The 144,179-nt window shown below is 43.4% G+C and overlaps 1 protein-coding gene across 1 annotated transcript; it reads right to left on the minus strand.

Moving 5' to 3' along the window:
- Window positions 1-17,077: 17,077 nt before the first annotated feature.
- LOC143986677 (usherin-like) lies at window positions 17,078-84,247 on the minus strand. The gene is made up of 7 exons (XM_077485084.1): window positions 84,214-84,247; window positions 80,923-81,030; window positions 72,218-72,401; window positions 62,658-62,815; window positions 36,945-37,103; window positions 29,933-30,095; window positions 17,078-17,180 (listed from the first exon to the last, which is right to left on the minus strand). Exons 1-7 carry the CDS (start codon window positions 84,245-84,247, stop codon window positions 17,078-17,080), a joined length of 909 nt encoding a protein of 302 aa, XP_077341210.1.
- Between the last annotated feature and the right edge of the window lie 59,932 nt (window positions 84,248-144,179).

Here is a 144,179-nt window from a genome sequence, read left to right on the forward strand (position 1 = left end):
AAATTTCATCCACAACTGCCAGAAAAAATGTTCAGGATGTAAAGAAAAACCCATAAATAACTTCAGGTGAAATACAGGACTCTCTGAAAATGTGGTGTGGCTGTTTCAAGATGCACAATAAGGAGGCACTTGAAGTAAAATGAGCTGCATGGTCGAGTCGTCAGAAGAAAGCCATTACTACGCAAATGCCAAAAAGTATCCCGCTTACAATATGCCAAACATCAGAGACAAGCCTCAAACCTTCTGGCACAAAGTCATTTGGAGTGATGAGACCTAAATTTAGCTTTTTAGCCACAACCATGAACACTACATTTGGAGAGGAGTCAACAAGACCTATGATGAAAGGTATGGAGGTGGATCACTGATATTTTGGGGATGTGTGAGCTACAAAGGCACAGGAAATTTGGTCAAAATTGATGGCAAGATGAATGCAGTATGTGAGCAAGGAAGCTGCGCATGGGACATACTTGGACATTCTAACATGACAATGATCCAAAACACAAGACCAAGTCGACCTGTCATTGGCTACAACAGAATAAATTGGTTCTGGAGTGGCCATCTCTTTCTCCTGACCTCAATATCATTGAGCCACTAATGAAAGGAAAGTCCAGAGGGCTGCACACCAAACTGAGATCCAAATGCCTTTATTCACATAAAACCATGAAGAACATGAGGAGCACTACATGTACAAGCAAGGGAGGCAAAGCATTGAGCCACTCTGGGGAGATCTCAAATGTGTAGTTCATGCAAGACAGCCCAAGAATTTACAGGAACTGGGGGCTTTTTGCCAAACGGTATGGGTAGCTTTACCATCTGAGAAGATAAAGAGCCTCATCCACAGATACTGCAAAAGTCTTCAAGCTGTGATTGATGTTAAAGGGGGTAATACACAGTATTAAGAACTGGGGTAGGTAAACTTTTCATCAGAGTGATTTGGGTAGTTTCTGTTGTCGTTATGATTTTTAAAAGAGTAAACATAGTTGATTGATAATAAATGGGCAAACACTAACCATGAGTGAAAGAAAAGTTTTTGTGTTATCATTCATATTCTCGGAAAAATGGCCAAGAAATCATAAATTCTGCCAGGGTATGTAAACTTATGAGCACAACTGTGTATGTATATGTGTGTGTGTATATGTATATATATACACACTAACCTGCCTCTAGCTAACGTTCTCTCAATCATTGCACTATATATGGCCACCGTGTAAGCAACCTTAAATAGTGTGGGACGTGGACTTAGCCCCCTGAGCCATGATTTGTCCAATCATGGCTCTCACAGCTGAGCAAGCTGTGTTTGGCCAAAGCATGCAGGTCAGGTGCATGCTTTGGACAATCGTCAGACATTACGGGGCATTCCGCAGTGCTCGAATTTGCCGCAAACGCCCCATAATGTTTGGTATTTGCCAAACTTACCTTTGACTCGAACATTGGGGCCATCCCTATTGGAGAACAGACAGACCCTTCCACCCTCCTGGTTGTGTCTGTTCAACCTCCTCACCCCCAGGGGTATCCACACGCTGGAACCTCATCCCTTTCCTGGCTTGACAGCCAGGTTTACACAGACATTGGGGTTGATTGAAGAGTGCAAAATCTGGCACAGCTCTACATAGAAACCAATCAATTTCTATTTTTTTTTTGTCAAAGCTTTATTGAACAAGTGGAAGTTAAAAGTGGATTGGCTGCCATGCACACCACATTTTCCATTCTCCAGGTTTAGTAAATCAAACCCATTGTGTACTATGATATTCCCCAGGTTTGGCTGTGGATCACATCCCTTGTGCAAACATTCACATAGGGGCCAAAGTTGATCAATAAACTTCTTTACTGTATAAAGTTGAGAGTTGCATAATATAGCCAACTTCATCATTGTATAATTGCCTGACTAGGAGATGCTAGCTCTTTCGCCTTGGCTAAAGTGAGCCAACTGTTCTTTCTTGCTACTGCCTTCATTGCTTCCATTGGAACCCAGGAGGAAACCAAGACCTTACTGCCTCTACCTCAGCTCTGATGTAGTGGAGCTTTGCCTTATTCCCCCAGGAGTCCAGAATAGGGAACTTCCAGAGGGTTCTGTTCTCCCCCAGGGAGAGAGGAGAGCAGGCGCACAGCAGTCTTGATTTCTTCCCTTGCTCTCTCTATGCCTCTCTGCTCTCCCTCTAGACTATATAGGGACTCCCAGAATCCTCTATGTAGGAGTAGTAACCTTTATAGGGGCCTATCCTGCCCTCTACCTACCTACATAGACTTCCCAAATGTGTTTACAACCCCTCTTTAAGCATCCCCCTACAATTGCTCACTCCCCAATCTCCTACCTATTTCCCCATTAAAAAAAAAAAAAACCTTTACCAGTATATTTTACCTCCTGAATTTTCCTTATGTGGAGACAATAAATAATCAGCAGCCATAGCTGAGCTAGCAGTTATGGAACAGGCTGCAGCAAGGAGAATTCCATTGCTCTACCTTGACCACAACCGATGACCCAGCAAAAAGAACGTTGCAATTTGTCCTAAGCCAGACTGCTGACAATGCAAATTGCACAGATGATGCTGCAGAACATCCATCAATAAAAGAAGCTGCAGGAATCAACCATAGAGGTCAATCACGTACCTCCCTCCCATTTTGCTGACAACCCACACGGCTACCTTTGTGCCATCACAGACCCTCCCAGCCTCCAATTACCAAATTGTCTTAAAATTATGTTGGACTAGGCACATGTTTTTCAAAACTCACAATGCAAGACTCTCAAATGGAAAACATTCACCTGGACTGAAACCTTCAGCTAATCAATGTTATCTTCCAATATCTCAGGAAACTGCAATTACCACCTACAACAGTCAAGGAACAACTGCAGCAATAGGTCCCGATAGAACAGATACATCAGACCTTGCAAGGTACATGAATCTTATGGAACCTATAAACATCCTATAAACAGCCTCCTGAAAGACAGTTATTGCCCAGGGAACTACAGAAGTTGGAGGTCCACATTTAGGTCAGTAGTTCAAGACCTTTGCATCCCACCCATGCAAAAGCTTGATTTGCTAATCAGATGGTTGGGGCTACAATCATTGGATTTGTCAAACAACCTAAAACTGTTCACATCTATGAACCAAAAAAACCTGAAACAATGCAAGGGGTTTCTAAGGAGTTGTGATATTTTCTTCAGGTGTTGAGCATCATTGGTGCATTTTGCCATGGTCTGCAAAGTTGCTGTCAAATGCTCAGAATGCGACAGCTACATGCATGTATTAGCCTTTTGGCCAAACCGCTGAACTCTACATCCAGTAAAGACTTCATACTTATTTGAAAAAATGGTGGGAAGAATCATGAACTGCAACAGTCACATTAATATGTACTGAGCTATTCCATAAAGGACTTTGGGCAAAAACTCATGTAAAAAAAATGTTATTAAGGTGTTATCCCTCAAGGAAAAACTAAGAAAGCTAAATGGCTTTTCAGACGGAATTCCGCTCAACCATGGCTTGCATGCACACGGTCACACAAGTTTTCTGAACTGTCGACCGCCAAGAACGCGGTGGCGTACAACACTACGACGAGCCGAGAAAATGAAGTTCAATGCTTCCAAGCATGCGTCCAATTGTTTGCGAGCATGCGTAGGAATTTTGCGTGTTGGAATTGCTACAGGCGATCGGAATTTCTGTCTGGTATTCGGCCAGCAAAAGTGGAGCATACACATGGTCACATTTTTGGACCAAAATCTCTCATCTGTCTTTTGCTGGCCGAATTTCCGAACGTGTGTACGCAGCATTAGTTAGCATACCTGCTGTCATTTACTTGCTGTGCTGGTTCCTTGGAAAATTCAGGAACAACCACAAACACCACTGATGCCACGTACACACGATCGGACTATCCGGTGGACTTAGTCCAGCGGACAAACCGCCGGACTTTGCAGCGGAGGTCCTCGGGACTTGCCGAACGAGCGGACCTGCCCACACACAACCGGACTTTTCCAGACTTTTGAAATGAACGGACTTGCCCACACACAGAGAAAAGTCCATTCATTTTGAACGCGGCTCCAGGTAGACGGGACTAGCAAAGGAGGTCAATGTCGCCACCTCCATTGGCGAGATTGACACCTCGCTAGCCCCGTCACCTGGTATGGACTTAAAGGGGAATCCCTACGCTGAAAAAACAGCGTGGAGGTCCCCTCCAAAGTCCATATCAGACCTTTATCCGAGCATGCAGCCCGGCCAGTCAGGAAAGGGGGTGGGTACAAGCGAGCATCCCACACTCCTGAGCCATACCAGGGCACATGCCCTCAACATGGGGGGTGCTTTGGGCAAGAGGGGCCCTGCGGCCCCCCACCCCGAAGCACCTTGTTCCCTGGCTGTTGGTTGTCGGGGTCTGTGGGCAGGGGGCTTGTCGGAATCCGGGAGCCCCCTTTAATAACGGGGCCCCCCAGATACCGGCCCCCCACCCTATGTGAATGGGCATTGGGGTACCATTCACCTGGTGAAAAAAAAAGTGTAAAGAAAAAAACACAACACATGTTTTTAATGGACAGCTCCGGTGGTCTTCCGTCTTGGGGGGTCTTCTCGCCAGACTCACCCGGTGACCCCGCCCCATGTCCCTATATAAGTCGCCACACAACGCGTCCCTGTCATTGCGGCCAGAGAGAGCGTTGAGCCAACATCTCAAGGAAGAAGAAGAGAAAGCGGCGGCGGCGACGACAGAAGACCAGGCCACCGCTAGTAAAAGAGCTGGAAGAAGAAAGTGGAGGCCCAGCAAGAAGAACCGAAGAGGGGGACAAGACCCCTGAAGTCGGAAGAAGGCCTCCGGACGGCGGCGGTGATGAAGAAGAAATCTGGGCTCCTCCGCTAATAAAAGAGCTAGCAAAAGATAGCGGAGGAGCCCCGGATTTCTTCTTCGTCACCGTCGCCGTCCGGGGGTCTTCTTCCGACTTCGGGAGTCTTGTCCCCCTCTTCGGTTCTTCTTGCCGGGCCTCCACTTTCTTCTTACAGCTCTTTTACTAGCGGTGGCCTGGTCTTCTGTCGTCGCCGCCGCCTTCTCTTCTTCTTCTTTGAGATGTTGGCTCAATGCTCTCTCTGGCCGCAATGACAGGGACGCGTTGTGCAGCGACTTATATAGGGACATGGGGCGGGGTCACCGGGTGATGTCACATGGTGACCCCGCCCCCTTATAATGTCACATTCCCGGAGGATGCTGAAGAGAAGAAGAGAAGACGGCGGCGACGACAGAAGACCGGGCCACCACTAGTAAAAGAGCTGGAAGAAGAAAGCGGAAGAATCCGCAAGAAGAACCAAAGAGGGGGACAAGACCCCTGAAGTCGGAAGAAGAGGTGACAGAAGACCGGGCCACCACTAGTAAAAGAGCTAGCAGAAGATAGCGGAGGAGTCCGGCGAGAAGACCCCCCAAGACGGAAGACCACCGGAGCTGTCCAATAAATTATTTTAAAAACATGTGTTGTGTTTTTTTCGTTACACTTTTTTTCACCAGGTGAATGGGTAGGGGTACATGGTACCCCAATACCCACTCACATAGGGTGGGGAACCGGTATCTGGGGGCCCCCTTATTAAAGGGGGCTCCCGGATTCCGATAACCCCCCCGCCCGCAGACCCCGACAACCAACGGCCAGGGTTTTCGGGAAGAGGCCCTTGTCCTCATCAACATCAGGGCCCCCCTTGCCCAAAGCACCCCTCCATGTTGAGGGCACGTGGCCTGGTATGGCTCAGGAGGGGGGGCCACTCGCTCATCCCCACCCCCTTTCCTGACCGCCAGGCTGTGTGCTCGGATAAGGGTCTGATATGGACTTGGGGGGGACCCGCACACCGTTTTTTCGGCGTAGGACTTCCCCTTTAAGTCCATACCAGGTGACGGGGCTAGCGAGGTGTCAATCTCGCCGATGGAGGCGGCGACATTGACCTCCTTTGCTAGTCACATCTACCTGGAGCTGCGTTCAAAATTAACAGACTTTTCTCCGTGTGTGGGCAAGTCCGTTCATTTCAAAAGTCCGGCGGACTAGCACACAGACGGGTGGATTGTCCGCCGGACTCGGCAATTTTGAGTCATAAACTTCTTTCTAAGTCTGCCGGACTTTTAGAAAGAAAAAGTCCGCCAGAGCCCACACACAGGCGGATTGTCCAGTGGACTCTGGTCCGCCGGACTGGGTCTCAATAGAGGTATTTTCAACTGCCCAATTTTATAGTAAGGGGGTTGGCTTACCTAAAAGCCCCCTTTATTACTCTTCTATATCTGGTGTCCAAGCAGTGTACTATGGCTGAAAAAATTCTCCTGGGTAAATGTGCACAAAAAATTGCCAGGTACTCTCTTGTACAAAGCTAGCTCTCTTCCACTATAATCTCCATAAAGAATCATCTGCAGACAAACTGGACACAAAACAGAAACAAATTTCACATCTTTGTCTCTCTTAGCTATGTCTAATATTCTTCCACAGTGGGATCTGTCCCAAAAGGCACGGGTTGAGATTAGCTCAAAAATCAGGTCATGAGTTTTGTATTTTGTGATGGTGGTGGAATGAAGTAGCCAAGTAGGTGTCTCTTTGGGAAAGCCATTCATGGACTCCAGATGCATGCTTAGAATATGGCCAGTTTGTGCCAATGTAAGAGAGAGAGGTGAGGAATTCAGTAGACACTTTCCACTTTTTAGGGGCAAAAAATAGCAACTGGTCATAAAACCCAACATGGTCAGTTGGTTCTTCCCTCATGGAGGGCCAGCCAGGAGTTGTCTGCAGAGGTTGTGGACAGAATATCACATATCAATGGGCAAACTAAATTGGCTTTGTACTGAGCTACATCATGCAAAATAATGCAGCATTGGGGTAATAATGACTGCATATGGCTTCAACAGAAAGGCATAGAACACTCCTGATCAAAATCAGAACAATGTCAACCACAGTTATAATAATATAACTATTATATACACAAAATAAATCTTACCGGTACTGTCAGCGTTGTTTCAGTGGCTTTGGTGGAAGTTGGATCATTTGTACCCGGACCATAAATGATTACATACTTCACTATAATACCATGGGGTATTGAAGGAGCAGCCCAACTTAGAAACAAAGAATAAGCACTTGTGGCTTTTGCATTGGGTGGTCGAATGGCTTCGGGGGCAGTTTCCAGTGTACGGATTAAAGACCAAGGGCTTTCTACAGAACCCACACTATTTTGTGCAGTGACGCAGTATTCATATGCTGTGTATGGCTGCAATTCATCAGAAATGTCTGTATATTCCAAGACTCCTCCCAGCAATGTAAGCAACGTGGTATTTCCTGGTTGGCCAGCAAGACGTCTATAAAAGAAAAAACAATAAACGTGAAGACTTTTTGGTGTAAATTCTTATATGAGGATGTCTTTACAAATTAAATGTATAAAATCTGGTTCACAGTACTTAATCTGCTAATATGTATATTGGAATATGGTACACTATAAAGCACCCCTCCAAATTATTGAGTTTAAATATTCCCAATGAAGGGTACTATTAATGATACAGGATGCAAAGACATTTTTTTTTTTTTTTTCAAACAATTTTATTAAGAGTAATAAAATTACCATACAGATAAAAGAAACAACATCCTTCAATATAATAGGTATAACATCAATCTATTGATAGGTGGCATACAATATGTCAAAAGTCTAGATTGTGACCTGTCAAAGCAGCGTCTAGCTCGACAAATGATAGGCAAACTCATTCTGGTGGTGTGCAGCAGTCTTGAAGGATATTCCTACCAACTAAAAAAGGAAAGCAATGAGAAGGAATCAGAACAATTGAACTAATTACGGTCAGTCTTGAAGTCTGAACAAGAACCAAGGGTTCCATTTAACATCAAATAAGGGGACAGAATCATGTTGTATGTAAAAAAAAAATTCGGCTATCATCATGTGGTCTATGCGGGACACAACTTGTGCGAATGGGACCAGGGATGTCTTCCAATGTAACGCAGTGGTCCAATGCATGGCAATATAAATTGAGTAGATCAATCTCATCAAGGGTTTGGGAGTGTCAGAGAGAACTTGAAATAGGAGACAGCGCTGTTGGGTCAAGGTTATGGATCCCCCTGCTAATTTGTGAATCATTTTTAATACCTCTTTCCAGATGGATAGCAATTTTTCAAAATAAGTGCCGATGGGTGCCTAAGTGAGTGCAGCCAATAAAGCAGCTAGAGGAGGCTTGTGGATAAATTTTACTCAGGTGTACGGGGGTGTAATACCACGTGTCATCAGTTTAATAGCAGTCTCCCTGATTGTTAACGATTTCGTACAGTTGTGCATGTTTTGCCAGCCTTTCTCCCAGTCCAGGTCCTAATCCCCCAGAGTTCTTGCTCCCACTGGGATCTGTATTTTAATGTGGGTTTCTATAGATTCTAATGTTTTAATGTTCTAATGTTTTATAAACTTCCGAGATAAGGCCTTTTTGGTGGGGGGAAGTGTGGCATAGGTCCTCAAAGAATGTTTTAGACTCTGAAGGGGGGCTGGCATAGTGCTGTTGAAAGAAATGTCGCATTTGTAGAAAATGATAGTATTCCCTATCCGGTATATGATAATGAGTCTGTAAATCTGAGAATGTGGTAAATTTCAACCCGACTAGAAATTCTTCAAGCATGGTCAAGTTACGTCCAGTCCAGACTAGGAAGGATTCCAGGTGACCATATGCCGGGGGAATCTGGGGTCACCAAGATATGAGGCCCCTAGAGGTGTTTGCATCATGAGGTTGTATTTTGCCTTATATTGGTTCCATAGTTTCAGTCCCATTGCAACAACTTGGTTTTTAAAAGCCAATTCAGGGTTAGAAAGGTTAGAGAACCACATCAGTCCAGGGAGATATAGGGGAGTTATAGAGTCACTTTCAAATCTGACCCAGGGGACCCTGGAGTTCCTAATGTTCCATTGGGCCTGTTGTGTATATCTACTGGCTAAGTAGTAAAGCCATATTTGAGGGACTCCCAAGCCCCATCTCTTTGAGGAGCGGTATAGAACATCTTTAGTGAATCTCGGGGGTTTGTCATGCCAGATAATTCTGTTAAAGTGGGCCTGAATGTTAAGCAGATAGGTTTTAGAGAATCGAATTGGAATGGAACGGAACAGGTAAAGTAAATTGGGGAGAATTGTCATTTTGAGGGCAGTAATCCTACCTATGAAAGGAATGTGGAGAGGGGACCAAAGTTTGAGGGTTTTCTTCAGTTTTGCTAATCCTGGGGGGGGGGGGGGGGGGGTAGTTGGCTTCAAAGAGTTTGCCAAAATCTCTTGTAAGACCAATGCCTAGATATGGGAGATGGGTTTCAGCCCATGTGAAAGGATAAGCTTGTCTAAGTTGGTGAAGTTCCTTAGGTGGAAACCCCATTGGAAGGGCTACTGACTTTGAGACACTGATCGAAAGTCCGGAGACTCTGGCAAAGTTGGACATGGTCTGTAGTAGGATAGGCGAAGAGATTAGGGGGTTAGTGAGGAACATCAGTACGTCGTCCGCATACACGCAAAATTTGAAGGTCGAAGGACCTTTGGTGTAGCCGGATATGTCTGGGTTATTTAGTATAGCGGTGGCCAGGGGTTCCAATGTGAGGGCAAAAATTAAAGGGGAGAGTGGACACCCCTGTCTGGTACCCCTTCCTAGGTTAAAAAATTCAGAACTACAGCCTGGGATCCTAATACGTGTTTTAGGAATTTGATAAAGGGCCTGAAAGGCTTGCAAAAATTTACCTTGGAAACCCATGTGTTGTAAAAGAGTAGATATATAACTCCAGGAAATGCTGTCGAAAGCCTTTTGCATATCTAGGCTAAGCAAGAGGAGCTTCTGGGAGGATACATTAGCATCCTGGATAATGTCTGCTGCTAGACGTATGTTATCTTGCAAAGACATTTTAGATATTCCCACCACTAGATTTCCTCTCAGTTTTCATTTTGAACATAGGTTGTCATGGAACTATCCCAGCCTATAAATGGACAGTGAAGGAGAACAGCACAATTATATGCTTATCTTTATGTCACTGTTATCCTTGTCCTGCTTCTCCTTTTCCCACCCAGGAATAGTTGATCCATGGAATATCCAATTGCCTTCTGAGGGATCAGGAAGGATTTTTTTCCCACTAGAGCAAATTAGATCATGCTTTAATTCATTTTTTTTGCCATCCTATGGATCAACTGTGATTATAGGATTGTGAATATTTTTCCTATTGGTTGAACTAGATGGACTTTTTTCAACCTGAATAACTACCTAAACCTGATCAGTAATGTATAGGGGGCTGCAAAGGACCAATGCCAAGTCAGGTGCTAACACTGCTTGCATTTCAAAAACACATGTATTAATGAATACAGAGCTGCATTCATTTGCGTATTTTATATAGCATTTAGAGTTCAGCTTTAATTCTTACCCAGATAACAATGATAACGTGCCGCAAATTTGTGGCAGTGTTGAATTGTCAGTCTGTTAACTTGCTGTACATTTTCACTGGCAAGTTGTACACTTGCAGAGCACTTGAAGCACAAGTTTTAGTTGACACTTTTCAAATTTGTAGCAAAATTTGAGAGGCAAATCTCTAACAAGAGCAAAGTTGCAGTGGTGAGTCTACAGCAAGAGCTCTGCAAGTCTACAGCATGCAAATTCAGCCACAGCAATCCCTGTGGTGGGATGACTATTGCACAAGATAACTGAACCAGAACTTGAAGCAGACATGCAGAATGTTTGCAAAAAAAGTTGATCTGCAGTCATGCAATGCAAACTTTAAATAGCTTAGTAAGTCATTTTCAAACTTTCAGCACAATTGCTTGCTATCTGGGTAGTTTAGGAATAAGTAGAAGTTAATATGCATGGTCATATTTGGGACTAGAGGAGTTATCATTGGATTTAGGCCAAGATATTGCTGTTAAAGTGAAACTTCACTCTCTCAATCAACATTGGCTATTTTTAATCCTCATTCTGCTAGCATTATTAAATAGATAGGAAGTATTTTACATGTTTTAAATTTTTTTTTTTTACATTTCTTCAGTTAATTCCTGGTTTCCATGCCTAGTCAAATTATGTCATACATCCCAGGAGTATTTAGGAGGAGGGCTTTTAAGCTTACCCTCTTGTCTGCATGCCTGAGCTAAGGGCAGTTGGTTCCAGGAAGTAAATGCTACATGAATCATCTGCCCTTAGTCAAAATGGCCACAGCCAGAAATGCTTGGGGGTGTTGAAAATGGCATTTTTGGCTTGTGGTGTTTAGATGCAGTGTAGTTCCGCTTTAAGAAATAATTTTCACAGGACAGGATCCGTATCTCTCTATTAAAGACCCCCATCAAATCATTCCACCAAATTAACCACCCCCATCAAACCATCAAATCATTCTCTGCAGCTATTATTACATTTGGACCCCCCCCCTCCCTTTAGAATGTAAGCTCTATGAGCAGGGCCCTCCTGTACCTTTTGTATTGAACTGTACTGTAATAGTGTTGCCCCCCCCCCCCCATACATTTTAAAGAACTGCGTAAACTGTTGGTGCTATAGAAATCGTGAATAATAATAATAATTAAAGGCACTTTTTGCTAGCCGGGATATACTATATGCCGCTAGCCTCACTGAATTTTAATGCCATTTTTCCCTTGTGGACCCTAGACATTCAAGTGTATTTGTCCATTATCTGTTATGAGATGCACACCTGCCCCTGTCGTAGCAACATTTAGTTACTTACTAGTAGTTTGTTGGAAATATTCCACATATCTGGTAACCCTCCAGCCACTGGATATTTGTACATGAAGCCTGGCCCACATAAAAATAGTGAGATTTGCTCTCCCCCCCTTTTTTCTTTGTTTATATCTCTAAACCTTGAACGTCATGAAGAAGCCTTACGGCGAAACGCGTAGATGTACAAGGGCTCATTGTACAAATTGTATCATTCTCATATGATTTTTTATTTTTTTGAATACTGTAATCATACTATGTACTTTTTTCAATAAATATATATATATATACTTTTTGTTACTTCTTTATTGTTTCCTTGCCTCAAAAGTTCGACCTCTGGTTACTTTTTATAGTACCCCCTTTTTTTCCCACTCTGAGTTACGAATGTGGCATTATGAGTGCTGTCCTTTTTCATTTGAAATAATTTTCACTGTTTAAGTGTTAAGTGTTAGGGGGTGTTGTAAGTGCTAAGAGTTTATTTTAGGTATGTTTACAATTAATGTTTAGGAGGGACAAAGAGATTAAGTGTTAGGTTGGGGATAGAGGCAAGTTAATGAGTGTGATAAAAGTGTGCTTTGTGTCCACATTTATTTTTGGTGTAAAGTTCTTGACCCCCAGCACCAACTACTAACATACAAAATTTGACTTGATTTTTACAGTTCATGGTCTAGTATATCATCCTTATTTTTCTTCATTATTTAGCAAGTTACTGTCCTAAAATGAGTTCTAAAATATTAAAGATTAATTCCAGGTATGGATATTTAATACATAGTTGCATTGGTCTAGCTTGGACCATCTAACTATGTATGTACATACCATACATGGTCAATGCTCCTGGAAGCTGGAAATCACTGAAGTAGAAACCGCTACTCTAGTGATCTCCACTTGCTTCTGGGTCCTGTGACGAGCGGCTACATTTTCTGAATAATGGCAAAGCATTCTCTGATTGAAGGAGGTGGAAAAAAGGAATGCATTCTATGAATGGTCCCTGCGCCAAGTGGCTGACCTCCTTTGTTCAGAGTGCAGCAGGGTAGCCGCTCGACATGGGACCCAGAAGCAAGTGGAAATCACTGGAGTAGTGATGTCTACTTCAGTGATTCCCAGCTTTCAGGGGGATTGGCCAGGTATGGTTGATACAGTTACATTAGTCCAAGCTAAACATATGTAACCATGCATAAAATATCCATACCTGGATATCTTCTCTAATGCCGCATACACACGATCAGAGTTTTTGTCTGAAAAATCTTGGATGGTTTTTCTGACGGAATTCCACTCAGGCTTGGCTTGCATACACACGGTCATACAAGTTTTCTGAACTGTCACCATCAAGAACGCGGTGAGGTACAACACTACAACGAGCCGAGAAAATGAAGTTCAATGCTTCTGAGCATGCGTCAAATTGTTTCCGAGCATGCGTAGGAACGTTGCACGTCGGAATTGCTACAGACGATCAGAATTTCCAATCAGAACTTTTTCCGTCGGAAAAATAGAGAACCTGCTCCCAATCTTTTGCTGGTGGGAATTCCACCAGCAAAAGTCAGAGGGAGCGTACACACGGTCGCAATTTCCGACCAAAACCTCACATCGGACTTTTGCTGGCGGAATTTCCGATCGTGTGTACGGGGTATAAGTATCCAGTGTCTCACTAAGTAATGAAGCCAGGATTACAACCCTGAAACTTACACTTTCAAAAACAAGTCGGCTACATGAGCACAAGTATCTCTCTGATGGCAGGTTTCTTTAAAAGGGAAGAAAAATTCCCAGAAATATGCTACCAGGCGAACACAAGCATCTCCTGAGCCTATAATAAAAATGAACCTTTCTTCCCTCTGTCTAGAGGTTGTTTTATCTGTATCATTGCTTAAACAAAACTCTTGTCCTTTATAGACGTGTTTGCATGGGTAGATAATCGCCATCTAACACAGCGATCATGAAAAGCTTCCATTTACCATTACGCCACGATATGATGGGGAGACGAATGTGAGGTGAACATTTTTTCCATACTGCTTGACACAAAGTACTTTTTTGTCCTAATTTAAATAGGTCAATTCTTGTGGCATTATGTGAGATGCAGGAGAGATTTTCTAAAGTGCTCTTTCAAGCTACTGTAGTTTGATTAGGAATAAAAATGATGCGTGGATAAAAAGCACAGCAAATTCCACTGAAGAGCGTCAGGAAAAGAACTCAGACAAATGGACGGGGCATGTTACAGGATATCATCTGCTACTGCAATGAGTGTGAATGCCCGGTACTGTGTGTTGTGCTGCAATTTATTTACAAGTACTATATGCTGCACATTCTGCGCATTGTGGTGTGCATTGCAAAGATGGAACAGGGACATTTTTTTCATTCAAAATGAAAGGGCTATGTTAATGCCATATCCATTATTAAATTAAATTGTGCACATCAGTTATGTGCAGCAATACACTGCAATGGATTGGAAAAGCGTGAAGGGGTACTAATCTATTTCAAATGATTAAAGGGAAATTATAACATGCCAATGTGTTGTAGTAAGATGCAATAAATGTGTGAGTTTACACCATTTATCACCACAGTCCATAGAAAGGCAATCCATGATCAGCTCCTGGGTTTCTGATCTCGCAACAGACCACTCCATAGGAGTACTTTGGAGAAGGTAATACGGGTCTGTTTTGTCTTGCTCTGTAGTAATGGATGAACTATATGGCGATCTATTGCTGACTTATTGCAATTAGTAATAGATCACAATTAGAAGTGATCTGTTACTGGAAAGCTGCAAAGGTGGGATCTGGAGTCTCCGCTGACAAGATCCAGACCCCCATGACAAAAAAAAAAAAGTATAAAAAAATAAATTTTATGTAAGAATATCTGGATGACGTTTGTATTTACTGCGTTGTGGCTTCACATACACTTTAAGTGATGTTTTCTTATTGGTTGTTGTGAGTTTTTGAACTTCCACATTATAACTTATCTTATCCTCAATGCCTTGCCTCATTGAAGAAACCCACAAGAGCAGAGTACCCCCTGATCTTCTTAATAAAGGGGCAGTTCACTATCCTTCACACTTTAGAGGGACCAGACTGTTGACAGCAGTAGTAGGAATAGCCTTAGCATACGTGGTCACTGAGTAAAACAATGTCTGAAGCCCCATACACACTATCAGATTTTCTGCTGATTTTTTTCTTCAGATTTACCAAAACCATATAATATGAGGTCAAACCTTAGGAGTTTCAATGTGTATGCAATCAGGCAGGCCCTTCTACTACATGGTTTTGGTAAAATTGAAGACAAAAATCAGCAGAAAATCTGATAGTGTGTATGGGGCTTTAGGCTCAGTGATCAGGGACTAAAAAAATGCTCCAGGGTGGGTGGTGACTGGGAGTAACAAAAGGTTAATGGTCAGTGAGAGGAGGAATAATGCCCCATCATCAGCATGAGTGGAAGGAATTGTGCCCCATCGTTGTCAGTGGGAGGAATTGTGCCCAACATTGGTGTCAGTGGAAGGAATTTCACCCCATTGTTGGTATCAGTGGAAGGAATTGTGCCCCTTTGTTGATGTCAGTGGAAGTAATTATGCCTCATTGTTTGTGTCAGTGGATAGAATAGTGGCCCATCACTGGTGTCAGTGGAATGAACAGTGCCCTCATAGTTGGTGTCTGTGGCAGACCCAACCAGAAATGGGGCTTTTGGAGAGGACTGAAGGGTAGCCTCTTGCGTACTGACTATGGGCCCTGGATTTGAGGGGGTCTCTATTCTTGGGAAGTGTGTGCCTGGGTGACCCTTGGAGTGGTCTTGCTTTGGACTCGGTATTGTCTCCCAGAAACACACAGACTCTGAGAATCTAGGCCCGGAATACATATTTGGGTCCTTTGTGCCCAAACCAGCAATGACTTCTTTAGACTGTGAGACCCAGAGCAGATGTTAATATAATCAGCTCAAACCAATCTGATACTAGGGTCTCCTGCTATAGTCTGTTTATTAAGGTGTTATGTGTTTATTGTTAAGTACGTCTCTCCTATTGTGTGCCACCTAGGTGTGCATTCCCATTTTTAATTGAGACACTTATTTTTTAGTTTTGTCTTCTCAACTCTTGTAGATGGGATTTAATATCGTGTCTACTTAAACTTCTTATCGAACCATTGTGGGTTGTTATGTGTTAATGGTTATAATAATGTGTAATGAACTTTGTGTATCCTGAGTTGTGGACTGGGGGCTGAACTGTCTGGGTACCTAGGCTTATTCAAGTATCTAGTTGTTAATTAGTTCATGTTAATTAGATCACTGTCAACTATTAGTTGCTAGATGTGGATTAGCATACTGTTTATGTTGGCTGTTCCTTAACTATGTTAATTATATTCCTACGAACAGTTTGTATTGTATAGGATAATGAGATCAGGCTACCTGATCTTGTGTGCTATATATATTCTGTATGAATTTACAATAAAGAGTTCCAGTTTGCACCTAAGCTAGTGTCGTTGAGATCTTGGGTGCAATATTCAGCTATAATATCCGCTTCCTGACTAAAGGTATACTTACAGAAGCACCCAAGCTAGGCGCTAGATGATTCCATCACACTGACTGTGGGAGAAATAGTGCCCCGTATTCGTGTCAGTGGAAGGAATTGTGCCCTTATAGTTGGTGTCCCATAGATGGTATCAGTAGGAGGAATAGTGCCCCTTCATGCCAGTGCCAAAGGGCCAGATAAAGACAAGCAAAGGGCTACATCTGGCCTCTAGCCCACAGTTTGGGGATCACTGTACTAGAAGAACAGTACAGGTGTTCTTTTAAGAACACCTCACCATAACCTGCCTAGTTATACTTCCTTGTTGAACCTGCAAGCCCTAGTAGATAGAAGCTGTGGTCTATGCAATGATGCCCAACAAGCCTTGCACCCCTAACTCTACTATATAGAAGACATTGTTTTTACATACTGTGCTGATAATAACCAACATGCCTAAAAAAAAAGCTTTATGCAATTTGGATTAAATGGCCTAATATCATCAGTCAGTAAACCAGCAGTTCTACATACACAGTTGATACGGGGAATATAGGGTGTAAAATGGCAAAGTTCCTCCCACAATATTTAAATATTTTTTTTATTTTTTTTATTTAGGATAGAAGTGATGCAATAGACATACCTTATTTTTATGTAGACTCGTATGTGCTACAGTGCCATAAAAGTAACAGTATTAGAGTTCGTTTAATACACAACATAGCATAACACTGCAGCATTTTTATTAGGCGAGGTATTCCGCAAACACATTTGTATTGCTGCTACTTGTATCTCTGAAAATAAGCTGCAGGTTGTCAGATTAAAATGTACATCAGCATTAAGTGTGGAAGACGCCTATGAAATTTTAATTTGATGGAACAGTATAGCTGTCAAATGTAGTTCACGATTCATATAGATGAATTGACAGATTAATGTACTTTTTAACCCAGTTTAGACTCTGCAGCTTATATGGGACGAGATCTTAAGATTAACCACGGTTGATGGGACTCTACAATGATTATTGGTGCAAGCTTGTTGGTTCTGATTTGTATTACTGTAGAGCATGGAGAACATTAATTAATACAATATTACAAGAGTAAAAAGCCACAATTAATAAATAATATCCAGCATCCATCCACTGCTCTTTCTGCACCAAACTGGTGAAAGGTGAACTCTGGTTGTGTAATACGCTATACTGAAACTTACTAAATACACAGGGGAGATACATATACACGAGTTGTTTTACATAGCAAAAGATTTGTAATTCTATATAACTTGGTTCCCCAGCCAGCCAGCACTGCCAGGTTCTGGACCTCCACTGCAATGGCAGCACAATTTAAGGGCTGTACACATGGGCTGATGTCGAGCAGCATCAGCCCGTTCAGTGAAACCGGCTCGTGTGTATGGAAGCTGGTCCGGCAGAAGCCATAACCAAAAAAGGTCTGCGGTCGGCTTCTGATCAGTGCTCTCAGCCAATGGCTGAAACCGCTGACCAGTGTGTTCTGTGGGGGCTCCCCTGTCAGAACTCATAAAGCTCAGCGAATGACATTGTTGTACTAACATCAGATTGTTAGTACAGCGGCTCCCCCTGAGACCTTCAGTTTTTTTTCTTTCAGCCCGCTATATATTGAATGTAAAAAACAAAACAAAAAATGAATAGTATGCACCAGTCTTTTGTGTAGACCACACCCAAGCCTACAGATCGGACAATAAAGTGGCATAAGGTCATCACTCATACTGCTCTCTTCTACTGTCAGCACATGTCATGTGCACTGCAGCAAAGTATCCTATTGCTGCCCCTCCTTCTTCCAGTCTGAGTGCTGCTGTGCAGCAGATTGCATGAGGTTCATTTAAAGACAAATTCAGGCTCTCACACTAATTGCACTTAAAATGGAAGAAAAGCCTAAGTCAAACTATGAAAAATAATAATTACAAACCCGCGCTGGAAAATATAAACAGAATTTAAGCAAAATATATCCTAGGGCTGCTGCTGAAGTGAGAGGTAAGTACCCCAAAATAGTGATTGTGAAAAATTAAAAAATCAGCACTGCACCTACTATTATGCAAATGTGTACCAACAGTTATCATACAATAATACCTGAAATCTTCGCCCTTAATATAGTGCATGTTTGATGAACTTTTTCAAGCACAATACTGATACATGTTCTTACTTATACCACATGTGCATAGGAAACATTTGGATGAATTTCTTTTGATTGCACAGGATATATATACACGGACTTTATATGTATTGTTTATTGATTGAACTATGTTATAGTTTAGCACGTTAATTGGTCATATTAATATTTCGTTTACACAGCACTGGTTATATTTTAACATGTATATTATTGTATGATAACTGTTGGTACACATTTGCATAATAGTAGGTGCAGTGCTGATTTTTAAATTTTTTCACAATCACTAAGTCAATCTATGTCTAAACATGTTCCCTTCCCCCTTCTTCTACCTATCCTGCCTAACCTGTATAAAAAAAGATCTGTGTGCTTATCTATTTTTAATACACTCTCATCTGGTCATGTGATCATGCAGCTCTGGCTTCCCTGTGCCAGTGACTGGCTGCTGCAGGGAAAAGGATGGAGTACCAACAATGGGACCTTTTTACAATAGTTGGACTTAAAAGAGAATTTTTTTTTGTTTTTTTTTTTATTTGAAATAATAATTACCTAGGTGGATTCAGCATCATTCCGATGCTGCACCTGTCCCCTGCTGGCTCTAAGACTGAGAACTTAGCTATCAAGGATCCCTGATCAATCAGTTCTCAGTGCTCTGTCCTCTGGACAGAGAGCTGGTGACTGTCTGCTCTATGCCCACCCCCCACCCACCCCATTTCATGTTCACTGCAGGTGGGAGTGGCTGGCTCAAGCACTTAGCGGCTCGCTGAGAGGCTGAGCCAGGTGCTGGTCCAGGCTACTGGGTGGATCCAGACCATATGGTTGTGATCTTTCCCCAGCTTGGACTGGCTCTGTGACATCAGCTGACAGCAGGCTTCAGCCCGCTGTCTGCTGAAAACAGGTCACAGGAGTGCAGAACGGACTGCACTCCTATGATCCATAGGAGAAGTACAGTCAAATGAGCTTTGGCTGTATTTCTCCTTTAGGCTTTTCTTCCACTTTAAAAATACATTTAATGTTTTGAATAATATATCTAACTGCATTATTTAATAGAATACTATAATGTTTTTGATTTTTGTAAAGTTTTCAAGTTTTTAAATAGATCTTCAAAAACATTAGTAAACAATTAAAAATTTGGAAATACATTTAATACATGGCACAGCATTCTGGGCTTCCTAATAAGACCACCCAGCAGTATCTGTTCACTTGTGGACTGCCTGTCTCTAATGCTAAGTTCACACTAGAACATGGTGCAGGAAACCTGCAATCTGCAGGGGGTGTCAATGTTAAGTTAGGCTGGATTCACACCTATGCATTTTTAGTGCTTTTTGCATTTTGCAGATTTGCACTACAGAACATGTTCCATAAGAAACAATGTTAAATGGACTGTAGTGCAAATCCTTAAAATGCAAAAAGCACTAAAAATGCATAGGTGTGAATCCAGCCTTAACCACTTCCCACCCGGCCAATGCACATATACGGCCGGGTGGGAGCCGTCTACTTCTGATAGGACGTTCAGGAACGTCCTTCAGAAGGAGCGTGCCCGCGCAGCGGCGCGATCCCGATGTGCTTGTGTCACCCGGACACGGCGCATCTCAGATCGGCAGGAGGGCTCTGTGATTGGCCCTCCTGATCACATGACGGCCGTGTCCAATCAATCAGCCGTCATGTGATGTAAACAAACAACCGGTTGCTAGGCAATCGGCTCCTCCTCTCCTCACACAGAAGTCATCGCTGAGGAGAGGAGAGCAGATCGCTGCAGCCGGCTGATGATCAGTGAGTATGAGCTGCTTTTTACAGCTTTTTACTCACTGATCATCAGTCTAGTGTAAACACACAACACACCACACAGTATAAACACAGTCCCCACACATGTCCCCAAAACACACATGTCCCCAAAACATACATGTCCCCAAATAATAAAAACACATGTCCCTAATAATAAAAACATGTCCCCCACATATGTCCCACTAAAATCACATGTCCCAATGATTATCTGCACACATATGTACATGATCATTTGCGTACATATGTCCGTGATCACACAAACCAATTATTATACACTTAACGGAATTTTATTTACCAAAAACATGTAGCAGAATACATTTTGGCTTAAATTTATGACAAAATTTGATTTTATTGGATTTCTTTTAAAATAGAAAAAAGAAAATAGTTTTTTTTCCAAATTTCTGCTTTTTTTGCGCTTATATCGCAAAAAATAAAAAACGGAGTCGTGAATAAATAACACCAAAATAAAGCTCTATTTGTGCGAACAAAATGATAAAAATGTCATTTGGGTACAGTGTAGCATGACCGCGCAATTGTCACTGAAAGCGCTAGAGCGATGAAAGCTGAAAATTGGGCTGGGAAGGAAGGGGGCGAAAGTGCCCTGTATTGAAGTGGTTAATGACATCCCAAATGCAGGTCACAAAGGCAGTGCATTCGCCTTCGCCAGATCACATGGTGAAAATGTACCATCTGATCTGGTTGTGGTGGGTTTCCAAAAGTAGTGCATGCACTACTTTAGGTGTGATGCAGTGTGATAAAATTGCACCGTACTAAAATGTGAATCGAACAGGAATGCTCCGCGCATTCCTATGCGATTCATAATGCGAACCAAGCCTAACTAGTACTCTACACAGAAATGTACGAACTAGAGAAGAGGAAAAGATGTATGTCTCTTCTCCAAGTCACTCAACTGTCTGCCTGAATACAGAAGTGAATCTAATTATACTCTCTAAACTGCTTGGAAGTAAACACTGCAGAAGACATGTTGTCAGCATAAATATGTAATATTATATGCAATATTTCATATTTACATGACTTAAAGAAAGAAATAAAAGACAAAACCCACAACGTCAACCAGAATAAAAGTGAGGGTAAATCCAAAATCTTGAGTTCAATGAATGTATAGTTAATTCACGCTACGAATATGGGACCTAATTAGTTTGGATCAGCAGTGGGTACTATATAACAATATATGTGAAAATAAATGTCAATGTATAAAGACTGCTGAAAAAAAAGCTCAATATGTGCAAAAAGTGTAATAAAAAAATATTGAACCTTCAAAATTGAAATTAAGTGACAATGCAGCCCAATCAATAAAATAAAATACAATGAGTGATTACTTAAAAAAATAATAATAATAATAATAATAATAAAAAAAAAAAAATATATATATATATATATATATATATATATAAAACCCAAGATATATATATCTACTGCAATAACAAATGCTGAATGGATCTTCAATACTGCTTCACGTCGAAACATATAAGGCAGATCTTCTGAAGTGACGTCAATCCGTATCAGCCTGTGGAGGCTCACAGTCTTTGGATGTGGCTGAAGCTCGCGGTGTCCCCTGTACTTTAACCATGCGGTTTCCCCCTGCTGTTTGGCATGACACACAACAATGTAAGTATATCCAAATCATTTTAACAATTGGACAATTGGAGTTGGTTTTACACTATGCTGCACTCTGCTTGTGTTCCATAAACAAAACAAAAAAATAAAATTTTTAATTTACTTGCACATTTGCACCTTGTGGGAATTGTACTTATTGAAGTTTGGAGATTATTCGGACTTTGTATTTTACACTTTATTTATGATTGAAGGCCCATTCAGCATTTGTTATCTCAGTAGATATACAGTATCTCACATAAGTGAGTACATCCTCACATTTTTGTAAATATTTTATTATATCTTTTCATGTGACACTTTGCTACAATGTAAAGAAATGACACTTTGCTACAATGTAAAGTAGTGAGTGTACAGCTTGTATAACAGTGTACATTTGCTGTCCCCTCAAAATAACTCAACACACAGCCATTAATGTCTAAACCACTGACAACAAAAGCGAGTACACCCCTAAGTGAAAATGTCCAAATTGGGCCCAATTAGCCATTTTTCCTCCCCGGTATCATGTGAATCGTTAGTGTTACAAGGTCTTAGGTGTGAATGGGGAGCAGGTTTGTTAGATTTGGTGTTATCACTCTCACTCTTTCATACTGGTCACTGGAAGTTCAACATGACACCTCATGGCAAAGAACTTTCTGAGGATCTGAAAAAAATAATTGTTGCTCAACATAAAGATGGCCTAGGCCATAAAAAGATTACCAAGACCCTGAAACTGAGCTGCAACTCAGTGGCCAAGACCATACAGCTGTTTAACAGGACAGGCTCTACTAAGAAAAGGCCTAGCCATGATCGACCAAAGAAGTTGAGTGCATGTGCTCAGCGTCATATCCAGAGGTTGTCTTTGGGAAATTGATGTATGAGTACTGCTGGCATTACTGCAAAGGTTGAAGGGGTGGGGGTCAGCCTGTCGGTGCTCAGACCATGCGCTGCATCAAATTGGTCTGCATGGCTGTCATACCAGAAGGAAGCCTCTTCTAAAGATGATGCACAAGAAAGCCCACAAACAGTTTGCTGAAGACAAGTGGACTAAGGACATGGATTACTGGAACCATGTCCTGTTGTCTGATGAGACCAAGATAAATTTATTCGGTTCAGATGGTGTCAAGCATGTGTGGTGGCAACCAGGTGAGGAGTACAAAGACAAGTGTGTCTTGCCTACAGTCAAGCATGGTGGTGGGATTGTCATGGCCTGGGGCTGCATGAGTGCTGCCGACACATGAATGCCAACATGTACTGTGACATAACGAAGCAGAGCATGATCCCCTCCCTTCGGAGACTGGGCCAGAGGGCAGCATTGCAACATGATAATGACCCCAAACACACTTCCAAGATGACCACTGTCTTGCTAAAGAAGCTGAGGGTAAAGGTGATGGTCTGGCCAAGCATGTCTGCAGAACTAAACCCTATTGAGCATCTGTGGGACATCCTCAAATGGAAGGTGGAGGAGTGCAAGGTCTCTAACATCCACCAGCTCCATGATGTTTTCATGGCGGAGTAGAAGAGGACTACAGTGGCAACCTGTGAAGCTCTGGTGAACTCCATGCCCAAGAAGGTTAAGGCAATACTGGAAAATAATGGTGGCCACACAAGATATTGACACTTTGGGCCCAATTTGGACATTTTCACTTAGGGGTGTTCTCACTTTTGGCTGCGTGTTGAGTTTATTTTGAGGGGACAGCAAATTTACACTGTTATACAAGCTGTACACTCACTACTTTACATTGTAGCAAAGTGTCATTTCTTCAGTGTTTTGTTACACAAAAAGATATAATAAAATATTTCCAAAAATGTGAGGGGTGCACTCCCTTTTGTGAGATACTGTGTATATCTTGGGTTATGTATTTATTTGCACACATATTATTAAGTAATTACTCACTTTATTTTAGTTTATTGATTCTGGGGCACATTGTCACTTTAATTAAATTTGAAGGTTCCATAATAAAGTTTTACACTTTTTGCACATATTGAGAGCTTTTTTTCCATTTTTCTTTATTAAATTGACTAAATCTTGAGTTGCCACCAGAACAGGAATAGAGGAGAAATCCCTATTATAAGGCACAGATGGCAAAAAATTACAATGGATTTAACCCTTGCTTACTTTAGCCTAAAAAAATAAATAGGTTTTGGCTTTAGATATGTTGTACTTTAAGCATGCTGGCTCTAAACCCAATTACCTGTACACAGACAGGCAGTCTATGAGGAGATGGATAACACATCTTACTCTTTGACGATCACTACAAACAATTGTTTATTCCCTAACAGTCATTACAATAAATATGCAATACTATATATCTATTATTGTTCACTTGCATTCATTGAATGTTATGTTGCGCATTAGGACAGTCTATTCATTTAACCACTTGCTGACCAGCTGCCGCAGTTGTACTGCGGCAGAATGGCAAGACAGGGTGAAACGACGTTATGCAACGTCACTTCGCCCCCTGCTCGCCCGCGGAGCTGATGCAAATGCCCGGCAGTCACAATCACCGCTGGGCTCCCACGATCGCTCGGGGGAAACACGGGAACCGGGATATGTGTGTGTAAGCACACAATTTCCGGTTCTCTGAGGGGAGAACAGATTGTCTGATCATACAGAGTATGAACAGTAATCTGTCATCTCCCCTAGACAGTCCCATCCCCCCTTCAGTTAGAAACACAAACAGGGAACACATTAACCCCTTGATAGCCCCCTAGTGTTAACCCCTTCACTGCCAGTGAAATTTTTACAGTAATCAATGCATTTGCATAGCACTGATCAATGTAAAAATGCCAATAGTCCCAAAAATGTGTCAAAATTGTCCGGCGTATCTGCCATCATTTTTTAACCAAACTATGTAGAAGAATACATATCGGCCTAAACTGAGGAAAAAAAGGTTTTTTTAAATATATTTTTGGGGGATATTTATTATAGCAAAAAGTAAAAAAATATTGCGTTTCTTTTTTCAAAATTGTCGCTCTTTTTTTGTTTATAGTGCAAAAAATAAAAACTGCAGAGGTGATCAAATACCATGAAAAGAAAGCTCTATTTGTGGGGAAAAAAGGATTTTATTTGGGTGTAACATCGCACGGCCACGCAATTGTCAGTTAAAGTGACGCAGTGGCGAATCGCAAATAGTGCTCTGGTCAGGAAGGGGGTAAAATCTTCCAGGGCTGAAGCGGTTAAAATGGCTGCCAATCCAAGCAAAAATGGACATGCGCCCCTATTTCTGGTAGTGCACTGTAGTGTGGGTGCACTGGGCTGTATTGTATATATGCATTGGAGTGCCATGTATAAGTGCTATTTGTCCATATGAGAATGGTTTCCATGAAATATAGAAGTGAATAGCATACTGTGTGTATGTATGTATGTATATGTGTGTGTGTATGTATGTATACATATATATATATATATATATATATATATCTATATATATATATAGATATAGATATAGATATAGATATATATATATGTGTGTGTTTGTGTGTGTGTGTGTGTATGTACTGTATGTATGTGTGTGTGTGTATATATATATATATATATATATATATATATATATAGAGTATATGTATGTTTGTGTATGTATACTATATTGGGTGTATACTATATGTTGTAGTAGGTGCATCATTCTTTATAACAGACAAGGAATTGTTGCTGTGATGCGGCTATCACAGAGAGATTTAATATTGTTGTTGTCTAAGTACATTTAAACTTCAGCTGGAATAACTGTCGAGTGATTCATGCTCATGTAGGTGAATAGAACGATTGTATCGGAAGCCCCAGTGCGCTATTCTCATTTCACTGGAAATAAAAAACAAAATGTATCCGTGTCACTCAGTGCCCTTCTGTGCGGCTCAGAGCTATCAAACAGGCCACAATTATGATGGCGAGGTGATTGTGTCACATCGCCAGAAAGTTTATTGCTTTGGAGGGTGCTCTGCAGTAACACATTCCCTTTCATATTACTCTTTATATCATTGTTTGCCTTGTGACTGAAATAATCAGATGACATCAAACGCTGTCAAATTTGGTTTTGGCGGATTTTCCACTGATGCCAACCCCACTTCTTATGTTCCTGGGATTTTAACTGTCGTGGGATAATACTCGTAATTATCTGTTATGCCTAAGAAATCATTTGAGGGAACTGCAATGCAGACACTTTCTGCTTTATTCAGAGAGTGGAGGGCCTGCAATGTACTGCAATCCAAAACAACCAACGAGTGTTATCTAAAGACTACATACACCATTTACACCCATATTTAGGATGTAACATGGAGCCACTGATTGCGGTTGCTATGCTTTAAAGACTCATATGCAAAAAAATAATAAATGCACATTTTTTCTGGCTTGACCAAATTTAGCGGTAAAACTCTGGGTTTGCTTACCCAAATAAGGTTTTTAAAAGTTTATCGAAACTTTTTTTTTAGTTTTGGATAAAGTAGTGAAGGGTTAGACCTTCTGACAAATTATTATTGAATTATACAGTGCCTTGTGAAAGTATTCGGCCCCCTTTAACTTTTCAACCTTTTGTCACATTTCAGGCTTCAAACATAAAGATATAAAATTTTAATTTTTTGTGAAGAATCACCAAGTGGGACACAATTGTGAAGTGGAACGATTTTTGAAACTTTTTAACTAATAAAAAAATGAAAAGTGGGATGTGCAAAATTATTCGGCCCCCTTGCGTTAATACTTTGTAGAGCCACCTTTTGCTGTGATTACAGCTGCAAGTCGCTTGGGGTATGTCTCTATCAGTTTTGCACATTGAGAGACTGACATTCTTGCCCATTCTTCCTTGCAAAACAGCTCGAGCTCAGTGAGGTTGGATGGAGAGCGTTTGTGAACAGCAGTTTTCAGCTCTTTCCACAGATTCTCGATTGGATTCAGGTCTGGACTTTGACTTGGCCATTCTAACACCTGGATACGTTTATTTGTGAACCATTCCTTTGTAGATTTTGCTGTATGTTTGGGATCATTGTCTTGTTGAAAGATAAATCTCCGTCCCAGTCTCAGGTCTTTTGCAGACTCCAACAGGTTTTCGTCCAGAATGGTCCTGTATTTGGCTGCATCCATCTTCCCCTCAATTTTAACCATCTTCCCTGTCCCTGCTGAAGAAAAGCAGGCCCAAACCATGACGCTGCCACCACCATGTTTGACAGTGGGGATGGTGTGTTGAGGGTGATGAGCTGTGTTGCTTTTACGCCAAACATATCGTTTTGCATTGTGGGCAAAAAGTTCGATTTTGGTTTCATCTGACCAGAGCACCTTCTTCCACGTTTGGTGTGTCTCCCAGGTGGCTTGTGGCAAACTTTAGATGAGACTTTTTATGGATATCTTTGAGAAATGGCTTTCTTCTTGCCACTCTTCCATAAAGGCCAGATTTGTGCAGTGTACGACTGATTGTTGTCCTATGGACAGACTCTCCCACCTCAGCTGTAGTTCTCTGCAGTTCATCCAGAGTGATCATGGGCCTCTTGGCTGCATCTCTGATCAGTCTTCTCCTTGTCTGAGCTGAAAGTTTAGAGGGACGGCCAGGTCTTGGTAGATTTGCAGTGGTCTGATACTCCTTCCATTTCAAAATGATCGCTTGCACAGTGCTCCTTTGGATGTTTAAAGCTTGGGAAATCTTTTTGTATCCAAATCCGGCTTTAAACTTCTCCACAACAGTATTACGGACCTGCCTGGTGTGTTCCTTGGTCTTCATGATGCTCTCTGCGCTTTCAACAGAACCCTGAGACTATCACAGAGCAGGTGCATTTATACATACTTGATTACACACAGGTGGATTCTATTTATCACCATCAGTCATTTAGGACAACATTGGATCATTCAGAGATCCTCGCTGAACTTCTGGAGTGAGTTTGCTGCACTGAAAGTAAAGGGGCCGAATAATTTTGCACGCACCACTTTTCAGTTTTTTATTTGCTAAAGAAGTTTAAAATATCCAATAGATTTCATTCCACTTCACAATTGTGTCCCACTTGTTGGTGATTCTTCACAAAAAATTAAAATGTTATACCTTTATGTTTGAAGCCTGAAATGTGGCAAAAGGTTGAAAAGTTCAAGGGGGCTGAATATTTTCGCAAGGCACTGTATATCCTCAGTAGAGGGACAGCAAGGGGTGAGAGGAAACGTTCCAATGGGGACGAATGTTTTGGTAACAGCTAATTCCGCGTACACGTGACTGGGCTTTCTGCTTTCTGGCAGACGGACTTTCGGCGGACTTACGACAGACTTTCCAAACGGATGGACTTGGCCACACACAATCACACCAAAGTCGAACGGATTCGACCATGATGACGTACGACCGGACTAGAATAAGGAAGTTCATGGCTAGTAGCCAATAGCTGCCCTAGCGTCGGTTTTCATCCGTCGGACTAGCATACAGACGAACTGATTTTTCAACCAGACTCGAGTCCGTTGGAAAAATTTGAAACATGTTCTAAATCTAAAGTCCATCTGATTTTTCGACAGGAAAGGTCTGATGAAGCCCACACACGGATTCGTTCCGTCGGACCTTTGCTGCCAAAGTCCGGCCGTGTGTACACGGCATAAGATGTGAATTTCCTTCGCTTTGTGGAGACAAGTGAACGGACACAAACAGCAAAAAGTAACCGAATTGGGGTTTTAAATTTCCCCAACTCTATCCAAGACTGAAAAAAGTTTTGGTTGTACATACACTTTGAAGATATACAGTATAAGGATTTAATTTGTTAAGTTATATTAAAAAACATCTTGTTTAATTTTTTATTACAAGATGAGAAAAGAAAAAACATGGCTGAAAAATATGCATTTATTATTTATTATCAGTTAATAATTTTATAATTATTTTATATATATTTTTCAAATCATACAAAAAAAATGTATTTGTTTTTTTAAAGAGTGTATTGTATTGTGACAGCTGAAGCCTGCTGGCCCCAGCTGTCAATGTGCTGCTTTCAAGATAAAATTCGGTAATTTCTTGCAATCACAATAACTGGTTCCCAGTTGTCAGTGATAGTGCTATCTTAGGGCCCATTCACATGGGCTTTCCGATCAGGTCCGCCTTTTTTTCAGGCGGACCTAATCGGACACTCCATTCAATCCTATGGAGAGGCGGATTTCAGAGGTGACATGTCCGCTGACACCTGCCGTTATCCTGTCCGCCAAATCCAGCCGGATGGTGACCTTATTTTCCATGCATCGGATGGGATCAGATGAAAACGGACAGGCGGACCATCTTTATCCTTGTCAAATTCAAAACCTTAAAAGAGAAGTATGGGAATCCCCCCCCCCCCCATAATCATACTTACCTAGGTGAATTCAGCATCGATCCCCTGCTGCCTCTGCACTAAGAACCAAGCAGAGAGCTGCTGCCTGTCAATCAGCAGCTCTCCTGCTCTGCTCCTCCATGCTCATTGGAGCTTTGAGCTGTGGAGGGGCGGGAGCGGATTGCTGAGAGGCTGAGACTGCCATCAGTCCAGGCACCTGGCGGATCCATACTCCCAGAGTTGAAATGAAAACGGGTCACAGGAGTGCAAAACAAATTGCTCTCTTGTGACCCTTAGGAGAAGCCCAGCCAAACAAGCTCACTTCCTGTTTCTTATCTGGAATAAAGCCTAGGCTTATGATATCATGCACAGCACTCTCTATCACTCTTGTGAGAGTTTACTGGCAGAAAAAAAAATGTTTTACTATCTAGAGTTAAAACAACAAGGGCAGAAGATTTAATTGATGGAAAGTTGAAAAAATGACTGGAGTTCCACTTTAAATATGAACAAAGCATATCCTTCTATAGTGTGTACTTGTCTCAATTAAGAGCACTAAGTGTAATTTTGGTCTACTGCTTCATTCCTCTGCTATCAGCATGAATCACTTCTGACAAGTTTTCCTGACACCAAAAGAAAAAAGCCCAAGCCCAAAGCATGTGATTAACAGCTTTAGCTCTGTTCCTTTGTGCTGTATGAAGGTGGGTGTGCCCCTTCCCTCCAATCAGCTCTCAGAGCTCTCCTCACTGAGCTCTGCATAGTGTAACTTCAGATCCCCGCCCCCAGTTTTCTGAATGCTCAGACAAGTTGTATAAATCCTGGACTTTAAATGGATGTAGAGAAGAGAAGACAACAGATAAACTGGTACAACCTATGGTGAAAGATTTGTTTCATCCCTGTGTATCACATACAGTAAGGCCAGTCATTTCACTTTGTATATGTTAGGGTTTACAACCACTTTAAAGCTTTAAATATAGTATGGCTTACTGGAAAACAGAAGAACAAAAACTTCCCTAGAGCATAATATTACCTGTGGATTGTGTATCCAGTTATAATCCCATTAGGTTTTTTAGGCACAGTCCATGCAATTTTCACAGCTTTTTCTCCATTTGGAACCAACATGGGTGGATTGAGATCCTCAGGCTCTGCCTCAATAGTTTCTACAAGTACTGGATGACTAACACCGCAACTACCTGGAGGGAAAAATAAATACTATTAAATACTGTTAGATACCAAAAAAGAAACAAAGTATTATTCTTTTAGTTGATATATTAGACATTTTCTATAGAAAAACGAATGCCGTGTACACACAACCGGACTTTCGATGGTCTAGGTCCGACGGTCTTTCCGACTGACTTTCGGTGGAGGTCCGATGGACTTTCTGAACAAACAGACTTGGCCACACACAACTGGACTAAGTCCGTTCGAAAGTCCATTAGTTTTGAACGTGATGATGTAAATGGGACTAAACAAGGAAGTTCAATAGGCAGTAGCCAATAACTGTCCTTGCGTCGCATTTGGTCCGTTGGACTAGCACACAGACGAACAATTTCGCCAATTTTTAGTCCGTCAGACTTGAGTCCATCAGATAGATTTGAAACATGTTTTATTTGTAGGTCCTTCTGATTTTTTCTTAGAAAAACGATCAGACTAGCCCACACACGATTGGATTGTCTGACGAACTGATGGCGTCAGACCTAGTCTCGGAAAGTCCGGTCGCGTGTATGCGGCATAAATGTTCAATTTGCCCTTCATGCAGTAGTTGTGGTGAAAAGGCTGAAAGCTGGCTTGACTATTATGCATGCTGACTTTAAAGCTGAACTCTGGGCACAAAAACATTAATTTAAGTGCTTAAGGACCGCCTCACGCCGATATACGTCGGCAGAATGGCACGGCTGGGCACAATCATGTACCTGTACGTGATTCTTTAAGTACCCAGCCATGGGTCGGCGGCGCGCTCCCAACCCGGTCCTGAGCTCCGTGACCGTGGCTGCGGGATCAGCGAACCCAATCGCCGCTGGTGTCCCACGATCGGGTCACAGAGCTGAAGAATGAACTATCCCCTATTTTGTAAACGCTATAACTTTTGCGCAAACCAATCAATAATCGCTAATTGCATTTTTTTTACCAAAAATATGTAGAAGGATACGTATCGGCCTAAACTGAGGAAAAAATTGCATGTTTTTCAAAATTGTCGCTCTATTTTTGTTTATAGCACAAAAAATAAAAACCGCAGAGGTGAGAAAATACCACCAAAAGAAAGCTCTATGTGTGGGAAAAAAAGGATGCCAATTTTGTTTGGGAGCCACGTCGCACGACCGCACAATTGTCAGTTAAAGCGACGCAGCGCCAAATCGCAAAAAGGGGCCTGGTCCTTTGGCTGCAAATTGGTCCGGGGCATAAGTGGTTAAATATATTCCTCAATAGCTGCATAGAATGTAAATCCACTTTGTGTGCAACAAATGCTTTTGCAAACCCAGAAATGACCTTGTAAATGTAGTAGAGTGCCTGTATATAGCCTGTGCAGAGAGCAGAGCTGTCAGAGGGGGCGAACAGGCCCCACACACTACAGGCTTCCAGCAGAAAACTAAAGGAGGGGCGGAGACAAGACCAATCACCCTGCACAAAGAGAGAGAGCAGCAGCGATCTGTCTTTTATTACAGGAAGCTCCCGCACAAAAGTAAAGTTTCACACTGGATTACTGCACAGATCTGGAAGAAATACACAAAGCACACCAACATTCAGGAATACACATGACTCTTGTAATTAGACAATATTTGCTTATCCTGGAGCTTGGATTAAATGGGGCTCCTCAGTTTTTAAAGCAACAATTTTGAAACAAAAAATGCATTCCTGCAAAGAAAGCAGATGATACCTATCCAACAGCTTACACTATTGAACTTTGCTGGGTTGAAGATTGAAGTTTTCTGAAAACTGTTTAGCATCCATCACTTCTGGAGCATTGAATGCTGGTGTTCCTACTGCCAAACCCTGGGTCATTGCAAAACACAGTAGGGACCAACGGAAGGAACCAAAGTGCAGTAGGGGACCAGGTATCCGAAACCCTGGCTGAGTGCTAAACATGTATTGTGTACTTATTTATATATCTATATATATATCTATATATATATATATATATATATATATATATATATATATATATATATATATATATATATATATATATATATATACTGTATATACAGTGTGTGTGTGTGTGTGTATATATATATATATATATATATATATATATATATATATATATATATATATGCAGTCCCTTGAAAAATAAATCATACCCCAAATTTTCCACATTTTGTCATGTTGCAAACCAAAAACGTAAATATATTTTATTGTGATTTTATGTGATAGAACAACACAAAGTGGCACATAATTGTGAAATGGAAGGAAAACCATAAATGGGTTTCAATATTTTTACAAATAAATATCTGAAAAGTGTGGCATGCATTTGTATTCGGCCCCCTTTACGCTGATACTCCTAACTAGGATCTAGTGGAATTAGTTGCCTTCAGAAGTCACCTAATTAGCAAATAGAGTCCACCTGTGTGTAATTTCATCTCAGTATAATGACAGCTGTTCTGTGAAGCTCTCAGAGGTTTGTTAGAGAACCTTAGTGAACAAACAGCTTCATAAAGGCCAAAGTAATCCTTTTTTCCCCCACAAATAGAGCTTTCTTTTTGTGGTATTTGATCACCTCTGTGGTTTTTGTTTTTTGCGCTATAAACAAAAAAAGACGGACAATTTTGAAAAAAACACAATATTTTTTAATTTTTGGTAGATAAAAATTTTTGGTAAAAAAAAAAAAAAACAACCCAATAAGCATATATTGATTGGTTTGTGCAAAAGTTATAGCGTCTACAAAATAGGGGTAGATTTATGTCATATTTATTATTATTTTTTTTTTACTAGTAATGGCAGTGATCTGCGATTTTCAACAGGACTACATCTTTGCGGCAGACAGATCGGACACTTTTGACACTATTTTGGGTCTATTGACATTTATACAGCGATCAGAGCTAAAAATAGCCACTGATTACTGCATAAATGTCACTGGCAGGAAATGGGTTAACAACAGGGGGCGATCAAGGGGTTAACGGTGTTCCCTAGGTGTGTTCTAACTGCATGGGACTGATGGGACTGACTAGGGGAGGAGACCGATCGGTGTTCATACTTAGTATGAACACATGATCTGTCTCCTCTCCCCTGAGAGAACTGGGATTTGTGTGTTTACACACACAGATCCCAGTTCTTGCTTTGTCACGTGCGATCGCGATGCCCGGAGTTTATCATGCACCCCGGGCATGCGCATCGTCTTTGGGAACACGTGGCCGGCATGCACCTGCTGTGACGTCTTAAAGGAGCGACGTACAGCTATGGCAATTTGCGCAACCGTGCCAACCTGTCGCAGTATTATCTGCGATGGCTGGTCATCTAGCGGTTAATGGCATCCCAGTCTTAGTCAGTAGGGTTCAATATTGAGTTGGCTCACCCTTTGCAGCTATAATAATTTCATCTCCTATTGGGAAGGCTGTACACAAGGTTGTGAGAGTCAGGCACTGATATGGACAAGAAAGCCTGGCTTGCAGTCTCCACTCTAATTCATCCCAATGGTGTTCTATCGGGTTGAGGTGCAGGCTAGTCAAGTTCCTCCACCCCAAATTCGCTCATCCATGTCTTTATGGACCTTGCTTTGTGCACTGGTCCAAATTATTTGGTGGAGGGGGGATTATGGTGTGGGATTGGTTTTCAGGGGTTGGGCCTGGCCCCTTAGATCCAGTGAAGGGAACTCCTAAGGCGTCAGCATACCAAGACGTTTTGGACATTTTCATGCTCCCAACTTTGTGGGAACAGTTTGGAGATGGCTCCTTCCTGTTCCAACATGACTGTGCACCATTGCACAAAGTAAGGTCCGTAAAGATATGAGCAAGTTTGGGGTGGAGGATCTGGACTGGCCTGAACAGAGTCCTGACCCCAACCCAATAGAACACCTTTGAGATAAATTAGAGCGAAGACTGCAAGCCAGGCTTTCTCATCCACATTAGTGCTTGACCTCACAAATGCACTTCTGGAAGAATAGTCAGACATTCCCATAGACCGTCTCCAAACCCTTGTGGACAGCCTTCCCAGAAGAATTGAAGCTGTTATAGCTGCAAAGGGTGGGCCAACTCAATATTGAACCCTGTGGACTGAGACTGGGATGCCATTAATATATATATACATATATATATATATATATATATATATATATATACACACACACACACACACACATACACACACACACATATATATCTCATTCACATAGTCCCTGCCCTTATAGACATACAAGGACCGATGTAAACAGGAGCCAATTAACCTACTAATATGTCTTTGGAGTGTGGGGGGGGGGGGGGGACTAGAGTACGTGGAGGAAACCCACATAATCACAGGGAGAACATGCAAACTCCATGTAGGGATTCAAACAAACAAAAAGGCACTGTGCTATTTGTTATGTATACTATATAATTTCATTATACTAAATTAGCCCTTTTCGGGGGTTTAAAAACATAAATATTATATATAAAGTATTCCCATCAACTGAATGAATATCGAGTCATTTTTCTTTGGATGCATTTGTTTTCAAGTGGACAGAAAGCAAAAAAGCTTGGCATTTGTATTGTATTTTTACTAATTGTTTTTAAACATCACTATAAGAACAATTAGACCTTTAATTTCTAATTTAATATCATTAGACAGCCCTAATTATCATGTCTCACAGTAAGATGGATTATTTTCAAAATAATTTATCAGCTTTCCAGCAGCTATTGGCCAGACTGATATGGATGCATAACTGACAATGGTAACCCCTCTGGCACAGAAAACTGGAACTAATCAACAGAAGCTGGTAGAAGCAATTAACACAATGAGCTTGGCCAAACTTAGATACTTTAAAGAAAGCTTTGAGATGGTTTAAACAGGTCAAAGCCTTAGCAGACCCTTTAAAGCAATTAGTGTGGGCTTGTTGTAAAGTGGATGTTTTTTTTTTTTTTTCGTTTTTTATGTCATAATGTAGAGTATAAGATTTCCTATCATTTGAGCCCAGTCTTGCCACAAAGAGTTAATCCATCTCTGAGCAATCCTCTTTTATTATTCAGTCAGATAAATCTTGACAAACAGAGAAAAACTTAGTCAAATCCTCCCCCTTGCTGTGAGTGACAGGTGTATCTCGTGCACTAGCCTAAGACTCGCATTATTTTTTAATTCCCTCCCACTCCTTTCTTCTGCTGCTCTGCAAGGATTGGCTGTTCCACACTCAGCATGATTTGGCATGCTGAAATCATGTGGGGACATTTCTGGGTTTTGACTGGATGTTAGAGATTATAGAAGAAGTTCAGTGTAAGAAATACACAGGAGAAAATGCATGTTGATAAGGGGAGTGTAGAGGTGGGCGGGGAGTCTGACATCATGACTCCACCTACCGAGCTCCAGACCCATCCACAGAATCAGCAGTTTTTCAGGTCTCATAGCAGACAGAGGGGAGACATTTGACAGGTAAAGATACATGCAGGAGGCATGTATATCCTTATAGATAACCCCTATGGCAGTAGTTTAGAAAGGATGACATTGGGTTTACATTCACTTTAAATTATATTTTATGCCAAAACCTTTTTTTATAGTTTTGGGTAGTATTACAAAAAAGTCAAAAGCCTAAAAAGTTTTTTTTTTACTTACCTTCTCAAAACACAACAAGATGTGAGAGGAGACATTCCCAAAGTAAGGGAAAAGCTCTCTAAAGCCTAGTACTCACTAATATTTTTTTCATTCAACCCAGCAGGTTGAATGAAAAAAATAACTGACAGCTTCGGTCGGAGACGCTTTATGAATGATCCAAAGTTAGTACAGCGATCTCCTCCTCTAAGCTGTTGTGTCTTGACAGGGGAAAGGCCCCCCACCAGAACACTCCTATCAGCGATCGCAAACATTGGCTGAGATTGCTGATTGGGAGCCGGTTGGCTGCTGGTTTTGCAGCATGCTTATTCGACAGAAGCCGGCCAAACACCCGCTTCTGTTGGCCCGGTTGCCATACGCACAGGCCAAATGTTGCTGCTTTTTATTGAATCTATATGTCTCTCTGGCTTTAGTTAACTGGCTTTGGTCAGTTCTCAGGAAGAGTTGTCCCCATTAGAAGATTTACTCGCTATTTCTGTTCCAGTGACAACTCAAAATTTAAAATATTCTATAATTTTCAGATTTGTGTGTTTTTTTATATAAACTTAAGTACCTGAATTTGACTCAGTATAATTCTCCTGCATTTCCTTGTAAACCAGAACTCAGACTAGTAGAGGGAGAAGCGGCACAAACAGCCAAACAGTAGTGCTGCCGAGCAAGGAGCAGAGTGAGGGCCGGTTCACACTGCGGCGCGAGGCGAGGCGACACGGCTCGCCTCGCCTCGCTCCCGCAAGTTGTCCCCATTGAGTACAATGGAACCGTTCTGAGAGGAGCGACTCGAGTCGCTCCGACTCAGAAAAAAGGTTCCTGTACTACTTCGGGGCGACTTCGGGGGCGACTTGCATTGACTTCTATGCAGAAGTCCTCTGCAAGTCGCCGCTGACCCCCCCTGCAAGTCGCGGCGAGGAAGTCGGAGACGCCTCGCCGCGGCTCGCAGTGTGAACCGGCCCTAACAGAGAGATGAGCTCATTAGTCTGCTACTTCTCCTTTCACTCTCCAGTCACAGGCTGGGGAAGGGGAGGAGACCTGGCAGTATTATGTAATTGCAGCAGAAAAAAAAATCGGTCTCCTGCCTTGCCTGTGATGTGTCAAAACTGTGTAAACCTCAGACAGAAATACAAATCCTTTATCAGATGAAACAGCTTCTATATGTGTAATTTATCTTTGTAGTTAGCTGGTGGCCTGGAGTTCAGTTTTAAGGCAAAGGCTGTAGATAATATCACTGCCTGAGGCAGAGTCTATATAAAGTTATTAACAATAAAACTACTGCAGAGCTACGACTCTGGTCCGGAAGGTTTAACATGCTGTGTTACCATTCTGACAAGCTTGTAGTCGGATGAAAAGTGATGTTCCGGGGATAAGGTCCTCCAGAATAAGAAAGAGTTTCTCTCCGGCAGGGTTAAGCTGACCAGTGCCTCCTTCAGTTCTCAGCAAAATGTTAAACTCCAAAGGAATACTGGGATCATACAGACCTGGAAAAAGGTCAAAGTGATAATGTTAACTTGGAGTAAAGAAAATAAAAGAAATAAAACAGCCCCGTCTAACTAAGCTGCCGGGTAGTGATGGACGAACTTCCGACGGGACGTTTCGCGAACGCGAAACGCGAACGGACACAAACGTTCGCGAAAACGACCGTTCGCCGCGGGCTCCATTGACTTCAATGGGAGGCGAATTTCGCAAACCTTTAGGTCGAATTTGCGGCCACGGGGTAATTATTAGGGGGTAGCACGTAGTCCCACCACCTGGACAATAGCATAATACATGTATGAGGTGAATTTGGGATCGATAACTACAAGCATTTTTTTTTTATTTGGGAAATTGTTCTGACAATTCAGGACTATGGAGCTAATGAAGGCAATGGAGGAGAGGGAAGGTCAGGGACCAGGGTAGGCAAACAAGAGGGTGCAGGAGATACAGAGCACTGACAGCAGCACCGTAATACAGAGCACTGACATCAGCACCGTGACATACAGCGCTGACAGCAGCTCCGTGACATACAGCGCTGACAGCAGCTCCGTGACATACAGCGCTGACAGCAGCTCCGTGACATACAGCGCTGACAGCAGCTCCGTGACATACAGCGCTGACAGCAGCTCCGTGACATACAGCGCTGACAGCAGCACCGTGACATACAGCGCTGACAGCAGCTCCGTGACATACAGCGCTGACAGCAGCTCCGTGACATACAGCGCTGACAGCAGCTCCGTGACATACAGCACTGACAGCAGCTCCGTGACATACAGCGCTGACAGCAGCTCCGTGACATACAGCGCTGACAGCAGCACCGTGACATACAGCGCTGACAGCAGCTCCGTGACATACAGCGCTGACAGCAGCTCCGTGACATACAGCGCTGACAGCAGCTCCGTGACATACAGCGCTGACAGCAGCTCCGTGACATACAGCGCTGACAGCAGCTCCGTGACATACAGCGCTGACAGCAGCTCCGTGACATACAGCGCTGACAGCAGCTCCGTGACATACAGCGCTGACAGCAGCTCCGTGACATACAGCGCTGACAGCAGCTCCGTGACATACAGCGCTGACAGCAGCTCCGTGACATACAGCGCTGACAGCAGCACCGTAAGCAGCCCCAGGAGGAAGTCAGCACAGCACAGGGATGGTGTGATCCCCTCATAATAAGAACCCCCAGGAGGAAGTCAGCACAGCACAGGGATGGTGGGAGCCCCTCATAATAAGAACACCCAGGAGGAAGTCAGCACAGCACAGGGATGGTGGGAACCCCTCATAATAAGCAGCCCCAGTAGAAATATGACACCGCTCAACCTCTTCAAAGAGGAGGGTAGGGGCATATAGTACGGTGTGCTTTTTTGGGTCAGGGAAGTGAGCCAAATGAATTAAGAAGGTCTGTGTGCTTGATTCCAAAAATTGTTTATAGACATATACATGGTCTACTGATCACATGTGTTGAATTCCTCCGAGATCCATGCCTCATTCATTTTTAGAAATGTGAGGTAGTTAACACTGTGGTGAGCTAGGCGAGTACGCTTATCGGTCACAATCCCCCCTGCTGCGCTGAACGTCCTTTCGGACAGGACACTGGATGAGGGGCAAGCCAACAGTTCGATTGCAAATTGGGCAAGCTCTGGCCAGAGGTCAAGCCTGCCCACCCAGTAGTCTAGGGGTTCATCACTCCTCAGAGCGTCCACATCGGCCGTTAACCCAATGTAGTCGGACACCTGACGGTCTAGGCGTTCCCTGATGCTGGATCCGGATGACACCTGTCGATGGGTCGGCTGAAAGAATGACCTCATATCCGAAGTCACCAACACATCTTCAAACCGGCCTCTTCTTGCAGGCGCTGTTGGATTGGTACCCGCAAATCCTTCTCTGGGAGTGGGAATTGCTCCTCTGCCAGCGCACGCAAAAGCAGAATGCAGCATTTCTCGAAGCAAGGCCTGGAAGTGCTGCATTCTGACAGCCCTCTGCGACGGCGGTAACATTTCCGCCATTTTGTGTTTGTACCGGGGGTCTAAGTACGTTGCCACCCAGTACTGGTCCTTGACCCTCATGCTTTTTATACGGGGGTCCCTATTAAAACACTGGAGCATGAAGGCCCCCATTTGCACTAAAGTGGAAGCGGTGTGGTGGCCTGGCTCCTGCTCATCATCCAGGATAATGTCGTCCTCTTCATTCTCCTCTCCCCATCCTCGCACAACAGGGATCCCAGAAAGGTTTAAAGCATGCTCTTCTTGCTCCTGCTCATCCGCCCCGGCACCATCCTCCTCTGACTCCTCATCAGACTCCTGTTGTTGACTTGTCTCAGATAGAGTAGCCCCCCCTGGGAATTCATCCAGCATTGCGACTTCCTCATCTTCCCGCTCCTGCTCCTCCACAGCCTGATCAATGACACGACGCAATGCACGCTCCAGAAAGAAGGCATAAGGTACCATGTCACTGATGGCGCCATGGCTGCGACTGACCAGTTTGGTGATCTCCTCAAATGGCCGCAGAAGTCTGCATGTGTCGCGCATGAGCAGCCACTGGCGCGGTGAAAAAAAACCCAGCTCCCCAGAACCGTTTCTTTCGCAGAGTTCATACAGGTAGACGTTAACTGCACGTTTCTGCTGGAGCAGCCTATCAAGCATATAGAAGGTTGAGTTCCATCGCGTCGGGCAATCGCAAATAAGACGTCTGACCGGCAGATGGTGTCGCCGCTGAATGTCAGCAAGGCGAGCCATGGCCGTGTAAGATCTTCTGAAATGGGCCGAGATTTTCCTTGCCTGCCGCAAGATGTCCTGGACCCCAGGGTATTTGACAAGGAATCGCTGCACGACCAAGTTTAAGACGTGTGCCATGCACGGCACGTGCGTGATTTTGCCCTGTTTCAATGCGCTAAGCAGATTGGCACCGTTGTCACACACCACTTTACCAACTGTCAAATTGAGCGGTGTTAGCCACTCATCTGCCTGTGAACGCAAAGCTGAAAGGAGTGCCGGGCCAGTGTGGCTCTTTGCTTCCAGGCACAACAGACGCAGCACGGCATGGCAACGTCTCACCTGGCATGTGGAATAGGTTCTGGGGAGCTTGGGCGGTGCAGTGGAAGAGACGCTAGCAGCGGAAAAGGAGGAGGCAGCTGAGGAGGAGAGGGAGGAGGATGGAGTAGGAGGAGGAGAAGAAGAGTCAGGCCTGCATGCAATCCGTGGCGGTAAAACCAAATCTACACGGGTGCCACGGGTTACATGCTTGACGGCCGTCAGAAGGTTCACCCAGTGGGCAGTAAAACTGATATACCTTCCCTGCCCGTGTTTGCTAGACCACGTGTCTGTGGTCAGATGTATCTTGGCACCGACACTGTGTGCCAGAGATACATTCACTTGCCGCTGAACATGGCCATATAGCTCTGGGATGCCCTTCTCTGAGAAATACTTCCTTCCTGGGACCTTCCATTGTGGTGTTCCAATGGCCACAAATTTGCGAAAGGCCTCCGAGTCCACCAGTTTATATGGCAGTAGTTGGCGGGCTATGAGTTCTGACAAGCCAGCCGCCAACCGTTGGGCAAGAGGGTTATCCGGCGTCATCATTTTTTTACGCTCAAACATTAGGCCCACGGAAGCCTGCCTTTTTGCAGAAAAATGTGAGCTTGGCGTGATGGAAGGTGGAGTGGAGGACAATTGTGAGGAGAGAGGAGAAGGAGAAGTAGAAGACGAGGCTGGACGGTGAGAGCCTGCAGTGTGGCTTTGTGTGTTCCGTTGCTCCCACTGGGCTCGGTGATGGCTGCTCATGTGCCTTCTTAAGGCGGTCGTCCCTAGGTGAGTATTGGGCTTACCGCGACTAACGCGTTGACTGCAAAGATTGCAGATGGCAACGCTATTGTCAGCAGCGGACACGTTAAAAAAAGCCCACACTGCGGAGCCATGTGCCGGTGTCCTGGGAGCGCCAGATGTGACCGTACATGGTCGATGACTCGCTCCTGATACATTTGCAGTCTGCTTTGTCCCTGCTGTGCAATGTAAGTCATTGCTGCTTCTCCTCCCTATCTGCTGGTCCATATCTCCCTCTGAACTCCCCTCCTCTTCCTCTCTTGTGGGCACCCACGTGACATCACTAGACACGTCATCATCAACGTCACCTTCCCCACCGCTATAAGTAGAGTAGGCAGCAACACCGGGGACCAACCTCCTCCTTGGGCTGATCTGGGTACTGGCGTCAGACTGCTGAGTAGCGCTTGTTGCTACCTCCTCTTCCTGATCCAATACCAAGAGTGGCTGCGCATCAGAAATGTCCTCTTGATATGGATCGGAAAATAATTCCAGTGACTCAAGCGGAAGGTATGTGGTGGTGGTGGTGGTGGTCGTGTTGTTGGTGGTAGTGTCTTTGGGGGTGCACATAGCAGAGAGTGAAGAAGAGGGTGCAGATCGAGAGGATGAGGAGGGTGCAGAAGAGTAAGGCTGAGCGAGCCACTCAACCAAGTCTGGTGCATCCTTTAAAGTAATTGAACGCACCTTCTGCAACTTCCCACTTTGGCTCAAGCCTGTTGCTCCTGCCCTACCCCTACCACCCCTGCGGAAGGGCCTGCCTCTTCCTCTGCATGTCATTTTTTAAATGACCCTGTGACAAAACTCTTAGTCCCTATACCGCTGAAGGACTGCTGCAGTATAGGTGAGCGGTCAGCAGTGGTGCACGTCAACCCTATCTATTGTGGACCGATAGCGGTCCTTACAGAACAGCAGACTGTACCGCACTCAAGCCTATGTACCGTAGCACCCTATACCAAGTTACCAGTCCTTATAAGAACTTTTGTGGACCAAGCAGGTTGTGTATTAGTGTTTAGCAGACTGTACGTCAGTCCCTATACCGCTGAAGGACTGCTGCAGTATAGGGCAGCGGTCAGCAGTGGTGCACGTCAACCCTATCTATTGTGGACCGATAGCGGTCCTTACAGAACAGCAGACTGTACCGCACTCAAGCCTATGTACCGTAGCACCCTATACCAAGTTACCAGTCCTTATAAGAACTTTTGTGGACCAAGCAGGTTGTGTATTAGTGTTTAGCAGACTGTACGTCAGTCCCTATACCGCTGAAGGACTGCTGCAGTATAGGGCAGCGGTCAGCAGTGGTGCACGTCAACCCTATCTATTGTGGACCGATAGCGGTCCTTACAGAACAGCAGACTGTACCGCACTCAAGCCTATGTACCGTAGCACCCTATACCAAGTTACCAGTCCTTATAAGAACTTTTGTGGAACAAGCAGGTTGTGTGTTAGTGATTAGCAGACTGTACGTCAGTCCCTATACCGCTGAAGGACTGCTGCAGTATAGGTGAGCGGTCAGCAGTGGTGCACGTCAACCCTATCTATTGTGGACCGATAGCGGTCCTTACAGAACAGCAGACTGTACCGCACTCAAGCCTATGTACCGTAGCACCCTATACCAAGTTACCAGTCCTTATAAGAACTTTTGTGGACCAAGCAGGTTGTGTATTAGTGTTTAGCAGACTGTACGTCAGTCCCTATACCGCTGAAGGACTGCTGCAGTATAGGGCAGCGGTCAGCAGTGGTGCACGTCAACCCTATCTATTGTGGACCGATAGCGGTCCTTACAGAACAGCAGACTGTACCGCACTCAAGCCTATGTACCGTAGCACCCTATACCAAGTTACCAGTCCTTATAAGAACTTTTGTGGACCAAGCAGGTTGTGTATTAGTGTTTAGCAGACTGTACGTCAGTCCCTATACCGCTGAAGGACTGCTGCAGTATAGGGCAGCGGTCAGCAGTGGTGCACGTCAACCCTATCTATTGTGGACCGATAGCGGTCCTTACAGAACAGCAGACTGTACCGCACTCAAGCCTATGTACCGTAGCACCCTATACCAAGTTACCAGTCCTTATAAGAACTTTTGTGGACCAAGCAGGTTGTGTATTAGTGTTTAGCAGACTGTACGTCAGTCCCTATACCGCTGAAGGACTGCTGCAGTATAGGGCAGCGGTCAGCAGTGGTGCACGTCAACCCTATCTATTGTGGACCGATAGCGGTCCTTACAGAACAGCAGACTGTACCGCACTCAAGCCTATGTACCGTAGCACCCTATACCAAGTTACCAGTCCTTATAAGAACTTTTGTGGAACAAGCAGGTTGTGTGTTAGTGATTAGCAGACTGTACGTCAGTCCCTATACCAATGAAGGACTGCTGCAGTATAGGGCAGCGGTCAGCAGTAGTGCACGGCAACCCTATGTATTGTGGACCGATAGCGGTCCTTACAGAACAGCAGACTGTAACGCACTCAGGCCTATGTACCGTAGCACCCTATACCAAGTTACCAGTCCTTATAAGAACTTTTGTGGACCAAGCAGGTTGTGTGTTAGTGATTAGCAGACTGTACGTCAGTCCCTATACCAATGAAGGACTGCTGCAGTATAGGGCAGCGGTCAGCAGTAGTGCACGGCAACCCTATGTATTGTGGACCGATAGCGGTCCTTACAGAACAGCAGACTGTACTGCACTCAGGCCTATGTACCGTAGCACCCTATACCAAGTTACCAGTCCTTATAAAAACTTTTGTGGACCAAGCAGGTTGTGTGTTAGTGTTTAGCAGACTGTGCGTCAGTCCCTATACCGCTGAAGGACTGCTGCAGTATAGGGCAGCGGTCAGCAGTAGTGCACGGCAACCCTATGTATTGTGGACCGATAGCGGTCCTTACAGAACAGCAGACTGTAACGCACTCAGGCCTATGTACCGTAGCACCCTATACCAAGTTACCAGTCCTTATAAGAACTTTTGTGGACCAAGCAGGTTGTGTGTTAGTGATTAGCAGACTGTACGTCAGTCCCTATACCAATGAAGGACTGCTGCAGTATAGGGCAGCGGTCAGCAGTAGTGCACGGCAACCCTATGTATTGTGGACCGATAGCGGTCCTTACAGAACAGCAGACTGTACTGCACTCAGGCCTATGTACCGTAGCACCCTATACCAAGTTACCAGTCCTTATAAGAACTTTTGTGGACCAAGCAGGTTGTGTGTTAGTGATTAGCAGACTGTACGTCAGTCCCTATACCAATGAAGGACTGCTGCAGTATAGGGCAGCGGTCAGCAGTAGTGCACGGCAACCCTATGTATTGTGGACCGATAGCGGTCCTTACAGAACAGCAGACTGTACTGCACTCAGGCCTATGTACCGTAGCACCCTATACCAAGTTACCAGTCCTTATAAGAACTTTTGTGGACCAAGCAGGTTGTGTATTAGTGTTTAGCAGACTGTGCGTCAGTCCCTATACCGCTGAAGGACTGCTGCAGTATAGGGCAGCGGTCAGCAGTAGTGCACGGCAACCCTATGTATTGTGGACCGATAGCGGTCCTTACAGAACAGCAGACTGTACCGCACCCAAGCCTATGTACCGTAGCACCCTAGACAGACCAAGTTACCAGTCCTGATAAAGAGCTTTGTGGAACAAGTGAGTTGTGAATGATTAGCAGACTGCAGCAGAAGGGCAGCAGTCAAGTATAATATTCTTTCTATATTTGGAAGAAAGAATATTATACGTGTACAAGCCTATTACCGTACCACTGATACCAGTCCTGAAAAGAACCTTTGTGGAACTAATAGTAACAGCAAGTCTTTAAAATTATCCTCACTGCCTGACACACTGCTTCCTGCCTGTCCCTATACAAATTGGCAAAAAAGAGTAGGCTGGAACGATTAGCTGGAACAGCTCTTTTGTGGACCTGATAGTAACAGCTAATGATGATGATGATGATGATGATGAAGAAAGACTAATCTGGCTGAGCTGTCCCTAAAATAGCAGCATACAGCGCTCTGTCCCTTTATCTAAACTGACAAAAGAAACTCAGGCTGCTGACCTAACACCTATACCAGTCCTGAAAAGAACTTTTGTGTACCAAATAGCTAGCGTTTTCTCTGTCCCTACTCCACACAGGATCCTTTCCCTACAGTGACAGAAGAAAGAATGTAAAATGGCCACCGGATCGGGTGTATTTATAGGTTAGGGGGAATGTCCAAGTGTCCATGAGCTGTCATGTCTCAATTGGTTGTCCTGTAACACATGATAAACGTGTCACGAAAGGTTAAAGTTCTTGTATACATTAAACACGTAAGTCCGCCGGGGCGAACGACGGAAAAAGGCGTTCGAACCCGCGGACGGCGAAAGTCGGAAATTCGCCGCGAAACGACCGCCGGGCGAACCGTTCGGCCATCACTACTGCCGGGACTCAAGGAGATGAAGCACCTTTTTACCAGCATCATTTATATATGGTAGCTTGTAGACTGTGATATTAGAGTGATTGTAAACCTATTTTTTTTTTTTAACAAACATGATATACTTACCTGCTCTGTACAAGGGTTTGGCACAGAGCAGCTCCTATCCTTCTCTTCTGGAGTCCTCCGCCAGTGCTCCTGACTCTTTCCTGCATAAGTTCCAACATAGCAAGACTGTCATGGTTACGCAGTGATCTTTCTCTGTTTGCTTACCTCCCCTCATGTGTTCTGACTAAGAGGCCAGCCACTTCCACCTGGTGGTTTTTATAACCTCTCCTCTAAGCATGGCTCCACCCCAGGCCCTATCAGGGAACCCTATATTAACCTGTGCACTGCAAGTCAGCAGTGCTGATCAACCATTGTGTATCATTGTGTGTTTGGCCTCCTGTTTCCTGCTTGCTGTGTGCTCTACGTTTGACTCTGTTACCAACCTTGGCGTGTTCTCAACGATTCCTGTCTGCTTGTGACCTTGACCTTTTGCATGTTCCCGACCATCCCTGTCTGCCTGTGACCCTGAACCTTTGGCGTGTACTCTGTTGTTCCTGTCTGCTAGTTGCCCTGACCTCTACCGTATCCCCTTACTATCCTTGTCATTCCAGCCTGCTGCTTCCTTATCCTGTAGTCTACTGTGAGCGCGAGCTGTGAGACCCTAGGGGCCGTGACCTGGAGCCAGACTGCAGTGAAGTCCATCCTCACCACTGGAGGCTCTGGAGAACACCCGCTGGCTCTTAGACTCCGCGCCCTGGGGAATCTATGCTTTAGCTCCCATTGGGATCTGTTGTTAGTGATCCTGTAGACCTGTGTCCTGAATCTCCTTGGGTACAATCCACAGCAGTCAGTCCTAAGGTCCACTACCTAGTGGTGTGCTTCCGACTCTTACGGAGTGCATCTGTCACCTGGTCTCAGGTGACCTGATAAAGACCCTTGTTATGGGGGCACTCCTGTGGGCTTGATCTTGAGAATCTCTGAATGTATCCATAGACACACACAGCCCTACTCAGCCCTGTTCTCCTTGTGAAGGAGCAAATGGCTCACGCTGCTGCCTCCATGTCCAGTGAGAAGAGAGAGAGCAGGGAGAGAAGCTGCTCTCAGGCAAAATCCTGGTAAGTTTGGGGGGGGGGCCTGGACACAGAAGGTTTTTTTTGTACCTTAAAGCAGAGAATGCATTAAGGTACAAATCTTCAACCTTTACACCTTTCCAAACACTTTCAACGCTGTGATTAAATTTGTAGAGCTGGCAATTACATTGGTAGAGCAGGCTGTAAACCTGGTCACTGGAAACTCTGATGATTAAGCTCTCCGCAATGCCTATTAATACAGAGAGGAATGAGGGTGTGTTTAAGAGAGATATTACTGCTTGCTCAACATAAATGAATACATACTGCTCAATCATGGACCTACATTCCATACCATACCCATCCTAAGTTTTTTTTAATTTTCCACCACTAAAGTATGCCTCCCACTAATTTTGGGACACTTTGCCTCCTATAGACATTAGGACATTTACGATTTAAGTCAAGGCATACTCCTTTAGGCCGCGCCCAATATTTAGTGCAATGTAGCCTTTTTACCAACTTTTTGCCAACACAAATACAGTACTTCCTACGTTTGGGTGTCCCTGATTTTGATATTCCAAAATTGGTAGATATGATTTATACTTGTGGACATAGTCTGGGCGAGGGTTAAACTCTTTGACACGCAAACCCTTCCTTGATCTGCTCTTTCGTAAGTCTGTGCAGTTTAATGGAAACTCCAAAGCTCAATACAGAGACTAGACTGCAGCACTTCCCACATCCAAATCAAGGACTACAGAATACAGTTATGCAGGTGTAGCGCTACCCCCAGAGGAGCCGCTTAAGTGTAGTTGGTTCCGTACTCTGCCTCTCAACCCCAATAACAATCTCAGCCCCCTCTGGCACACCTGGCAATAGTGTAAGTGCAAGGACCAATGAGAAACACACACGTCATGATAAAACACAGAAATTGTGTTTACTGCAATATTTCTGTGGGACAGTAACAAACAGTAACAGTATATATATATTTATTTAAGTAATCAACTGGAGAGCAATAACTGAAATTAAGAGCAATACAGCTCAATACTATATTCAGGCTGCTTTCAGGGGGTTTCAAACCTGAGAATAACCCCAAAAGCAGAGGCTCACTTATATGGCAAATAAATCACAATATGACACTTTATATCGGATTGGTTACCTCTACACAAATGTGGCTCTATGAGTCCAGGCAAAAGGAGAGCAGAAGACTGACCCTCTTTATGTCAGACCTCTCTCTTCTGTCGCCACAGGCCCAACTACAAACACTGTATTCAAATCAATATTTAATGGCATAGCTTCCCCGATAAACTGTCCCCCTGCATATATAGAGCCCTGAGTATGTGTTTGTGTGTGGGCCCATATGGCACAAGTAGCTTCAGTCCCTTTGAAGAAAGATGAGGGTTTGTATCTTCAGCTAGCCACTCTCGTTGGCGCACTTAAACTCCTGAATAACAGGGCCAAACAACACAACTGGACTGGATTATCAAGTAAAGAATGCAGGATCTTCCTCAGCAAGGTGAAAGTAAAATGGCGTCTCTGTATCTGAATGGCCTTGTGTCCTGTGGCACTACAGGTGTCAGAAAGGTGACAAAGAGCAATGATGTATGTAAACAGTGTCCATACAACTCTATCTGTGTGCAGTGTCCTTGTTTACTGCAAATGGGCAAAAGCCCTCTCACCCAATCCTGCGGTCAAGGCCCAAACGAACGTCCTGGAACAGGCAGGCTCTACTGGTGACCCGACTGGTCACCTCACACTGGAACGTTTCACATCGTCGGTGCAGATGCGTCTGGATATGCACCTGGGATCTCCCTCTCACAGGCTGGATCTCCCAACTGGCTGTGGATGCCTAAAATCACACGGTGGATTGACCTGGGAGGCAGACACTCTCCCCTAGGTCTAATCTCTTCCTCTGCCTCTTGTAGGCTGAGAAATCTCCTCAGATCAGCAAGATGGCATCTCTAGTTCCTTTTTCTCCAGAGCATGCTGACTCTTACACCGTACAGGTTAATCTGAATGTGAAACTTGAGTCCTGGGACCACAATTCCCTGTATGCTTTCCTCCCTGGTGGTAATCACTCTGCTGACAGGATGGGATGACACAGAGTCTTAGCTGGCACTAGAGGGAAACCGTCTCACTGAAACAATGTTGCAGAGTGTCTTCTAATACTGCAGGTAACATAGCCAGCTCCCTGCTACACAATGCTTATAATCAAGATAGTTTATAACCAGTGTTGGCTGGTGAAGTTTTAGGATGGGGGGGGTGCCAGACCCCGCCCTTCCTTTTTGACCCCTCCCACTTGGGCATGGTTTAAGCAACATAGTAGGCATGACTTAAATGGGTGTGGTTCTAAGCGGGTGTGGTTAGTGTCTGAGATGAACGAGGGATGCAGGGAGAGAGGGAGAGAGAGATGGAGAGACAGCAAGCCCAGATCCTACACAACAATAAAAATATGTGTATTCCAGAAAGTTTAACAATCAGCAGATAAAGATACTCCAAACACCTGGTGTTAGCGCTTCAATTATCCCGGCACCATAGTTGTTATGGTGTCAGGCTGATTGAAGAAGCACATTATTTCTATTATTACATTGTAATATAAAATTAAATCATTCAACTCACCATAATGCAGAATCAGTGGGAGCCCTGAGCGTTTCACCTGCCACCAATCTTGTGATTGCATAGATGTGGCACTTCCCATAGTGTCTGGCGCCTGAACACAGTGCACTTAAAGCCCCATACACACTATCAGTTTTTCTGCTGAGTTTTACCTTCAGGTTTACCAAAACCATGTAGTAGAAGGGCATGCCTGATTGCATACAAATTGAAACTCCTAAGGTTTGACCTCATATTATATGGTTTTGGTAAATCTGAAGGAAAAACTCAGCAGAAAAACTGGTAGTGTGTATGGGGCTTAAGGATCTTTTTTTTTTTTAAAGGGTCATGTTAAATTTTTTATTTTTTTTTGTGACTGTTTGGGGAGGCGGCGCCTGGGCACCCCCTATGGATGGGCCACCAGTGTTTATAACGCCTGTTATTAGAAAAGATCATAATAAGCCTTTTATACCACAAAACTAAATCTCACAATCTTTCCAAACAGTGGCTCCACCATGGTGTAACCATATCTTAACAGTTCACAACTATTTTTAGTAGGCCCCAAACAACTCCCCCGCCAAAGTCTTGCCAAAGAACAAACTAAATTGAATACCATTCAAAGAGGAGCAAGTAGGAACATCAAATTCATATAGGGTAAGTCTTGGTCACGGGTTTGGTGATATGATGTCACGGCCAACAGGCATGGCAGAACATCTTCTAACATATGCAAGAATGAATATAAATTTTCCAGCAATACTTCACTTTGTGGTTACAATTCTACCCAGGCATGTGAAAACGTAGAGGAAAGAGCGAGGGAACAGATTTATCTTAAGTGCAAATGGCAGTTTTGTTATTCGATGTCAAAGTTACCATGAGTCTAATGACAAGCTGCCAAAACAGATTTTCATGTTCGCTAAAGAACAAGAAGCCGAGTGCGTTTATATTCTCGGCACAGCGGCCTTTCATAATTTACAACTCGACGCTGATAGTTTATTTAACATTTATGAACTTACAATGCAATCAGAAATTCATTATTATCCGAACAAATAAATAGTTGATATTTCACAGCTTCTGCGGGTGAGAATCTGGGACACATGTCTCAATAAATGTTTTCATCTGCAATAACTGAAGTACAATTTGTCAGAGAGCCAAGAAGCTGAATAATTAACGTGAAACGGTTTGGTAGAAAGAGAAAAAAAAAATACTCTAGTGTTGCTTCTATTGTAGTGTGCTGAATATTAGTTCTTTCCCATAAAGAACTTTAAAATAGGGGAGCCAGCCAAAAGAACAAAGATGTGTGAAAAGTTCTGTAAAGTATAGAAGCTGATTCTTTTTTTTTTTTTCTAGCATTATTATCATATGTCTGTCATCTATCATCCACTATCTACCTTTATGGAAAGCCTCAAAAGAAGTAGCCATTCCCTGATTTCTGGGTTGCATGCTATGGAGTGCTGACAACACTCAACACTACCTGAGAACTAGTAAGCCTGTAGACAGGTAGAGTTTTATGCTGCCCCATTTGGGAGGGTTAGTGTTAATTGTGTTCCCCCGGTTCTTTCTTGGTGGGTTTTCCTAGGGTCCAACCCACTGGTCTTCAGAGAGTGAGAGAGGGGCCGAGCATGCATCAAGTTACCTAAAATCTGCGGTTGCTGCTGTTTCCATTGCCAGATTCTGTTCTGTTGACCTGCTGAATATGCCAAGACTGGAGTGCCATCTAATGCACATCTGTCCTCCGGACCCTGCTACAGCCTAGGGGGATTGCTGGGACCTGCAGTCTGCCCTGAAGATGCCAATCCTTGATACTAACATCATGGAATCAGATATGAGCTCTATCCTGTGCAGGTATGCTGGGGCAGCCACAAGCCAGAGTTAGGGATTAGCTTAGGGAAAGGCTTTTGCCTTTGTTTTACTGCTATGCCACCTTGTTCAAGTAAAGCTTTTTGAAACGTTGTCTTTGCTTAGTCTGAAGTTACCTAAGAGGTGTAGTGCAAGTAACCAGCATGCGTAGTCCACAGCTCAGGTCAGCTAAGCACATTAGGGTATGAAGACATCAGTATAAGAGTTGATACAGTGTGAAGAAGTGGTAACCAAGGGTAACAAAGGTCTCTCTAGCAGCCTGTTGTAAGTATGTACATGTGACAGGTGGGATAGCCTCTTGCAGGAGGCACTTTCTTTGTGAGCAGTTCCATCTCCCATAGCAACAGGAGCAGATCAGAACGGCTGAGGATGCCAGCCTGTACAAAAGAGGAAGAGTTAAGTGAGTGCACGCATGGAGTGGTGCACGGCGGGGTTCCATACTGTTACTGGGAGTAAGGTAGCTGTGATTCACTTGACAGGTGAAGAGGGTATTGGCTCTGTGTGTCCTCCTAAATCCATCAGTGACCATGGTGGTGTATACAACATCAAGAGCATTTATTAGAGATCAGTCGCCGGTGCAAGTAAAGGTACACCATGTGTAAGGCAGTGACCCTAGCCAAAGTACCTAGCATAGCCCAGAAGAACCCACCCCAGGGTAGGCCTCCCATGTGACCCTTGCTTGGCACCCAACGAGGAGAGTAACATGGAGGCTATGACTACCACCCTACTACCCCCCCCCCCCCCCCCCCCATAAGCTTGTGAGTCAGAGAAAGCAGGGTTCCACCTTAGGTTTTTAAGTAAGTAAGTCTTTTACAGGATTCACATTGCTATGGGCTATTGTACTTTGAGTAACCAGGGCTCTCTGACAATGAAGAACACATATGGAGGGATACTCGCAATTCTCTTGAAGGGAAAGGCAACTTTTTGTGTAAATACTTTTAAACAAAAACGATAGTAATAGTAACAAATGTCAACGAATCTGAAAAAAAGTTAAATGAATGAATGCATTTGTTTCATTCGAATGGCATCACATGATGCGATACTAGTCCTGTCCCATGGGGAAATTAATTACATTTTTGAATTTAGATAACAAATGGATATGAATTTCATTCCATTTGTTCGTTTAGATGTACATGACGCCAGTCAATATTGTCCAATCAGCTCATGCCATTTCTCTTGGCGGGTTTAACTAGCGTCTGAAAATATCAAATCCTTCCGATTCAAATCTGTCCAGTTTGATACTATATAGAATATATAGCATTCTTCCAAAAAAAAAAAACTGAAAAATCTTTTGAATCCACCTGGGCCTTCAAATATTGGGTCAACATTTAGGTGGCACGGTGGTGTAGTGGTTAGCACTCTCACCTAGCAGTAAGAAGGAGCACTGGTTCACATCCCAACCACAACTCCTGCCTGGAGTTAGCATGTTCTCCCTATGCCTGCGTGGGCTTCCTCTAGGTACTCCAGTTTCCTCCCACACTCCAAAGACATGCAGGTAGGTTAATTGGCTTTTGTCCAAAATTAGCCCTAGTATATGAATGGGGACCTTGGATTGTGGGCTCCTTGAGGGTAGGGACTGATGTGAGTGTGCAATGTACAGGTTTAGGGACAATTGTAGAAACTCACTCAGGATGGACTGGTGTCTTTATTCAACCTTACTAACTATGTATGTAACATAAATTTCTGATGTGCACACGTCTATCAGAGAGGATTTTCTGTAAGGGACAGCGCCAGAGAGAAAGTAAGTACCGGAGATATAGCTGCTTTTTATTTTAACAGAGCTGATGAAGGCGAGGCCGTGCCTTCGAACCGCGTTCTGATTGGCCAGACAGCGTGTAGGCGGCTCCCCAGTTTGACAGCACTGGACCACTCCCACCCAGAAAAACACAACCGATGTCTCCATGAGGCTTATCGAGGCTCCAGCTGCGGCTAACACATGATGCTCGTGGGTCCCTCAATAGAGACTTTGTCCGGCGGTCCTCCTGCGCTCCTGTGACACTGCATCCCACCCGCTCTAGCATTCTACAAGTGCTCCAACATTTTACATGCAAGTTTTTAGTGTTGTTTTACACTTATATACTGAATAAATTCCTAAGCTGTTTAAAGGATTGGCTTGGCGCTTCTCTCTTCTCCTTTTATTTTTAACATTCCCGGCTATGTGTCTTTTCATTTTTTATGAAAACTGGAGCTCCACATTCAAGTCCATTAAAAAGAACATGTCGGTCTTGGAGTACCCTGTCCACAGGGTGGCAACGCTCCTCATGACCTGCATGTCAAAGTCCCTACTGGGGGGAAATGCATGAGAAAGTAGGAGTGGGTTCAATGTGCAATGTGCCACATGCTGACTTTTTGAGTTTGCACTGCTTGCAATAAAGCTTGTTGGATAAAGAAAAAAACTGCGGAAGTGCGGCCTATTTATTTGTATCAGGGTGACTACACCGCTGTGCAATTTTTAGTGCAAAATGAACAGTGTTGCCAACCTGGTAAAGGAATTTTAATATAATGGATCTCCTGGCAGAATCAACAGGTAATAAAACCTGTTATGGGGGACTCAGAAAAACAAAAAACATGTGTCAGATTGAAAAATGTATTTAAATATTTTATTTTATTGTAATTTAGAGTTCCACTTTAAGCAAGATCGGAAATAGTTCTTGAGTTATATACACATTACATACAGCACAATATTCTATTGTACCATGACACATGATGTCAAATCATTACAATACACAGTAGAGAGACATAATAAAACATTTGTAATAAAATGTACATTTCAGATGTCACTCTCAATTAAAGTTTGTGCTTGGATGGGAATACACATCTATCCCATCATTTAATATTAAAAACAGGGCTGCTTAGGATATCTTGGGGATTATTCTATAAGCATGTGTTAGCCTGTGTATTAGATTGCAATATTTCTGCATTTGTTTATGTTATCAGCAGAAAATTCAATTTAGAAAATTATACCCTGCACCGGCTTTTCAGTGATTGGGGAATAAAATGCATTCTGTCTGTTATCTTGATGTCATATTGAAGGTGATTATTTGTTTTATTTATATTTACTACAACATATAGCATCTTTACAACCATGAATATATGCACTAACTAGTTATGGTAAAAATGTAAACCATAATGTTTTATAGCCATGTTTAAACCTGAACTCTAGGCAGATAGAAAACACACACATTAAAGTGATTGTAAAGGTAATTTTCTTTTTAACAAACAGGTTTATACTCACCTACTGTGTGCAATGCAATCACACAGAGCGGCCACGAGCCCCCTCTTTCTTTTTGGGTGCCCTGTTAAAGCTCCTGGCCCCTCCTCTCTGTCCAGTGCCCCAGTGAGAAGCCGCTTCCCATGAGGGCACTCCTCCAAGCTCGCACCTGGGCCTCCCGCTGACACAGACAGTGGGACTCAGCACCGCAACGCCCCCCCCCCCCTCCCTTGTCACTGTTTTTGATTGACAGCACTGGGAGCTAATGTTGCCGCAGCAAAGCCAGCAAGTGAAGGAAGAAAAGATCTGCAGACGTGCACAGTGCTGGATCAAATGTGGGCTAAGGTAAGTTAGAGGAGGGGTTAGGGGGGATGCTGACACCTAAACATTTTTTACCTTAAAGCAGAGTTCCTCCCAAAAGTGGAACTTCTGCTTATCTGACTCATCTCCCGCTCTGGTGCCACATTTGACACCTTTCGGGGGGGGGGGGGGAGCAGAAGGTACGTCAGAAGTTCGGCACCCCTCCTTCCTCTGCTGTCCTTGCCAGTAAGAGAGTGCAGCACGCTTCGCGCATGCGCAGTAGGGGACTGGCTGTGAAGCTGCAAGGCTTCACTGCCGGGTTCCCTCACCGGAAATGGTGGCGGCAGCACCCGACAGCTGATTGAAACATTGGCAGGGGTGCCGACATCGCTGGATTCCAGGACAGGTAAGTGTCCTAATATTAAAAGTCAGCAGCTACAGTATGTGTAGCTGCTTTTAATTTTTGGAGGGGGGGGGGGGACTCCACTTTAATGCAAGGAATGCATTAAGGAAAAAAATGTTTAGACTTTACAACCTCTTTAATGTAAATCTGTAATCCTTAATACAACATTTTTTTTTTTTTTTTTAAATACAGGTACCTAAATATGACCTGGTATCAGTCTATTGAAATCACTGCACAGCAGGGCTGCAATGTCAGAGTAAGAAGCAGCACAAGAAGCCAATCAGTGCACTGACAAGAAGCATTTGGATAGAAAGAAAGCCCGGAGCAAAAGAAATAAAACAAATAGGCGTAGGGCGGGCATGACAGGGTTAACAGGGGAACTGAAGTTGGAAGGAAATGTGAGAGGTAGTTATTGATGCAGAGGCTGGGAGGGGAGGAGCGGATTTAATGTGCAGAAGGGGCGACTCCTCCCCAGCTCAGTCTGCGGTGAGGAACAAGCTTCCCACCCTCCCTCCCTTAGCTTTGGGGGGTTTGTTGTTTTTATTAATGTGTTTGCTTTGTTTTTGAGTATTGAGTTTGTCGTGGCAGTGGCATGTTGTTGGTCTGTGCAGATGAAGGATTAACCCCAGTGATGGAAGAGTTCGGGACCTATTGGTGGTATAGTACCCGGCGGTGGTGGTACAGCTAACAGTAGTTTAGCTGAAGTTGGTGATCAGGTGCACTGCGGTCAGTGTTTTGCCTCTGAGCTAGTGTGTCAGCCTGAGATCTATTCTAATTTGGGTACCGCAGTGCCGTAATGGTTATGATGGTGTGATTGGTGGGTTTATCCTAGCACAGACCAACGGGAGGAGTTTAATGGAGGAAGTGCCTTACTACCTCATTTAGATATGTTAATTTATATTATTTATGTTAATTGTTTTGAATATTTTATAATAAAGATAATTGGCTGCTACGGTCATGTTTACTCCAGATCGGTGTGGTCTCATTTTCTGGGGTTAGTATAAAATGGGGGCGTAGCAGTTGGGAAAGATAGATGGTGGTTTAAGTAAGTAAGTCACATCTGTTATACAATGGTCAGGAGAGAGCAGAGTGACAGAGAGATTAGCTCATCACTGTGCTGCCTCTCCTTTCACTGTCCATTCACTGGCTGGGAGCAAGTCAAGGACAATCGGGGCTCAAGGGACGTGGGTTGAATGATGCTGGCCATCAAACTGAGGAGGACATCTAGCTGTGGAAAAAAAAATACTGCATGGGAAATCTCTAGATGAAAGCTAAATATTACAGCAAAAGCTGGTGTCGATAGTTTATCTTTTAATTGGCTATTCATTTTTATCTTGTTGTTTTTTGCCTAATCTCTCCTTTTAAGATTATTGATGATGTGTTTATCACTGCGCTCCTTCTCCTTCACTGTTCAGTCACAGGCTGGGGGTGGGTCAATGTCAGCCTGGGCTCAGGGGAAATATACTGAATAATGCTGGCCGCCAAATACTGAGGACATCTAGAGACATCTAGATCTAACCACCAATTCTTCCCTCATCCCAATGTTCTTTCTTTCCTATGTAGTGTTGGGAGGGGAGTGTTTCCCTTTCCTCCAATCAGCTCTCACGCACTGTAACTGAAGCTCTCCACCCCCTCCTCTCTGCTCCTCACAGATGCAGAAGGATTTTATCACAAATCTACACTTTTGAATGGATGTAGGGAAGAGATGACCACAGATAAACAAGTAAAACTGATGTAGCAATGGGGACTACAATTGCAAAGTACAGTAATCCTCCGATGTATTTATGCCCTGCATGTCCCTTATTGCCCAGTGCTATTAAATTACATAATATTTGTAAGTCCAGTTAAGGGAACTATGGGATGTATAGTTCACCAGACTGATAACTGTTCCGCCTGTCCATGCATCTGGACCACATATCCCAGAGATCTTTGCTACCATCAGAGGGATTGCTGAGAGGAGCTATAACAGAAGCCAGAGACCAGCCTGTTGCTCTCTTCCTCCTGGGCCTGACACGAGACGGAGAAAGAGAGGTCGCAACCTACCATGAGGTGTAACATCTGCCCACCCGTGCCAGAAGGGTTTAGCTCCACCAGTTCCCATTCGACATCCTTACCTCACCAGTCCAGTGACCAATGTCAGTTGGTGTGTGGCTGCAAAAGAAAGATCAAAGCGCCTGTAGAAGCATCGCTACACCAGAAGCTGTTTGGAAGGCATTACATCTACCTGGTTATCAGTGAGAAAGCTAATCGCCCATCTTTTATCTGTACTCTTGTCACGGTATCACTGGGACACGTTGTATCAGGCACATCCACTTTACGAACATTTCCTTGAGTTTAGCTGCATGCAGCGTTTAAACAATTTAAAGCAGAGCTCTGCCCTTTTTAAAAGTCAGCAGCTCCAAATACTTCAGTTGTTGACTTTTAACATAAGGACACTTCCCTGTTCACAGTGACTGCGATTGCGCCCCCCGAGGCCGATCTGTCCCTCGACTCTCGGGTGCTGCCGCCGCCATCTTCGGTGAGGGAATTTGGAAGTGAAACCTTGTAACTTCACTTCCTGGTTCCCTACAGTGCATGTGAGACTCGTACTGTGCATTCCCACTGGTACCTGCTGTCTTCTGGGACCTGTGTTTCTCCCAGAAGACAGCGGCGGGGGGGGGGGGGCGGAGAAGGCGCCCAAAGTGGCATAGATACCCATGGGTGACTCGAGTATCTATGCCCGGAAGTTGGAGCAAAATATCTGTATTAGACAGGTATCTACTCCCCCCTCCCCACTGAAAGGTACCAAATGTGAAAGGAATCTGAAAAGCGGAAGCTCCATTTTTGGGCGGTACTCCGCTTTAACTTCACTTTCTACTAGGAACCTATTACATCTCCCTATTACATTGAATTACAAAAAACTAGCTTCGACATACCGGTGAAGAACATTAGATCTACAACAAGAACATTAAAGTTATAGTTACACAAGGGCCCTTGTACTATCATCTCTAGGCCTGAGCTTTTATTAGTAGAGCTATTGTAGTACCGCCAGGTAACCTCTTTTAGTGAGCCAGTCTAGTCCATTTGGTTACATTCATCTACAGCGGGAAAGTATTGCCCCTCAAAGGAAGTGTTCTAACGTGCTGCATATCTGTTATCTTGTTTTGACTTTTGGAGGAATTCTTTTGCTGAGCTGGCGCTGTCGGCCCAAAGTTCAGCAGATTTTTTCCGTCCTCATTGTGTACCTCCCTTTTCAGTTGATTCAAGTGAATACTATCGGAATCTAAATGCACTGAGTTGTCTGATTCATTACCTTGCAGTGGTACCAGGATGTCTGAACCCAGAGTGTCAAGTAGGTTGGAAAGTTCACCAGGTCATAGCAGTGCAGATGAGAAAGTAATTTCGAACAGTCCCCTAGAGGTCAGTGCTACACTTACTTAGATGGATTTGTTTAATTTCTGTGTATCACCTGAAGCCATACACTTCACTGGGTAAATGAGAGGGTTAACAACCACTTTAAGGTTTGAGTATATTGATATCTGTTCAGTAGCTTTTTTACAATCCATACTTAGTTTGGTAACCATTGATTGAGATATCGCCCTGCTGCCGGTGTATTAGCTTCACTTATTAGGTTCCAGTGTCCGCCCCCAGAGTTTGTTCCCTTTCAATTTGACAGCTTGTTTCAGCTAGTTGATAGAGGTGCAGATATTGTTATCTGTATTATCTATTTCATATACACACTGTATATATGTATTGTTCTAGATTATGTATTTACAATTTATATTTTTAATAGGATTCTTTTTTAATGATTGGTTAAATGTCATTACCTCTTGTGGAGATCCTAATGTGGTCCTGAAGAAGTTGTTTGAGAAATGCGTTAAGCTGGAAGGATCTGTTACCACTTGGCCCTTGTTATTGAGGACATATATTTACTGAATATGCCAGGAGGGTGGTAGAAATTGGATATTATTTTACTATATTGAGGAGGAATAAATTAATGTATATGTGTAGCGCTGACATCTTCGCCTATTGATGTGGTTATGTATACTTTAATGTAAGGTTAATGGACATTACTGTGGTTCCATACCAGAGCCATCTAGTGACCAAATTTGGGTAACGCACCTGTATATCTTTACTTCAAAACAAACTAAAGACTTGTATAGGAAGTCACTGTTGTTTTGATTGAGAAGGTTTACCTTGTTACCCAGGAGTCTGTGTGACCTACCCATGAACACTCTCTTACGCAGTGCTTGCTGGGTAGGAGATAAAAGGGACCCAAACGGCCATTTTAGGTCTCTTGGGATCACGTTGCCTGCCTGTGCGGATCTGTGGGGAGGCTTCCCGGAGACAGCAGCCTGTAGCCATCGCGGAACGTCAGCCTGTTTGTTTGTAAAGTGATCTGACGGAGCTGGAAAGACGGAGACCGGATTGAGAAGGTCCAGAGACACTCAGTGGAAAATCGGAGAACCGGATTTATTCAGCGGAGCGATAGAGAGCATCTGGCCCAGCTGACTGAGAGGCAAGCTACAGTCATTGGACCAAAGTGATCACATGGAACTCCGATCCAGTTGGTGAGCAGGTTACGGCCCGCCGTTTGTTAACACGCAGTTAGACTCACATACAGTCCTCACTGGAATCTGTGGTTCCATGGAGGAGTAGCAGAGCAACTGACACTAAGCAGGCTTGAGGCCTATCTACCCTGGCGCCTCAAGCATTGTAAATAAGTTATTGTAGTTACATCAGGAGCACTTCAGCTTAACCCTCCACAGACTTTGGATTACAAATAACTAAGGAGTGACTTTAGCTAGTGAAGAAAGAAGACCCCGGATAAAGTACTTTAAGTGAGATCTCACGTATAGCCTTTAAAGTAAGGGGAGCTCCCAGGTCTATATATATATATATATATATATATATATATAAAAAAATATACAGTTTATATTGTTTTATATTCAAACATATTGTGCTGTCGTCCTATGTTGGGATGACAGCACAACTTCTGTAATCACCTGTCTACATATTTTACAGTAAACAATATTTCTGGTTAAGTATCCAGTTGTATGGCGTACTGTTTTTCCCCACCAGGTGGAGCCAGTGGACCCTGAGGGTATAATACAAGTACTTTGCATTGTCTTATATTGTACTGTATTACATTGCACCACAGTTTCTCGGTAGAGTGCAGGCCCAATTCAAACCAGCAGCTCCTTCGGGGGTGAGTGCTACATATGCAAATTTTAGACTGATCCAGTATGAGTTTTAATGATTTATGGAATAAAGTTGGTAATTCATTTTATTTTAAGTGTGGTCTCTTCTGTACCAGTAAAGTCAGAACAGTATTTTGTTTCTTGGTCCTGGAAAAATGCGGCGCTCCCTCCTGTCTTAATGATGACACTGAGCTGCACATGAGTGGCTTACTGTACATTCTCTGCACAACTCTGTGCTGGAATGAACTCCCAAGTGCATGCATGGGAGTTACATCATTCCCTGGTTGGCCAATCAAGATAATCAAAATGACTGAAAACCTGCCAACTGGAAGAATCCAGGGAGAACTTGATGCTGGTGAGAAAGCTTGCAGAAGTAGCATTGCTGGAGTGGAGGTGAGTATTTGCAGACTTTAGTTCTACATTAAAACACAATAGGAAGTGAAAGATCTTTCCAAAGGAAGGGTAATCCTCTGTTAGGCCAATAGTATTGAAACAAGTGTCTCCTTTACCCCATTGGAAGATTTTTCTTCTACATTTTTTTTCTCTGACTTTCAGTGCTGGTGACAATGGTCATCAGCAGAGGGAGGGTGAATCTCACTAGTGGGGCCACTTACCATGCTAAAATCCCTTCACTTGCCTTCAGAAACACTTTAATCCATTTGGGCCCAAATATTGCCCATCTAGTAGGAGTGCCCCTGTTCTGATAATCCCCCAGATTCTTATATCTCTTTGTGCCTCAAATGGCAAGATCCCCCACCAGGTTGCCCCCCAAAGGCACTCCAATGCTACATGAAGGCAGTGATCATGAGTAATAGCTGGAAAAGATGCGTGGAAGTCAGACATAAAAATCTTGTTACCTGACTTGGCCCTTACCTCTGACAGTATTTGAGTCTAGGTGTTGTTCTAATTCGACAACCTGTATCCTGGTTTCTTTAAAATACTCTTCTATCTTTGGGAAACTCCACTGCTCAGATGCTGATCTATTGTTTGAGGTGGGAACAGAGCCTTGCAACTTCAAGCCCCTTGAGGAATGGAACAAGATATGGGAGACACTCCACAAATCTTCCTGTAATGTACTGGAAACATACAAATACTACACCCCAGAGGATCGCTAGGTGTCTTCCGACATACCCATCCACCTGCTTTTAGGGTGTGTTCGGACCTAGGAGATACGAAGCATATTTGGTGGACCTGTCCAAAAGTCAAGAGGCTGTGGATTTGGGTGTATGTGATGATCCATATGGTCCTTCATGTTAATTTGTGGAAAAAAAAACATGGGAAGCCCTCCTGTGGGAACCAATACCAAATAACTTGCACCGGGAGCATACATTCATTAGACATATTTTTATGGCTACTAAAAAACCATTGTGAGATTGCGGAAAATGCCGGTGCTTCATTTTAAAGAGGTTATAAATAGACCACACGGTAAGCTTATAATCAAAAAGTTGACGGCGGTTCTTAATGATACACACAATCAATATCTCTGAACCTGGCAGCCCTGGTTAGACAAATTTGCACTCTCCCCACTCACATCCTGTTTTTCTTTTTTGATACATGAAAGGTAGAGTTGAGCCTAATGCATATCTAATAGGCCTTCGGTAGGGGAAATAAGACAGTGTTTTTCCTCCTCTTCCTCCTAATCTCATTCCTCTCCTTTCTTATCCCTTCCCTCACTCCCCTGCTTCCTCTTCCCTCCTTTCTTTCCTTCTTCTTCTTACTCCAGTTGTCTTATCCTTTGGATTTTTCTTTTTATGCTCTCTGGAGTAGTGAAGGCTGTACCTTACCATTTTTTGTGAAGAGCATGATGGCGAGATAAGTTGCAAATGACCTTTCCTTTAAGGAATCCCTTTTTTGGATTCCAGGTAGGAAATGCATTAACAAGGGGTTATCTCGATTTTCTCGATTTTCCCATGACACCACTCAATCATCTAACAATCGGGTAACTCTTGTTTTTGTAGACAATGTTTTCCCCCCTTCCTTCTTATTTTTTTGCATACCCATTGTCTTGTCTTGTTTTACTTTCCTTACAATGACTGATGAAATTGTTTTTCATAGCTATTGGTTTTGCGAGAGAGAGAGCCCCTCCCCCCCCCACCCAGCAACATAAGACCCCTCCCAGTTATAGTTTCCTAACCTTCTTGAAGCTCCCTTGGATTAATATATTTTAAAAATACCCAATACATACCTATTCCTGCAGTCTCCCTGCTGTAAAGGTGATGTCATGGGTCATACCTTTTCCTCCTCGATGGCAGTGATTGGCAGTCCTTACTCCTGAACTAAGAAAATGCTCCCATAATGAGTGCTGTTTAGTTTAAGAATACAATAGTCAAGGGTAGATAATGATGTGCCCCAGGGGCATGTCATGGACAGCCTTGGTCCACAGGAAGTGAGTTTATGAACACTGGTGGTCACCTGGTTAAACCTAGAAGAAGAGGAGCAACCAGACCTGGGATAGGAGGTCAATATTGCAGTTATTTTTTGATTCACCAGGTTTACAAGATATTACAAATTTCAAATAATTACTAAAACTAGCATTTCATTTTAAACATTTCAGTCTCCACGCAACATTGAGATACCTGTCATGGGCTAACCAACCACTTAACCAGTGGTCAATGTTGAGTTTACACATTTCTGTAAAAGTGACTGTTATCTCGTGTACAGATTATGTGATGTGTATTATATGGAATCTTTTACCTGGAAGATCCCATGCCACAAAGATTGATCGTGGCCCGAGCACAGTGATATTGTACGGAATAGGAATTTGGTCCGGGGTGTGCATGGGAGTTTCTACAACATAGAGATCACTGATGGAGCCTCCTGCTTCTGTTCTGGCTTCCAGCTGGTATGTGTACCTTAAAGAGAATGTATAAATTATTTTCAGTGAGCACATAATTTGCCTTTTTGCAGTGTCAGCTAACGTCCATTTTGCTATAGGCAGTGGACACACATACACTGAGGTTTCCCAAGACACTAATGCAAATCTATATTCATTAATAGACATGTGTAGAATGGAAAAAATTGTCTTGTTTTGTTTTAATTCGTTATTTACATTAATTTGTTTAGTTAATTTCGTTTCATTTGTTCAATTCGTTTTTGGAATTAGTTTTCTTTATTCGTTTGTAAATCGAATGGAAATGTCTTCGAATTCTAAAAATGTTCAAATTCAAATAGTCTTTCTATTTCCAAAAAGAATAAAATAGAATAGAAAATAAAGGAATAGAATAGAAAAAAATAATACATTTTTAATTTTTTATTCTATTCCTTTATTTATTTTGTATACTATTTTATTCTCTTTGGAAATTGAAAAACTATTTGAATTCAAAAAGTTTTCGAAAATGATTTGAAAACGATATAAATTTGAATTTCATCCAAAATATGTTTTCGTTATTTCGGATACGTTCAAATTCGGTACTATTCTAATTCAGAAATTCGGATACATCCAAATTTCCGAATAATGAAAATTTGTCTGAATTTTAGTTTGGAACTAAACGAACTGCACATTATTCATTAATATATCATTATTTTTTTTAATGCTAGAAGCGCAAGTATCTGAATTTTACTAGATATCAACCTATTGATTGAAGCTCATAGTGGGAGAGGAAGAAGCAGCACAAGAGCCAGTTCATGTGGTGACAGGAAGCATGTTGATAGAAGGCAAAAGCAGAGAGAGAGATTAGCTAATCCCTGTGCTGTTTCTCTTTCACTGTCCAATTACAGGCTGATGTTGGGTCTGGACAGCCTAGGCTCAGGGGAAGCAGATTAAATTATACTGGACATCATTTAACCCAACAGACTGATTAGATCTAGTGTTGGAGAAACTGAAAATTTATTATCAAATACTTATTGTCATTTTCCTTTCCTGATGGACTCCATGGCAACCTATGTGTGGGTTAACCCCGCCTCCTCTCCAATGCTATAGGGCACCACTCCCATAAATTTGAGCTTACCGCTAGAGACTGCGTTCTGTAATTAGCCAACTCTTGACCAATGGGTGGGACCTCTGTCTGCCATGGAGTCCATCAGGAAAGGAAAATTACGGTAAGTATTTGATAATAAATGTTCTGTTTTCCTGACAGACTCCATGGCAGCCTACGTGTGGGAAATAACTAGCCAGTCCACACAGGTGGGTATGCTGATCAAAGAAAAAAAAATGAATTGAACCCGTCAACTGACAGGACTCTTAAACCAAAGTTCACAGAAGATAGAGATGCAGGCTCTATACAGTAATGAGACTGCTTTGCAGATGATGTCTGGAGCCACATGCCGTGCTGCTGCCCACAAAGCCGCCATACCCCTGGTGGAATTTGCTGTCACCGCCTCTGGAGGAGCCAAGCCCCTAGTCCTATAAGCCTGCTGAATGGACTGGACGATCCAGGCTGCAATCGTTCTGGTCGAAGCTTGTTTCCCTTTGTTACTGCCAGAGTGCAAGACAAACAGGTAGTTGGAGCGTCTAAAGGAGGAAGTAGGTGTAGGTATTCCTTCAGTAATTCACCTAAATCCAGAGGATGTGCTTCGGTGGACCCTTGGGCCCTAAATGTAGGTAGGACAATTTCTTGGTTTTCATGGGACACTGAGGTGACTTTGGGGTTTGAGCCGACCATAGGGATGAGGACCACCCGGAAGAAAGTCAGAAATGGTTCTTCATAACCCAAGACCCGATCTCAGAAACCCTTTTGGACGAAGTGATGACAACTAGGAAGGCAACCTTTGTAAAAAGGTCTCTGACAAAAAGTGGAGCGGCTGAAATACTAGAGTCAGACAGTGAGTAAAGAACGGGGGAAGAACCCATTTAGGGAATCTCGGTCTTCTTTGGGGCCTGAATCTTGCTGCCCCACAGAAGAACTGCCGGTTTAGAGGATGAACGGCTCATGATGTTCCAGAGATGGCCGACAAGGCCGAGACAGATCTAGGCTGGATTGGAGGAAACTCAGGATATCCTGAACTCCTGGATCTCTGCACGATCTGCCCATAGAGGATGAGAATCCTATGAACTTAGCCCATATTCTACCATAAACCTTATTGGTGCTCTCCATTCTCAAACTCATGAGGGTGCAAATCACTCTTGAAGCGCACCCAAGAGATTCCAGCCTCTCCCTCTCAAGAACCAGACCATCAGCCTCAATATTGCCAGACAAGGGTGCAGGACTGCCCCCTGAGAGAGAAGGTCTGGCCTGAGAGGGAGAGGCAGTGGGTCCCGGAAGCTGAGCTGGATCAGGAGGGGAAACCATGACCTGTTCGGCCAGTAAGGTACTATCACCACCACTTTGACCGCTTCCGTTTGGAGTCTCCGAAGAAACTTGAAGATGATCGGGAGCAGGGGAAAGGCATAGGCCCTGCTGAAGTTCCACTGATTCGACAGAGCAGCCACTCTGAAGGCCTGGCTGTAACGGTCCTGAGTGTAATACTTCTTGATCTTGAAGTTGCAGGTGGATGCAAATAGGTCCACTTCGGGATTGACTATCAAAGACAGTATCCATTTGAACGTATGCACATGAAGAGACCACTCGTTGTCCAACTGTGTGTGAGACAGACAAGTCCGCTTTGACGTTCTGAACTCCGGGGACGAAAACCGCTGAAATGTTGGCCAGGTTTTTCTGTGCCCAGGACATGACATCTTGGAGCAGGGTGGTACTTGCCTTTTCACATAGGAGACCACTGTAGTGTTGTCCATTTTAAGTAAAACCGACTCTACCTTGAGGAGATGAGTGAAAGATTGGGGGCACACCAGGCTGCCCGCAGTTCCAGGATGTTTGGGCCCGGGTTGTGAAGATGAGCATCCGACTTGCCTTGAGAAAGCTCTGACCTGCAAAGGGCTCCCCACCCCGCACCTCACCGCTGGCATCGGTCTGGACCGTGACCCACGAGACAGGGGCAATGGAGTGACAGGTGAGCAGATTTCTGTGCTGGAGCCACCAGAAAAGACTGTTCCTCATCACTGAGGATATGTGAATGTACTAATTGATGTCCCCTGAATTCCATTATTGAAGGAACCCTGTTTGAAAAGGGCGTAAACCTCCACAGAGACCATATGACCATGGGGGTCGAAGAGACCATTGTGTCGATGGTTCTTAGGCATTGTGAGGCCTTTAGGTGTGAGGAGCTCAAAGCCGGTGAGATTCTCCCTCGAATGATTGGGATTTTGTCCAGTGGGAGAGAAATGGTATTTTCCACTGTGTCGAACTGGGCCCCTAAATATACCAGGCATTGGGCTGGTTCGAGATGGCTTTTTTCCAAGTTTAGGAGCCACCTGAATTCGGACAGAGTGGAGATAACTTGCCCCCCATGGATCCACAACCACTCCCTGTCCTGGGACAGTAGCAGGAGGTCGTTGAGATACAAGCGTATCCCTTTTGTTCTGATGAGGGCCACCAAGGCCAGAAGAACTTTGGAAAAGACTCGGCGTGAGGTTGTAAGCCGAAAGGGAGGAAGATGAAATGTAGATGTTCTTGCCAAACTCTGAACCGGAGGTATTTGTGGAATTAATTTGCCACATGCACATGAAAATAATCATCTTTTAAATCGATTGAGATTAGCCAATCGCCTGGCTGCACTGCTTGTTGGATGGTAGACAAAGTCTCTATTTTGAATATTTTGGATATTATAAACTTGTTTAGGTAAGTTAAGTCTATAACCGGGCACCATGAACCATTTTTCTTCTGCACAAGGAAGAGAGAGGAGTATACCCTCTGGAACTCTTTGTTTTTTGGAACAGACACCGCGGCTCCCTGTACTATCAGTGAATCCATGTAGGACAGTAACACCTGCTTCTTTTCTTCTGACCGTGGTAGCAGGGTGGAAATAAATCTGGGGGGAGGAGTATTGATGAAGGACCACATGTGGCCTGTGGAGACCGCCTTGATGGTCCAGAAATCTGAGATCGAGGCCACCCAGACTTGAAGAGAAGCAGACGTGCCCCCACCCAACCCGCCTGGGCGGGCCCAATCTCAAAATGACTTAGCTGGCTCCTGTCCACTGGATGTCTGGCTCTTATGAGACTTTGGATGGAAGTCTGAACTCTGCTCCAATTTCTTCTGAAATCCCAGCTGGGCCTGTAGGAGTGTGCTTCCCTTGAATGTTCAGTACTGCATCTTCTATGCTGGGGCTTCTTCTGACCAAACAGATGCCTATCCTGGGGTAGGAAGCCCAATCTCCCACCCATGGCTCGGGCTATAGTGCTATCCAGCCTGTTACCAAACAATGAGGGCCCTTCAAAGAGAATCCTACACCAGGCCTGCTTAGATGCTGGATCAGCAAGCCAAGGGCGCAACCATAAGGCCTGCTTAGCTGTGACCGAGGATAGCATAGTCCGGACCAACAGGCGGATAAGGTCGATTGAAGATTCCCCCAGGAAGGCCGTTGCCAGCTTCAATTCTTGAACTGCCGAGCCCCTGGCCAGTTCTTCTGAGACACCTCTGAGTCCACATTCTCTGTCCAGGCCTCCATAGCCTTTGACATGGTTCTGAGTGCCAAGGCGGGTTTGCAAGCCATACCAGCTGACCCATAAATTCTTTTGAGAGCCTGGTCTATTCTTCTCTCAAGCCCCTCTTTGAAAGAGGCAGCAGGGAAGAGTGACATGTTTAGCCAGTCACATCAGTGCTGCATCTACGAGGGGAGCGTTTTCCAGATGTTTCACTTCCTCTGTCTTGAAGGGATATAGTCTGGAAATTTTGCTTTTCATAGAGGTCTTCTTATCTATCTTGGGAGTAAAAGTATTCTCGCGCCTATCAATGTGTCCTAGAACTAGTGTGGTTGCAGCAAAACACCGGCAGGGGTGTAACCCCTACCCCAAACTAAGTGATAGTGATTAAGAAATGGTGTTGCGCTGCGACTGAATAAATCGAATTAAACTAAAATAAATTAGCATGTACCTAGGTAACAGCCACAAAAAAATGTGAAACTATGTGTTTAAATAAGCTCAAACAATATACATAAATTCTAAAGTGCAAAACACCAAATCAGATTGTGCACTTAACATAAAAGACTTGGTATAAAGGGTCTTCTGTAAATGACAGTGAAACAGTGTTGGGTGCACATAAATGCATAAATAATATGGTGCAAACAGCAATGTAAATTAACTACATTGGAAAACAAAAAAAAAAAAAAAATGGCCTGCAGGTAATAACAGTGAAGAGAGATATGCAAACTTCACTTACGATCATTTTTAGGGGCATTTTTAATGTAGATGGTCATTAGCCATGGTCGGGAGCCATTATTCTTGTTGGCGCAGCCCCGAAAATAAATCAGAGCAACACGTCTCATTAGTGCACCTGCGCAGTACCGTTCGTTTCTAAAAGTGACATCTAGCATAAAACTAAAAGGTGATAGATACAGGCGGTGATTAAACGAATTTATTAAAAAAAGAATATATAAAAAACGTTTTATCCTGACGTTTTTTTATATATTCTTTTTTTAATAAATTCGTTTAATCACCGCCCGTATCTATCACCTTTTCGTTTTATGCTAGATGTCACTTTTAGAAACGAACGGTACTGCGCAGGTGCACTAATGAGACGTGTTGCTCTGATTTATTTTCGGGGCTGCGCCAACAAGAATAATGGCTCCCGACCATGGCTAATGACCATCTACATTAAAAATGCCCCTAAAAATGATCGTAAGTGAAGTTTGCATATCTCTCTTCACTGTTATTACCTGCAGGCCATTATTATGTGTAGATTAGCCCACGAGAAAATGGCCGCAGATGTGGCTATAACGGGCTTCGGGAAAATGGCTGCCAATTACTGACACTATTTATACGTTCGTCCTTACCCCAATTGTTATTCCCTGATGAAGTCATATGACGATACGCGTAGGAACACAATTGGCCAGTGAGGACACCGGAAGTGACGTCCGGAAGCACGAACGTGGCGCGCGTTCGTTTAGTTGTGCTTTTTATTACTGTTTTAAATGTGAGTACCTATACCTTCGCTTTATATCCAATAAACTGTGAATACTTACTTCACCATTGGAGTGTTCCCCTTGCTTTCTCTACATGTTATAACGTGCCCACGGTGAATGAGAGCCTAGGATCACATCACCTATCGAACCTGCATTACTGGACAACAAGTGTTACTTTGGAAGTGCTGTTTACCTTACAGCAGTAAGGTAAGGTAATTACTGCAGCTAGTGTGAGGATATAATACGCACAGGAACACTGGTGGAATTTACCCCTTGTTTTTGGAGCACGCAGGATACTGCTTTATTTTTCATTAAACGGACATGTTTTTTGCATAATTAATTTCATCACTTAATGGACATGTTTCTTGTATAATTATAGTTCACTTTATTTTTGTTTTAGAACTGTTGTTCAAACACATGTTTCACTGTACATGGACTATTAGTATTTTGTGCATTTTCAGATTTTTATTGCACGTTTATAACGACACTCAGTATTTTATTTTTTATTTTTATTTTTTTTCCAATGTAGTTAATTTACATTGCTGTTTGCACCATATTATTTATGCATTTATGTGCACCCAACACTGTTTCACTGTCATTTACAGAAGACCCTTTATACCAAGTCTTTTATGTTAAGTGCACAATCTGATTTGGTGTTTTGCACTTTAGAATTTATGTATATTGTTTGAGCTTATTTAAACACGTAGTTTCACATTTTTTTGTGGCTGTTACCTAGGTACATGCTAATTTATTTTAGTTTAATTAGATTTATTCAGTCGGAGCGCAACACCATTTCTTATCTATCTTGCTCCACTCCTCATCAATAATATCCTTCAATTCAGAAATAAGCAGAAAATTGGAATGTTCCTTTCCCAGGTGTTTAAAGAACTTCCTCTGCTTAGCCTGAGGAGTGGAAGGATCTTCCCACTTGAGGGCCTTTTTGACCGCCTTAATTAGTGGAGAAACCAGGGTGAAGTCGAAGGCACCAGCAAATTAATCTCCCTCCAATTCGCTGTCTGAAGAGCTGGGGGAGGCATTATAGGGCTAGAAGGAACCCGGACCCTCCTGGGCCTAGTCAGCCACAGTGTCACGGTCCCTACCGTGTATTTTGGACAGCCAGGTGTGGTCACGCCCCAAGTGGCTCTGGGTGATATTGAACTCATGACTGCCAGTAGTTGTTCCCGTTACCTTACCTCTGAGCCACACCTCAGTTCTATTCTGCCTGCTTTCCAGCCATGTCTAGTTTTGCATAAGTACTGTGGGCAATTCTGTTTGTACCTGTCACTCTTGGATCAGCTGTGGCAGGTTACCTAATTATCTGGGTATAAAGCATTGCTTCACTCTAAGGACTTGGTCAGTTCATTGTCTCTTGTTGCCAAAGGTTCCTGTGTTCCTGTGTTCCTGTGTTCCTGTGTTCCTGTGTTCCTGTGTTCCTGTGTTCCTGTGTTCCTGTGTTCCTGTGTTCCTGTGTTCCTGTGTTCCTGTGTTCCTGTGTTCCTGGCTACAGTGTTCCAAGACTGATCCCGGCTACCGACCCTGGCTTGTATATCGTTTATTCTGTCTTCTGGAATCCCTGACTACGGCTTTACCTGGACAATCCTTTGGCAAATTCCTGTCAAGCCCCCGTGCACAGATTCACAGCCCAGGTAGCTTATCTGTTTGTTACTGTGGGCTGTGTCTATTTGCAAGGGTGAGCATACATCTCTGCAACATGGACTCCAATCTAGGTAAGCCCTTACACACAGAGCCAGATAGTGAAGGACTGGCTTTGCGTGTGGGTTGTACCCCATTCCTTTAGGAATCGCTGCACCACATGCTTAACAAGAGACTCCATCTGTTGGTTCTCCGTCTCTTTCTCCCCAACCGCCCAGGCATAACACGGATCACACAGTGACTTGCCCTCCATAACTCGTGTCTCACATCCCCAGCAGGCTCTTCATGTTTGGGGATACAACCATCCAATGTGAACCTGGCCCCCTCCCCTCACACACTCCACATACCTAGATTGTGAGGGCTGGCCGCACAGAGGTGGTGACTTGTCCATGGCACCCTGGCGGACGATAAGTGATGATCCTGCAGCTTGTGGGAACACACGAACATCCTGCGAGAAGGGGAAGAAATAGCATGTAGCTTGCCCTTTAAGAGTCATCTCCACCCCCCCTAACCCCTGCACCATAAATCCCCAGGCAGGCTTACCTTAACCTGGGAACCCTGGTGCATAGAGGAGCTGTCGCAAGGTGCCCACAGTGATCCCCAGTGTGACAGGGGCTCACAGGAATTTAACTATCCCCACCATAATGACGTCGCCGCCATGTCTAGCACACCAGGGTGCGACCCCCGAGGCTGCGGCTGTACTGTGCATGCACGCAACCAAGCCTTAGTTTTGTCCGAGGCAGAAGCGCGCTGGAGCCACGAATCGGAAGAGGGAGCCGTGTCCTGGAATGCACCTGTGTTTCAGGTGCCATAGAGGACAGAGACAGGAAGGGAGGGAAGGCACACAAGACAAATGTACAAACACAAATTAGCTGCCATGGAAAACGAAATATTCAGACCTGTCAGCCGATCCGCATCTGGGCATAGAGAGGCCGTCTCCACCACCGGACTCAGAGGCCTGAAGCCACGCACCCACCCATGACTGGGCCCTGGGCTATCTTGACTCCATTAAAGGTATGCCCAGCATCAACCTCGATCGATTGGATGTCCATAAACATAAGTGCACTGTTTGTAGGTCCAAATGAGGAGGACAAAAAAGGAACACAGTCTCTAGAGGTAAGCTCAAATTTATGGGAGTGGGGTCCTATAGCATTGGAGAGGAGGCAGGGTTAACCCACACCTAGGCTGTCATGGAGTCTGTCAGGAAAGAAGTGTTGCAGGGCGCACCTTCAGGTTAAAGGTGAGTATTGCAGCAACCATTACTTTTTAATGTTACCTTTTAATAGGCTATTACTTTTTCTTTTTGTCTGCTATAACGGATAAACTTCCTTGTCACAGCAAACTCAAAAGCCTGGTTTGTATGGGCCACAGTTCTTCCTTAAAAAGTAACAAAACCTATGGAAAACCAATGACCAATCAGGAGGAAAATGCAGAGGAGAAAAAAAGAACTTTTATTCTTTTTTATGGGTGATCTAGTTTTATGTTAGAATAGCAGTAAAAGCAGCCTGCAGTCGATACAAGTGTCTTCAATATGTGCAATGACAAAAGTCCTGCAGGAGTTTCTGTCAATGCCTCTGAATGATTAAGTAATAATGATTTTTCCCTTTTTAAAAGAGGAAGTAAAAGTCTTGTTTGTGCCGAGCCCAGATACAATATCTCTGTTAATCATGGCTGAGAGCTTAATATAGATCAGTGTTAAACATTACCTGCTGTTGGGCTTCAGGCCAGAATCGGTGAAATTCAGATATTCCCCACTTCTTGTGGAAATGACTGTACCATCCCGTATTAGTCTATACTGAGAAACCATCCCATTGGGCCTCTCCGGTTCCCTCCAATATAGTTCCAGGGCTGATGAATTGATTGTGATGTGGTAGGGATTCAACCACACTCCTAGAGAAGGAAAAACACAGCTGCTATCAGAACTGTGGAGATATTTATGGGTCACTTCTAGATGTGAAGATTTGTTGCATTTTTTTCAATATTATGTTTGTTGCATCTATTATTGTATTATTAGATCACGAAAAGAAGAACTATTATTTAATTTACTGTGATTTTATATAGTATTTCCAGATTCATTACTTCAAAGGACAGCTGTACCTAAAGGTTGTCCTCTGGGCTTGGTTCATACTTTGCTGCACTTTGCTGCACTACCAAGCATGTTGCACATGAAAAGAATAGCTATCATTTTATTTACCATGATTTTATATATGAGAGCTGTACTAAAAGTAATGAAAAAATGGTCATAACTTTTTTTATTTTTTTATTAGCTTACATAGATCATTTAAATTTCACATGTCGGTGGAGTAACTTTTCCTCTCAGGCTTGATGCACACCTATGCATTTTTAGTGCTTTTTGCATTTTGCATATTTGCACAACATCCCATTTAACATGGTTTCCTATGGAACACGTTCTGTAGTGCAAATCTGCAAAATGCAAAAAGCACTAAAAATGCATAGGTGTTTATCAAGCCTAAAGCAGGGGTCTCCAAACTTTCAAAACAAGGGGACAGTTTACTGTTCTTTAGACTTCGGGGGGGGGGGGGGGCAGACTGTGGCTAGTTGGAGTAAACAATGCCACATCTTTAGTGGGAGGAATAATGCCCCACTGGTGTCAGTGGGAGGAATAGTGCCCAATCATTGGTATCAGTGGAAGGAATAGTACCCCATCATTGGTATCAGTGGGAGGAATAGTGCCCCATCATTGGTATCAATGATTGGAATAGTGCCCCATCATTGGTATAAGTGGGAGTATTAGTACCCCATTGTTGGTGTTAGTGGCCAGAACTATGTCCCCATTGTTGGTGTGAGTAGGAGGAATAATGCCCCAAAGGCAGATAAAGGCAAGCAAAGGGACGAATCTGACCCCCGAGCCGCAGTTTGGAGACCACTGCTCTATAAGAATACTTCTTGTTCTTCAATGTAGGTAAATAATGGATTCCAATCAGAAGCAATGTGCTGTCATTGAGTTATTGGCAAAGGAGGGGTGCAGGCTGTCTGGCATCCACAGAAGACAAATAATGTTTACGGAGCTTACACCATTGACAAGACCAATATGCACATATATATATGAGGATGTTTTGAGAAGGGAAATAGCATTGTAGACAAATAATGCAGTTGGAGACCATAAACTGCCTGCACCCCTCCTTCCTCACAAACTCAATGATGGCACATTGCTTCTGTTTGGAGTCCATTTTTTAACTGTAATGAAAAAGAAGAAGAGTTACTATAGAGAAAGGAAAAGAAAACCTAGTGCACAAGGAATGATATGACCCCTCGGGTCATTTGTTTGCAGACCAAATGTGATAGAAAAAGTCAATGTTTATTAGACAAAAATGGAAAATGGTAAATACAATGACATGGAAATGTACAAAATTAAGCAAGATTAAAATACATGGAAGCATAAAACTTAGCTGCCCTAAATTATGTGGTGGGCTAGCATAATCAAATGCCATGCATGACGCCTAACATGTTTAGGACGGAATTGTCCTTATTCAAACGCTTTGTGTCACATACAAAGATATGTTGTTTTTCTATAATGTAGACAAATCACATATTAGTACAAAAAGTTCAATAATATATGCATAATTCAACCTTGCTGTTAAAGTCGTATATGCGACCCCAAAATTACTTGCATTAAACCAACACAAGAATGCCACGAATGTACTTACAAAAGCGGTTGGCCAAGAAGATCAAAAAGGCATATGTAGCCAAAGGAGCCAGGTCAGGGGGAGGCAGATAAGATGGAATATGGGCCAATATATAGGAATGCTGTCGCATGAAGCAAGGGGGAATCAGATGCTGCAACAGTACATCAGTCAGTGCAGGACCTACATCCGTACTGATTAGTAGGCCATGTAGTATGTAAACCACAGCTGCACAAGATGTAGATGGCATGATAATTATTGATGGAGCAATGCAAGCAAAACAACTGCTCGTACTCTGCTTAATACCAAAAATAAGGCTGCTCAAATGTCCAAATCTGCCACTTTACCTACTTCAGCTCCCCCAACCACCAATGTTCACAGGCGCCAAAAATGTGGCCACCCTGCCAACATTTCCAATGATGACATTTCAGATACTGATGCCTCTTTACCCTCACATATTAGAGAATATTCTAATCAATCCAAATCCTCTCACACCAAAACTTCGCACCAATCCAACACTGCCACTTCAACTTCACTTACTGGTTCACGCCAAGGGGATTTTTTTTACACCGTATACGTGCACAAACCAAAAAATATCAAGACAATCTACACAATCAATCACACAAATCAAAGAAATCTTATCCACCCACCAACAATTAAATATTATTAATCTTTCTGATCACGTCTTAACTCCTGATGAGACTCAGGCTCTTCAAAGGGGCCTTACTTTTTGTAGTGCAGTTGGACAAATTTGAGGTAATAAAATATGTACATCTTTTTGTACGTAATTTACTTCTCAAATCTTTATATACCAAAACACAATCTAACCAACCCACTAGCTTATCCCTCATGGAAACCGAAGTCATTGAAAACTTGATATCTCTATTGGAGGATAATGAATCATATGAATTTAATGAAGATCTGAATACTGATCAGCAGCCCATGGATAACAGTATTTCTCTATCCCCTTTATTGAGAACCAACCCCATTTCTCTAAAAAGAAAATCCAGCATTTATCCGACCCCCAGCTCTAATCCAAATGTAGCTTCCTTTTTGAAGTTGGCACCCCCAAAGTTCGGTTTATGGGTCTCGATCACATCCCAAATAGTCCCGGGGGGGGGGGGGGAGACCCCAACTAGTTATTGCTACAGAGCGAATCAAGGTGGATATTTCTCCTGGACGCTACTGTCTTTCCAGGACTTAATGGAATATTTAGCCTCAAACCATATCTTGAAGGCTCTCAGTCAGGCAAATGTGAACTTGATATTTGACATCATAGTCTTTATTATTTATATTCCAATTTTTTTTTTTATTCCATATTGGATTGTCTATTGTATATTATAATATACAGTTTGTTTGGATTTTTGTCTGTTTTTTCTGTAATTATTAACTACATTTGCTATATTGCAGGATTCTGCCCATTTAACCATGTAACCATTTGCAGTTGTTTCAACCCTGACCATGAGAGGTCGCTATTTACATTCAGTGCATATCTATGTATATCTATCCCTACACTGGACCCTACAATTTGGGCTAAAGCGGTGCTGTTGGCAGTGGCGGGGGGGTGTTATTGTTGCCCGGCGCGTGGGAGGCTTCCCAGCCGGGCTAACTACTCTGCCTGTGTCTGGGGTACCTCAGCCTCCACTCCTTGTGGTTGGCTAATTCCCTTCCTGTTTGCGCTCCATTGTGAGGCTCAGACACTTGGGATTTACAGGCCCCAGTGACGTCACAACACGGGATGCAGATCCACTCCTTTGGGACGGTCCGGCGTTGTGCGCCGTCTCATCTGAGAGCACCCGATCACACCAGCCGCACATACAGCACAGCACGGCTTCTGTGATCTGGCCACAGCTGATTGGGGTCGCTAATCAGTGATCCTAATCAGCTGTTCATACTCTCTCTATTTAATCAGTGTGTCTGCACTGTCTGGTCATTGTGATGCCATTGTGATGCACCAGGCTGTTGCAATAACATAACATCTCTTTATTATCATACCACAGGTAATACCCTCTCTTAAGCTTCCTTACTTATTAATCTTACTAGCATTATTTGGCAAAACTGGTTCCATTTTTGGACAGCCATGGCCTTCTATATGTAATACAATTTTGTGCCTTTTTTCCTGCCATATTTACCCTATCCAGTATCTTTTGTGCTTTCTTCATAGTGGCACATCAATACTGATGGATTTAAGGTTCATGTTGCAGCAAGCGGGACCTTCGTATGTCCAGTCTTTATAGGTATGATTTTTACAGATACATTACCAGCAGTGATGTAAGTAACAGTGATTAAGTTAAAATAAACTGAGTTACTTAACGCAGTTACTTTAGAGGGTAACGAGTAATCTAACTGAATACTCTTCCCCTGAGTTACCGCAATTACATCTACCGCCTGGGATGCCCTGCCACGGTCGCGCTGCCTGGCCGTTCGTTCCGCCGCAGGGAGGGGGCTTTCGCCCGCTGAGCTGAGAAGAGGCAGAGACTGTAGGGAGGTGGGGCGGACACTGAAAAATAAAGTCAGCTGACCAGCTGACACCAATAGAGTGAAGGGGAGGGTCTCTCTCTCTCCCCATGAGGAAAGGCATCACTGGAGGCATTTAAGTAAGTGACTGTCTGACGATTCGAATTGCAGTGCAATCGATCCATCCCAAGTCCTTCACCACCTGTGCTTCTTACTGATCCCATCCCTACCCACCCACCACCACTTCTACAACAGAGGTGATGGGGGGATACGGTAGGCATGAGATCAGTGGTGTTGGGGGATGGGATCAGTAAGAGGCAGAGGTGGTGGTGGGAGAAGATGGCACCACCACCACTGCCACCCCCCAAGTACCACTGCTGCCTGCCACCCCCCCAAGTACACCACTGCTGCCACCCCCCCCAAGTACCACCACTGCCACCCCCCGAAGTACTGTACACCCCCACCACTGCCACCCGCCCAAGTACACCACCACCACTGCCACCCCCCCAAGTACCACCACTGCCCCACCCCAAGTACTGTACACCACCACCACTGCCACCCCCCAAGTACACCACAAGCACTGCCATCCCCCCAAGTACCACTGCTGCCACCCCCCCCAAGTACTGCACACCACCACCACTGCCACCCCTCAAGTACCACTGCTGCCACCCCTGTTACAATTACTTTGCTGAGTAAATAATTACTTTTCCAATGTAGTAACCGAGTCACTAATGCAATTACTTTTTGGGAGAAGTAGTTTGTAACTTAACCACTACAATACAGGGCACTTTCACCCCCTTCCTTCCCAGCCCAATTTTCAGCTTTCAGCGCTCTAGCGCTTTCAGTGACAATTGCGCGGTCATGCTACACTGTACCCAAATGAAATTGTTATCATTTTGTTCGCACAAATAGAGCTTTATTTTGGTGGTATTTATTCACGACTCCGTGTTTTTTTTTTTTTTTTTGCGATATAAGCGCAAAAAAAGCGGAAATTTGGAAAAAAAACAATATTTTCTTTTTTCTATTTGAAAAGAAATCCAATAAAATCAAATTTTGTCATAAATTTAAGCCAAAATGTATTCTGCTACATGTTTTTGGTAAAAAAAATTCCGTTAAGTGTATAATAATTGGTTTGTGTGATCACGGACATATGTACGCAAATGATCATGTACATATGTGTGCAGGTGATCACGTACATATGTGTGCAGATAATCATTGGGACATGTGATTTTAGTGGGACATATGTGGGGGACATGTTTTTATTATTAGGGACATGTGTTTTTATTATTTGGGGACATGTGTGTTTTGGGGACATATGTGGGGACTGTGTTTGTACTGTGTGGTGTGTTGTGTGTTTACACTACACTGATGATCAGTGAGTAAAAAGCTGTAAAAAGCAGCCCATACTCACTGATCATCAGCCGGCTGCAGCGTTCTGCTCTCCTCTCCTCAGCGGTGACTTCCGTGTGAGGAGAGGAGAGCCGATTGCCTAGCAACCGGCTGTTTGTTTACATCACATGACGGCCGTGATTGGACACGGCCGTCATGTGATCAGGAGGGCCAATCACAGAGCCCTCTTGCCCGATCTGAGATGTGCCGTGTCCGGGTGACACGAGCACATCGGGATCGCGCCGCTGCGCGGGCACGCGCGCGCGCGATCCCGCTACTCCTGAATGACGTTCCTGAACGTCCTATCAGGAGTAGACGGCTCCCACCCGGCCGTATATATGCATTGGCCGGGTGGGAAGTGGTTAACTAATTACTTTTTTAAAGTAAGATGACCAACACTGATTACCAGTACCCTTATGTATTATTAAATTTCCATGGGTCGGATGCATATTGACCGACTCCATTTTTCCTGATTATAATCGTTGCTACAATTGCACTTAGGCCGCGTACACACGGGCGGACTGTTCGCCCAACTTAGTCCGCTGAACAGTGTTTCAGCGGACAATCCGCTCGTGTGTGGGCTTCAGCGGACTGTTTCAGCGGACAGTCTGACGAACAAAGTCTTACGGAATTTCCGTAAGACAGTCCGTCCAAACTTGGTTTCAGCGGACAGTCCGCTCGTGTGTAGGCTAGTTCGACAGACTAAGTTTGGCGCATGCTCAGAAAGGATTTACACGGCCGAAGGTTGCATTGCAGTGTATTGGACGTCGAATTTCTCGTCCCGTCGTACGTGCCGTTCACGTCATCGCGCACGCTTTCAGCGGACTGTCTGCTCATCGTGTGTGGTCAAGTCCGTTCATGCTAATTTTGAACGGACTGTCTGTCGGATTGTCTGACGAACTAAGTTGGGCGAACAGTCCGCCCGTGTGTACGCGGCCTTAGTTACCATTATACTATGTTTATATCTACAGATATACATCTTGTGCAGCTGTGGCTTACATTCTACATGGCCTACTAATCAGTGTGGATGTATGTGCTCTTGCAGCATCTGATGCCCCCTTGCTTCATGCGACAGCATTCCTATATATTGGCCCATATTCCATCTTATCGGCCTCCCCCTGACCTGGCTCCTTTGGCTAAATATGCCTTTTTGATCTCCATATTGTGCTCCTCGTTGGCCAACCAATTTTGTAAGTACATTTATGGCATTCTTGTGTTGGTTTAATGCAAGTAATTTTGGGGTCGCATATGCGACATTAACAGCAAGGTTTAATTATGCATATATTATTGAACTTTTTTGTACTAATATGTGATTTGTCTACATTATAGAAAAACTACATATCTTTGTATGTAACAAAAGGCATTTGAAGAGGACAATTCTGTCCGAAACATGTCAGGCGTCATATATGGCATTTGATTATGCTAATCATTTTCTGCTTCCATGTATTTTAATCTTGCTTAATTTTGTACATTTTGATATTTCCATGTCATTGTATTTACCTTTTTGTCTAATAAACATTGACTTTTTCTATCACATTTGGTCTGTCAATTAAAGTCCCGGGGGGTCATACCGTGCCTTGTGCACTAGGTTTTCTTTTCTATATTTAACAGATTGGACTGACCAAATGTTTTTGCACTGATTGCCATCCCTCCTCATAATACTAGAGTTACTCATGTGCAATTTGAATGACCTATATAAGTTAATAAAAATTTATGTCCACTTTTGTTACAGGCCTTATAGCATTTCCAGACTTGTTGCTTCAAAGGACAACTGTACACGCTGACCACAGTGTGTTATCATGCTTAGCGTGGTCAGTTTTTAATAGAAAAGCAGAGGGACTGGCAGGAACACCAGATTTTCACACAAAGGAAGCAATACAAAGAAAACAGGATACTTTCTCATACAAGTACATGGTACAGCAGACACATACAGGGGGTCCCCGGGTTACAAACAAGATAGGGACTGTAGGTTTGTTCTTAAGTTGAATCTGTTTGTAAGTCGGAACATGTAAATTTTTTTAAGTGTAGCTCCAGCCAAAAAATCAATTTTTAAGCTTTTTGGATAACATAGGGAAGGGTTATCACCCCTGCACCATTTTTTTTTTTAGCTGTCTGTGCCCCTGTACAGAAGATTTCACCTCACTTTCTGTCCCAATGATAATTGGATTTTGAAAATGTTGGGCTGTTAGGGAAACAAGGATTGATGATAAAGCATCAGTGGAGACACCTTTTTCCCATATTAACTCTTACAGGAGAGAATTTCCCTTCCTAGAGGTAGATTTCCTCTCACTTCCTGTTATCTCCCTCCGTTTGTAAGTAGAAGTCGTTTGTAAGTCGGATGTTTGTAAGTAGGGGACCCCCTGTATCAGGGATGTGAAATGTGGAGGGGACAAACGCTTTAAAGTGGAGGACCACCCTAAAATAAAAAATTACATAAAAAAAAAAAAAAGTAACTTACCTGAAACCGCTGTTGCTAGGCAGTCTTCCTAATCTGCCTCTTCCTATTCCTCTGCGATTCCTCCTTTCCGGCGAGTGGCCCCGTCGCCTTCTGGAACGTGTGTGTGTGTCTCAGAAAACAACGGGGCCATTCACAAAGCGCCGCGCAAAATGCGCATGAGCAGTAGGAAACAGGCAGTGAAGCCACAAGGCTCCACTGCCTGTTTCCCTTTGTTAAGATGGAGGCGCTGGCAGCTGATCTGATGGAGAGATTGGCCTTGGGGGGCTGACATCGCGGGCTTGCTGGACAGGTTTGTTTCTATATTAAATGTCAGCAGCTACAGTGTTTGTAGCTGCTGACTTTAAAAAAAATAAATCGCGGCCGGAACACCACTTTAAGGATACATAGGAAATGACTGGGCACTGGCGGTACTACAACACACATTGCACATATTGCTAATAATAATAATAATAATTATTATTACCTTGAGGAGCGGCTTGTGACGTCTGACCTGCAGACACCTCGCTGTTACTGCATCCAAATGAGGTACAGGTGACAAGGAAGAAGAAATATTTTGTATATGGTTCAAGTCCTAAAACAATCAAAAAGGAAAACAAACTATTCAATAAGACAAAAATCCTTGCCAGAAATCTTGCAAGTTGATAACATTCTGTGCACACTGCCTCTGCTGCATTGAAATATCAAGCAGTGTTATAAATCCTGCCCAGTCCAACTGGGTATGTACAGAATGCCTCTCTGCTATGGTTGGGGATGAGGAGAAGGGGAGGTGCTCTGTACTCCTTTCCAAGGATGACAACACACTCAATAGATACAGTACACTGAAAGAGTGTTGTCACCCTAGGAAAGAAGACATTTGTTTCTGGCAAGATCAATTCACCAAGTGAAAATGGAGGGAAAAAAATCTATTAATCACCCAGTTTACCGATTAGACCCCTTTCACACTGGGGCGGGAGCGGCGTTAAAATGGTGCTATTTTTAGTGCCACTTTACCATTGTTTTAGCGGCGGTTTTACCCCCCTGATAGCGGCCAAGAAGGGGTTAAAAACACAGCAATAGTATAAAAAGTATAGCCACGCTGCCCCATTGATTTCAATGGGCAGGAGCAGTGAAGGAGTGGTGTATACACCGCTCCTTCACCACTCCAAAGATGCTGCTAGTAGAAATATTTTTAGCGTCCTGCCAGTGCACCGCTCCAGTGTGAAAGCCGACCCAACAGCGGCTCTTTCAGGGCACTTTGTAGGCACTATTTTTAGCGCTGTAGCGCTTGCAAATCACCCCAGTGTGGAAGGGGTCTTATTAGTTTAAAGTGTCACTAAATCCACATAAACAAAAACTATCAATACATGATGAATTACATGCTGTTCATCCTGCTGCTCTCTATCTCTCCCTTCTGTACATGTCCCCAATTCAGCTAAGGATTTTGCAGCTGTGGTGACAGCTCTGCACATGCTCAGTTTTCAGTGAGTTTCTATGCTGAGCATCTGAGTAGTCCATGTGACTATAGAGACACACATGTGGGCGTATACACAGTGGTAAATGACAACCTACTCCCTCCCTACTCCTCCATGACCACTAACCAGCTAAACACAATGGGGGTGGTAGATTACATGTAGAATAATGGAGGCTTTACTTCCCCTCATATATTTGTAAGGCAATTTAACCACTTCAGCCCCGGAAGGATTTACCCCCTTAATGACCAGAACCACTAGTATTCCTTTATAATGGCTTTTGAAATTTACAAACGCAGCAATTTAGAAGCTGGAGGAAAGGTTTAGCTCAGGGAGACACTTTTTGATAGATAAAAAGTGCATTTTATATACAGCTATACAGATCAGACCAAAATGAGAGACAAATGAGGAGGAAAGAGGGACAGAGGAACCTTGAAATCAAGGACAGTTAAGAGCTATGGTTTAAAGTGATACTAAAGGATATTTTTTTATTTTTTTAAAACAACAAAGATACTTGCCTCTGCTGTGCAGCTCGTTTTGCACAGAATGGCCCTGATTGTCCGTTTCTGGGGTCCCTCGACGGCTCTTGCGGCTTCTCCCCGCATTAGATAACCCCCTTGGAGAAGCGCTCTCCCGAGGGGGTTACCTTGCAGGGTCCTCCCGAGTTCAGCATTCGAGGTCCATAGAGGCCGAATGCAAGACTCAGTCCCGCCCCCCCCCCGGGTCATTGGATTTTATTGACAGCAGCGGGAGCAAATGGCTGCACTGATATCAATCTATCCAATCAAAACCCGGGAACCCCTGGAGAGAGGGACATCAGGGACGCACCAATGGAAATTTCGGGGCTCATGTAAATAAAGCAGGGGGGGGGCTAGGGGGCCGGTGGCTGCAAGGTGTTTTTTCACCTTAACGCATAGGATGCATTAAGGTAAAAAAAACATGGACCTTTACAACCCCTTTAAGGTTGGCTGAGCACAGTGCACCCCCGGATGCTAAAAGTCTGTATTTAGCAATGCACATCCCTCCCTAACTATAGGTATTCCCTCCATGTACAATTACATGGAACAGATGCAAATAGCTGCGAACAGTCAGGCTGTCATTGATCTGTACAGGCTTCTTGTTCACGGCTGATCAGACACAATTGGCCAAACCTGCTGCAGAAATACACTGATCTGGGGGGTGTACGGCCCTAACCAGCCATGTGAATGAGCCCATGATGTGAGTGTGTCATTTAAAAAGTCTAAAAATGCTTTTTCACTGCTGTCCGTGCCTTTCTGCCCAGGTAACTACCACATTTCTTAAAGCGGAACTTTAGTCATTTTTTTCAACTTTCTATCTATTAAATCTTCTTCCCTTGTTGTTTTGATAGTAAAACATTTTTTTTCTGCCAGTAAATACCTTATACAGCCCACTTCCTGTTTCTTGTCTGGTCATTAGCCTAGGCTTATGACATCATGCACAGCTCTCTCTTTCACTCAACTGCCCACAGTTAAAATGGCTGCAGCCAGACTCAGTGGAGCAGTGGGGACCCTTCCATAGGAGGCACACAAGTGTTGCTCCCCACCCATCAGTCAAAAAAAATAAAATAAACAATAATAAAAAAAAATGTTCTTTAACTGCTTGCTGCCTGCCTCGCCATCAAATGACATCAAAAGTCTTTGCAGGTGCCACAATTATAATTTTTTTTAATTTAAATAGTACAATACGATTGTATAAGGTATGGCCAGCTTAAAGCCTAGTACACACAATAAGATTATTGGACAAATGATCATCTGTTTTTTTTTTTTTTGCATGCTATTCTCCAGATCGAAAATGGTTACTAAAGTACGAAAACTCCTGTACAACAGAATAATAAAAAAAAATTCAGAAGTGATGTCATGCGTTGTAATGCATTTGTATTGTATTTTTGGATAAAAACTGTACTGATTAAACAAAAATCGTACAGCCTGGTATTGTACGGGAAAATTTTCTTGATTGTCCCTTCAGAAAATTTTGGACAAAAGCTGTGTACTAATGATCAGATTATCGTACAAATGCTTTGAAAACTGTAATTTTTGTACAATTTTCTGACCATGTGTACAGAAACACACAGCCCCTTAGTGTAGGATGACAAGGCACTCCACCGCTCCTCCCTCTTTCTCCCCCCTCCCATCTCCAAGCTAACAGACTGGCTGAAGACTGCACTGTCCACTGTTAAAGCAGTTGTAAACCGCTGGACTTTTTTTTTTTTTTTTTTACCTTGCCTGCAAGGCAAAGGCATAATGTGCTAGTATGCATTTAATACTAGCACATTATGTAAAACTTACCTGAAAACAAAGCCTTCCAGCGATGCATTGTCATCGCTGGAGGCAGCTTCCATCTCCATCTGGACACTCAGGAATCGGATCTGTAGCTTTGCCTTTCCAGCCCACACGTCATGTAGTATGACGCTGGTGGGGACCCGCCCGGGGTCTCGGGCATATCAGTTGGAGCTTGATCAGGGAATCACTCTTCAATCCTTCACCATGAGAGAGGCACGGCATCACAGGTTTCACATCCATACAAGGTAGGCAGTGATTTCCTGTGACTCCATTCACATCTTTTTTCCCTATTTCCTGTTTAGGGTTTTTTATTTTTTACCCCTATCAATCTTTTACATTGACATTTTATTAATTAATTTTTCACATATAATATTTTTATACAACTTTTTTTCTATTTTTTTTCCATACACCATACAATCATTATCTTCCAGCTTGATGCGGATTGTTCAAGATCACCTACCCTCTCAGGGATTGTATTGTGATGACCTGACCTACCCCCCCTGGACCTGGTTTGGGTTATCCTGCCTTATCTCCGGGCCAGGCATATGTTGGGGGGACCCCCTCTTCCGTCCCCACTGTACTCATGGGAGCCGGTTCAGTTCTCGAGCTGATCTGTAAGTATCAGTTTACTCACATATTTTCAAGAGAACTTCCTTGGAATTTTCAGAAATGTTCCCCTTCCTCGATTCATTACAAAGTGTTTATGTTTTTTTCATATCTGACTGTTTCTGTACTTACAGTGAATTATTGCATCTATACTCCTGATGAGTTAATGTGATTCACGAAACGCGTAGACTGTCCGGAGACATGATGATGTCACTCATGCGTGCAGGAGCTGACTGTCACGGCACAGGGACCTGAAGGAACGACATGGGTGGCCATTCCTTCAGAGTGAATGCACCGTTTAGGAGATATTTACATAGGGGCGACCCGTCCATTAAGGGTGCACAGGTGCCGCCCCCCCATCCATGCATCTGGCCCCTTGCAGGAGACTAGACGCATGGATTCATGGGGGGGTGGTTTGAAGCACCGATTAGAGCCAGAGGCTCTAATAGGCTTAAAAAATAGGGTGGTCTCAGGGCGCAGAGAATGAATATTCGCTATTGTAAGACTGACCCTCCTCCCGGCCATTCAGGAAGCAGGTCTTGAGACCCGTCATCCGATTGGCTGAAATGACAGACAATCCTATTGGATGCCTAGGAGGAGGGGAGGAGCCGCACGGCGGAAGCCGCTGTGATGGAGGAGAGGACACAGGAGCCACTTACTGCTACCCACCCCCTAGATGAATACCTCACAACTTTTTGAGATGGGAATGAAGGACACCTATCAGCAAAAATATGCAGGCATAGTTCACACCCCTTGCCACGCCCTGTTAAAGGAGAATTGTACAAAAAAAAACAAGATTGGTTAAACCCACAAGTGCTTTTTTTTAACACTTACTATTCCTTTTGTAATTTACAAATGCAGCAATTTAGAAATCAGAAGAAAGGTTTAGAGCTGGAAAACACTTTTTTATACTTAAAAAGTGCTTTTTATATATATCTATATAGATAAGACCAAAATGAGGGACAAATGAGGAGGAATGAGGTACAGAGGGACATTGCTCCAAATCAGGGAAAGTCCCTCGAAATGCCGCTCGGGTTGGGGGTGGTTGTTTACACTACCTATAGGTAAGCCTTATTATAGACTCACCTATAGGTAAAATTCAAAGATGGACGTCTACTTCCTCTTTAACTCTTTCCTGTGAAGACTGGAAGTTCAGGGAAGCAGCACAGAGAGCAGGTGGCAGCAACATTGAGAGTTGTAAGCTGCAAGTGCTGGGGTAAGAATTTTAACATAGTTCACTGGGGGATGTTTATTTTATTGTCTCCGTGTGCTAAGCTAAAAAAACTCTGAGGCCTTAATACTACTTTAAGGCTTAGATTAAAAGGCACACATCTCAGGTGAACTCAATTTCCCCTTACGCTTGTAAGAAACTAAAGAGGTAACCTAATAAAATCTGATAGAAGCCCCTTCGACCCTGACAGTAAGCCACAAAAAAAAAAAAATCCCTAATAGCTATAAATCTGTTTAGCCCCATAGCTCGATAAACGCAACCTAAGAAATGTTGACGCGCGGCGTAGAGCAGCAGAAGTAATGTTAAAAGGCAAAACAGAGATAGTAAATTAGCTCCCTGAATTCAGCACAAAGCAAAGGCACAGCTGCCAGATCCGGCTGGAATTGCCCTGTGATTATAATGCATCTTTTCCCATTCGAAGGATGGAAGGTGCTTCAAAACTCCAGAAACCGTCTTCAAATGACCTTCGGGGAGAGCTACGGCCAGCTAAAAAGAACGCCGTTCTGTGCCGAAGTCATTTGCTGAGCACAACACTTTTCCTCCCAGGCAAAACAGGCCCCAATTAGTGACTGTCGTATCTCCGTCAGTTCCCTCGCACTAAATCAAAGCCCAGGCACAGCCACTCTAAAATAAAATAAATCAATTAGTGGAGGAAGACATACAGGACGGGAAGCAGACATGTCTGGATCTATGCAGCTAAGCCTTGGGCGGGCAGACCTTCTAAAGGCACTGCTGATGACTAGAGAAAAATTATAGAGATAGAAATGGGTAAGAGGTGCCAGCAAGGGGCCCCTGTTGTAACCTGTGGGCTGTCAGTATATAATCCTCTGCAGTATCCCAAAAATCAGAGTGCTTGTTATGCCTTGTACACATGACCGGACTTTCCAGCAGATTAGGTCAGACGGACTTCCCGCCGGAATTCCGGTGGAGTTCCGACGGACTTTTCGAACGAACAAACTCGCCCACACATGACTGGACTTTCCGGCAGACAAGGTCTGCCGGTCTTCCCGACGGAGTTCCGGCAGACTTCCAAATGAACGGACTTTCCCACACACAGACTAATTTTGAACGTGATGAATTAGGAAGGGACTAGAAAAGGAAGTCAATCTCGCCGCTTTTATCGGCGAGATTGACACCTTGCGAGCCCCGCAGCTGAAAAAACTACGTGGGGGTCCCCCCAAGGTCCATACCAGACCCTTATCCGAGCACACAGCCCGGCCAGTCAGGAAAGGGGTGGGGACGAGCGAGCGCCCCCCCCCCCCAAACCGTACCAGGCCGCACGCCCTCAACATGGGGGGTGGGTGCTTTGAGAAAGGGGGGCGCTCTGCGGGCCCCCCACCCCAAAGTACCTTGTCCCCATGTTGATGAGGACAAGGGCCTCTTCCCGACAACCCTGGCCGTTGGTTGTCAGGGTCTGCGGGCGGGGGGGTTATCGGAATCCAGGAGCCCCCTTTAATAAGAGGGCCCCCAGATCCCGGCCCCCCACCCTATGTGAATAAGTATGGGGTATATCGTATAAACACACTAGACAGGTTTTTAAAGTAGTTTATTAGGCAGCTCCAGGGATCACTTCCGTCTTCGGGAGTCCCTTCTGACTCCTCCGCTCTCTACGGCCTTTTCTCCCGCTCTCCGGCCTCTTCTCCCACTCTCCGTTTCTTCTCCCGGGCTCCTCCGCTATCTTCTGCTCTTTTGCCACTCGTTTGCTAGAAGACCCCCGGAGCTGCCTAATAAAATACTTTAAAAACCTGTCTAGTGTGTTTTTTTTATTGACACTTTTTCCCCCCAGGTGAATGAGTAGGGGCACGATATACCCCATATTTATTCACATAGGGTGTGGGATGCCGGGATCTGGGGGCCCCTTATTAAAGGGGGCTCCCGGATTCCGATAACCCCCCCGCCCGCACACCCCGACAACCAATGGCCAGGGTTGTTGGGAAGAGGCCCTTGTCCTCATCAACGTGGGGACAAGGTGCTTTGGAGTGGGGGGGGGGACCTCCATGCCGTTTTTTTTGCTGGAAACATTCTCATGGGCAGGCGCTGTAGCTGCCCTTGCATCGTATTTGGTCCGTCAGACAAGCATACAGACGAACGGGTTTCCCACTAGGAACTGGGTCCGGCAGAGTTCCGGTGGGAAAATTTAAAACATGTTCTATTTCTAAAGTCAGTTGGATTTTTGGACAGCAAAGGTCCGATGGAGCCCACACTAGATCGAATTGTCTGATGGATTAGTTCCATCTGTCCTTTGCTGTCAAAAAGTCCGGTTGTGTGTACAGGCAAGATTGTCTGTGGCCAATTATAGCTCAGGGGGTTTAGTACATGCCCCAGACTATATAAGGCCGCCAGCGCGGTGGCTTTGTGTAGTGTGTTCCGGCGTGCAGGGAGAGAGCAGGATAGGCAGGGACAGTGAGTTCTTTTCTTGTGAATCTGCAGCAGTTAAAGTGAGTGCTGTGTGCCTCCAGCACAGTATACACCTGAAGATACCCTTTATTGCTGGTGTTCTCTAATACAGGTATCTGCAGGAGTTAAAGTGGGTGTTGTGTGCCTCCAGCACAGTATACACCTGAAGATACCCCTTATTGCTGGTGTTCTGTGATACAGGCATCTGCAGGAGTTAAAGTGGGTGTTGTATGCCTCCAGCACAGTATACACCTGAAGATACCCTTTATTACTGGTGTTCTGTAATACAGGCATCTGCAGCAGTTAAATTGGACTCGACTTGGTTGATCGACTGACCTTCATAAAGATGAACCAGTCTTGGATCACCACCAGCTACCAAGCATCTGAAGCTGATGTAACTGAATATTTTTTTTTTAAATGTCACATCCCTTCAAGACTGCCTATGCTGATGCTGAGTGACTGTCCTGTTATGTTGACTGACTATCCTCTTCCTCCTCAATGATCCTGGTGATAGCTTGGAAGAACATTTTTGGTTCTGGGTGATGACTCCAGCCCAATTTTTCAGCCCCTGTTTAATAGGGACGTGTAATTACAGTTTTGGATGCAATGCTTTGCAGCAGGGTTCATTCCTGCACTCCCACTAGAGTATATTGGAGAGGTTGCAGTGTCGTGGCACCAGCACCAGTGCCTAAGGCCCAATTTTTCAGCCCCTGTTTAACAGGGGCATGTAATACAATTTTTGATGCAATGCTTTGCAGCAGGGCTCATTCCTGCACTCTAACTAGAGTAAATGGGAGAGGTTGCAGTGTCATGGCACCAGCACCAGTGCCTAAGGCCCAATTTTTCAGCCCCTGTTTACCAGGGGCATGTAATTACAATTTTTGATGCAATGCTTTGCACCAGGGCTCATTCCTGCACTCCAACTAGAGTATCTGGGAGAGGTTGCAGTGTCGTGGCACCAGCAAGCAGTGCCTAAGGTCCAATTGTTCAGCCCCTATTTAACAGGGGCATGTAATTACAATTCTTGATATAATATTTCACAGCAGGGCCCATTCCTGCGCCCACCGAGAGTAACTGTGAGGACTTATAGTGTTGTGGCAACAGCACCACCACCAAAAACAGCAAAGTCCAATTTTTCTACCACTGTTCAACAATGGCATGTAATTACAATTCTTGATATAATTGTTCACAGCAGGGCACTCCAGCGCCCACCAAGAGTCACTTTGAGGGTGGGAAACACGTGCCACTTCACAGGCATACTATAGACACCCCCAGGCACGACATTTAAAGGAATATTTCACTTTTTTTCACTTTAATCGTCATTAAAATCAGTACCCCTGAAAAAACTGGCATTGACCCAAAAATTTGGCATTGACCCATGTCCGATGGGGCAGGAGCCGGGTCCCCAAACCCTTTTTAGGACAATATCTTGCATATTAGCACTTTTTATTTTGAACGTTCCAGTCCCATAGACTTCAATGGAGTTCTAAAGTTCGCAAAATTTTCGGTCCGTTCGAAAGTTCTGGTACGAACCGAACCGGGGGGTGTTCGGCTCATCCCTATAAGTTAACGGTCAGAGACTGAGGACATGTTACAAGAAACTGCCATTACTGTCCCTATGCAAGTCAGTGCTCCCTACAGCCATAAGAAAGTTTGGATGCAGACTTGGATCATGATGCAAGAGCTGGTGAGAGACTGGGGACACATTACAAGAGACTGTTAGACATCTCTGCCATTACAGTCCCTTTGCAAGACAAAGCTCCCTAGCTTAGTTTTGATCCCTTTTTTGTGTTTATTTGTTTTTATTCCTCTAAACGTTTATAATGGTTCTAAGAGCTCTCTTGAATATAACAGTCACTGCTTTTGATATTCCTCTTAGATCGATCCGTTATAAAAGGTCAGAGGAATAAAAAAAAAACACATAAAAGGAAACAAAAAGAATGGACAGTAAACAAAAAGTACGTAAATGTGGAAGAAATAAGGGCGGAGCGACGTGCTGACGTCACCATCTCCCTCGTGTCCCAGAAGAATGGGTTTGTTTAGTTGTGTGTCGGCTGACACACCAAACTTCAGGCATATTTATCTACACATTGTTGTAAGTGCAATTTTATTAAACATATTGTACAAAGGAATTTGACTCTATGTGGAGTTTTCTGCCTTTTTGGTGAAACTTCATATCCAATTCACTGAATGATACTGAAATGGGGATGAGCCTTGCGATGTGGAAAAAGGCCCAGGGGCTGAGTTATAAGCCACAAGCGCAGATTGACCCCGTGTAATAAGGGGTCTATGGGAGCTGGTAAGCAGTTTTTTCAGATTTTGGTGGAGGTACTGAGGCACAAGGTGATGGATGGTGAAGATTGACACTAAAGCCCCATACACACTATCAGATTTTCTGCTGATTTTTCCTTCAGATTTACCAAACCCATATAATATGAGGTCAAACCTTAGGAGTTTCAGTTTGTATGCAATCAGGCAGGCCCTTGCACTACATGGGTTTGGTAAATCATTTAGCATTTTACACCGAACCAAAAGAACCGCGACTACCCAGGATCAACAACCACATAGAGCAGTAGGTGAGAGGTGCTCAGGAATGTTGGTTGGGTGATCATATACTTACCTGTCCCAGGGTCCAGCATCCCAGATGATTGCCGAGAGGGAGGGGGAAGAGGTGAACTGACCTCTGGCTCAGCGGAGCCTTGGGAAGAAATAGGAGTTGGAACTCTCTTTTTATAGGGTTCCCCCCCCCAAACAAATGACATGCCAAATGTGGCATGTCAGGGGGTCGCCATCCCTTAAAGCGGAAGTTCCATTTTTTGGTGGAACTCCACTTTAAGCACCAGCCGCCACTGCGTGTCACAGAATTCAAGGACGTAAATGTATGGGGATCTTCACAAACTTCAAGATTGTTCAGATTAACAGGAGTAGGTTAGAAATAATTGAAGTACAATGTGGAAATCAATACATTATTTTGTTTATTATTAAATTACGAAATAAATGTACATTCACTTTTCTGCAGTGGATCATGGGTGCAATGCACAAGCTCCTGCGGGCTGTTTTCCCATTCCTTAACATTTCATATAGAGGGGATTACTGTGGCAACCAATTACCATATTCCAATTCCCCTAAAGGGAGTCATGTAAGATCTTCAAGAAAAGCACCATAAAACACGATTCATTATACGTACATTACAGAAAGATCGGATGTAAAAAAGCACTTATTGTGAAATATATAGAAAAAACGCTCACGGCGCTATCATTAACACTTAATTTCGCATTTTACATCCAACCAAAAGAACCGCAGCAGCCCAGGATCAACAACCACGTAGAGCAGTAGGTGAGAGGTGCTCAGGAATGTTGGTTGGGTGATCACTCAGATATCCTTTATTGACCCTATGATTGTCGGATGTTCTTGAATGATTTTACGAGTCTGCATCAATAAATTCCTGTTATGTCACAATATACGGTCACATTTTCAAAAACATTCTACCTTTTTCATTAAAAAGCAGCCCTAGAGCTCCAGTCCAGTTACTTACCTAGGCAGAGAAGATGCCATTAATCTGCTGCAGGCAGAAGGAAACATTTCCTCAGTCTCCTCTTTCCCAATGATCAGACTGTAACATTGTAACTGTCACTAACAGGCGTCCTGGGCTTGCCTCTGCACATTCGCGCGCGCATGCCTGTTGGCGCCAGCCGGCTATTTAAACCTGACTGTCACACTAGGATCTTGCTGTCTGATCTACAGCGTGTGAGTGTGTTCTGATCCTGAAAACCTGTTCCCTGTACCTGAACTTAACCCACCTTGTCTCTGACCATCCCTGTCATCCGCCTGCATCCGACCACGGCTTGTCTGACTACTCTTCTGCATGATCCTCTGGTACCTCCGCTGACCGCCTGAGGTATCCTAGTTCCTGGTCTCTGTCTGCTACCCTGCTTCCAGCTCGCTAACCAGCTCCTGTCTGCATCTCAGTTCCAGTCTGAGGTCCTGCCCCGGTGTCCCGGTTCCTGGTACCCGGTACCTGCCTGCTGCCCAGTTCCTGTCTGCAGCACCTGCCTGCTGATCCAGCTCCTTCCAGGCTCCTGCCTATCTTCTGATCCAGTCAGAGATCCTGCTACACAGTGCTTCCTGATCCATCTCCTGCTTTTGATCCTGCCAGGCACTCGTGCCAGTCCTGACTCTTGTGCTACCTGTTCATCTACCAGAGCCCTTGAGTCAGAGATGCAAGAGAGGTCGCTCCCTGCAGGTCGGGCTCGTCCACTAGGTACGTGGCAGTAACTTATAAAGTATTCAAAGCATCTTTCATCATAACTCTTTTTCAGAAGAAGCTGTATGACAAAATGTATCAGTACACTCATACCTTTCAATACAATTTTAAAGTGTAACTAAAGGACAGACTTTTTTTTTTAGTTTTGAATAGAGTGGAGAGGGATTGAAACAACTGTCAGGTTTTTATAGCAGTCTATCCCCATTAGGGATGGACGTAGTAGAAATTTTCAATGGATTCTCAAAGTGCTCATCAGATATTTTGGTTTTTATTTTGCCCTTTGTGTACTTCATCTTTGAAAATAGTTGCTCATAAATAAAGGTGCTGCCAAAAACTGGTGACATGAATAAGGTGTTATCCATTAAAGAGAAACTGTCAAATTTTTCTTCAGCACATGTGTTCTCTTAGTGTAAACGCATTTTTCCTAAAATTTCCCCAGAAAATCAACATTTTTATTTTACGATTTTGTGTTCGGCGTAGCTGTCTTGGGCAGCAAAGGGATTGGACACCCCTGCTCTAACCAAAAAGAAAAAATGTTTGTCATACACACACACACACACACACACACACACACACACACACACACACACACACACACACACACACACACACACACACACACACACACACACACACACACACACACACACACACACACACACACACACAGTGTCTCACAAAAGTGAGTACACCCCTCACATTTTTGTAAATGTTTTATTATATCTTTTCATGTGACAACACTGAAGAAATGACACTTTGCTACAATGTAAAGTAGTGAGTGTACAACTTGTATAACAGTGTAAATTTGCTGTCCCCTCAAAATAACTCAACACACAGCCATTAATGTCCAAGTCGCTGGCAACAAAAGTGACTACACCCCTAAGTGAAAATGTCCAAATTGGGCCCAAAGTGTCAATATTTTGTGTGGCCACTATTTTTTTCTAGCACTGCCTTAACCCTCTTGGGCATGAAGTTCACCAGAACTTCACAGGTTGCCACTGGAGTCCTCTTCCACTCCTCCATGAAGACATCACGGAGGTGGTGGATGTTAGAGGCCTTGCACTCCTCCATTTTCCATTTGAGGATGGCCCAAAGATGCTTTTCAAAGATAGGGTTTAGGTCTGGAGACATGCTTGGCCAGTCCATCACCTTTACCCTCAGCTTCTTTAGCAAGGCAGTGGTCATCTTTTAGGTGTGTTTGGGTTGTTATGTTGGAATACTGCCCTGCGGCCCAGTCTCCGAAGGGAGGAGATCATGCTCTGCTTCAGTATGTCACAGTTCACGTTGGCATTCATAGTTCCCTCAATGAACTGTAGCTCCCCAAGGCTGGCAGCACTCATGCAGCCCTAGACCATGACACTCCCACCACTATGCTTGACTGTAGGCAATACACACTTGTCTTTGTACTTCTCACCTGGTTGCCGCCACACACGCTTGACACCACCTGAACCAAATAAGTTTATCTTGGTCTCATCAGACCACAGGACATGGTTCCAGTAATCCATGTCCTTAGTCTGCTTGTCTTCAGCCAACTGTTTGCAGGCTTTCTTGTGCACCACCTTTAAAAGAGGCTTCCTTCTGGGATGACATCCATGCAGAGCAATTTGATGCAGCATGTGGTGTATGGTCTGAGCACTGAAAGAGCTGACCCCCCACCCCTTCAACCTCTACAGCAATGCTGGCAGCACTCATACGTCTATTTCCCAAAGACAACCTCTGGATATAATGTTGAGCATGTGCATGCAACTTCCTTGGTCGATCATAGCAAGGCCTGTTCTGAGTGGAACCTGTCCTGTTAAACCACTGTATGGTGTTGGCCATTGTGCTGCAGCTCAGTTTCAGGGTCTTGGCAATCTTCTTATAGCCTTGGCCATCTTTATGTAGGGCAACAATTCATTTTTCAGAGAGTTCTTTGCCATGAGGTGCCATGTTGAACTTTCAGTGACCAGTATGAGAGAGTGAGAGAAATAACACCAAATTTAACACACCTGCTCCCCATTCACATCTGAGACCTTGTAACACTAACGAGTCACATGACACCTGGGAGAGAAAATGGCTAATTGGGCCCAATTTGGACATTTTTCCTTAGGGGTGTACTCACTTTTGTTGGCAGCGGTTTAGACATTAATGGCTGTGTGTTGAGTTATTTTGAGGGGACAGCAAATTTACACTGTTATACAAGCTGTAAACTCACTACTTTACAAGGTAGCAAAGTGTCATTTCTTCAGTGTTGTCACATGAAAAGATATAATAAAATATTTATAAAATTGTGAGGGGTGTACTCACTTTTGCGAGATACTGTACATATATATTTTTTATTTTTTTATGTAAAGTAAAGTAATACTACACTACAAGAAAGTGTTTCCTTCTTTACTTGCCAGGATACCATGAATGTGAAAGAGGAAGTTCCATCCTGCACAATCACATATGAGGATCCAACTATGAAGCAAACTTCGGATAGAATGATGTGTATTGTCACATGTTCCAGGAGGCAGTCAACTTTTGCATTGTCACCCTGTAAAATCCTGGTTGAGATTACAAGCGGGCGTGCTGATATACATTACACAGGCATGGTCTCCTTCAACCTCTTCCAGCCACTTTGTATCTACTGTACATGCACTCAGTCCAGTATCAGCTAAACATTACTACAAAAAAATATAAATTAAAGCCGTAATAAACCCAAAACCAAAAATGCAGTATATTAGAGCTTGCCAATCATTAGATGTGGTGACTGTATTATTTTCCTCTTTTAGGCTTTTTCCCCACTGGGTTACCCGGTAGTCTGGCCAGTAAATGATCATTGTAAGCACTCCTGTCAGTGTTAACTGTTTTGACTAATCCCTGTAACTAATACATTTTGCTGGAGAGCTTGTTCGCTTTAAAAACAGACTTACTGGCCAGATCACCACATGAAAATAGAAGGAAGAATGCCTAGAACAAAATAATGCAGCCTCACAGCTAAGAAATGGGAAACAACTATAAAAGAAACATTTGCTGTTGTTTTTAATACCGCTTTACTATCTTTTTTGGAAAAACAAAACAAAGCATGCCAATTGTTTATAATATACAGTGCTTTAGCAAACGAAATGTCATCCAGTTAGGCCCCTTTCACACTGGGGCAGGAGTGGCGTCGGCAGTAAAGCAGTGCTATTTTTACCGTCGTTTTAGTGGCGGTATGCGGCCGCTAGCGGGGCGGTTTCAACCCCTGCTAGTAGCCTAAAAAGGGTTAAAACTGCCCGCAAAGCGCCATATAGCTGCACTGCCCCATTGATTTCAATAGGTAGGAGCGTTGAATACAACGCTCCTTTACCGCTCCAAAGATGCGGCTAGCAGGACTTTTTTCACCGCCCTGCTGGTGCACCGCCCCGCTGGTGCACCGCCCCAGAGGGCCAGATTTTTTCAGGCGCTATACAGGCGCTATACAGGCCTGAAAAACGCCCTAGTGTTAAAGGGGCCTTAGGGTTTTAATCTGGTTTCACACTAATGCAAATTGGATGCGGGTATCCCTGCATCCAATTAGCATGACAGGAAAGTGTGAGTCACACTTTGCTGTCATGCACACTGTGTGGCCAGCTTACAATGGAGCCAGCTCACAGATCTCCGGGGTGGCCACGAAGCGGACGGCATAAGGGTCCTGTGCGTCTTTGGCTTTATTTCAGGTCCGAATTCAGGCAGAAATTAGGGCCTGCTTTGTCCCTGAAACAGAGAACAGGGACACACCGGACCCCTGCTGCGAGCCACACCCGAGGACAGTGTGAACCCAGGCTTAAGCTGCTTTAAAGCTTAAAAGCTTTCATTTAAAAATATTCCTCATTAGCTATAGAGGATACAAATATACTGCAAACCCAGATATTGCCATAAAAAAGTATCTTTGGCATCATCGCTGGGCAGTGTATAGCCTGTGCAGAGAGCAGAGCTGTGGGAGGGACCCGGCAGGCCCCACCCACTACAGACGGCCTGCAGAAAACTACAGGAGGGGGCGGAGATGAGACCAGTCATCCTGCACAAAGAGAGAGAGCAGCAGTGACCGGTCTTTATTACAGGAAGCTTCTGCACAGAGGGAAAGTCTCACACTGGATAAATTCACAGATCTGCAAGAAATACACAAAGCACACCAAGCTTCAGGTAGGAACACACATGACTTCTATTTAGAGAATATTTTTTTATCCCAGAGTTCAACTTTAAAAACCCTGAACAGTCCTTGAAAATCAGAAACCCCTGTGAGTTTTCCTCTGTTATTATAGGACATGTTACAAGTGTTCCGACCATTAGTGTAACAAACAATAACAGCCAATAAGACTTACCCAGTGCCATGCTTCCCAAACTGCATCTCTCTCTACCGCGTTCTCTCCAACTCATTTGTAAGGTAATGGTAACACAAGGTGAAACAAATTGTTTTGTACAGGGCGGTGGAAGTATTCACTAATAAATGATATAAAAGGCCTTTATTGACAAGCTGCCATGTGCTGTTTGCATTAGAGAATTTGAGAAGATGATAGCGGCTGCACGCGGGCTCCCAGAAGCCTCCAGCTCAGTGCGATAGCTGAAGATTCCTCCGTTTACTTAAAGCATTGATAACACCTCTAAATAATTAACCGAGGACTTCCGTCTCCAATTACCGCCTGCTTTTTTTAACATCTTTGGAGGATTATAAGCAATTTATGGATTTCACGCAACAATCACATTTACCGCAATTCCCACAAAGCCTCTGAGGGATGATAGAAGCATAGCTTTGATGGAATTAAAAATAATCAGGGAAGGGAAAAGCATGTTCTGGCCAATGTCAGAGTTCCCCCCCCCCCTCCCCCGTTCTTAGCCGCCATCGCTAGGCAGATACCAAACACAAAAAATACCGTCATCTCACTTCTTGTAAAAGAACAAAACAGTAAAAATCGAAATACAAAAGAAATAAAACGAAATGAAAACTCCCATACACAGAACACTTCAGCCAAGGTTGATCCAGAGGAAAAAAAAACCTTATAAAGCATGGCCCAATGTCCTCCAACAGATCCTTCCAGATCTCTTAAGGCTATCAGATATTCTTGGATCAACAATCATTGATGTTTTTACTTATAAATGTTAATAGCCAGTTATATTCTGGGCATTATGAAATGCACCCAACTATTTTTAACCCCTTGTGCCTGAGGATAAAAATGTTAAGGACTGAACACAAATTTTCAACTTTAACTTGCTAGTAAAACCATACATATCATCACAACTATTTTGTGTATCCAGATGAATTTTAATCAATACATATTATAATAAATAGGACTTTTTGGTGGTAAATAGTAACGGATAGCTCCTGATTTTAGTTTTTTATCATCAAAGGAAAACTGTCCCAAAATAGAAAAATTTTTTTTTTATTTTTTTTATTTAGCTGTATATTTGTAAATTTCATGTAACTACCATAACCTACCAGCAAAAAAACCCCCCAAAATAAATTATTTTGCTTCTGACGATCGCAGCAATACCAAATATGTGAACTATATTTATTGTTAATACCCATAGTAAAGCCCAGAAACAATGATGTGCATTTTGCATTTTGCTTTTTATTTATTTGTTTATTTATTTTTATCTAAAACATACTAACACTGACACTAACTTCACTGATATTAATTTTAAAAATGCTTTTAAAAAAAAAAATCCTGCCCAAAATATCCTGTCCATGATCTTTGACCCTTACTTGACACAAACACTAATGACGGAAAATGCGCGATCGGATCTTGTGGTCAGAAAATCCGATCGTGTGTGGGCTCCATTGGATATTTTCTGTCTGAATTTCTGACACATAAACTTTGAGCGCGGGATCTAAAATTTTCCGACAACAAAATCCGAACGTGTGTAGACAATTCCAATGGACAAAGTGCCACGCATGCTCAAAATAAATTACGAGACGAAAGCTATTGGCTGCTGCCCTCTTTATAGTCCCGTTGTACGTGTTCTACGTCACTGCGCTCAGAACGATCGGATTTTCCGTCAACTTTGTGCGACCGTGTGTATGCAAGACAAGATTAGGCCATAATCCGTTGGAAAAAATCCAATGGATTTTGTAGTCGGAATGTCCGACCGTGTGCACAGGGCATAACCCTGGTACTGATATAGATCAAACCTTGGTGTAGCTATTTTTCTTGAATTTTTATTTTATTATTATTATTTTTTTTCACACACTTCTGTTTATTTCTTTCTTCCTGCAAAAAAAAAAAAAGAGATAGAGAGATACAACGTATCTCTCCCCACCATTCAGAGAGAGAGAAAACACACAGACAGGAAGGCTGCACAGCGACTGAACCAATAGTCCTGGGTGCCAATCGTTAGTACGGGATCCAGGGCTCTCGGTGAGAGCCCAATCCTGGTGCTGGGAGCTCAGATACGCATATATATGGGGCCCCACGGATAAAGGCCCACTTCTGTATGGCCACATGAATGCGTACCGTCAGCGACAAGAGGTTAAACAAATAATTAAAGCAATATTAAAGCAAACTTTACCCATAACAGTTTGATAACAAAAGAATACATATTCCACATTAATAATTATGCTACCAAAAAAGTGTATGCTGCAAACTGTCTCAAGCTTTGCTCCTGTTACTTCTTGCGGGAGGCTGCCATTTTGTTGAAGCCCACAGCAGTCCCTTCCTTACTGGAAACACTCCCCCTCTCATTGGTCTGAAAAACTATATGTCCCTTTCTGTAATTAAAATGTTTGTATTTCCAGCCTTAATTGTATGTCTGGGCTCAGATATAGAAGAAGGCTGGCAGAAGCTTTACAGTGCTAAAGGTCACAGGCTGCAAAACATAGACAAATATCAGGGAGATAAGAGAAGACACTATCCTTGTAAATTTAAAGCTGGCCATACATGGATCTTAATCCAGCCAGTTTAAAGTGGAGGGCCACCCTGAAAAAAAAAAATATAAAAAATTACAAAAAAATCAAAAAAAAAAAAATGTAAAAAAAATTTTTTTTTTTACTTACCAGAAGTGCCTGTTGCTAGGCACATAATCCTAATCTTCCTCTTCCTCCTCCGCGGAGATCTTCTTTCTTCTCTCCTCCGTGCAGCTTCTTCTGGGTAATGGGTCACGCTGTGTTCTGGGAACTGTGTGTTCCAGAACAAAGCGCGTCCCATTCACAAAGCGCTGCTTGACTCGCGCATGCGCAGTAGGAAACAGGCAGTGAAGCCATAAGGCTCCACTGCCTGTTTCCCTTACAAGGAATGGCGGCGCCGGGAACCGAGAGCCGAGGGATGGGTCGGCCGAGGGATGGGTCGGCCTCGGGCGGCCAACATTGCGGGCGCCCTGGACAGGTAAGTGGGCTGATTAAGTCAGCAGCTGCAGTGTTTGCAGCTGCTGACTTTTTTTTTTTTAAACGGCCCTCCGCTTTAACAGAGAGCGGTCGAATTTTAATCCATGTGTTGGCACTGTGGTTCAACTGAACTCAGTTAACTGTTTGTTACAGCAAACAGTTTTGTTCCTTTGGGGATAAAAGTTTTACACAAATAAATAAGAACTCAATATTGTAAGCACCACTGTCAGTAGTAAATGTTCTGTTTGCCCTCAACTAAAATGGCCGCAATGGGTTTGTGCAAGCGTGGTATAACACTGCACCCTATATAGGACGAGGGGTGTAGCAATATGGCCGCTCTGGATGACGTCTTGATGATGAAACGTGTAGGGCATGGCCATAGAATGTACACTCTCTCTCACTTGGTTAGAACCTTAGCAATCAGCGGCAGCTGCAAAAAACACTATCTGTCAAAAAATGTCTTTAATGGATGTGAGTACATATTTTTAATAAATAAACTACAGTTTACAAATAGTATTGCGCTATGAATACTCCTCTTTTCCATATGGATTAAATGGGCGAGATGGCTGACATATGCTGAGGAATTGAAGGTCCCAGCACAGTACCATACAGTGACACAGGCGCTCACACTGTGGAGACGCTACTGCCCCTGTAGAGGCAAGACATCTGGTGAGTGGAAAATCACCACTATTTGCACGGATAAGCACCGGCACCTTCCTTCCAGCATATCAAGGATTAACCACAGGATTTGCCACATTTTGCACGAGTCACTTTTCACATGTTTATGGACTATAATTTACTTTTAAGCATATTTAATATATATTTATTTGTCAATTTATTTATTTACTAGCATTATATCTTTATATCAAAATACATTTCCTCTTCCTCTTTTTTTTTTAAACTCAACACGGTTTTTACTTTAAATTTTACTTTTAAGTAAAGCACAATTCCAAGCAAAATATCAATAAGGAAACACTGAGAGTCACGTTAATTAATTATATATTTTTAGGTGTACACCACACAGGTTTCTCTAACAGCCGACAGAGGGTCAAGCACAGTCATATCCCTTCAAAATATAAACAACCCTATTTCCACCATTATAATCTATTCTGAGAACCTTGGAAAAAGTTGGGTGACCTATTCCCCACTTCAAACTTACTGAAGGGAAGCACTATTTAACTTCACATGCTATTTGGTCTTTATTTTTAATTTTTTTTGTAATTTTGCGGGAAAACATCTTTTATTTGTATGATTATAATCACTTCACAGTGTTTGGTTTATGAGATTATTTGAATTATTTAAAGAATTCTTAATTTTTCAATTTATTATTACTTTTTTGGTCTAAATTCACCAGAGGGTCTAACACACCGTTTTTACACAAATTATGTGATATATTTTTTTTACGAATTATGGTTTTCTAGATAAGGCATTGAAAAAGGATGAGGGTTGGGCCCACTTATGCTTATAAAAGATCACAAACATCACTCCTCACCAATACCCGACAGAGGGTCTAACGCAAGTATTCTCATTTTTTATTTTAATATTTATTTTTGCATTTATTTAAAAAAAAAATAGCTTTTTGAATAGCACATTTTTAATTTTGAGACAATAGGGGGCAGCACCACTTCTACTTTTCTTTCCATTTCTATATTCTATTCCACCTATGGGTGGAATAAACTCTAGAGGCAGCTTCAACTCCGTAGTATACAAAAAGACACCTTTTTGGGTCACAGAAATCCGTAGCGCAGCCTTACTTCTCTCTTTTCTCTGTTTAACTCTGGTTTTTGCTCCATGTTCATCGAACTTACTGTAGAGTTTATAATTATGTATGTAAACTGTCTTACGATGTGTTAGTAATTGTATATATTTATTCTGGATTTTGCTATGTTTTTTTCAGCAAGCTCGTCTCTATGAAGTTCCTGAAGAAGTGCAATTCGCGTAAAATGTAGAGCTCCATCAGTCGTAATATTCAGTTGCAAGTGTATACCGTAATTTAATGTTTTGACAAATTACCTTATTGCTACAATTGGTGTGATCACCACTGTATTTGTCATAAATAATATATGGTTTACTCATTTTTTGGCCTTGCATACTGATGTTACATCATATAATTCTGAGACATGGCTATATTTCAGTGTTTTTAATATTTTTCTATGTATAATAAATGAATTTTTTTGTAAAATATAGTGTCTATGTGCCTATAAAGTCCAATCCCCCTTTTTGGTTCTTTTTTTTATATATATTCAATTTTGGGATGTGGTACCTAGTACTGCAATAGTATCCACAGTACCACGCTGTGGTGATACATTCTTTCATTAAATATATATATATAGTCATGCCAGTGGAGAATAACTATAGTCTCTGAGCTGTGGTTTTTACCAGCAGCACCAACACAAACCTTAAGTTTTCCTATACTTGGCCCTCAACATTTTTTCGAACACTATCTGTGTACTCTACCCTTCTACATACATACAATAGAGCCATGGTGGAGGTCAGGGCATGCTGGAAATAGTTCTGCAGCATCCATGGTCACCCATTAATGCTTGGGTTGCATTTCTTTGTTTTACATACCTGTTACTGTATATTGTTTTCTCCCTGAGAAGCTGGCATGGATGAGTCCTCTGCCCACCTTGTGTAGCTGGTACTCTCTAATCACACCGTTTGTTTTTCTTGGCTCTGTCCAGCTGACATGTAGAGCGGTAGAGTTCACTGTGGTAACAATAGGTGGCAGGACATTTTCAGGAACTCCTTGTTTTGTGGTTGCAACCACCTTTATCAAAAAAAAAAAAAAAAATATATATATATATATATATATATATATATATATATATATATATATATATATATGCAAAAAAAATAAAAAATACAACAAAAATAAACAAGGTTACATATACTGTAGTTACCGTATATACTCGAGTATAGGCCGACCCGAATATAAGCCGAGGCCCCCATTTTACCCCCAAAAAAACTGGCAAACTTATTGACTCGTGTATAAGCCGAGGGTAAGACATGCCTGTCCATCCCTGTGTGTCCGTCCATCCCTGTGTGTCCGTCCATCCCTGTGTGTCCGTCCATCCATCCCTGTGTGTGTGTGTGTCCATCCATCCATCCATCCCTGTGTGTGTGTGTCTCCATCCATCCATCCATCCATCCCTGTGTGTGTGTGTCTCCATCCATCCATCCATCCCTGTGTGTGTGTGTGTGTGTGTGTGTGTGTGTGTGTGTCCAGCCTACCTGTGTCCCGAGCCTTTGTCCCGAGCCTCCGTCCCGTGCCTTGCCTCCTTGCCTCCGTGCCTCGCCGCCGTGCCTTGCCTCCGTCCCGTCCCGTCCCGTGCCGTGCCTTGCCTTGCCTCCGTCCCGTGCCCTCTTCGTCGGCGCCTCGGCGGCCATTGTAAAATTCAAAAGCTGCGCCGCCGCCTTCGCCTGTGATAGGCGGAACACTGAATTTCCCAGCAGCCTGTGTTCCGCCTATCACGTACATCGTATCATCCTCGTCCGTAGTACGAGGATGATACGATGTCCGTGATAGGCGGAACACAGGCTGCTGGGAAATTCAGTGTTCCGCCTATCACAGGCGAAGGCGGAGCCGGAGGCGCGGCTTTTGAATCCTAGAATGGCCGCTGTCTGTCTGCTCGACACGCTGATCGAGCGGGCAGACAGCGATGACTCGAGTATAAGCCGAGGGGGGCACTTTCAGCCTCAAAAAAGAGGCTGAAAATCTCGGCTTATACTCGAGTATATACGGTACATCATAGTTGGTAAGGTTGAATAAAGACACCAGTCCATCCAGTTCGACCTGTATGGGTGTGTGCATGTGTTTTTGTCAGTAGTAATTTGCATATCCCTGTATATTGTGATCGCTAGATGCCCATCCAAAAGTTTTTTTTAAACTATCGACACTCCCTGCTGACACCACCAATTGTGGAAGGGAGCGCCACATCCTTATTGCTCTGCCAAAAAAGAACCCTCTACACAATTTGATGTTAAACTGCTTCTTCTTCCCTATGCTAGAATCACCATTGCGGTATTTGCATATATATATATATATATATATATATATATATATATATATATATATATATATATATATATATATATATATATATATATACATATATATGTATCACTATCATATCTCCTCTCAAGCATCTCTTCTCCAGGGAGAATAAGTTTAATGTTTGTTGTCTCTCTTTGTAACTGATGTCCTCCAGCCCCCTTATTAGCTTTGTTACCCTTCTTTGGACTCTCTCCAGCTTCAGCACATCCTTTCTGAGGACTGGTGACCAGAACTGGATGGAATACTTAAGATGTGGCCGGACCAGAGTCTTGTAAAGTGATAGAATTACAGGCATACCCCGCTTTTAAGTACACAATGGGGTTTATTTACTAAAGCTGGAAAGTGCAAAATCAGGCTCACTTCTGCATAGAAACCAATGAGCTTCTAACCCCAGCTTGTTCAATTAAGCTTTGGTAATAAAACCTGGAAGCTGATTGGTTTCTATGCAGAAGTGAGCCTGATTTTGCACTTTCCAGCTTTAGTAAATAAACCCCATTGTGTATTTAAAAGTGGGGTATGCCTGTATATATAGTTCTATCTCTGGAGTAAATATCCTTTTTAATGCATGCTAACAGTCAGCTGGCTTTGCTTGCTGCACCTTGGTATTGCATGCTATGCTGAGCCTGTGATCTACTAGGACCCCCAGATCTTTTCCCATTCCTATTTTTAGCACCCAAATGCATTACTTTACATTTTTCAACATTAAACAACCAATTTAGGTATATTAAATTAAAATTATATATATTTTTTAGTATAGAGTATATGTACATTCAAGTACAAAAATATAATATATTACAGTTTACTGGTTCATAGATGTGGTGACTGCATTTAGATTTTTCCAAACTAAGAACATTTTCAGCAAGTACAGGAAATACCTGTTTATCCTGCCAGATCCCCCCAACAGAAAACTTAATTCCCTTGAAGGACACCCTTTTAGTTGTTGCTACCTTCTTTGGGGGAAATCGCTTTGTACTCTGCACACTATGAGTGAGTTCATAAACGGCCCTTTAAAGCTTACGCTTATTTTTATTTATTTTTAATTAGCACAAAGGTTGGTGCCCACATTGAATAAGACATGTCCCATGTGCTGGTGGCTGCTCTTTTCCTTAAAACCTTCATTCCTGTGCCCACCCATGCCCTGTAACAGCGAGCGTCTATGGCTGTGGGTTCAATACAAGCCACTGGACCTTGACAATGGGGTTGTTTTACTAAAGGCAAATAGACTATGCAATTTGCAAGTGCAGTAGCACACATTTTCCCCAGAGCTTAGTGAATGCGGTGAAGCTTCACTTTGTAAAGAGTACCCAATCAGGTGGAAGAAAACAAACAAAAAAAACAGCATTTTTTGTTTGCACATGATTGGATGATGGAAATCGGTAGAGCTTCACACCATTTACTTGGCTCTGGGGAAAATAAAGAGGAGCTGCACCTTAAAAAAAAATATTAAAAGTCAGCAGCTACAAATACTGCAGCTGCTGACTTTTAATAAATGGACACTTACCGTACCTGTCCCATGGTCCAGCAATGTCGGCAGCAGATGACAAGCAATCGCTCGTCTCTCAGCTGCCCCCACCACCACCCTCTGTCAGGGAATCGGGAAGTGAAGCGTTGCAGCTTCACTGCTCGGTTCCCTACTGCGCATGCACGAGTCGCGCAGCGCGTCTCCACTGGTCCCCACTGTGTCCTGGGAACTGTGTGTTTCTCAGAACACAATGGGGGGAGGGGGGGCGGGACATCTGTGGCTAGCTTGTCCCGGAAGTGGGTGCAGATACCTGGATTATAGGTGCCAATTGTGGCACTGGAGGGGGGGGGTTCCGATGAGTGGACCTTCCACTTTAGGGTGGAGGTCCGCTATAAGTGCAGCTGCATTTGCAAAGTGTACAGTCTATTTGTCTTTAGTAAACTAACTCCTATGTCTGCCCTTTCCACCCCTCCTATATTCGCAGAAGGTGTACTTTTGCTTCTTACAATGAGAAGCACTCCATGAATGGGGAAGGTAGACCCATCCTCCCTTCATACATCATTGATGAAAACTACATTACATCTTCTATGAATAGAGAAGAGAGAAAGGGAAAGGGAGAGCATAGTCGGTGTTGGATGATTATGGCTGCGGGAGTATGATAGGGAATATTTCAACGAGCAGAGCAGCCACCAGAACCAGGGGCTATTCACATTCAATGTAAGTACTTTTCCTGGTGCTGAATACAAAAAAAAAATGTGACTACACTTAGGCTTAAAATAGATTTGCTTAAACAAATTGTATCAGCTGGTGAAGCGAATGGCCATTTCACAACAAACCCCATGTAGAGTGACTCATTTGCCGTGAGTTCAAGGTTCATTCCTTACTAATAAGAAATTACAATGTTTTTAAAATCTGTTTTAAACTACCATTTGCCATCCATTAATATAATCTTACCTTAGCACTATCTAGGCATCCAGCAATAGTGCAGGCGCGAATCTGGTAAGTATATTCTATAAAGGGTTGCATCCCTCCACGATCTTGAAAGTTTTGTTCTGTCCCTCTATAGCGCTCTGTTCCATCCCTCAGAAGTACATAATGAACAATTCCTACAGCCACAGAAACACTGTCAGTATTTAAATACATATTTTTAACAGGAGGCAATAGCATGATTTCAGTGAAAGCATAGTTTCGTTTTTTTACTATAATATTTACATTAAAGTATATTTAAAGCAGAGAAATAACAAGATAAAAATGAATAGCCCATCAAAATATAAAAACATAATATGAGCTTTTGTTGCAATATTTATCCTCAATTCATACATTCCCCCCCACAGTACTTAATTTCTGCCATACAATTTTCTTGGTCTGATGGCCATCATCATTCAACCCACTTCCTCTGAGCCCTGGTCATCCTGGACACACGCCAGCCTGTGACTGGACAGTGAAAGGAGAAGCCACACAGTGATGTGCTCACTCTACTTTCTCCTCCTATCAGCATGCTTCTTGTGAGCACATGAACTGATTGGCTCCTCGTACTTTATCCTCTCACACTGCAGCTCTGCTATACAGGTACTGCAAGAGACTGATACCAAGTCATATCACAAGTACTTTTACTGCTTGCATTTAAAAAATATATTCAATTATGTATACAAAAAACACAGTCACTTTCAGCTCTAATAGGTCTTCCAAGGTGGGGAGTAACAGCTGTAAGATAGAATGGTGGTGTGAAAGGTATATATGGTATCCCAGATCTAGGTGGATGCTGCCTTCCTCAGATGGGGTGATCCGAAAGAAACTACAAGAAAAACAGAAATGGAAGGTGCGCACACCTAGTGCATTACCAGAGACAATCGAATAATAAAAAATTGTCTAAAAGTGGGTACTCACAAAATGCAATTGACAAAAAATCATAAACACAATGCATGAAACATGGGGTACAGCTAACGTGTTTTGGGGGTGCACCCTCCTTTCTTAGGGTCTAGTTCCCCACTGAGCAGGACGGATGACAGGTCCGTCTCCACTCATTGTGCTGAGATGGACATATCAGAGCCCCGCTCTCCTCTATGGGGAGATCGGATGAAAACAGACCACCTGTCCATTTTCATCTGATCTCATCCGATCTGGTCCGCCAGATAGATGGGAAATAGGGCCACCATCCATCTAGATTTGGTGGACAGGATCAGACTGGATAGCAGCGAGTGTCAGTGAACATGTCCCCTCTGACATCTGCTGTCCCATAGGGGTGAATGGAGGGCCCGATCAGGTCTGCCTAAAAAACTAACAGGCGCACCTGATCAGAAATCCTGTGTGAAAGGGGCTTAACTTTGTTGTGCCTCTAATCAATGGGATGCAGTCAGCAAAGAAAACCCTTACAGGGTTCTAACCATTCTGTGCTCTATCCGAAACGGGAAAAACACAATGATAAGTAACATTCGTTTAACAGTACTTTTAAATCTGATGGGTTCACAAGGGCCAAGATAGACATCAAATCCTGATTTCAAAAATAAACAAGTGGTACAGTTCAACTCTAACCAGTTTGGCTCTAGAGCCAATATTTAAATTTTTTGCACACATGGAAAAATCTTTATTTTTGACCATAAAATTACTTAAACACTCAGAACATTATATATTTTCTAAAAACAGAGGCCCTGTAGAATAAAATGATGACAGTTGCAAATATTTATGTCACATTATATTTGCACAACTGTTCATCGAACGCAAATTGTCAGGAAAAAATATAATAAAATGAATTTTAGTGCAAACACACACAATATAAAACCTATTATTTGGTAAAATATAAAACATGAGATGTAACACGTGTGTACCTGTATACCACACCACTTTGGTATCAGTCCCTTGTATAAATGTTGAAACACACAAAAGGGGAGAAATTCGTCATTACTAGGCTCCCACAGACGAAGTTGTAATGACAAAACATGTCTGGGCATGACCTTATTGCGACCAGAAGTGACGCATGCGTGTCACATGCGTGTCACAGTCAGCGAGAGACAACCAGGAGGAATCAGCATGGCTGTGTAAATTACACTGACGGTCTCCCGTATCAGCGGACTGGTGACTACGCTTTGCACTTTATGCTTATTGATTTTAAACTGTTTGTAAGTGCAAACACTAGGGAGTTGGGTTTTGCAATAAAAGTGTTAAACAGGATCATGCTATGTGGAATCTTTCTTTCCTATGATTCTCTATTCACGAAGTGATTTGCAGCCCTAACCAGACCTATATTGTGGATGAATTTAATTTGAATATTTCAAGGCTTGTGATTTACTGTTTTCTGCTGAGTGTGAACCCCTCTGGGAGTGTGACTCAAGCGGTGTGGATCTGGGTGTATGGTGCATGCTCATAATATCTACTAGGATCACCGTCTTCCTTCAGAACTGTACAGAAGTGTCATCCTTCTATCCCTTATATGATCAAACATATAAATTCTGGTTAGGTTTTAAATGGACTGTCAGGAGCACTGCTATAGTATTGGATTTGTACAGTACTTCAGGACTGGGTTTTTTGCTATTTTTAAAATGTTTTATTTTTTATAGTAGCTGCTATTGTTTGTAGCTGCTATTGTTTTCAATTAATGTAATACAGTATCTCACAAAAGTGAGTACACCTCTCACATTTTTGTAAATATTTTATTATATCTTTTCGTGTGACAACACTGAAGAAATGACACTTTGCTACAATGTAAAGCAGTGAGTGTACAGCTTGTATAACAGTGTAAATTTGCTGTCCAAATTGGGCCCATTTAGCCATTTTTCCTCCCTGGTGTCAAGTGACTTGTTAGTGTTACAAGGTCTCAGGTATGAATGAGAAACAGGTGTGTTATTGCTCTCACTTTCTCATACTCGTTACTGGAAATTCAACATGGCACCTCATGGCAAAGAACTCTGAGGATCTGAATCGCCATGGTCGACCAAAGCAGTTCAGTGCGTCATATCCAGAGATATGGAAATAGAGGTATGAGTGCCGCCAGTGTTGCTGCAGAGGTTGAAGGGGTGGGGGGTCAGCCTGTCAGTGATCAGATCATATACCACACACTGCATCAAATTGGTCTGCATGGCTGTCATCCTAGAAGGAAGCCTCTTCTAAAGATGATGCACAGGAAATCATGCAAACAGTTTGCTGAAGACAAGCAGACTAAGGACATGGATTACTGGAACCATGTCCTGTGGTCTGATGAGACCAAGATAAACTTACAGTATTTGGTTCAGATGGTGTCAAGTGTGGGTGGCGGCAACCAGGTGAGGAGTACAAGACAAGTGTGTCTTGCCTGCAGTCATGCATGGTGTAGGGACTGTCATGGTCTGGGGCTGCATGAGTGCTGCCAGCACTGGGGTGCTACATTTCATTGAGAAAAAATAACCCACTATTCACAGTCACCGCATCCCAATTTGATTACACAAAAAGAAAACAATCCCCCTGGGGAGCAGACTGAGAACACCCAAGTGTTTGATGTGTTATATTATATTTCTTTGTATATTCCACACGATATATAATTTTTTTATAAATATTTGTATTATATAATAAACTTTATACTTTTTTGATATGTTTGTGTTCTCAGTCACTTTGAAAGTCCCACTCCCCAGGGGGATTGTTTTCTTTTTGGGACATTTCATTGAGGGAATCGTGAATGCCAACATGTACTGTGACATATTGAAGCAGAGCATGACTCACTCCCTTCAGAGACTGGGCCACAGGGCAGTATTCTAACATAACGACCCCAAACACACCTCCAAGACGACCACTGCCTTGCTAAAGAAGCTGAGGGTAAAGGTGATGGACTGGCCAAGCATGTCTCCAGACATAAACCCTATAGAGCATCTGTGGGGCATCCTCAAACGGAAGGTGGAGGAGCGCAAAGTCTCTAACATCCACCAGCTCCATGATGTCATCATGGAGCACTCCAGTGGCAACCTGTGAAGCTCTGGTGAACACTTAGGCCAAGAGAGTTAAGGCAGTGCTGCATAAATAATGGCGGCCACACAAAATATTGACGCTTTGGGCCAATGTGGATATTTTCGCTAAGGGGTGTACTCACTTTTGTTGTCAACAGTTTAGACATTAATGGCTGTGTGTTGAGTTATTTTGAGGGGACAGCAAATTTACACTGTTAAACAAGCTGTACACTCACTACTTTACATTGTAGCAAAGTGTCATTTCCTTAGTGTTGTCACATGAAAGGATTTAATTAAACATTTACAAAAATGTGAGAAGGGGGGGAATAATTTTAGAAGATACTGTATAACCTAGTGATCCTTTAAGACTGCCACCCCCCTGACGAAGACTTAATCAGTCAAAATGCGTTGGGAATCTGGATCTGTGTAAAGGTAAAATTAGTGAATTTTATTTTTACGGCAGGCAAACAAGGGTGTGGAAATCTGGTATTTCCACCTTTGCCCAGGTTAAACAAAAAATGTCCTGGTATCTATTCAATGAGAAATTGGCAGCTATGCTATATGACAAGGTCAGTAAATTCAAAAAGGTATGGAATCCATGGCTTGCTAACTACTTGGGGCGGTCTTCTGATGACTCCATATGGACGCTTTAACCTACTGATATTTTTTTTTAACTAGAGACCTGCCCTGAGGGGGTTAATACATCCAATCCAATTGAACCCAGACTTGACCTTCTTCGCTCTTCTCTTTTTCTATTCCTTTTTCTCCACTCTTCGTTTTTTTTTTTGAGCCATTTTTTAAGAACGTTTTGCCCTTATAGTAAACAAAAGGATCAAGCTACTGAGGAAGTCACATGATCTGTGATGCAATGCATCGTGAGGAGCCGTCAGTTACGTCACCTACGGTCATGGCCAAGACCGGCATGTTCCCTACTGATCTGTCATTGCTGACTTTTATTTGCATTTATGTAAGTTACTATTTTTTTTTTTACAAAATTGCTACTTGGAAATACTACAATATGTTTATCATGCTTGGTCTTTTCTTGAGGTGAGCTGCTAGAGCACACAGGGTGGATCTTAGATTGTGCAAGGGAGTGTGAACACTAGGAATTTCTCATTTATGCACCTAGATCACTGCCTCATTTATTTCACTTTTATGGGCACTTTATTATGATTTGAAGCACTTAAAGTGGTTTTAGTCAGAAGGCTTTTTATCCTAATGCATTCTATGCAATAAGCCTTCTGTATGCAGCAGCCCCCCATGGCCCCCTAATACTTACCTGAGACTCATCTCTGTGAGCGATGTCCACAAGTGTCTCGTCCGTCCGGGACTTTCCCTTCTGATTGGCTAAGACGCATCAGCTGCGCCATTAGCTCCTGTTGCTATCAAAGTCAGTGAGCCAATCAGGAGAGAGAGAATGGTGCACCACCGCTCTTCGTCAGAATGGATAAACAGAGCTGCAGGCTGGCTCGGGTGACCCCACAGCAAGCTGTTTGGGGACACTCAACAGGGGGGCGGGGGCCAAGAGCACAGAAGAGAGACCTGAGAAGAGGACGATCAGGACTGCTCTGTGCAAATCTGCAAATCCACTGCAACAGAGCAGCGAAGTATGACATGTGTGTTATTTTTATACTAAAGAGAACAAGACTTTACAATCACTTTAAATGGACTTTATATTGTTATTATATTGATGAATTTCATCTTTAAATAATTGATTTATGGAATAATTATTTTTTTTAAATTCATTTTATTCACTGAGTGCATTGCCCGGTAGGGTTATCTTGTAAATATATGATAGTGATATTTTCTGAGTTATTTATTTGCTGTTTTGCACAACTTTGATTATTTATTGCACTGGTGATTTGGGGGGCTCACTATCTAATAAGAATATCTGTGAGTTTACTTAACTGTTAATGTTGATGCTTATAATGTTATGGGAACCCATGACGTATTTGAAGCGTGCAGTAGGTTGCCCTTAATTTTTTTTTCTTGATGCTCCAAGAAGGTTATTTACCACTTTTTTTTTATGTTTACTTTCTTAGAGGTTAGCGCCACATTTTTTCATCTTTCACTTGCCCTTACAAGAGTTATTTTTGTCTGGTGGAAACCTGTTTTTGGGTCCACTGACAGCCAGGTAACCCGAGTGATGGACCATCAGGTCCAATGTTATTTAAGCTTTCATTATAATATACCATCTGTGTGTCTAAGTATTCTGTGGGAATGTTCCAGATGTTTTTATATTGCCTTGTCAGAACCGTACTCCTATAGGGGTGGGGGGTTGTATTTGTTGCCATACAGGGGCGTAACTATAGGGGGTGCAGCAGTCACGACCGCAACTGGGCCCTGCGATGCAGGGGGCCCATGTAGCCCCCTCTACATATGGCCGGCAGCAGCATAGGCAGCTAGGGGTGCACATGAGTGGCTGGAGGTGGAGGGTGAATAGCAGAGCTCCATGCTCGACTATCGCACTGGCTGCTCTTTAGTTGTGCATTCCCCGCATGACCTGTGTCCTCGGCCGGCTCCTCAGAGTACCCCTCTCCTGCTCCATGCATTGCTGCTCAGTCCGATGTCTGTTCTCCCCAGCCAGAGTCCCGCCCCCCCCCTGAGTCCGGCCCACACTGCACTGCATACTTCTCCCGGGTAAACAAACTTTAAGCACACAGATGCAGTGCAGCCCTATGAGAGCCCCCGGAGGACACTGCAGGCTTGTCTACCAGCCCCCTTCCTCCCCCGTCATACACAGATGATGAAAAGTCTTTCTGGGAGATATGCTGATCGCCCGTCCAGCACACTGCATGGAGCCCAGGCCAACATGGATGAGTGCACGGCCTACAGCTTGGTCATGGTGAGTGAGAGAACCCCATCCCCCACACACTATTACATACCCCTTCCATCTCCCCCTGGGGACAGGGACCCCTTCTCACGTGGGGACAGGGACCCCCACCTCCCCTGGGGACAGGAACCCCTTCTCACCTGGGGGCAGTAACTTCATCTGCCCTGGAGAAAAGGACCTCATCTCTTATGGGGACGGGGACCCCATCCTGCCTAGGGACAGTCCCCCAATGGGGCACCTAAAAATGTAGAAAAAAAAAATACTGATACCAGTGGTGGAACTACAGGGCTCACAAAGGTCATACCTGTGACCACGCCCTGGAGTTCCACCGCCGGACTCGGAGGGAAGGGCCCTGGCTGGGGTTCAGGGGGGCCCTTCATGGTTTCTTGCATCGGGGCCCTGAAGGTTCTAGTTATGCCACTGTTGCCATATGATATGTGCTTTGTGCATATATTTTGTAAACACTTGCTTTGTCTTTTTTGCATAACACTGTAAGTTGTGCTTTTATTTGGAAACTGACACAAAATTATTGTAGCTATGTTTTCAATGTCTGCTCAATAAAAATGTATTGAAAAAGAAAAGTTTTCCCTCACGTCCTGTTCTGCTGACAATGGTTCACCAGACAGTTAATAAGGGTAAATCTACAAGAGGGGGGAGCCAAAAATGAAAACATGACAAAGATTCTAACCATCCCCAAAGAAAGACATTTTTCTTCTTTCTCTGTTCCTGTTGTACAACTTTCCTCACTTCCTGTCTGGTTAAAAAAAGATTGTCAGCAGGGCAGGAAGTGAGGGGAGCTCTGGTGATCAATGACCCTGGCAGAGGTTCTAATCCTTTCTCTCCCTATCCAAAACTCAGAAAAAAAAGCTTTGGCTGGACACACACTTTAAAACCTTTAGACGTTTAGTAAATAAAGATCAAATTATCACAATAAATCTGGAATCTGAAATATAATAATACCGTTTAATTTGGTGGGTTCCTCCCACGTCAGAGAAATCGCGTCTTCACGATTGCCGACTAAGGTCCATTTTGGTGGACGTATTCCCTGAGGTGTGTCCTGATCAGTTGTCACTTGGCTCATATTACTAAAACCATGACCAGCGCTGTTCCAGCTCAATACTTGATATTCATAAGTGGAGAAAGGATGTAAACTTGTATCTAGAGATAGAACATGAATTATGTTGGATCTACTGCTTAGGGAAGAAAAAAAAGAAGAAACAATTCGAAATTGCAACCTCCTTGAAAATTGTCAGAGTTTAAACATTTACCATTATAAGCGGTTAAAGCGTTAGTCCCCTGTTCTCCAGGGATGCTGAGCTTTCAGTGCCCATTTAGCTGGTCCAGCAGTCTGGGAATTAAAGAATTCCAGTTTTTCCCCCTTTTCTCTGTGCAGTACTTCTGGGAGAGACCACATGGATTTTAATTGGTCAGCGCCGTCACAGTGAATTGCTCTGATCCGTCCAGAAAGGACTGCACAGGGAAGAGGGAGAGGAGCGGCAATTTCAAATCCCTGGACCGTTGCACTGGCTGGGGAACTGACAACTCAGCATCCCCAGAGGTAAGTAGGGACTATGGGGATGGGGAGGGTGTATGGTGTTAGATCACTTTTTTTTATTTTTCCTGTAAAGGTGAACTAACATTTTAAAAGTGAAAATACCACTCATCCTTCCCCAGATTTTTATGGTACTCTTTTTTTATAGGTAACCACTCCCACAATTTATTCTCATCTAGGTGAGAATGACGTTGCTTGTCCTGACCACACCCCCTCCCCCCAGCTCCACCCACAGCCTCCTGGGACATATCACATATCCCTGGAGGTTGTAGGAGCAGTCTCACTGCACAGTCCTACATTGTGTTTGTGCAGTGGAGAGCCGGCTGTGACTTCTGAAACCAAGGTGGTGGCACAGAGGACCATTACAGTAAGAAGAATTGGCTGTGAGAAAACAGCACACTATTTGTAGCTGCTGGCTTCTATTTTATTTTTACAAATGGGTTAAGTTCCTCTTTAAATTAAGCATAAAAAAAATAACTAGGATAGAAAGTGTGTTAGGGCTACAGAACACCTCCTCTCCTCTCCATAACATGGGGTGAGATGTTCTGTATTCCACATAATTAGATGGGCATGGATGATACGAGTGTTTGGGATTACTTTGTAGCAGAGTGAACAGGAAGTTATTAGCTCACTGGATATCCAAAATGTTCACCAGTTAAGTTTTTGTACTAATCAAACAGCTATAACAAAGTTCTTTCAATGGTATAGTGAACAGATCAAAATGGAACAAATTCTAGATGTTTATTATAAATATATACCCCCCCGTGATAAAGTTGGATGTGACAAAATGCATGGGGTAGTGGCTACATGGCAACCGATTGATTCAGGGTGCGATTGGCCACTATGTTCCAGGAGGAATGCGGATACCTTGCAGTTTTTACACTATTGGAGGCATTTTCTTTCCTTATATGTGGATACCTTCATGATATCTGGATGTGACTGGAGTTTCTAGGTGGCTTTATTTCAACATAAGCACTATTTGCCAGTCATGAGATTGAATGCATTAACGTATGGTGAGCATTATTCTTAAAGTGTAAGTAAACCCTTCTCTCATTTTCAGCCAAGGAAGCTGCCATCTTTGCCTCTGTTTAATCTACAACTGCCATGATGCTGCACATGTGATCATTTATGACACTAGCCATTGGATGGTTTGACAGTTTGATTGAGAGCACAACCAATGGGACCATCTTTATCACATTCTTTGGACTTCACTTATAAGTTAAAGGAACTTTGTTTCTTCATTCACACGTTTTGGTGATATTTGATTTTAAACATTGATGCTCTACTGTGGATTATTATGTAAAATTTTTCACCTTGTTGTATAGAGGTGCATTGTTGGGGTTTCAATAGAATTTAAGCACCATCTGTCCTTTTAGAATAATTAGAAATTCACATTAAGGTAAACATTACCAGTAAACACATAGGTGTGAGCGTCTCCCAGGTAAATAATGTCTTCATCTGTTCGGCAAACCGAGTCCCCATCCATCAGGCTGCCATTTTTAAATTTGCTCCCTTTTACCCAGAAGCAGGAGTCAGTGGAGGAATTAAAGTTGCACTGTCCACAATGCGCAGTAGAAGCCAAGGATGCAGGACACAAAGTACCCATGTAGCACATTTTCCCCTGTATAAATAAAAATTAAATAAAGCCTTACATTTTTAATTTGACAATTATTCTAATTGACAATTATTCTAAACAGATGTTAAAATGATATCTAATTAAAATGGAACTCGCGCATCCAAGGTGGCGGTTCATTCAAACAATACAGACAGAATGCCAACTGACAATGAGAAGTTAGAAGAGAGCTCTCTGGTGAATTTTAGCAGAAATTGAAAAAAAAAGCATAAATTAATGTTTGGTGAAGTTAATACTTCTAGGGGGGTGGCTTGACACACAGAGCGGATGGCAGCATAGAGAAGGCGCTCTGCTCTTCCTGCAGCTTTTTAGCCTTACACTAACATGACGGATCCAGGATATGGGCAAACCTAATCAGCTCCAGTCCGGTACATCTGTACAGCACTCTTCATCAATCTCACGATCGCACAGCATACTGGACTTATTCAGGTCCAGGCAACAGGCAGCTTGAGGTTCAGGCTTGTCCAAGATGGCACCCAATGACCACGAGGATGACTACAGCGAGGAGTCACAACCTGCATCTGAGCACATGGTCTTATGCCGACATGTCAGCATTTGTAGCTGATATCAAGAACACTTTCTCCTCTACTATCACGGAGCTGAAAGCTGACCTGCTGGCCCTGAATGAGAAAGTGCATAGCACAAAACACCTGGGTCATAAGATGGATAAAGCAATCACTCGTTTAGAGTGAGTATCTAATGTCCATACCACCCAGCTAATTGCAGTCAACCGCCACCTTGAAGATATAGATAATAGGGGCAGGAGACCCAATAGCAGGGTGCGGGGTGTGCCAGAGGCAATAGCTTCTTAAACTTAAGGAATAAATCCTAGCTCATGCCCATCAAAATTAGCTAATCTTCTTTAGCACAAGATCACCCTATTTCAAGATCTATCAAGGTCACTCTGGGCAATCGCAGGACTTTGCGTCCTCTACTGAAGTCCCTGAAGGAGCACAACCTTACATACAAGTGTAAGTTTCAATTTGCACTGTCTGTCACTCTGGATGGAGTCCATTACATTCTCAGGACCCCAGACAAATTACCATTGTTCTGTGAAGCCCCCCAAATACCACCTCTGAATCTCCCAGATTGGTACTGTCTCATGCTCGTTCAAATGGGAAAATTCAGCCATTATATACCTAGGAATTAGACTCACGGGCAGTCTTGTGGATACTTATAACGCTAACTTCCTTCCCCAATATACAAAAAGACCTGAAGGTTTGGACAACTAGGCCCTTCTCGTGGTTTGGCAGAGCTGCCTTACTCAAAATGGTAATTCTGCCTAGAATTCTATACCATTTCCATACTTTGCCTATACCACTCCCTTGCAAGTTTTTTAAACGACTTAATGCCACCATGCGCACCTTTATTTCGATGGGGCAAAAACCATGCATCAAACTTGACACTTTGGATTGGAATTGCCATAGGGAACAGAAAGACTGAGTCACCTTGGAGGAGTCCTCGACTCTGTCCCTGAGATTCCTCCCTTGGTTTCCATGGAAGAAATTACCACACAGTCTACAACAGCACCCGCTAGTCGGAGCGACAGTAAGATCGTTTCAAGCGAGTCAAGTCGCCACAAACTATCCTCCTCCCCAGGCCCCCTTACACCCACTACCCAAAATCCACCCCCCTCCCCAGGGATAGATATTTGTTTGGCCTCACCCACTGACCAGCACATGTAATTTAATCTAATTTAGTGTAATTTAATTTAATGTGTCAATGCTAATAAGCTGAAGCCTTTTGACCTGGGTCCTCAACGTCCCTTTTCTTTCTGGACCTACTGCCAACTGCACAACTATGTGTATACTTCCTGAGCTAAATATCATTTTTTCTTACCAGCAACCCCCTTTTAACATACCTGCCTTTCTGGGAATCCGGGAATCCAAAATCTACCTCACTTGTGTATTCCTGGCTTTAGGGGGCCCGAGCACAGTTGGAAAAAACACTTCAAATGAGCTTTACTGATGAACAATGGTGGAAAGCCTCAATCTTTGTTTACAAATGATCAATTGGTACAAGAATACAGGAAATGTCCTATAAGCTCTTAACACATTGGTACGCCACACCAGATAAAATGAAAACGTGGTATCCACTGTCCTCGGACTCATGCTGGAGGTGTGAACAAACACAGGGCACAATCCTACACATATGGTGGGACTGTCCTCAACTGGTGCCCTTCTGGAACAAAGTACAAGAGTTAATTAAACTTATCATGGAAACCAAAATTCCTCTTACCCCAGAGTGCTGCATCCTACACATTGCAAACTGCTCCATGAGACATTACAAAAGATCTCTAACCAGAAATCTGCTAAATGCAGTGAAAATTCTGATTCCCAGCCTCTGGAAATCGAAGAACACCCCTTCCATCTCTGAATGGTTTCACTCCATAGAAGATATCTATCATATGGAGGAAACGGTGGCCATTGCTAGGGAATCCTCTGAAAAATTTAACAAGTTATGGTCACCCTGGTTGGTGTTCCCGTATTCTGACCAATCACAATCACCATTCACAACTTGATACAGGGTGAAACAATCAACACAGCATAAGCCGCTATATTTTTATTTCTACCTATAGAAGGTCAGACTACTGATTGTTCCACAATGCCAATAGTCTATATCATTATGCTCCATCTGATACTGACAACTCCCGCAATGGTCTCTCTGGATAACCACATCCTTAGACACCCTCACCAGGACTCTTTAATTATTGTTTTTTCCCCCCTTTTCTTTGCATATCATTTTACTTTACTGGTTTATGGCCAATACTAATTGCAAGTGCTCATGCTGATAGATTACATGCACTAATGTACCCTCCTGCCCAAGCTACATTTGAGACCAGTTACTTTTCTTTCTATGTGGATTTACTCACAACTGTTATTAATGTTTCAAACTATTGTACTCCAGTACTTTTTTTTTAAATATGTAAACTGCATTCTCTTCAATAAAAATGTTTTATTGCAAAAAAATAAATAATAATAATAATTTTGGAATTAAAATACATTTATTCAAAGATATTTTTCATATTGATCTGCTCTAGGCATACAATAATGATATGTCCTTTTTATATTGCCTGCAAGCCTTTTTTACTAACTACATGTTTATAGAGGGCAGGATACTTCATATGCAGAACTGCCACAGACCACCGTTCTACAGCCTGCTTAGAGAGAAGAATAGGGATGAGCTTCGTGTTCGAGTCGAACGTACGTTCGACTCGAACATTGGCTGTTCGTCCGTTCGGCGAAATCCGAACTCTTGGTCCGTTCGCGTCAAAATTCGTATGGCGCGCACGGCCCACAATGCACTGCGATGGCGGCAGTACCCTGCCATTACTCTGCAGTACCCCCCATTACTCTGCAGTACCCTTCCATTACTCTGCAGTACCCTGCCATTACTCTGCAGTACCCCGCATTACTCTGCAGTAACCCCCATTACTCTGCAGTACCCTGCCATTACTCTGCAGTACCCCCCAATACTCTGCAGTACTCGCCATTACTCTGCAGTACCCCGCCACTACTCTGCAGTGCAGTACCCTGCCATTACTCTGCAGTACCCTGCCATTACTCTGCAGTACCCCCCAATACTCTGCAGTACCCGCCATTACTCTGCAGTACCCCGCCATTACTCTGCAGTGCAGTACCCTGCCATTACTCTGCAGTACCCTGCCATTACTCTGCAGTACCCCCCAATACTCTGCAGTACCCCGCCATTACTCTGCAGTGCAGTACCCTGCCATTACTCTGCAGTACCCCGCCATTACTCTGCAGTGCAGTACCCTGCCATTACTCTGCAGTACCCTGCCATTACTCTGCAGTACCCTGCCTTTACTCTGCAGTACCCCCCATTACTCTGCAGTAACCCCCATTACTCTGCAGTACCCTGCCATTACTCTGTAGTACTCCCCAATACTCTGCAGTACCCTGCTATTACTCTGTAGTACCCCGCCAATACCCCGCCAATACTCTGCAATACCCTGCCATAAATTGCCATACCCAGCCATACTCGGAGATACCCAGCCATACTCGGTGATACCCTGAAATACCCAGCCATAGACGCCCCCCACCCCTCACCGCCCTCCGGTGCTTCTACCAACTCGCCAGTACGATCAAAGCCAGAATCTTTTTTTTATTTTTTATTTCAGGCTTCCCAGCCTAGAGGTGAGATGTGGGGTCATACTGACCCCCAGATTTCACTGTAAAGAGGACCTGTCACCCCATATTCCTATTACAAGGGATGTTTACATTCCTTGTAATAGGAATAAAAGTGATCAAAAATATATTTTTGGGGAAAAAAATGTCAAACTAAAATAAATAAAGTAAAATGAACAATAAAAAAAAACAAAAAAATTTAAAGCGCCCATGTCCCCATGTGCTCGCATGCAGAAGCGAACGCATGCGTAAGCCCCGCACCCACATATGAAAACGGTGTTCAAACCACACATGTGAGGTATCGCCGAGAACATTAGAGCGAGAGCAATAATTCTAGTCCTAGACCTCCTCTGCAACTCAAAACATGTAACCAGTAAAAAAAAAATTATGAAGAAAAAATTACTAATCTGCTAAATTTTATAACAGAAACAAAGAAAAATTCAATTTTTCGCAGAATTTCCGGTCTTTTTTCTTTTATAGCACAAAAAATTAAAAACTGAGAGGTGATTAAATACCACCAAAAGAAAGCTCTATTTGTGTGAAAAAAAGGACAAAAAAATGTGAGAGCACCAAAAGCTGAAAATTGGTCTGGTTATTAAGGGTGTTTAAGTGCCCAGTGGTCAAGTGGTTAAAAATAGAGCTTGCAGTCAGTAGTGTTAGGAGATAGTGCGTGCTGTCTGCGTGCTCTGTACCCAGTACATACCGCTATAATATAGGGCAGGCCCCTACTTTCAAACATCCAACTTACAAACATCTCCTACTTGCAAACGCAAGGAGACAGCAGCAAGTGAGATGAAAAAAGACGGACGACAAAACAAATTATACAGGGGTGATAACCCTTCCCTATGTTTTCCAAAAAGCTTAAAAATAGTTTTTTTGACTGGAGCTACACTTTAAAAATGTACCAGTTGAAAATTACAAACAGATTCAACTTAACACAACAAACCTACACAGTCCCTGTCTTGTTTGCACCGCCTGTATACTGCTGTTCTGAGTATATAGGGCCTGGGGGCCACACGCATTTCCTTTTTTTAATATGGGTACAGGGTTCCCCTTAATATGCGTACAAGACCCAAATAGGCTGGTAATGGGCAGGGAGGGCTACCCATGCCATTTTTCTCAATGATTTTCAACCATATTGCAGGAACCAGATATAACATTAAAACCGCAAGCAGTTTTAAATGGTGTTATTTCCGTTTAATGTCATTTGGTGCAGGGACTGTTCTAAACACGGGAAACACGTGGCACTTCACAGGCATACTACAGACACCCCCCAGGCACCATATTTAAAGGAATATTTCACTTTTTTTTTTTCACTTTAATCGTCATTAAAATCAGTGCTCCTGCCAAAACGGACGTTTTTAAAACTTTTTTTTGCATTGACCCATGTCCCCTGAGGCAGGAGGCAGGTCCCCAAACCCTTTTTAGGACAGTATCTTGCATATTAGCCGTTAAAATTAGCACTTTCCATTTCGAACGTTCGAGTCCCATAGACTTCAATGGGGTTCTAACGTTCGTAACGAACGTGGGGGCCGTTCGCAAGTTCTGGTGCGAACCGAACCGGGGGGTGTTCGGCTCATCCCTAGAGAAGAAGATATGGACACAAGTTATATTATATATTGAAAGGTTCTGCGCAGTCCATGCACCCACCTCTCCTTATCTCTACTAGTGGATTTACACAAAAATAAACCAATAAGTAAAAGGCAGAAAACAGATAATAAACATAAAAACAAATATTGTAACTGTAGAATTTTAGTGCTCCTCCTCTATCCCGTGGCCTACAAGTACATGAAGGTGGCAATATGCAGCCTTATTTGACTTCTAGTGAGGATTAGATTGCATAGGCCTTTCCTAATGGTTAATTACTTACCGGTACTATGTACAGCTTACATTATCTTTCAAAGCAAGGAGCTCAGCATTGATATGGTTTGATGCAGATATCCCAGTTAATACAGAAATACCCTACCCTAAGGTCCTCCTCACATTAACCCTTCTTGTAAGCCCAACCCCATCCCTAACACTAACCTTCCTTTAGTGTAGTGGAGTCCACTTTGGCAGGAAGAACCCCAAAGTGAAGAAGGGGATCAGGAGGTTAAAATATTTCCACTTGTGATTTCACTGAACATAAATTTATGTTTAATAATCACAAGTGGAAGTATTCTAATCTCCTGCTCCCCTGCTTCGCTTAGTGGTTCTTCCTGCCAAAGTTGAGTCACTAGTCACTACAGGACTCAGTAAAGACATAGAAGTCTGTGGGAGAAACCATTGAGCAGTGTGGGAGATGAGGAGAATGGCAATTAGCCAGGAAGTATTCATTTCCGAAGAAAACTTAATCTACAAGTATCTGTAGATTAGATTGGTGTATGGTAGATAGGTATTGACTTTCTTGCCTTATTTATGGGCAATTTTGGGTCACTTTATCGCTTCCTTTACATGCTCACCTCCGCTGCATTTAGAACCTTTTCACTAAATACTAATCCTTGTAGTCTAAAGATAACATCACTGGGATCCTTGCTCCAGAATGTACTCTTTTGCAAAATAAACATATTAGAGGATATCAATGAAGCATGGGTGGGGCTCTGATGGTTCCATCTGCTATAGACCACAGCGGTAAAGCTTGTTATCCCGCATGCCCCATATTTGACATAAGCCTAGTTGGAAAGCATTAAGTGCAAGATTCTGGCCAACTTGTGGTGGGTTAGGGGACAGACAGATGTTGCACTTCCAGTTGTGACTACGGTGGCTGGCTCAGATGATGTCACTTCGGCGCCTCTGACTGTTTGCATATATAAGCACGACATCTTAGTGATTCTCCTAGCTATCATATACCACGGTCACTAGCTCTACGGAGGTTGAATGTGATATGATGTCCTGTCCATGGAGGTATATATTATAGGCAATCCCGGGACATGCAACCGCTATTTCTGCCAGATTATTTCCCTTTCTTTTCTTTAACTATATGGGTCTCTAATTAAATTATTTATATATTTTGTTTTAGATCATAACTTTTAAAAACATCTTTGAGGAATTATCAGTGTTTGGCATAGATTCTCTGGCAACTGAATAGCATCTGGGGCTATAATTAGATATTGAATCTACCACCCTACCCGGCACTCGTCGCTATATATTATACTATAGTGATACTTTCTACTACTACAATTTCCCCTGGCTTGTTCTATGCCCTCAGCATCTACACTTGCCACTTTGTCTTAGCCTGGTGAGATTCGTGATTACTGGTGTTACTTATTTAGTTCAGTTTATTTTATAGTAATGCTTCTCAATTATGACATATCTTAGGCTATCCATATATATTTTTTGCTTTCCTTTACCCGTCGTCAGGATTTACTAGCTTTGCCACGATTCCATCATATGGTTTGCTGCACCCCCGCAGTTGCTACACCGCGCTGTTTTGAAAATCATGCGTTCAATTATTCCACATTACTAAGTACGTTTTTTATCTATTATTATTTTTTCTTTAAATAATTAATTAAATTTGAATTACTTGTGAGGTTGGTCTCCTTTAAGGGCCCTACAACAATTCCTATACTATACTTACTTATCTTGGGTACCAACTATTGTATATGATGTTACTATATTATGCATGCCCCCATAGCAGTTTGCTTTGTTGCTTTTCTACCCAATTTAGAGACGTTTGGTCACTGGCCGCCTTGGATGCAGATATTACAGCTCACCCTTATGTATATATATGTTATTGATATTTTAATGACATTGCAATGTTATACTTATACATGTTCTTTTTCCTCCATCTCTTTGATAGTTTATGTATATGCTTCTGAAGAAGCGCTATAAGCGCGCAATATGTAGAGCAGAGCAAATTACTCTTAACATCATCACACCGCTTATCTGTCTTTGAACCACACTCTTGGACATAAATACCATATGGAATGACTTCTATTCATCCCTGTTTCCTTGTAGATATACTTGGTTCTGTACAGTAGCGGTATTGTGCACTATGTATTGAATTATGAATGTGGATTTTTAGAATATGTATCTTTTATGAGATATTTTAAAATAAAATAATTTTTAGTATTAAATATTTGTTGACTGTGCCTAAAAAGCCCAAGCCCCATTTCTCTTTCAATATTCTGACATTCTGTATAAAGATCCAACAGCACGGATAAAACTGGGTGGTGCTCTAGGCCCCCTTTGTTGTTGGATGAGGTACAAGGCAAGGTTGCCTTCTGTCACCGGCTCTTTTTGCTAAATACTGGTGATGCAGCCACTCGCCTCGGGCCTCAGACAGGCTGACTTGGTGAGGGTTATACAGGTGGGTTCCATACATGAGAAACTTGCTTTATATACGCAGACGATCTTATCCTTTTTTTAAATGACCCTACCCAGTGCCTTTGTGAGATGCTGGCCATTCTATCCGACTGCTCAGGACTCAAGGTTACCTCGGACAAATCCCACATTTAATCAATTGATAATGCCGCAAAGAATATAGCAGAACCCAACCTTCCTTTATTGTGGACCGACAAAATTAAATACCTAGATATTTACATCTCCGCATCTACTTCTGGCTATCATACCCTTACTTTAGACCCACTGATACAAACGATGAAGGCAAGGCTGAAGGCCTGGGCACATCTTCCCCTTTCTCTAATCAGGCAAATTAATCTATTCATGATGAAGCGTCTGCCTGCCTTTTTATATGCTCTCAGACATGCCAGTGTCTGGATACCAAAAAAAGTAATTTGCCTGATAAACACTATTTTACTCTCCTTTCTCTGGGGCCCAGGTCACCCAAGATTTAGACTGACAGTTTTTTATGGAGACCCTGGTGTGAAGGAGGTCTGGCTTGTCCTGATCTCCATTCTTATTTTTTAGCCGCCCTGTTATCTCACACCCACAATTGGCTAGTTTCAGATGAGTTCAATGCAGCGGTGATTCTAGAGGCAGCATGTCTGGGGTCTTATGCCCTTTCCTCTTACAGTGGCAATGAGAGCGATCCTGAGGATGCGGTCGGTGGCCAATTTTATACGCCCCATGCCTCCTGGACACATCTCTCCACATAACCCTCGACTGTCAGAATTCAGGTCCATACCTGGTCTGTTTAGGTTCTTGCAGCTTATACATGTGTTTAATACCCAGTTTGAAAATGCACAATTGGTCTTTTATACTTCAAATCTGGAGGATTTTCTCAGAGATGAAGATCTGACTAAGCCTCTATCTGCCATATATAAAGCATTACTTGCTCATACGGGCCTAGAAACTCTTACGGCTAAGTGGGTAGCAGACTTCCCCACACTAGATACGGAAGATTGGGAGGAAGTGTGGGAGTCCTCTTTCTCAGAACTAGTATCTGCTATAGACAGATAAGTGCAATTCAAAATACTACATAGAGTGTATTACACACTTATGCATTTACACAAAATATATTCTTCTATTTCAGCTTCTTGCTAGAGGTGCAATTCATCCGCAGCGGATTTCATCCAATTTTTTTGGAGCTGTCCCCAGATTCAAATCTTTTGGGTTGAGGTCACCACATTTATTTTGACGGTCACCACCATTCAAGTTCCACTGTCATTGGAGATGTGCCTACTGGGACTTGTAGATCCACTGGCTCCTCGCTGGGCAGTCAGAACCCTGCTGGGACTAATACTTTATTATACTTGTAAATCTATCTTGCTTCGATGGAAAGCTTTGTCCGTACTCTCAATTAAATTTTGGAAGAGGTTAGTGAATCTGGCCTTTATACAAGGCTACTTACCTGTCTCGTGGCTGTGCCAAAAAATTACATAAAGTGTTGGACATCTGGACGGAATCCCCATCTACCAACGCAGACTCTATAGAATATTAGTAACACTCTGTTATGTCTCTAAAAATAGCTCAGGTGGCTTTTCTGCACTTGTGTGCTTCCCTGGGTTGATTCTTTCAATAGTTGTGGGGATTGGGGGGAATGTGTATTTCATTAATAATTAAAGTAAGCTCTGTAGGGCATTTTGTGGAAACAGATTATTCCTTTAGCGTACAGTTGTTAGTAGTTGTTTTTTTACTGGTTATAGGTTGTTTTTGTGTGTCCAAGCCTGAGTATGCCAATAGACTCTGTATTGTATTGTACTTCACCTTGAAAATGACAAAAAAAAACTATAAAAAAAAAAAAAAAGATGCCTCACTGTCATGTCTATTACATAAGGGAAAGGAGTTCTGTAGTCCACAGAAAGTAACTATAAAGATTGATAATATTGCTTGTGAATTCAGTTCAGTGCACAAGTACACTGAGGGATACACTTTTAAAACTGGACTCTGGGATAAGCAAATATTGTCTAAATATAGGAGGCATGGGTATACATACTTAAATCTTGGTGTTCTTTGTGTATTTCTTCCAGGTCTGTTCAGTAATTTAGTGTAAAAACTTTTGTGCAGGAGCTTCCTGTAATAAAGACCAGTCACTGCTGCTCTCTCTCCTTGTGCAGTGTGACTGGTCTTGTCTCCGCCCCTCCTGTAGTTGCAGTCTGTAGACAGCCTGTAGTGGGTGGAGCCTGCTTGGCCCCTCTCTCAGCTCTGCTTTCTGCACAGGCTATGTACAACACGGTGATAATGTCACTGTTATTTTATAAGGTAATATCTGGGTTTATAAAGACGCACACAAAGATGCACACAGTTTGATTTACTTTGTTTGCAGCTAATAAGAAATAAAGCTAAAAGAACGTTTTTGTGCTTGGCATTTTGCTTTAACGTTCAGAAAGTGTTATCTATAGTTGTGCGAGTGAAGAGAAGACCTGGCCTTTTTTAATTACCTTGGTAAAGTTTTCTGTCGATGGCTTGCCAGAACAAACATGAGTCAGTGGATTATATCCAATTCCACTACAGCATTCCTCCTCTTCAGTAATCAGCTCACTTTCACAGCATTTTAATGGTGTCCCATTATTTGACTTTAGATGTGCCTTAAAATGTCCATTAGATGCTGCACAGCAAATCGTCTCTGACATGTTCACGTAGTCGGTGCCACAGCAAGACAGACCTACAAAACACAGCAATTCACATCATCAGTGAAGGCCTGTACTTCAGTGTGTAAGATGCAGGCTACAATGTTCTTTATGGCTCAGACTCTTATTTATTTTTTTATTTAATTCAACAGCCACAAATCCATTGGATAATAACGACCATTTTCCAGAATTTTTTTTTTTTTAATGATTTAACTTAACCACTTGACACTTAAACTCCCTTAATAACCAGACCTATTTTCAGCTTTATATATACAAGTATTATGGCGCTCATAAAAACACCCACCCGCCTATCACTATTTTTCAAGAAATTAAAAAACACTTACTAAACACAATATTTAAAAAAAAACATATTTAAAAGGCAAAATAATAATGCTGCAAGTAATAATGCTGTAGATACAATCAGCACAAGAGGGGGAGTGGAGTGGGACGGGGGGAATGGGAGTGAAAGGAGTGGAAGTAAGGAGAGGACCCCTTCCTTAACTAGGTCTAAAATCCAACAAGGAAGGGGTTAATCACTCTCAGGGGGGTAAAAATACAGTCCAAACAAGGCAGCCATCCAGTGGAAACTGAAACTGGTTCCCAATTAATACTGTAAAGACAAGAGAAAGAGGCGCCTCTGAGTGTAGACTGTAAAATTCTTATTTAATGCACAGGTGGTTAAAAACACTCACATAAGTAGTAAGTTAACAGGCAATGTAAAGATTCCAAACTGGAGGGAGACCCTCGATGTGTCATCTGTATCCCTTGCGCTGGGGGAGTCTTGTCGGCGTGTGTCCGCTCCTGGGGGCTGTGTTAGATGTGCAGAGCTGGCTGATGTAGAGCAGCGAGCGTTAGTCCGAGGCGTGGAATGCACGAGGAACTCCAGGCGACGGGAGATTACGTCACAGGGGATGCAACGCGTTTCCTGAGCTGGCAAGACCGTGTATGACAGGACGGCTGCGCTCCTTTATCAAGCTGGATAAAGGAGCGCAGCCGTCCTGTCATACACGGTCACGTGACGTCATCTCCCGTCGCCCGGAGTTCCTCGTGCGTTTCACGTCTCGGACTAATGCTCGCTGCTCTACATCAGCTGGCTCTGCACATCTAACACAGCCCCCAGGAGCGGACACATGCCGACAGGACTCCCCCAGCACAAGAGATACAGATGACACATCGAGGGTCTCCCTCCGGTTTGGAATCTTTACATTGCCTGTTAAGGTACTACTTATGTGAGTGTTTTTAACCACCTGTGCATTAAATAAGAATCTACACTCAGAGGCGCCTCTTTCTCTTGTCTTTACAATTTTCAGCTTTCGGTGCTCTCACATTTTGAATGACAATTACTCAGTCATGCAACACTGTACCCATATGATTTGTTTGTACTTTTTTTCACACAAATAGAGCTTTCATTTGGTGGTATTTAATTACCGCTGGGTTTTTTATTTTTTGTGCTATAAAAGAAAAAAGACCGAAAATTATGTAAAAAAAAAACAAATTTTTCTTTGTTTCTGTTATAAAATTTAGCATATTAGTAATTTTTCTTCCTAAAATTTTTTGGCAAAATGTATACTACTACTGTACATATGTTTGGTAAAAATAAGTACAAATTGGTGGATATTATTTGGTCTTTGTGAAAGTTATAGAGTCCACAAGTTTTTTCCTTTTTTTTTCCAGAAAATTGTCATATTACCAGGTTATTTCTCACACACAGCATATGCATACCACAAATTACACCCCAAAACACATTCTGCTATTACTCCCGAGTATGGCGATACCACATGTGTGAGACTTTTACACAGCGCGGCCACATACAGAGGCCCAACATGCAGGGGGCACCATCAGGCGTTCTGGAGCACCCAGGCCAATTCTGACATTTCTCTCCTACATGTAAAAATCATCATTTATTTGCTAGAAAATTACATAGAACCCCAAAATATTATATATGTTTTTTTTAGCAAAGACCCTAGAGAATACAGTGGGGGTCGTTGCAACATTTTATCTCGCACGGTATTTGCACAGCAATTTTTCGAACGCTTTAAAAAAAAAAACTGTTTTGTGCTTTAAAAAAAACAAAACAGTAAAGTTAGCCCAATGTTTTTGCATTATGTGAAAGATAAAGTTACGCCGAGTAAATAGATACCTAACATGTCACCCTTAGAAATGGCACACGCTCATGGAATGGCACCAAACGTTGCTACTTAAAAATCCCCATAGGCGACGATTTAATTTTTTTTACTGGTTACATGTTTTGAGTTACAGAGGAGGTCTAGAGCCAAAATTATTGCTCTCGCTCTAACGTTCAAAGCGATACCTCACATGTGTGGTTTGAACATCGTTTTCATATGTGCCCGGACTTACGTATGCGTTCGCTTCTGCGTACGAGCACATGGGGACAGGGGCGCTTTACTTTTTAATTTTTTTTTATTCATTTTACTTTATTTATTTTGGTTTGACACTTTTTTTCCCCAAAAATACATTTTTTTATCACTTTTATTCCTATTACAAGGAATGTAAATATCCCTTGTAATAGGAATATGGCATGACAGGTCCTCTTTACAGTGAGATATGGGGTCAATAAGACCCCACATCTCACCTCTAGGCTGGGAAGCCTGAAATAAAAAATTAAAAAAACGATTGATTGTATTGGCGAGTCGGTAGAAGCACCGGAGGGCGGCGGGAGAGGGGGGACATCCCCTCTCGCCTCCCGTAAGAATGATCAAGCAGCGGAACAGCTGCTATGATCATTCTTATGGTGTAGGGAATCGCCGGCTGAAAAAGATGATATCTGAATGATGCCTGTAGCTACAGGCATCATTCAGATATCCCCGCACGTCATATGAGGGCCGGCGGGCGGGAAGTGGTTAAAATGCTTTTTTTTTATTTTTTAACACAAAGTTGTCCATTTATACAATATTTCTAACACATAGCATGTACATACCAAAAATGACACCCCAAAATAGATTCTCCTACTTCTCCTGAGTACGGCGATAACATGTGTGTGAGAGTTCCACAGCCTGGCAACATACAAAGGCTGAGTACAGCCAAGCATGGCAGAGCATGGCTGGGTATCACAGAGTAGGGATGAGCCGAACACCCCTCGGTTTGGTTCACACCAGAACTTTCGAACGGACCCCAAATTCGTGCGAACTTTAGAACCCCATTGAAGTCTATGGGACTCGAACGTTCAAAATTAAAAGTGCTAATTTTAACGGCTAATATGCAAGATACTGTCCTAAAAAGGGTTTGGGGACCTGGCTCCTGCCCCAGGGGACATGGGTCAATGCCTAAAATGTTTTTAAAAATGGCCATTTTGGCGGAAGCACTGATTTTAATGACGATTAAAGTGAAAAAAAAGTGAAATATTCCTTTAAATATGGTGCCTGGGGGGTGTCTGTAGTATGCCTGTGAAGTGCCACGTGTTTCCCGTGTTTGGAACAGTCCCTGCACAAAATGACATTAAACGGAAATAACATAGTTTAAAACTGCTTGCGGTTTTAATGTTATATCTGGTTCCTGCAATATGGTTGAAAATCATTGAGAAAAATGGCATGGGTAGCCCTCCCTGCCCATTACCAGCCCCTTTGGGTCTTGTACGCATATTAAGGGGAACCCCCGTACCCATATTAAAAAAAGGAAATGCGTGTGGCCCCCAGGCCCTATATACTCAGAACAGCAGTATACAGGCGGTGCAAACAAGACAGGGACTGTGTAGGTTTGTTGTGTTAAGTTGAATCTGTTTGTAATTTTCAACTGGTACATTTTTAAAGTGTAGCTCCAGTCAAAAAAACTATTTTTAAGCTTTTTGGAAAACATAGGGAAGGGTTATCACCCCTGTATAATTTGTTTTGTCGTACATCTTTTTTCATCTCACTTGCTGTTGTCTCCTTCCGTTTGAAAGTAGGAGATGTTTGTAAGTTGGAAGTTTGAAAGTAGGGGCCTGCCCTATATGCTCTGCAGAAATGGCGGAACAAGGTGTTGTTTTTGCCACAACATTGTAAGCCCTCAAAGTAACTCTTGGTGGGCGCTGGAGCACCCTGCTGTGAACGATTATATCAAGAATTGTAATTACATGCCATTGTTGAACAGTGGTAGAAAAATTGACCTTTGGTGGTTGTGGCGCTGGTGCCACAACACAATAAGTCCTCACAGTTACTCTGGGTGGGCACAGGAACGGGCCCTCCTGTGAAATATTATATCAAAAATTGTAATTAAATGCCCCTGTTAAACAGGGGCAGAAAAATTGGGCCTTAGGCACTGGTGCTGGTGCCACGACACTGCAACCTCTCCCATATACTCTAGTTTTATTGCAGGAATTAGCCCTGCTGCAAAGCATTGCATCAAAAATTGTAATTAAATGCCCCTGTTAAACAGGGGCAGAAAAATTGGGCTGATGGCATCACCCAGAACCAGAAATGTTCTTCCAACATATCAGCGGAGGAGGAAGAGGATAGATAATCAACATAACAGAACAGTCACTCAGCATCAGCATAGGCAGGCTTGAAGGGATGTGATATTTCCAAAAAAATTATTCGGTTACATCAGCTTCTGGTGCTTGGTAGCTGTGGGTTATCCAAGACTGATTCATCTTGATGAAGGTTAGTCGATCAACTGATTCGGTGGACAGGCGCACCCTGTGATCGGTAACAAAGCCACCAGCAGCACTGAAGGTGCGTTCTGAAAGAACGCTGGATGCAGGACAGGCCAGTAGCTCAATTGCATACTGTGCAAGCTCTGGCCAGTGATCCATCCTCAAGACCCAGTAAGCCAGAGGAATTTCGGTGGGAAAGGTGTCCAAGTCTGACCGTGCCCCAAGGTATTCCTGCACCATGTAAATCAGACGCTGGCGATGGTTGCTGGAACCGATCATACCTTGGGGCTGCGGACTAAAAAATTGTCTGAAAGCATCAGTCAGACGGCCACCTTCTCCACCGCTCCTTCTGACCGATGCCTCAGCAACACGTTGTCCAGGACCAGGAGTTTGTAACCTCCCAGTCTCTGGGAACGCGTTGCACAGACCTTTCTGCAAGGCCTCCCGGAGATGTCTCATCCTCTGCTCCCTCTGCGATGGCAAGATAAGGTCGGCAACCTTACCCTTGTACCGTGGATCAAGGAGAGTGGCCAGCCAGTAATGGTCCCTCTCCTTGATCCGAAGAATACGAAGATCCTTCCGCAGGCTTTGCAGGATCAGGGAGGCCATGCAGCATAGGTTAGCTGAGGCATTCGGTCTGGAGTCCTCTGGGTCACTAAGGACAACATGATCCGCAGCTACCTCCTCCCAGCCACGTATAAGTCCACAGGTTTCTTGGGACTGTAAATCATCCTTACAAGACTGCTGCTGATGCTGAGTGCCAGCCTCCACCTCCATGCTGACACAATCATCCTCCTCCTCCTCTTCCTCCTCCTCATCCTCTTCCTGTGTGATGGGTGGCACAGCAGGAACACTGTCTGGATAAAGGGGGCCTTGAGAGGCAAGGAAGTCCTCCTCTTCCTGCCTCTGTTCTGCCTCAAGTGCCCTGTCCATTATTCCATGCAGCGTATGCTCCAAGAGGTGGACAAGAGGTACAGTGTCACTGATGCATGCACTGTCACTGCTCACCATCCTGGTGGCCTTCTCAAACGGTGACAGGACAGTGCATGCATCCCTGATCCTGCCCCACTGGCGGGGTGAGAAAAAACCAAGCTCCCCTGACCCTGTCCTGGTGCCGTAGTCGCACAGGTACTCATTGATGGCCCTCTGCTGCGTGTGCAGACGCTGCAGCATGGCCAACGTTGAGTTCCACCTGGTGGGCATGTCACATATAAGGCGGTTATTGGGCAGGTTCAACTCCTTTTGGAGCTCAGCCAGCCGAGCACAGGCATTAAATGATCGGCGGAAATGCACACAGACTTTCCTGGCCTGCTTCAGGACATCCTGTAAGCCCGGGTACCTGCCCAAGAACCGCTGCACTACCAGGTTAACGACGTGAGCTACACAGGGCACATGGGTCAGTTGTCCCTGTCGGAGGGCGGAGAGGAGGTAGGTGCCATTGTCGCAAACCACCATTCCTGGCTTAGGCTGGCGTGGCGTCAACCACCTCTCGGCCTGCCCCTGCAGAGCTGACAAAACATCCGCCCCAGTGTGGCTCCTGTCCCCCAAACAAACCAGCGCAAGCACGGCATGGCATCGTTTTGCCTGCGTACTTGCGTAGCTCCTGGAACGCCTATGGAGCACCGCTGGTTCTGAGGACAGAGCACTGGAAGAGGCCATGGAGGAAGAAGAAGAGGAGGGGGTGGAGGAGAGAGGTGTGTCACAACCAATAGTAGCATTTTGGAGGCGTGGTGGCGGAACAACCTCCAACACTACTGCACCTTGTCCTGCATCCTTCCCAGCTGCCAGAAGAGTGACCCAATGGGCCGTGAAAGACAGGTAATGTCCCTGTCCATGCCTGCTGGACCATGAGTCAGCGGTAACATGCACCTTACCGCTGACCGCCCTGTCCAGCGAGGCAAGGACATTGCCTTCCACATGCTGGTAGAGAGCCAGAATCGCCTTCCGTGAGAAAAAGTGGCGTTTGGGGACCTGCCACTGAGGAACCGCACATTGTACAAACTCACGGAAGGGGGCCGAGTCTACCAACTGAAAAGGCAGCAGTTGAAGTGCTAGCAATTTAGCCAAGCTAGAATTCAACCGCTGGGCATGTGGATGGCTGGGAGTGAACTTCTTTCGCCGGTCCAGCAGCTGGGGCAGGGACATTTGCCTGCTATAATCGGACGTGGGTGTACTGCTAGCAGAGTGCCCGGAAGCACTTGGCTGTGACACACCTAATTCTACACCTTCATTCCTCTCAGAGCAGGTTTCAGAGAGGACTGAAGGTCTAGAGGGGTTGGAGATGCCAGCTGAGGAGGAGCAAGGAGAGGTCCGCTTTGTTCTTTGGTGTGGGTCTTTGAGGTACGCTTGCCAACGAGCTGCATGGCAGGTCAACATATGTCTGGTCAAGCATGTGGTGCCCAAGCGGCTGATGTTTTGGCCATGCAAGATAAGCTTGAGACATATGTTGCAAATAGCAGCGGTGCGATCTGATGCACTCGTCTCAAAAAAGGCCCACACCAAAGAACTTTTGGAATAACGCGCAGAGGCAGCGCCCTGCACAGGCGGAGCTCTGCGGTGTGATTCAGTCTGGGTGTGCTGCCCCTAAGCTGGCCCCCGGAGGGCATCCTGCCTCGTTGGACATGTGCCTCCTCCTCCTCCTCCTCCTCTCTCCTACCAGGCCCCCACCGTGGAGTCAGTGCCCTCAGTGACGTGGAGTCAGTGCCCTCATCATCCCCTCCCTCTTCATCGCTGTAGCAAACCTGGCAGTATGCTGCAGCTTGTGGAACATGACTGCCAGATTGCTGTCCTTCTTGGGCATACCCTCTCTCTGCATCATCAGAGCCTACAAAGCACTGGGCATCCTCCTGGAGCATGTACCCAACACTGTGCTCAAAGAGTTCAGGAGACTCCTCAGGAGGACGTGGTGGGTCTAGGGAAGGAGTCACTGATGATGTCATTGAGACGAGGGAAGACGATGCATTGGCAGCTGCTTTGCTAGTACCCTGAGACTGGGTGAGAGAGGGTGAGGAGGATGAAGAGGGCTTGGTCATCCACTCTACCAAGTCGTTGGCATGTTGCGGCTCAACATGTCCAGCTGCCGAAAAGAAGGACAAGCGAGTCCCATGGCCACGTGCTGATGACGATGCACCGCGTCCACGACCAGCACTGTTGTCTCTAGACACAGAGCCTGCTTGCCCTCTTTTATCGGCTCGCGCCTGTCTGCCTCTCCTTGCTGGCCTTCCAGACATGGTAATGGCCTGAAGGGAGTTGGGTAAAACAGCAATTGGGTAGTGTATATTGTGCTGGAGGCACACAACACCCACTAACTCCTGCAGATGCCTTTATTATAGAACACCAGCAATAAAGGGTAGATAAAGGGGTATACTGTACTGGAGGCACACAACACCCACTAAGCCCTGCAGATGGCTCTATTAGAGAACAGCAATAAAGGGTAGATACAGGTGTATATTGTGCTGGAGGCACACAACACCCACTAACTCCTGCAGATGCCTTTATTATAGAACACCAGCAATAAAGTGTAGATAAAGGGGTATACTGTACTGGAGGCACACAACACCCACTAAGCCCTGCAGATGGCTCTATTAGAGAACAGCAATAAAGGGTAGATACAGGTGTATATTGTGCTGGAGGCACACAACACCCATTAACTCCTGCAGATGCCTTTATTATAGAACACCAGCAATAAAGGGTAAATACAGATGTATACTGTGCTGTGCTGGAGGCACACACAACTTCCAATAACTCCTGCAGATGGCAGATGGCTCAAATAGAGACGAGCTATGTAGGTGGATATCGTTGTGTACTGGATACAGAGCACGCAGACAGCACACACAAGCTCCTAACACTGACTGCAAGCTCTATTATAAAAGATAGATATATCGCTAGCTATATAGGTGAGGTGAATATAGCGGTGTATACTGCGGTCAGGGCACGCAGACAACAACCACTACAGAAGAGCAAGATTGAAAAATCGGCCGATAACGATCGGTGTATACTGTGTTGAAGGTACACAGAACACCCACTAACTGCTTCAGACGCCAACACACTACACAAGGCCGCCGCACTGGCAGCCTTATATAGTGTGGGGCGTGTACTACACAGCCTGAGCTATGATTGGCCACAGGCATCCTGCCTGTGGCCAATCATGGCTCTCCTCGCTGCCGGTGCTGTGATTGGCCAAGCATGCGGGGTCACAGTGCATGCTTGGCCAATCATGACGCAGTGCATTGTGGGCCGTGAGCGCCACACGAATTTGGCGCGAACGGCCCATAACGTTCGTAATTCGCAGAACGGGCGACCAGCCGATGTTCGACTCGAACGTATGTTTGACTCGAACGTATGTTCGACTCGAACACGAAGCTCATCCCTATCACAGAGTATTGCAGGGTATCACCGAGTATGGCTGTGTATTGCAGGTTATCACAGAGTATGGCTGATCATGGCCGAGTATGGCTGGGTATTGCAGAGTATCACCGGGTATGTCTGGGTATTGCACGGTATCACCGACTATGGTTGGGTATTGCAGGGTATCACTGAGTATGGCTGAGTATTGCAGGGTATCACCGAGTATGGCTGGGTATTGCAGAGTATGGCTGGGTATTGCAGGGTATCACCGAGTATTGCTGGGTATTGCTGGGTATGGCAATTTATGGCAGAGTATTGGCAGGATATTGCAGGCTATTGCAGAGTATTGCTGGGTATTGCAGAGTATTGCAGGGTATTGCAGATTACTGATGGGTATTGCAGAGTATTTGCAGGGAATTGCTGGGTATTGCAGAGTATTGGCAGGGCATTGCTGGGTATTGCAAAGTACTGGCAGGGCATTGCTGTGTATTGCAAAGTATTGGCAGGGCATTGCAGAGTATTGGCAGGGTATTGCAGACTATTGGCATGGAATTGCAGGGTTAATTGTTGGTGAGCAGAGCTGTGGGCACTGCAGATCCAGCCCACAGTGCTGCTGACACTGATCTTTCCCCTCCACTGTACTGATCGGAACAGAGAGGGGAGGGAGGAACCGGCGTCATAACATTTGTTTACAAGTGATTGTTCCGTAATTTGATGGAGCGATCACGTAGTAAACGGCCGTGATGAGCGGCCGTTTACCGTGATCCACGATGCGCCGGGTCCTGTGGACCCGGCAGTCATTGATGCTCTTGAGTGCATGCCCCAGGGGGTATGCAAGAGTGACATTCTGGGAGGATGTACTATACTAGTCCTCCCAGAGTTAAGGAACCGCCCTGTAGCCGTCATTCGGCTATGGGCCGGTTGTTAAGTGGTTAAAGTACAGATACTCCTCGTTTAACAAATTACCTGTATAACGACTACTTGAACTTACGACCAGCTCTCCCCACCTGAACAAAGCTCTGTATTGTACAGTACAGTATTGTCATTTGTGTTCTGTATTTATGCAAATTAAAACAACTTTATTTAGCTGGAATTTTGTATTTATACTTTTTTTTCAAAATACAGTACAGTACAGTAGTTACGAATGCTTAAAATATTGATTTCTTGTGACTCCTTGTTTAACAACCAATTAGTTTAACGACCTGGTCATGGGAACAGAACCTGGTCGTTAAGTGAGGAGTACCTTTAGATATAAATTCAATCACTAAAATCTTATGTTAACTTCATCATGTCATCATCATTATCGTACTTTTGGTACAATTTGCATGTTCTCCTTGTATTTGTGTGGGTTTCCTCTGGTTACTCCCGGGTCCTCCGATACTCCAAAGACATGATGGTAGGTTAATTGACTTCTATATAAATTGGTCTTAGTATGTGCATCTATACATGTGAGTTAGGGACTTTCGATTGTAATCTCCTTGAGGGCAGGGACTGATGTGAATGCTCAATATATATGCAAAGCGGCAGGAACGCTCGTGACATCACTGACTTATTATGATCACATGGGCCTACCGTATTTGGTCAATAACATGGTCCTAATACAGACACATGACCATATTTGATCAATGGCATTGCCCTTCTATGGACACATTACCATATTTGGTCAATGACATTGTCCTTATGGACACATGACCATATTTGGTCAAGGACATTGTCCTAATATGGATACATGACCATATTTGGTTAATGACATTGTCTTATTACAGCCACATGGCCATATTTGGTCAATGACATTGTCTTATTACAGACACATGACCATATTTGGTCAATGACATTGTCCTAATGCAACCACATGGCCATATTTGGTCAATGACATTGTCATTGATTGGGCACTGATTTGGCTGGAGTGACATCTTGCTCCTAGGTTCAGTCCAAACCAAACCTGTGCTCTTATTTGGCCTTATTTGGTTAAATTGTTTTATTACAGAGACACGCCCAAATTTGGTTAATGACATTGTCTTATTATAGACACATGACCATATTTGGTCAATTACATTGTCCTAATACATCCACATGGCCATATTTGGTCAGTGACATTGTCCAAATATGGCTGCTGCTGATTGGGCACTGATTTGGCTAGAGTGACATCTTGCTCCTGGGTTCAGTCCAAACCAAACCTGTGCTCTTTTTTGGCCTTATTTGGTTAATTACGTTGTTTTATTACAGAGACATGGCCATATTTGGTTAATGACATTGTCTTATTACAGCCACATAGCCATATTTGGTCAATGACATTGTCCAAATATAGATGCTGCTGATTGGGCACTAATTTGGCTGGAGTAACATCCTGCTCCTGGGTTCAGCCCAAACCTGTGCTCATACTGAATGGAGACTACAAGTAGCTGTACCACAGACTACACTATATGATCCACAGTTTACACCATCAGGAAACCAGTTTATGAGAAATGCCATGCAGCCAAGAGGGTAACTACATCCATAGCTGTCAATGCAGCTGCTATTGAGCCCCCAGTGGTGGCGGGGGCCCTGTCCATTTCTGAAATGGGCTTGTAGAAATGATAAATCAAGGATTAGGAACCATGAACATTTCCATGCATTGATTACACATTGATCTACCCATCCAAACTGATTTTTTTTTCGGCTTTCCTTGAAGAAGTTCCTCTCTTTTGACACCCAGCACAAATTAAACATATTAATGACTCTTGAGGAGGAAACTGAAACTTTGAAAAGATCTGTCAGCACCTGCAGACTATAGAGTTTTCATATTTAGGACTGCCTAGATACAACTTGTTGTAGTGTTCAGTTACAGTGACCCCCAGTGTTATGGCCCATACACACGGTCGGACATTCCGACCACAAAATCCATCGGATTTTTTCCAAATGATTTTGCCCAAACTTGTCTTGCATACACACGGTTGCACAAAGTTGATGGAATTTCCGATCGTTCTGAACGAGGTGACGTCAAACACATACGTCGGGACTATAAACGGGCCAGTAGCCAATAGCTTAGGTCTCTTAGTTTATTCTGAGCATGCATGGCACTTTGTCAGTCGGAATTGTCTACACACGATCTGAATTTATACAATCGTATTTTATTGTTGGAAAATTTTAGATTCTGCTCTCAAACTTGTGCGTCGGAAAATCAGACGGAAAAAGTCAGATGGAGCCCACACACGGTGTCGGATTTTCTGACAACATGATCCGATCGCACATTTTCCGTCGGAAAATCCGACCGTGTGCATGGGGCATTAAAGGATAAAAAAGTGGGTGTAAATAGGATTTCATTATAAGCCACCAACTTCAGACCTTAAGGCTGAGTTCACACTGGAACACGCAGCGGCTCACAGCAGGCTGAATTCGTACCTGATACAGACCAAAAGATGCATAGGACTCCTGTGCAATTCGCACCAGAGCTGCTACGGAGATGTGTGAACCGGCTCCATAGAGAAGCAGTCACAATTTCTTGCTATATGAATAGGGGAAACCCGCCTACAATTTGCAATAGTGTGAACCTAGCCTAAACGTTTAAACAAGGGAGCACTATAGGCCATCTATCAATAATGGGGGCCCCATCAACACTTTTCTAGGAGGCCCTACAACTTGTTGTACAGTAGTGTTCAGTTACAGTGACTCCCCAACTCCCCAGCGTGAAGGCTATAAAGACGGGTGTAAATAGGATTACATTATAAGCCAACAAGTTTGGGCCTAACTTTTTGAAACAAGAATGCACTAAAGTCTGTCCATCAATGATTGATCAAAATTTTTCTAGGCGGTCCCATGGTTTCTAGTTATTTCTCTACATGCAGCCATTGACAGCTTGCATGTAGATATAAGTGGCTTCAACGAGGATACAGAAGGTCAGCAAATGTGAGAAGCAAAAAAGAATGAAAAAGGGGCCAGTAACAGCACTTCCAGTTGCAGCCTGACAATGCTAAGCCACCAATTAGAAGTAAAACTGTAAACTTGCCATGTGCATTCTTTCAGCTGGCTATTCAGGTGTGTCAAATAAGCAGTCCAACTGCCAATAACGGAAGCTCATGCAGCAGGATGAAAATGCTGCTGCTAATTGCAATGCAGTGGCTTTGCACTGTCAACCTGCAACAGGAAGTGTTGTTACTGGCAGGATCCCCAGGTAAGAGTACAACACGTATACAGTGAGACATAATGCTTAACTTACTGAAAAATACTACGGAGTGTGTTTATAAAAAAATTGCATAGCTGCTCATCCATCAAAACTGCATTTAAATTCATTCTGTACAAATGGAGAAAAATCTGACCATATTCTCTGCAGGTCAAAAAATAAATAAAATAAATAAACAAAATAATTATGATTGAGGTTAATACTGCATTATGGCCACTAGATAGAGCCAAGGAGCATACTAATTTCCTACAATGCTCAGCGCCATCCAGTGGCCATTATGCAGTATTTTCCATCATTCACACTTTTTTTTCCAATGAATAATGTTAATTCTGCAGAGAATATACCCTATGAATATTCAATTTTATCCTATTTGCACAGAAAGAATTTACTTGCATTTTCGATGAACAGCTATGCCAAATTTTTATCACATTCACTCCAGATTGTTTTTCAGAGGGTATTTGACAGGCCGTGAGGAGGCAATATGTTGCTTTCACACCGCCTGATTTAACCCTCAAAATACAGGCTAGAGATGTGCCTTACAAAAAATATATATATATATATATTTTGGATTCATTCATTTAATAATTTCCTTTTGCCATATTCGTTATGTTAGAATAATTCATTTTCAGAATTTGTTTCCTATATTCATTTTTCCAAACTGCTTCGTATTTTTGAATGTTATTTTCGGAAGATTTGAATTCATTAGTTATGTTGTTAACTTTATTTTGGATGCTTCAAACGTCAAGGCTCTGTTCACACTACTGGGCTGCCAAGGTCAAGGGGCTTCCAGTGCGACTTCAATGCGATTTTGGCTTTGGCTAATCAGAACAATACAAAGTGTGGCACAAAATATTGAACTTACAAAAACTTCTGAAGTCCCAAACGAATGAAATGAATGAATACAAATACTTTTTTTTCCGTTATAATTTATTTTGGGTTTGTTAAAATTCGTTACTGCTGTGATTCGGAGATTTGGATGCATCCGAATCTTTGAATAACAAAAATTTTTATCCGAATTTTGATTTGTAACAAAACAAATTGTACATGTCTAATGCTGAACCACAGCCACTTTCCTCTGTACAGCCATGAGTGGCTGCATGGTATTATTCAGGTGGGTGTCTGGGGGGGTAATAAATCCTTGGCTGAACCATTTGATTTTGCTACCCCCTAATTCTTGTGTGAACAAGCCCTATTTTTTTTCCAAATGTTTGGATAGTGAAGGATTCACTTTAAATGGCTTGAATCCAACAAAGTGGGAAAGGTGCACCATCAAATATGGCCAATGTGCTCTATACAGTGCTGCAGAAATAGTGTTAGAGCATTATATCAATGTGTCAACTCAACATATCAGCTCATTAATTTGTTACAAGTGAGGAAACCCTTTTACAAATTTTGATCTATATTGAAAAAACTAAACTCCAATCCTGATAGCTTTAAGGGACTTCTGACGGGCCAACTCAAATTTTCCTAATGAATGTTCCCAGCTTGGGAAACGGGAAAACATAATAAGATGCGGCCTAGCGCGTAAAATTCTGTCTTTGACAGAAACGGAAATTTCAGCCAAGAATTCAGTCACATAACACAAAGTGACTCCCTTTCTAGTATCTTTAGTAAACCATTACTTTTTTAATTATTATCAACCTTGTTCCAGCGTGATAAATTGCTAATTACTTAATACCCTAATCAGCGCTCATTCTTTGCACAGATAAACTGTGACAGCGCCATTAATTTAAATAGTAATTTCACTTAATAGCCAGAACGGCACAGCAGATTTTTATGCAGCATTTTCTGAAGACTGCATCCATCACGGAGGAAATTCTGACATAAAGATGTCTGACGTGCACTAACTCACTTAGGAGGAGCAGATGTTGCCGGGCGCGCTTTGCTCGTTATTCCCAGAGTGCATCACTTCAGCATGAATGAGCTGCAAATGCAGGGGTAGACAATCTTGTGAAGCTGCATGTTGTAGCCTCTGACCCCCAACTAATTTATCTCAGGCTCCCTAGCACTTGACTTTTTGATCTTCTGCATTCGAGGCAGAGATTGCGCCCCACTGCTACAGAAAAACAAACAAAACAAAATCAAGAGCAGATTCTACCTGCCATGCAAAATTGAGTTGGACAGTAATTATTTCTCTATCTAGAATTTTTATTTGACCCATTCTGCACTCACATGGGTGTAAATAAATGATGTGCTTCCTTCAGCCACTGTTTGGCCCATCTCACCGGCTGTAGAATCACCAAGGTGTCACTGTAGCCAAACAGACCTAGCTCCCTTGCTGGTGAAAACAAAGAATATCACTAGATAAAGAGGGAGCAGTAACAGAAAATAATCTGGGAAAGGGATCACTGCTCCAGGTGGATGTGTGGAAATGGCACTCTCCTCAAGGTGGAAGCATCAGTTGCAGGCTAAGCATATAGCAATTAGAAGAGGGAAGGTCTGGACAGCCTCACTCCAATAAAAACGCTTTTATTGTGCAAAATAACATAAGTACAAACCACAGCAGGATACAGGATAAAAAAAAGCTTTTTTTTATCCTGTACCATGTTGTGGTTTGTACTTTTGTTATTTTGCACAATAAAGGTTGTATTTATTGGAGTGCGGCTGTCCAGACTTTCCCTCTTCTAACAGAACATAATCTCACGGCTTTGGCCAGTATGGTAGTGACACTATAGAAGAAGGTGAGAGTGACTATGTTGCTGGTGAGTTGTTCACAGCAGGGATGAGTTGGGTTGGGTCTAAACTTGGTGCAAACCCAGTTCAGCAGAACGTATGGGAAGCTATCACATGATTGCATCCCTGCTGCCCCAATCAACAAAGTATGGGGGGAATGGTCCTACTAGACTGAGACACATCCAACTTGAAAATGTGCGTGAACAAAGGGAGTCAATCATCAAATGATCAGCTCAAAAGTCAATGTATCCTTTATTCTTAACAGTAAAGTCACAACCAGTGGAGAGAGGGTATCCAATACGCTACAGAGGCCAAAGAATATCCCCTATATTAGGGCTCAGACTTGGTTGCTAGAGATCCAATATTCCTTGAAAGGAAACGTGGATGGATGTGTAAAGCTCAATGGATGTAAAGTATTGTTGCTAGGGATTCTTTGGCTACCCTCTCTGCACTGGTTGTGACTTTACTGTCAAGAATAAAATATATATGGACTTTCACACTGATCATTTGGTGCTTGGTTCCTTTTGTTCACCCTTATATGGTCACATGGCTATATTAGATCAATGACAATAAATGCCCCGGCTACAGCTGATTGGATTGACGAGGATGCGATTATGTGAGCTTCCCAAAGGTTCTTTCTTAAAACATCACAGCACCCAGCCTCAGTACTCCTCTCATCAGCCCTGATTAGGCAGCTGGGTGGAGTTATTTAAATGTCAAAATGTCTTGATGGGGAAACATCAGTCTAGGGTGTGGGCATTCCTAGGTAGGCTGTATCGTATGCAGACCTTTCTAGGTCTTTAAGAAAGTTGTGGAAATCAATCAAAAATGGTTTTCAACTGGCATTTTGGTGGCTTAAATTTTC

The sequence above is a fragment of the Lithobates pipiens genome, unplaced genomic scaffold (assembly GCF_037356315.1).
Source record: "Lithobates pipiens isolate NorthernLeopardFrog02 unplaced genomic scaffold, aLitPip1_a1.2 Scaffold_18, whole genome shotgun sequence".
Lineage (NCBI taxonomy): Eukaryota > Metazoa > Chordata > Amphibia > Anura > Ranidae > Lithobates > Lithobates pipiens.

Bases quoted from the DNA above. Each gene is read 5' to 3' on its own strand.
- LOC143986677 (XM_077485084.1), bottom strand. From the start codon at position 84,247: ATGACAATGCATCGCTGGAAGGCTTTGTTTTCAG. The intron at 30,096-36,944 runs GTAACACAGCAT...TTTTCCCTCCAG, and splicing joins ACTACAAGCTTGTCAGAATG to GTAGTTGCGGTGTTAGTCAT. The intron at 17,181-29,932 runs GTAATATTATGC...CATGCTCTACAG, and splicing joins ACTGGATACACAATCCACAG to TAATACAAATCAGAACCAAC.